The sequence below is a fragment of the Pseudonaja textilis genome, chromosome 13 (genome assembly GCF_049901715.1).
Source record: "Pseudonaja textilis isolate UNSWEBS1 chromosome 13, rPseTex1.2, whole genome shotgun sequence".
Classification (NCBI taxonomy): domain Eukaryota; kingdom Metazoa; phylum Chordata; class Lepidosauria; order Squamata; family Elapidae; genus Pseudonaja; species Pseudonaja textilis.
Window position 1 is genome coordinate 17,359,518 of NC_142002.1, and position 142,997 is coordinate 17,502,514.

The 142,997-nt window shown below is 44.3% G+C and overlaps 3 protein-coding genes across 7 annotated transcripts; 1 reads left to right on the forward strand and 2 right to left on the reverse strand.

Annotated features, from left to right (window-relative positions):
- Positions 1-50,648: 50,648 nt before the first annotated feature.
- Positions 50,649-70,969, forward strand: LOXL1 (lysyl oxidase like 1). The gene is made up of 7 exons (XM_026709763.2): positions 50,649-53,097; positions 60,689-60,797; positions 66,069-66,206; positions 66,996-67,152; positions 67,827-67,922; positions 68,799-68,914; positions 70,712-70,969. Exons 1-7 carry the CDS (start codon positions 51,909-51,911, stop codon positions 70,716-70,718), a joined length of 1,812 nt encoding a protein of 603 aa, XP_026565548.2. The 5' UTR covers positions 50,649-51,908; the 3' UTR covers positions 70,719-70,969.
- A 5,993-nt stretch (positions 70,970-76,962) lies between these two features.
- On the reverse strand, positions 76,963-90,877 carry LOC113442131 (uncharacterized). Of its 2 annotated transcripts, XM_087941511.1 has the most exons (12): positions 87,694-90,877; positions 85,135-85,193; positions 84,204-84,364; positions 83,803-83,930; positions 83,388-83,446; positions 82,838-82,974; positions 82,620-82,744; positions 81,960-82,018; positions 81,385-81,539; positions 80,620-80,729; positions 79,742-79,849; positions 76,963-78,527 (listed from the first exon to the last, which is right to left on the reverse strand). In XM_087941511.1, the coding sequence occupies exons 1-12, from the start codon at positions 90,796-90,798 to the stop codon at positions 78,501-78,503; spliced, it is 4,233 nt and encodes a 1,410-aa protein (XP_087797637.1). In that variant the 5' UTR covers positions 90,799-90,877; the 3' UTR covers positions 76,963-78,500. The 2 variants fall into 2 exon arrangements, with proteins under 2 accessions (XP_087797637.1, XP_087797638.1); XM_087941512.1 differs by lacking the exon at positions 87,694-90,877 and having other exon boundaries at positions 78,357-78,527; positions 85,135-85,334.
- A 5,228-nt stretch (positions 90,878-96,105) lies between these two features.
- PRMT2IP (PRMT2 interacting protein) lies at positions 96,106-116,660 on the reverse strand. Of its 4 annotated transcripts, XM_087941514.1 has the most exons (4): positions 116,157-116,660; positions 102,496-105,895; positions 101,451-101,484; positions 96,106-99,024 (listed from the first exon to the last, which is right to left on the reverse strand). In XM_087941514.1, the coding sequence occupies exons 2-4, from the start codon at positions 105,833-105,835 to the stop codon at positions 98,994-98,996; spliced, it is 3,405 nt and encodes a 1,134-aa protein (XP_087797640.1). In that variant the 5' UTR covers positions 105,836-105,895; positions 116,157-116,660; the 3' UTR covers positions 96,106-98,993. The 4 variants fall into 4 exon arrangements, with proteins under 4 accessions (XP_087797640.1, XP_087797639.1, XP_026565259.2 ...); XM_087941513.1 differs by lacking the exon at positions 101,451-101,484 and having other exon boundaries at positions 116,157-116,657; XM_026709474.2 differs by lacking the exons at positions 101,451-101,484; positions 116,157-116,660 and adding an exon at positions 114,675-115,142.
- Positions 116,661-142,997: the final 26,337 nt, after the last annotated feature.

Genomic DNA, 142,997 nt, shown 5'->3' on the forward strand with positions numbered 1-142,997 from the left:
ATCGTATCTCTCCAGCTTTGCATTAAATTAACCTCTCCGAATACTCTGATCTGCCTTCATACAGAACCATTCGGATTTCTCTCAAGTCATTTTTGGTCCAGAATAGCGGCTGCACCATTTCATGCAGTGAGTGATTTCCGACACAGAGGATGAAACCAAGTTCCATAATGCTAATCTTTTTTCTCACATGGGCTTTGCTGGGGTAGGAAGGATTGGTGTTTAATTAATGCTCTGGAATCTAATCTCTCCTTCCCAGAATAACCAGGTAAAGCAGGGGTGTCAAACTCAAGGCTCGGAGGCCAGATTCGACCCATGGGATGCTTAGATCTGGCCCATGGGACAACCTTGGAAACAGCGAACAACCGGCCCGCAGTGCCTCTACCAGTGAAAATTGCATGCGGCCCTCCTGAGCTCCGTTTTTGCTGGCAGAGGGTTGCAGGAGGTTGTCGCAGCCAAAAACGGAGCTCGGGAGCCCATTTTTGCTGGCAGAGCACTAGAACCACCACAAGTGCCCCCGACTCAAGTAATGTAGAGCTGGCCATGCCCACTCCAGTGCACACAAGGTCAAACACAACCCTGATGTGGCCCTCGATGAAATCTAGCTTGACAACCCTGAGGTAAAGTTTTTTCTGTGTGCTGCTTGCTTGTGTTCTGACCCAAACCTTGTTCCAGGGAAACAAACACCAAACAGAGGCAACAGCAAAACCTTTTAATGATTCTCAACTAATTCCATTCCTTCACGGTTAAAAGGCTGTTTCAAACTAATTGTTTGTGACAAGAATGAGCCTTGCCAAGGTTGTGCAAGGCTGCCAAAAACACTAGATAAAGTTCAAGAAACATTTCAAATACAAAAAGTCTCCAAACACTAGCCAGAATAATCCAAATGTCTACAGGGCTTGAGTGCAAAAACTTCTTTGCTTCCTGCAAAGAACTCCGGTTTCTCAGCTGGCTTTTATCCCTTGAGGGAGAAGCCATTACCTTGCAGCCTTACTCCAGAGTTGCCTGTGCTGCTGCAGGTGCTCTTTCCTTCATGCGCACTGGACACAGGCTCCTCGGGGACCACTTCATCATTGCTGCCAGCCTCCACAATCTCCAAAGGCAGCGCTCCACCCCGCGGTGGTCCTGGCCCCATCCCTGCATCACACGTAGGTCCCTCATCTGAGTCCTCGCTCTCTGAGACCTCAGCTGTCTGCACCTGCTGCCGGTGAACCACAATACCTTGCTGTCCTTGAGGGTATTTGCCCACCCACCCCAGTTAGGCTGCTGTGGCCATGCTGTGGATCCCTTCCTTTAAGTATTGCAATCCAGTGGAATCTAGGATGGATCCCTTTTCTGTAGCAGCCCCCACCCTCCACCGTCTGGCAACCCCCAACCAATCCTTTTAGAAGGTTGTAGACCTGCTGGGCTGGGATGAGATGAAGCTTGTACATCAACATTTCTCAAACTTGGCCACCTGAAGACGCATGGATTTTCAACTCCCAGAATTCCTCAGCCAGAAATGCTTGCTGGGGAATTCTGGGAGTTGAAATCCACACATCTTCAAGCTGTAGATAGTTTGTTGCAGACCTATGTCTAAAATGGTATAGGATTTCATGTCTGAGCACAGGTTGGATTAGAACACTTTCAAGGTCCCTTCCAACTCTCTGTTATTCTGTAACTCAGGAGGATGGTTGAGGGGCTGGTTTTACGTGGTTGTTTTTCTGTTGTTGTTGTTTTTTAAATTCTTTTTTTTTCATGGCTCAATTGTTGTTGCAAATCATCCAAAGTTGTGTTCCAAAGTAGGCAGTCCTACCAGCCCATCAAATAAAGAAATAGGAAAGACATGGGGAGTAAATGGGAGCATTTCAGAAGATCGCATGAAGCTATTCCGTAGCAAAATATTGCTTTGTTTCTTATCTGTTAATTCCAAACCACCACTTGACATTTTAGTAGCGCAACCATCGCAAAGCAAACGGGTCAGCTTAAGTACTTACCTTTGCTCGCAGTCAAGGACACTCCAACGAACGAATTCAGTCTACAAGTGTGGAGATTATTCGAGTTAATTACAGGCTCTCCTCGGCTGGGCTTCACATTCTGAATTGGATAATCAAGAAAGGAATAATCCTTCCTGATGCAAAATGACCCCAAGTGTGAATTGTATGTGAGAGAGGAGAGACAGAGAGAGAAAGAGAGAGTGAAAGAGAGAGAGAAAAAAGAAAGAAAGAGAGAGACAGAGGCAGAGAGTCAGAGAGACCAAGAGAGAAATATAGAGACAGAGGGAGAGGGAGAGAGACCAAGAGAGAGAAACAGAGACAGAGACAGAGAAAGAGAAAGAGAGAAAGAGAGAAAGACAGAGATTCTGATCCCAATAGGAAGTTATCACTCAAATGGGGGGAGGCTGAGTAATCCATCACAAAGAGACCCACATCTATTATATGCACATTACTTAATGCAAGAACGTCTCATAATATATTGCAGAGCAATACCAAATGATGTATAAAGATTTGTTGCCGTTTACTTACAGCGTGGGTGTAATTAATCTGCTGTGCCAGCTTTTTTTTTAAAAAAAAAAAATTCAATTCTTCCCCTTCTTGGAATTTGAGAATTTCCTTGGAATTTGGGGGTTCCTCAAACCCAGAGCTGTGCTGTCTCCAAGGCAAGAATGCCAAAATATATATATATATTTTTTTCCCAAAAAAAAGAGTAATCCGGAATCAAAACAATACTGAAGCCGACGCGGAGTAACTGAAGGAATTCTTCTAAACCAGATAGAAAGCTAAGCATGGAAGAACAGGCAATGCATTGATGGAGCTTCTCAATTGGACATCCTTGTAATTGACCTCGGACTTTGGCTAGTTTGATGTCCATGGTGTCTTGTGTTTGATACCATCATCCATGCTGACAAGTACTGTCTTTGGAAACTTATTTTAGAAGAGAATTCTGCGTAATGCTTGGAAGTCCAGTGTGATGTTCTTGTCCTAGCAATTCTGTGCGAGCTAGTCTGGGGTAGTGTAATCTTTCTCAAGGATTGAGCTAGTGTTGAAGACGCTCCCCTGTCCCTTGGAAAGTTGAGAGTTCAATCCTAGGTAGCGCCGGATGTTTCTCTAGAGAGCACAAAGAAATAAAATATCTGCTGTGAACTCCCCGTAGGTGTCAGGAAGGGCACCTGGCCGGTAAATGCTCAGGTCCATCCAGTCACTCCGATTCTTTCCTGATTACAGGGTTGTAAAAAGGGAGTCTTTCCCAGGAATTCTGGGAGCTGAAATCTATACACCTTAAAGTTGTCAAAGCTGAGAAAGACGGGTGGTTAAAGTGATCAGCAACAGCACTTAGATTTATATATAACGTCGTAGTACTTTAATAGCCCTTTCGGAGCAGTTTACAATGTCAGCCTATTTGCGTCCAACAATCTGGATCCTCATTTTACCAAATTTGGAAGGATGGAAAGCTGAGTCAATCTTGAGACAGTAAGGATCAAACTCCTGGCAGTGGGAAGAGTTAGCCTGCAGTACTGCATTCTAACCACTTTCCAATCATAGCTCTTTGGCTAGAAACCAGAATTGAAGACCCAGAGTTCCAGACCTACTTTAGGTAAATGTGGCCATGTTGCCCAACCTCTGAAATTTGGGCATGTGACTGCAGAGGAAGCCTAACCATCAGAACTTCAACTGTGGTTCATAAGTTTCAGGTTGGCCATAACTCTGAACTATTACTAAGAAACCGGTTGTAAGTTGGGAATTACCTGCACAATCCTCTCTCTCTCTCTCTCTCTCTCTCTCTCTCTCTCTCTCTCTCTCTCTCTCGCTGTGTGTGTGTTAACAGATGACCATGGTGGAATTTCTATCTCCATGGTTGCAAATTGAACGGAGAGTGGCCGGTTCCTTTCGCAGATTGTTCTCCAACGAATCAGCTTCTATTAATTACCCTTTCTTCCCATTGAGATTTCTTAATGAGATCATTTCTGTCAGAGAGTCCTTTCGGGAGGAGAGAGGAAAAAGAACCAGGCGGGTGGGAGGAGGTGTTATTATTTTTAATTCAATCGGGAGGAAGAGCTGAGGTGTCTCGTCTCTGCTAAAGCTGTTAAGCAGAACTGAGCAACCTGTAACAGCTTCAGGATGGCTGATAAATGAACAGGTGTGGACAGGAAGGAGGGAAGACGTTCCCCTCGGCTGAAATCTGAACACTGTAGTTTTAATTCTGCATAAAAGTGATGAGCTGCGGAAGGCTGCCAAACACAGCCCAATCTTTTCCAAACTGCAAGTTGGCCAACCCAACCCTATCTGACACGTAGCAGACGTGTAAGGATGCTGTCGAAAGGCTGGACGGTTGGCACGATGGGTATAAAATCCAAGCAGTGTTTATCAACCTTTGGCAACTTGAAGATTCAATTCCCAGAATTCCCCAGCCAGCCATTGGCACCATTTAGGGATTGTGATGACCCAGGGTGGGATACAAAATAAACACAGTCACAAAAAACAGGTGAAGCCCCTTTTATTCCTTCACTTTGCTTCCAAGCTCCAAATATCCTTGACGGGAGACAAAAAAAACTCCCACACGAGCAGTTACAAGAAGGAGGAAATGCCGTTTAAATTATAAAGAGTAAAAAAAAAAAACACAAAGCAGGCAAGATAAGGGCTTGAAGACATCCACAGATATCAGAACACACACTGGGAAGGACGCCAAACTCAGAGAGGAACCATAAACTGGAGATATTTCCATGCTTTGTTTCCAGCACTGGCCTATACGCATGTCCATCCTCTTCTTCAGTTGTCACAGCTGCAGCCCATGAAGAGGATCAAGGCCCTGTCCTCCTCAGTAGACCATGTTTCTCCCTTATCATCTCCTCCCTGAGTGCCCTAGGATGGAGAGGAGATGGGCTTGGGTCCTCCTCTGACTGCCCAGAAGCCTCTGCCCTTCCTCAGCCTCCTCCACAACCTCCAGAGCCACACTTCCACTCCCTGTTGGCTGTTTGTCCTCTCCCTCAGAGTCAGTCTCCACCAGGGGCATGACGGCGATGATCAAAAACATTCCAGACAGAGGTGGTATTCAACAGGTTCTGACCAGTTCTGGAGAACCGGTAACAGAAATTTTGAGTAGTTCGGAGAATGTGCAAATACCCCCCTCTGACTGGCCCCACCCTCATGTAGTCTCTGCCTCCCAAATCCCAGCTGATCAGCTGGGTCTTCTTTGGTTGCCCCGCACAGAAGAACGGAGCTGGAAAGCAGGTTAGTGGGGTGGGGAGGGAATGGGGATTTTGCCATCATCTTCCCCCAGGAGTGGGGAGAGAATGGGGATTTTACAGCATACTTCCCCTGCCAGGCCCACCAAGCCACAACCACAGAACCGATAGTAAAAAAAAAAAAAAATTGAATCCCACCACTGATTCCAGATCACCAAGTGTTGACTACACAGAACGGCGAATTTGGGGCAATCGGTGGACCGACGGAAAAATACAAATCGATCTGGATGTCAACAAAAATGAAAGATTTGGATCAGAAGAAGGAAGCAAGGAGAAAACAGGATATTAGCAGCAGTAGCCAATAAGGAGAAATGAGGAAAGGAAGAAGCTGCAAAGATCAGCTGATGGACCAACACAGCAGCCATGCAGAGAGAAAAAAGAGATTCTGCTGGTTTGATTCTTCAGAGAGAGAGGGAGGGAGGGTGGGAGGGAGGGAGAGAGAGAGAGAGAGAGAGAAGCAGCCGTGCCAAAATAGCCCCATCAATCTCACCACTTCGATGCTCAAACCTTTGAAGGTTACCAAATACAACACCTGAACACCTAATCAAATTCAAAGTTCCTCTTCTGTCGTTCTCTTCTTTTCATCTGCACCCTGCCTTAGGTTCCCGTGGAGAAACATAGCTAACATATTCTGCTCCTGTAGATAAACCTTTGGCAAATACTAAAAAATTGCTGCAGTATCTCTGCGGGATGCTCAGGTGTTAAAAGTCTTACATGGGACCTTCTAACAAGCCGCAACCTTAGAGGAACACAATCTCGTGCAGTTGTGCATGCTTAACTGAAGGGGATGTTTGGAGAAGGAACAATGGTTGACTCAGCAGTCATGGAACTAATACTCAAGAAATGCTGTGAGAAAGCTGAAGAAGGGACAGAGGAGATAGTCATGTTTCTTCCAAGTCAAAGAATTCTTAGGAATGGTAGGGATCTTGGAACTCTTCTAATCGAACCTTCCACTCAAAGCAGGAGAACTTATACCATCCCAGACAAATGGTTGGACAATATTTTCTTGAAAACTTCCAGTGACTTCTGGACATTCATTCATTTGCTCACCAGTGGTGGGATTCAAAAAAATTTTACTACAGCTTCTGTGGGTGTGGCTTGATGGGCGTGGCAGGGGAAGGATACTGTAAATCAGGGGTATTCAAACTTGACAGCTTTAAGACGTGTGGACTTCAGCTCCCAGAATTTCTCCTCCAAGTTTGAAGACCCTTGTTTAAAATCTGAGGTCTTCAAACTTGACAGCTTTAAGACTTGTGGACTTCAACTCCCAGAATTCCTCCTCCAGTCAAGTTAACTCAGGAATTCTGGGAGTTGAAGTCCACAAGTCTTAAAATTGCCAAGTTGGAAGACCCTTGCTCTAATCGTTCCATCTAGTTATTGCTTATATTCTAGTATATTAAAAATTATATGTGCTAATATTCCCCCTCTTTCTTATTTCTACCTTTATTCTAGCTTCTAGTCAGGCCACCATTGCTAATCCTAGTGTTAATACACATGTTTATATTAAGACAAGGCTCTTCAAACGTAGCAAGTTTAAGACTTGTGGACTTCAACTCCCAGAATTCCTCGTCCAGTCATGTTAGCTCAGGAATTCTGGGAATTGAAGTCCACAAGTCTTAAATTTGCCAAGTTTGAAGACCCTTGCTGTAAAATCTCCAGTCAGAGGTGGTATTTGCCAGTTCTCCGAACTACTCAAAATTTCCGCTACCGGTTCTCCAGAACTGGTCAGAACCTGCTGAATATCACCTCTGTCACTCACTCATCCATCCATCCATCCAACCATCCATTCATAGAATTTTAGGGCTGGAAGAGACCTTGGTGGTCTTCTAGTCCAACCTTTCCGCTCAAAACAGGAGATCTTATACCATCCCAGACAAATGGTTGTCCAAACTCTTCTTGAAAACCTCCAGCAATGGAGCACTTAGAACTTCAGGAGGCAAACTGTTCCATTGATTCTCCTCGATTCTGTTCTCACTATCAGGATATTCCTTCTTATTTCCTGGTTGGATCTCCCTCTGAGGCGCTTTCACCCATTGCTTCTTCTCCTACCCTCAGGAGCCAAGAAGAATAAATCTAACTTTGGCTGGTGGCCTCATTGAAGATGACAGGCACTGACACCTGCTTAACATAGAACACAATTCTTCTTCCAAGCTCAATTCTCATGATCACTTTAGCTGGATTTATTATGGGAAAACGGATGAGGTCAACAGGAATTCTGGCAAATATACGATACCTTACACAGCAAAATAAACACAAGCCCTTAAAATATGGAGGAGGCAATTAGTCTTGAATCAATGGTGGGACTTCATGTCTGCCCTGGTAGGGAGAATGGACCAGAATGCAAGATCTCAAGATGTTTGTGGAGATTCTCAACCATCCAGGTCATGGTTGTACCCAAGAGGCGACTGGTCTTTCTCGGGAGGTTTTCTGCTTTGAAAATGTTTTACATCTCATCCAAGAAGCTTCTTCTGCAACTGAAGAAAGCTTCTTGGATGAGAAGCAAAATGTTCTCAAGGAAAAAAAAAAACCAAGAAAGTCCAGTGGCTTTTTGGAAAAACACCTTGGGAACAAGATCTCAAGGTTTTTATGACCCCATGTTTATTGAGAGGACCAGCTCAGTTTAAATTGCGGCGATTGCTCGATTTCTCAACAGTGAATTGCCCTGTGGCCTTGGTTTAGTGAAAAAAGAATGATCTTGCTGAGAATATTATCCACAGGGATTGACTTGTGTCACCTGAGCTCACCTGTGGACCCCAAGACACCTTCCCTCTGTTCTTCTGGTCAAAAAGAAGAAGTCCATACAAATTAAAACCCAAATCCCTTTCCTCCAAGTTCAGTTCGAGCCAAGAGTCTATCTGAAGCGTTGTCTCAGCAGAAGGGGAGGGAAAGAAAGAGTTATTAGTAATAGCCATTTGGATAAGTTTCCCTAATTAGAGCACTGCGAATCCCGGGGTGAGAGAAAAGGCCTAACCCCTCATTAATCTTGCAAACGTAAGGTGGTGAGTCAGCCAACAGTTTTATCTTGAATAAAAGGTCAGGGTGTGACCCATCGGAGCTGGTTTTAATGACTTTGGAAGGGTGAGCAACGGAGAAGTTAACGTGTTTTATTTCCGACAATCCATTCGGCTATAAAACGTCCAGGAAAGCAAAACCGATCAACGTTTTGACTTGAGTGTCTTTAGAGCACCTTGGTAACTTGGCTGGGGAAATCCTGAGAGTTGAAGTCCACAAGCCTTAAAGTTGCCAAGGTTGGACATCCCAGCTTTAGAGGGAGCTGTTACAGATGCGGATACAGATTAACAGAGTTGGAACTTGGATGGGACCTTGTAGGTCATCTAGTTCAACCCAAGCAGGAGACCCTGCACCATTTCCGACAGATGGCAGTCCAGTCTCTTCTGGAAAGCTTCCAGTGATGAAGCTCCCACTACTTCTGAAGGCAACTTCTGTTCCGTGGGTTGATTGTTCTCACTGTCAGAAAGTTTCTCCTTATTTCCAGGTTGAATCTCTCCTTGTTCAGTTTCCATCCATCATTCCTTGTCTGGCCTACAGGTGCTTTAGAAAATAGCTTGACCCCCTCCTCCTCTCTGGGGCAGCCCCTCAGATATTGGAAGGCTGCTCTCCCGTCTCCCCTGGTCCTTCTCTTTACTAGACTAGCCAGGCCCAGTTCCTGCAACCGCTCATCGTATATTTTAGCCTCCAGTCCCCTAATCATCTTTGTTGCTCTTCTCTGCACTCTTTCTAGAGTCTCAACATCTTTTTTATAGTGTGGTGACCATAAAGTTGAAGATGATGTGAGTGCAGGCAGTCCCCAACTTACAACAGTTCATTTAGGGACCATTCGAACTTACAACGGGATGGGAAAAACAGGGACTTGGTGACCTTTTTTCTCACTGATGACTGTTACAGCATCCCTGAGGTCATGCAATCATAAATAATAAATAATAACAGAGTGCTAAGTTTAAAATGTGTTTCACACACCTCTCCTCTTTTTGCACAAAGCTGCAATTCTTTTTTAATTCTTTTCAAAGCCTTTCAAAAGACTTTTTTTTTTAAAAAAAAAAGAAAATTTCATTATGCCGAGAAGCCACCCCATTGAAAGAGCCTCTTCTATCGTGCTTAAAAAAACGGCCCCGGTTTTGTATCCCAGCCTTCCAAATTTCCCTGGCATATTTTTTTTTCTATTCTCTTCTCCTCCCTTTGGGGAGAAAAGCTGTCAATTGCAATCTCTTTTCCATCAAGTGGAATGAGAACCGTCGGAAGCCAAAGCACAAGAGACATGTTCGGCATTATGTAAAAAAAGGACTTGGGACTAAAACGGCGAAGGAAGTGCCTCCACTTATAATCCTGGGTTTTCGCCCTGGAGGGTCTCACATTAAAATGATCTGAAGTTCATCTGCCCATCTAAGAACGGCTCCTTCGCTCTAATTTTCCTCTGACAAATCTCAGGGCTGGCGAGGAAGTGGAACTGAAGTACGTTGCTTGGCTGAGGGGCGATTTCTTTTGATCGGTGGCTCTTTCGGAAAGTTCTGCCGGCTGGTCCGATAGGCAGTGAGGAGAGGGGGGGGTCCTTCTCCAAGCTTGGGTTGATTTCCAAATGTTTTGCACCCAGGCTAGGTAACAACTTCAGGGAAATTTAAGGGGGAGGTCAGTGTCAATGTTCTTCTGCTTATAAAGGCTTCGTGTGGTCGGTGTGCCTTGTGATGGGAAGTCACATCAGGGCAGGGCAGGGGTGAGATTCTACTGGCTTGGACTGGTTCAGGCGAACCCCTTGCTCCGATGATCAGCTGCTCTGAACTTTCTTGTGCTTTATTTTCTTTGTTTAGAGTGGGGGTCGCCAACCTTTTGGACCTAAGTGCTTTCGCGCTTATGACCATCATCGCATCCCCTTGATCAAAATTCAGTCCTTTGCCAACCTGCCTGCATTTATGACCATTGAAGGAACCCTGTCGTGCCCCTGTTGGAATCTGATTCCAAGGGGGGGGTCGAACAGCTGACAGGGAGTGGGAGTGTGGCTCCGGTGGCTGTGGAGGAAACAGGGGCTGTGGGGAAGGGCACAGTCCTACTGGGCATTCAGAGGAAGATCCAGGCCCACCCACCCTGCATCCTAGGGCACGCATGGAGGAACAGAGAAGGGAGCAACGTGAGTTGCATGGATTACAGGGGAGGAAAGGGCCCTGATTCCCTTCATTAGCCACACAGCTGGGAAAACAGGATTTTAAAAAGGGTGTTTGCGCACAGTACCTTGCTGGAAGCAAAGTGTGAATTATCTTTGTTTGTCAAGTCTTATCTGGGTTCTGGCGTCCTCCCAACTGTGTGTGTTTCGTTATCTTTTGAAGTCTGCAATTCCTTCTCCTGCCCTGTCTCATTAATTGCTGCAGCGTGGTTTGTGTTGGTTTTTATTTATAATTTATATGTATTTTTAGTCTGGACTAAATTTCTTCCCTTTAAAAACTGTTCTTGGGAGAGTTTTTTTCTCCAGCAGATGATAACTGGACATTGGGGACCAAGTTGGAGGAATTAAAGGGACTTCACCTACTTTTGTGACTTTGTTGCTTTTATGCCATGCCCTGGGGTTATGTGATCACCATTAGTCATCTTGTCAGCCAGTTTCTGACTAGCGACATCCATACGGGAAGCCAGCTTCGCTTAATGACTGCATGATTTGCTTAACAACTGCTGTGATTCCATGCCAAAAAAGAAAAGGGTTGGAAAATCAGGTATCTCATTTAACAACTGCCTTGCTTATAACAACGGGACTTCTGGCCCCAATTGTTGCTGTAAGTTAAGGACTATCGTATATCAGGAATCTTTTTCAGAAACCGTTGGGAGGTATACCTAGCCAAACAGATTAACATCAATGGTAAATTTAGAAGGGATTCTTCAAACTTTGGTGCAGTAGGACTGCAGAACACAAGCAGGAAAGCTACAGAGTTGTATATTGGCGGTGGGGGCAAGACTGCGTGCGCAACTGTTGCCATAGCAACAAGACCCTTTCATTCCAGGAAGGTAATACAAATCAGAGTGTGATACGGTGATAGGGTTCTTGTGTTCTGGGAATTATCGTTGAACTTGTGTATATTAGTGAAAATAATGTGCAAATGGCCTGCTGAAAAACAGAAGCAATATTTCGCGTTGAGAATGCACGCCGACGAAGGAATTTCTGCACCGGCAGTGTTAGAAGCAGGAAGTTTGCAAACGGATATAGAAACAAACCCTTTAGAGAGTAGAAAGGGTGATAAATTTCTCTTTTGGGAAGAAGAAGATAACCCAGCTCAACTCTTTGCACTGAAAGGCTCCACCTTAACAGTTGGAGTGGGGATTTTTTGGATGTCGTGTAAATTCATCCACTGTTAATTAGCCTGTTTATAGTTTAAGGCTTCTTTCCAGAGCCATGGTTAAAATGAACCATGGCTTAACTCAGCTTAAACCTCCAGTTCTGATGGTTGGAGAGAATGGCCTTGGGAGACAGGAGGAAGACCTACGGACTAGTCAATGATCAGATAAGAGGTCGCTAAGCTCACAGAAGAAATATGGGTCTGGCAAACATCTCAGACCTAGTTTCTTGGGCTGGGGGTGAAAAGGGGAACTTTCAGACTCGATTCTGTTAATGTAGCTTTACCATAAAGTAGAATTAGTTCATCTGGTTCTATTTCCTGTCTGGTCAACCTGATAAGAAAATGAGGAATTAGGAGGAAGAGCTATAGGCTAGGCAGTGGGTCAGATAAGAGGCAACTGAACCCTGAGAAGGTAAAAGGACATGGCAAATATCAGAAAAGAAGTTTGCTTTTATGGGTAGGCTGCCGAGAAATGAGTACAGTAGCAAATTTTTATAGGAGGAGTTTGTCCCGGGTGTGGAAGCGTCTATGTGCTGAGGGGCTGTGTGTTTGTGTGTGTATTCTTGTGAACATTCAGTTCTGCTGGGAGACTTAATTTAATTAACTCTGTTTGTGTTTGCAAAGCTTATCTCTGAATATGTAGATTAGGTCCTGGTAACTTATTTTGGGGTTTGAAGAAGTTTGCAAATTTGATTAACTTGGAGGCACTGATTCTCAGACCGTTGTGAGTTCTGTCAATATTTTAAGGAAAGATGAAAATGGTATAAAGAATAAAATACATCCGGATATAAAACTTCTCAAAAGACCCTCTCTAGTTTTGGGGATTCCGTTAATGTAACCTTCCCATAAAGTTATAGTGAGTATTTCTGGGTTATCTGGACTTTCTCACAAGGCTGGTATTGTTGTGGCCTGTCAGCCATCGATCCCTCCAGCAGCTAAATCAGAGGAGGAGGAGGGGGGGGGAGGAGGAGGAGGAGGAGGAGGAGGTGGTGTGGGAGTCAGATCAGCATCAAGGCAACCTGAGAGCTCTGAGGGGGGAGAGGGAATGGAGCTGTCAGAGAGAGAGAGAGAGAGAAAGAGACAGAGGCAGAGCCTGGGCCATCCGTCAGCCTTCAGATGGAGAATCAACAGCCCCCAGGTCTGGAGATGGCTGATGAGGAAGAGGAGGAACAGCTGGGCCCAGTGCATGACACGCAGATGTCCAGAAGGCAGAGGAGAGGAAAGCAGTGGAAATCTATAGGCCAGTCCTTGGGATGGAAGAGCCAAGTCTGGAAGTGGCTGATGAGGAAGAGGAGAAACAGCTGGGCCCAGTGTCTGACTTGCAGGTGCACAGAAGGCAGAGGAGAGGAGAGCGGTGGAAATCTATGGGCTGGTCCTTGGATGGAAGAGCCACTGCTGCTAGCAAAGTCCCACCCTAGCTTTGGGGAAACAAGGCAGGGGGTGGAGATGAATAGTTGTGGCAGACAACTATTCATCTCTCTGCTGAATAGACTTGTAAGCCTGTGGTGAGAGAGGAACATTTTGTCAGGGCCGCCAGTGCTCCTAATAAAGGAGTTAAGTTCAGAGGGTTTGTCGTGTTCGTGGAGCTGGATCAGAACAGATTTCTTCCAAGTCCCAGGAAGAAACCCGAGATAAACATGAATCCAGTGCCAATGTTTCAATGCTAATGTTTGGTCAATGCCGATGTTTCAAACTTCAGAACACGTGGACTTCAATTCCCGGAATTCAGAAGTCCACACATCTGAAAGTTGCTGAGGTTCAAAAGTATTGCTTGATACTAACATCCGCTTGATTGCACCGGTAGCATTTTCAGCCTCCAAACCCTCCCGCCTCAATTATCTTCCCAGGCCAGGGAGTTAAATAATTCTCTTTTTGCTGCGCCGTTTCTGAAATCCGTGAGCTCGCTTGCAGTTCCTAAAAGCTCTCCTGTGCAGCGATGTGAAAACTGACAAGCTTTCACTGCCTCCTTGCAAGTTGAACACACGCCAGTGTCTCTCCTTCTACTTTGCAAGCATCTCCCAAAGGTAACGCAAGCCATGGTTCCTCCAGCCTTCCCTCCAATGCCTGTGTAATTACCAGGAAAAAGACAGAGCTCTCCGGAGTGACCCCATCGCTTTGCTATATGAACTCCATCACGGCGCAAGATGAGGACGCCACATTTGCATTTCAGGGCAATTATTGCCCTTTGAAGCTGGGGAGGTCAAGGCAATCTGGCGCAAAACATTTGATGCAATCTTTCCCCAGCGTGCTAAATTCAGCCCGTCATCCAAGTGCTAAATTGCCTCCTTCCCGTCTCTTGACAAGCAGCCGCGCAAGGCTTCATCCATTCCATTTCTGTTGATGCCTGGAGGAGGGACTGGACTCTGAAGGTGTGGGTCAGTGGTGGGATTCAAAAAAAAATTACTACCGGTTCTGTGGGCATGACTTGGTGGGCGTGGCAGGGGAAGGATATACTTCAAAATCCCCATTCCCTCCCTACCCCGCTAACCCGCTTTCCAGCTCCGGTCTCCTATGCAAGGCAACCAAAGAAGACCCAGCCGATCAGCTGGGACTCAATGGGAGGCAGAGAAGAAATGGGGTTGGCGGGACCAGTCAGAAGTGGTATTTGCCGATTCTCCAAACTATTCAAAATTTCCACTACCGGTTCTCCAGAACTGGTCAGAACCTGCTAAATGCCACCTCTGGTGTGGATGATCGATCTCCAGAGGCCTTCAAGAAAAGATTGGACAGCCATTTGTCTAGAATGGCATAAGGATTGTGAATGAAGGCAAATATACATGTCCCAGGGTAACGTTGCAGGTACCAATCTGGGTCGGTCACCCGTGATCCGATATTTAATGTTCCGAACTTTCAGATTCATGCTGGAGCCCATCGTCAAGGAATTTCTTTCTAGCAGGGTGTGTGCTTTGGGTTATTCTGTATTAGTATTTATATGGCACCTAACTCTAGGATTCTATTAATGGGTAGGTGGGTGGAGGGAGGAATGAATGAATGAATGAATGAATGAATGAATGAATGAATGAATGAATGAATGTCCTGGAGTTGTGGTTGCTTCATCACTGGAGGTTTTCAAGAAAATATTGCACAGCCATTTGTCCAGAATGATATAAGGTCTCCTGCCTTGGGAAGAGGGCTGGATTAGAAGACCTCCAAGGTACCTTCTAACCCTAGGATTCTATTAATGGGTGGGTGATGGATGGTTAGTTGGGTGGAAGAATGGAGGAATGGAGGGATGAATGAATGAATGAATGAATGAATGAATCAGAGGTAGTATTCAGCAGGTTCTGACCGGTTCTGGAGAACTGGTAGCAGAAATTTGAATAGTTTGGAGAACCAACAAATACCACTTCTGACTGGCCCCGCCCTTATCTATTCTCTGCCTCCCAAGTCCCAGCTGATCAGATGGGTCTTGCTTTGTTGCCCTGCACAGGAGAACGGAGCTGAAAAGCAGGTTAGTGGGGTGAGGAGGGAATGGGATTTTGCAGTACCCTTCCCCTGCCACGCCCACCAAGCCACGCCCACAGAACCAGAAGTAAATTGTTTTGAATCCCACCACTGGAATGAATGAATGAATGTCCCAAAGTTGTGGGTGCTTTCAAGAAAAGATTGGACAACTATTTGTCCAGAATGGGCAGTTGGGTGTTGGATTGGAAGACCCGCAAGTCCTGCGATTCTATGATCCTTTTGGTTTCAGCACCACATTTGTTCCCTTCCTCTTTGAAGTGTAGGAACTGTCTCTTGCTTTTCCCTAGTTGAAGCAAGTAAACTCTGTGATCTCCAAATTAATGAAGCGTGAAGCAGCCGCACCAACCATCGGGACAAAGCGATGAGAAGAAAAGATGTTCAGCGTTAATCTGGACTGGCGACTCAGGTCACCTGGAAAGGAAGATTATACATTCGCCATGGGATTAAGCAGCAGCTGCTGAATCGTAAAGGAAGGGCCCGATAAGCAAATATTAATTCTGGCTGTAATAATAGAGGGGAACAGATTACTGAAGGATAAAGCTGCTCGTTTGAACGATTCCCCTGTTACGAAAGTCCCATTCAGCGGGGATTTTCAATATTCACTCCACTGAGAATGCTATAATTAAGTCTGCAAAGGTTTATTCTCGGTTTTCCCATGTTTCAGAAAAGATCTGCTGCATTGTCTTGCAGGAGAATGAACTAACACACACACACAAACCACACACACACACACAGAGAGAGACACATACACACACAAGACCCACATGTGATCCAAGTAGAACAGGACCTCATCTTCCTTAAGGGGTATAGAAACCTTGAAAGTTTCTTGAAGGACATCCTGCTCTCACCTGCTCTCTTAAAGGTAAAGGTTCCCCTTGCATAACTGTGCTAGTTGTTCCCCGCTCTAGGGGGCAGTGCTCATCTCCGTCACAAAGCCAAAGAAGAGCCAGCACTGTCCAAAGACGTCTCCGTGGTCATGTGGCCGGCATGACTAAACGCCAAAGGCACACGGAACGCTGTTACCTTCCCGCCAAAGGTGGTCCCTATTTTTCTACTTGCATTTTTTTAATGTGCTTTCAAACTGCTAGGTTGGCAGAAGCTGCTGGGACAAGGAACGGGAGCTCACTCTGTGACGCGGCGCTAAGGATTCGAACCGCCGAGCTGCCAACCTTTCTGATCGTCAAGCTCAGCGTCTTAGCCACTGAGCCACTGCGTCACCATCTCTTACTGTACAGCTAGTCAGAATGTAACAGAAAAACCTTGGGAGGGTCTTCTAGTCCAACTCCCCCCTCAAGCAGGAGACCCTAGACCATATATCAGACAAATAGCCATCCAATCTCTTCTTAAAAACTTCCAGTGTTGGAGCATTCACAACTTCCAGAGGCAAGGTGTTCCACCGGTTAATTGTTCTCACAGCTAGAAAATTTCTCCTTAGTTCTAGGTTGCTTCTCTCCTTGATCAGTTTCCATCTATTGTTTCTTGTCTTGCCTTCAGGTGCCTTGGAGAATAGCTTGACTTCCTCTTCTTTGAGGCAGCCCCTTAGATATTGGAAGACTGCTATCATGTCACCCCTAGAACTTCTTTTCATTAAACTAGACCAGGGGTCTTCGAACTTGACAGCTTTAAGACTTGTGGACTTCAACTCCCAGAATTCCTCTTCCAGTCATGTTAGCCCAGGAATTCTGGGAGTTGAAGTCCACAAGTCTTAAAATTGTCAAGTTTGAAGACCCTTGCTGTAATCGTTCCATCTAGTTATTGCTTATATTCTATTATATTAAAAATTACATGTGCTAACATGTCTGGAGGAGGAATTCTGGGAGTTGGGAAGTCCACCCGTCTTAAACTTGCCAAGTTTGAAGACCCTTGTGATAGATGATAGACAGATAAGAGAGAGAGAGAGAGAGAGAGAGAGAGAGATGATAGATTGATAGGTGATAGGTGGCAGATCAGGAATCTTCAAACTTGACAGCTTTAAGACTTGTGGACTTTAACTCCCAGAATTCCTCCTCCAGTCATGTTAGCCCAGGAATTCTGGGAGTTCAAGTCCACAAGACTTAAACTTGCCAAGTTTGAAGACCCTTGAGATAGATAGATAGATAGATTGATAGATAGATAGATAGATAGATAGATAGATAGATAGATTAGACAGACTGATTAGACAGATTAGATAGATAGATAGAGATAGAAATAGAAATAGATAAGAGATGGGATAGAAGATAGATACTGTAGATCGGGGTCTTCCAACTTGACAGCTTTAAGACTTGTGGACTTCAACTCCCAGAATTCCTCCTCCAGTCATGTTAGCCCAGGAATTCTGGGAGTTCAAGTCCACAAGACTTAAACTTGCCAAGTTTGAAGACCGTTGAACTAGACATACCCAATTCCTGCAACTGTTATCATGGGATAGGGGGCACTGAAAGCACACACTCACTCTCTCTCTCCCTCCCTCCCTCCCTCCCTCCCTCCCTCCCTCTCCCTCCCTCTCTCTCTCTCTCTCTCTCTCTCTCTCTTGGTAGATCTGTCGTTGGACTGTCTCAAGCCTGACACCTACTGGTCCAACCCTGAATTCTGCAGAAGAACAAAACAACGGATATCCAGGTAGCCCAGGAGGAGACTTAGTGGGGAAGAGGGGAAAAGCAATATTCTTTCTCCCATTCCACAGTCAGGAAACCTCTGAAAGTCTTAATTTAATGCAAATGAGAAGAATAAGAGGAAAATAATCTACCCCGTCTGGCTCCTTATTGGACAGGTATCATTGCGGATGGTCCTGACTGGTGATCTTTGAAGAGTCCAATGGACTGATGATTAAATACGATGCTATTTCAACTTCTCTTTTTTTAAAAAAAAAAGTGCCACATAAGCCAACCTGGCAACGAAATCGTCAGAGAGAGGAACGGCACGAAAATGTTCGCAAGGCAATGCTGAAGAAGCCAAATAGCTCTGCTGGTTTCCTGCTATTGGAAAAAGGTATTGATTGCCGATTTGATTGTGTCTGGTGGGTGGAAACATACGTTTAGAAGAGCTGTCTTGCTTGGGGCAAGAAAAAAATTCCTTGGGACCAATCTTGTGTTTACAGCAGCGTGTATCTAATAGTATAAACAGAGGGATACAATCGAGATCAAGGGAGGTACTAATACCACTCTATAAAGCCTTAGTAAGACCACACCTAGAGTACTGCATCCAGTTTTGGTCACCACATTATAAAAAAGATGTTGAGACTCTAGAAAAAGTACAGAGAAGAGCAACCAGGATGATGAGGGGACTGGAGGCTAAAACATACGATGAATGGTTGTAGGAACCGGGTCTGGCTAGTCTAGTAAAGAGAAGGACCAGGGGAGACGGGAGAGCAGCCTTCCAATATCTGAGGGGCTGCCCCAGAGAGGAGGAAGGGGGTCAAGCTATTTTCTAAAGCACCTGTAGGCCGGACAAGGAATAATGGATGGAAACTGAACAAGGAGAGATTCAACCTGGAAATAAGGAGAAACTTTCTGACAGTGAGAACAATCAACCCATGGAACAGAAGTTGCCCTCGGAAGTTGTGGGAGCACCATCACTTGAGACTTTCAAGAAGAGACTGGGCTGCCATTTGTCAGAAATGGTGTAGGGTCTCCTGCTTGGGCAGGGAGGGTTGGACTAGATGACCTATAAGGTCCCTTCCAACTCTGATTATCTGTTAAATCTGTCAGTTGAGGCACTTCCTTGAGCAGCTCAGCCCTCACAGGCTTGGGAATTGTTTCTGTTAGGCTACAACAATCTCCCCCATCTCTCTCCACCTCAACTATGGCCAAGCAACCAGAAAGACCCAAGAAAGCAGATTCACAGACTGAACTAACCTGAAATTACCTTGGCTTTGTGATGGTAAAGAGGGCCCATAAATGATCAGCCACGGTTAATCGATCAGATCTTGATTTACAGGCATAAACCAACATTACTACAGTTAAGTAATGGTGGTTAGTATCATTCATTGAATGAAGCAAACGTTTTGTTTCTTTTGCTCCTATCACTTGGTGCTGTAGGAGAAGAAGTGTCAGAACTGTAGGCAGAGTTAAAAGAGGGATCAGTCTGGAATCCCTACGTAGTCACAAATGACCTAAGTTCACCTCCCTTGAATGTTACAAATGTTAAACGAACAAGGCCGTTGTAAAGGCAGTCATTAAGAAAATCCATTGTCCTCCATAAGTGTTTTTTTTTTGCCAGAAACTGGAAGTAAACACAGGTTTCTGGCAGAAAAACAAAACAAAACTCTGTAACAAAATCATGGGACATAAATGCAGCCCAATTGATCACATGCATCCAAAATTGATTACATGGCTGGGGAGCTCCGTCATAACTTTGATGAGTCACCAGTCATAACTTGAGGGTTATTTGTATTGGTTTGTTGCTATGGAGCATATTTGGTCTAGTGGTTAAGGCACCAGGCTAGAAATCAAGAGATGGTAAGTTCCGGTCCCACCTTAAGCAGGAGAGCCGGGTTTTTGGGGGGGTGGGGGGGTGTCTTTGGACCAATCACTGGGAGATGGTGAGTTCTAGTCCTGCTTTGAAAGCCAACTGGGTGACCTTGTCCTAGTCATTCTCCCTCAACCAGTGGTGTATTAACCATTAAGCAGGCTAAGCATCAGAGGTGGTATTCAGCAGGTTCTGACCAGTTCTGGAGAACCAATAGCGGAAATTTTGAGTAGTTCGGAATCCCACCTCTGACTGGCCCCGCCCCCATCTCTTCTCCGCCTCCCATTGAGTCCTAGCTGATTGGCTAGGTCTCCTTTGGTTGCCCTGCACAGGAGAACAGAGCTGGAAAGCAGGTTAGTAGGGTGGGGAGGGAATAAGGATTTTGCAGTATCCTTCCCCTGCCACGCCCACCAAGCCACACCCACAGAACCAGTAGTAAAAAAAATTTGAATCCCACCATGGCTAAGCACGTGCTTAGGGCACCAGGCCCCAAAATGGGCACCACAAAAACGTTTTATGTAGCCCAAAACTTGCCTTCCTTTGTACAGTACATACAACGGAGGGGGGCACCAGTGCTTAGGGCGCCAGTGAGCCTTCATCTGCCACTGCTCTCAACCCAACTCATAAGATTCTTGTTTTGGGGTGGCGGGTGGGGAAGAGGAAGAGGATAGTATGGTGAATATGGTCAGCGTCTTGAGTTATTTTTAGGCAGGATACAAATAAATGAGAAGCAACGTGATGGTTGGATCCCAAGGTCCTCTGCAGCCACCCCATAGCTTTTTCATGAGGCATGGGACTTGGGATAATAACTCACTAATGTGTGACAACTTTTGCTTCCCCCAATTTAATACTTAGCCTCCGTGCTGGGAGAAGTGAAACCCAGCCCAGAGGGAATCTCCGGGCTGGAGAACGCTGGAATCGAAAATGCAAGACCCAAAATACAGATCATCTGTAAACGTCAGATTCCTGAGCTCCTACACATTTCTCTCTGCTTTTGCACCTGCTAGCCAATTAATAGAAAACGACTGTAGTCGGAGGGAGGGCAGCTAATAAAGTCCTATTAATTATTGAATTTAATTTAGTTCTCGAGAAGAAGCCTATCTGGGACGTTTGCTTCTGCTGGGTTGCAAATGCTGGTTCTACCCTCCTCCAGGAAAAAAAAAAAAAAAAACGTGTTTTCTTGCACACGGTTTGGCATTCCGAGAGCCTAATTCATCTTCATTCAGCGCCGAAGCTTATGAAATATTCAAGGCTGTTGCATGTTAACCATTTGCCTATAAATAAGTTATTTCCTTGACTCAGTAGGATGTTTGTCCTGTCCAGCACATTTCAGAGAACTGTTTCCTTGTGAAAATGCTTCCTCGTTCCCCTTTAGCTGTCACGAATATCTGCCACCAGGGGTATTTTGGGATGAAAGGAGAAGGAGTGCGTCCCTTCGCAACAGCAATGTCCTGGAAAGGATTGGCCCTCTGCTCAAAGGAGTGTGTGAAAGGAGGAACCTGCCATCCCTCAATAGACGTTAGACCTTCAACAGATCACCCTCAAGCCCTCTACTCAAACAGGACAGTGGTGGGTGGTCTTTCTAAGCTTGGCTATGATCCAGAGTAACAGAATAAGAGAGTTGGAAGGGACTTTGGAGGTCTTCTAGTCCAACCCCTGCTCAAGCATAGGAGACCCTAGACCAGGAGTGTCAAATTCAAGGCCCAGGGCCCAGATCCAGCCCATGAGGTGCTTAGATCTGGCTTGCAAGGCTGCCCTTGAAATACCAAAGGACCGGCCCATAGGGACTCTGCCAATGAAAACGGAGCCCATGAGGGCTACGCATGGCCCTCCAGAGCTCAATTTTCCCTGGCAGAGGGTTGCAGGAGGTTGTCGCAGCCAAAAATGGAGCTCGGGAGGCTGTTTTCACTGGCAGAGTGCTCAGGCCACCACAGGTGCCCCCGCCAACACAAGTGACGTCATGTTGACCAGGCCCACCTTGGCCACACCCACCCCAGCCCCACGAGGTCAAACACAAACCTGATGTGGCCCTTGTCAGTATATTCCTGAACTGGAAAAGAACTTGGTAACAAGCTCAGCAATGAATAGGCTTAGCAACTAAATCAGCCAATGAGGATAGTTTGGAAACTGAAACTAGAAGTAGTCTAGGCTGGAAACTGAAACTAAAAGTAGTCTAGGCTTGCCCCTATATTAAGCTCTGCAACTCTGCAGCTATATTGAGCTCCGAGTCTTTGTCTATCGAAGATGAAACTAACTTACTTCTTGCTTGCTGAAGGCTGGAGCTTTGCTCTGAACTTGCAACGTCTTTCTGTTTGAGTTTGCTCCGTGTTGGAGAAAATCTACAACTGGTTTGTAAAATCTACTTATGTTTATAAAGATGTTAAATGAAGCATCAGCCATCTGTGTTTATTTTTCTGGCGCTGAATTATCGCTGCAAAACTCTCAATAGCCCCCAGTGAAGTTGAGTTTGACCCCCCTGCCCTAGACTATTTCAGACAAACGGTTGTCCAATCTCTTCTTGAAAACTTCCAGTCATGGATCACCCACAACTTCTGAAGAAAAGCCATTCCACTGGTTGGTGGTCCTCACTGTTAGGAAATTCCTCCATAATTCCAGTTTGCTTCTCTCCTTGGTTAGTTTCCATCCGTTGCTTCTTGTCCTGCCTTCAGGTGCTTTGGAGAATAGCTTGACCCTTTTCTTCAATAGATTCAGGGACTGAGTGTCTGTGGAGATTTTCAGTCATCCAGGTCATAGTTGTCTTAAAGGTGTTTCTTCAAAAGGCCACTGTACTGGTTTTTTTTTCCTTGAGGAAGAAGAACAAAACATTTTGTTTGTCATCCAAGAATCATCACAACGGATGACGTTTCTTGGATGAGAAACAAAATGTTTTTGTTCTTCTTGAAGGAAAAAACAGTCCAGTAGCTTTTTGAAGAAACACCTTTGAGACATTCAGGGAGTGATGTAGGAAGGTCCCCATTTCAAAACATTAGGACCATGATGGCGAACCTATGGCACTCCTGCCACAGGTGGCACGCAGAGCCATTTGTGTGGGCACGCGAGCCTCAGGTAAAGTTACCTCAGTGCGCATGCACACGCCTCCCAGCTGATTTTCAGGCCTTTTTCAGCCTCCCAGAGGCTTGAGGGAAGCCTCTGCAGCCTTTGCAGGCCAAAAAATAGGCCCGTTTTGTCACTTCCTGTGAAACGGGCCCATTTTTCGGCCTGCAAAGGCTGCAGAGGCTTCCCTCAAGCCTCTGGGAGGCCAAAAGAGGCCTCAGACAGGCCAAAAATCAGCTGGGAGGTGCAGTGCAGGTAAGGAGGAGGGGTGACATTATGCATGCATGTGCATGGTGCATGGGGTGGCCGCACGCATTGCCTTCTGGGCAGGGTGGGATTCAAATTTTTTAACAACTGGTTCTGTGGGCGTGGATTAGGTGGTGAGCGTGGTTTGGTAGTCATGTTATTGTCTGGGCGTGGCCAACTCAATATCACACACATTGAGGCACTCATCTCCTTGCCTGGCCTCTCATGACTGTGGGGATGGTGCAACAGTTGTAAGTGTGAAAAACGGTCATAAGTCACTTTTTTCAGTGCCATTGTAACTTTGAATGATCACTCCACACAAGCAAAGTGCCAGTAAAGGAGCGGAAAAAAAAACTCTAGAGAAGTTCCTGAGACAGGAAGTCTAGTCCTGCCAAGAATGTAATAAGGGTTAACGGAGAGGCAGTTTCTGTCAGCAACACCAGAATGTTTCCTTCCTGCCTTCCTTACAGGATTAGCCCAGTAATTTCTTCTAACAACCGGTTCTCCGAACTGCTTAGAATGTTAACAACCAGTTCTAGCGAATAAGTGCAAACCTGTAGAATCCCATCCCTGCTTCTGGGTGCTGGCACGCAAGCACACATGTGCAAGCACGCGCACAATTTTTGGCACAGGACCCCAAAAAGTTTAGCCATCACTGCATTAGGACCTGTGGACTGAGGAATGGGGAAGACATCCCACTGAAAGGTAATTGAGATGTTTGCTTTGAACCTTAGATGAACGGTGTCTTCCTTCAAGTTCTTCTTCTTTTTTTTTACTCCTGATCCTTAGCAATCTTGAGGAAAGGACTCCAGGGGTGCTTCTATTCTCGTCTTTTTGGAGTCTAGCAACTACAGGGTTTGTCAAACAGAGTCACGTTGCAGACTGGCTAGTAATTGGCACCTCTGGAGCAAACCTGCTTGAGGCCTGTTGCAGCTAATAAATCATGCGACGCCTGGGGAAAAAGCTCTCCTGTTGAGTGGTCCGCAGCTCCCAGCAAGGAGCAGGACCTTTCCCTCAACGAAAAAGGTCACTGCTAAAAAGTTTCCATCACAAGTCTCCCAGAACCAGCAGCATCCAACAGGCCGAGCACTTGGAAAGCACGTAAGATATCTAGAGTCAGTTAGGAGTCATCGAGCCGGCTCGTAATTCCTCAGTGAAAGAAGTATTTCTCGAGACCGAACTAATAATGACAAGGTGGTTTGGAAGGAAAACTCTCAGTGCAAAAGGTGTTGCTGGTAAGAACCTCAGATTTTTTTAAAAAAACTGATCGTAACAGCGCACAGGTCAGGTAGTACTCCATTCCCTGTGTCTAACGAGAATTCAGCAAGGGAAGGTGGCTGGTGGCCTGTCAGATCATAAATCCCTTTGGAATTGTTTTTTACTGACATTTTGGGGCTGCTCAGATGCAAAGTTGGTGTTTGTCTACTGTGTCAGGAAGAGGCTGCTGTGATTACCGGCCTCTTACTGCAATTTGTATGCAGAAAGAATTACAAGCACAGGGCGTGAGGGCTGGGTAGCAATTGGAACTTCGATCTTATATATGTCGATGTCAACAAGACTATTGTATGCACAAATATGGAAGGACATTTCAATCCCCACTATGGACGAAGCTGATAGAAATGGCAGAGATGGATAAATTGACCGTTTTGATCAATGAAAAGAATATAAGTACCATATTGTTCGGACTATAAGACGCTCCAGAGTATAAGACACGCCTAGGAAAATTAGACTAGACTAGACTAGACTAGACTAGACTAGAATAGAATAGAATAGAATAGAATAGAATAGAATAGAATAGAATAGAATAGAATAGAATAGAATAGAATAGAATAGAATAGAATAGAATTCTTTATTGGCCAAGTGTGATTGAACACACAAGGAATTTGTCTTGGTGTAAATGCTCTCAGTATACATAAAATAAAAAAATACATTTGTCAAGAATCATCAGGTACAACACTTAATGATAGTCATAGGGAACAATAAGCAATCAAATCATACTAGGAAAGTCAATATAAATCGTAATGATACAAGCGGCAAAGTTACAGTCATACAGTCACAAGTGGGAGGGGATGGGTGATAAGGAGTGATGAGAAGATTAATAGTCATAGTCGTGCAGACTTTGTAAATAGTTGGACAGTGTTGAAGGAATTATTTGTTTAGCAGAATTATGGCGTTGGGGAAAAAACTCAACTTGTGTCTAGCTGTTCTGGTGTGCAGGGCTCTATAGCGTCGTTTTGAGGGAAGGAGTTGAAACAGTTCATGTCCGGGATATGAGGGGTCTGTAAATATTTTCACGGCCCTGTTTTTGACTCATGAAACAAGAAGAAAAAAATCTTGCCTTGGACTCCCAACACCCATCCAGTATTCATCTGGCGCGTTTGCCACTGCCACTGCTGCCCATTCACTACCACCCATTCGCCACCGCCGCCACCCATTCTAGAACAGCTGATCAACACCACACCAACCCCGCTCCCGCCCGATGCCACCATATTCGATGTATACGGTGTACATACAAAAATATTGGGCTCCCCATCATCCTTAGGACCCCGTTTGGGACCGGAAAACTTGTCGTCGAGCCATGTCATTGTTAAGCAAGACACAATCATGATTTGTACCCTTCCAGGCCGACTTTGCTTGTCAGAAGTTGGCTGGAGAAGTCACAAATGAAGAACACGTTCACTGCAAGATGCTGCAACCATCATAAATGTGTAACAGTTGCCGTGTGCCCAAATCGACAATCTTGAGATTGCAAGGAAACAGTGATGGGCAGAAGTACAAGGACGGAGTGCGAACCTTTTTTTTTTCCTGAGCCCCATTGTAATTTTGAACAGTCGCTAAAGAAATAAACTGAGAACTGCCTGTTTCATCTTGACTCTGTCATTTACCTTCCTTTTAAGCTTCACAAGTCCAATGTACGTGAAGCAGCCAATCTTGTCTCTGCCATAAAGCGCGATGGTCCTTTACAGACATTGTGAAGCTGCCACACTTCCCTTCCTTCGACATGACCTGAGGCCTCTTGAGCTGCAGCTTGGAAACATCTGGAGGGATGCAAGGTTCCTCAACCATGTTCCCCTGAAAATCACTCAAAGCATTACAAGATCAATAAACTGGCGTGGCCTCCCACAGCTGGTATCAATCAAGCGGGGATAAGCTTTCTGGATGAGTGGCTCCTGGACTACTTCTCCGGTGTCTTGACATTTCGCTAGCAACCGTAGCTGGCCTCTTCATTCTGCCTCTGAAGATTACCGGCTACAGCTGCCCACCAAACATCACAACACCAGAAAGCCAAAACCCTGGACATTCAGTTTAGAAGCTCCTCGCTGCTTGTCCCAAAGTTGCTTTTCTTCAGTTCTGAAGAAGGCTTTTAGGGTGAGAAGCCACACGTCCTAGAACATCAACAGAGTGGGAAGGGACCTCGGAGGTCTTCTAGTCCAGTCCCTGCTCAGGCAGGAAACTCTATCTCAGGCCAATGTTGTCCGATCTCTTAAAACCTCCACCCACAACTTCTGGAGGCAAGTGGTTCCACTAATGAATCGTTCAAACTGTCAGGACATTTCTCCTTCGTTCTACTTGCTTCTCTCCCTGATTAGTTTCCATTTCTTGTTTCTTGTCTTGCCTTCTGGGTCTTTAGAAAATAAATTGGGCTCCTCTTCTTGGTGGCAGCCTCTTAAATTTGGGAACACTGCTATCGTGTCACCTCTTGTCCTTCTTTTCATTAAGCGAGCTAGACATACCCGATGCTAATGAGGATAGTTTGCCTTGCCAGGGCCAGAAACCAACCAGCAGGTTCAAACTGCCTGATTAAAAAACCCCATTGCTCTTCTTCTTGAAGACTCAAACAGCTCAGGTGCCTCCTTCTCCTCGGTCCATCTGGAGAGACATCTGGAAAAGCCAGAAGCCTCCTCGGCAGGGGCGGCTCGAGTAGACAAGAACAAAAAAAGGGCAGGAGGACCCATCGTTCCGGGCCAACACAATCCCCTCCTTGCCTCCATCCAAAGAACCGGATTGAACTCAAGACGGATCTCGCCCACCAGCCTGGCCCGCTTCCATTTTCCACCGCTGCCTGTCGCGGGAAATGTGTGAGACTGAAATGGGGGAGGGGGTTGTTTTCCTTATTGCTCTCACAGTTTTATTCTCCACTGCATTAACCTGATAAAGTGGAGGAGCCGAAGAGATAAAATGTGGCAGGATCTAAATAGCTTTGTTCTGCTACTTGGAGCAGGGTATAGATTTCTCCCCGTCACACAGGGTATGTCTCTTTCCAGTGACTTTTGCTAACTCTTGATGACTCTGTAAGTCTCCTCTTTTATTGCCCCAAAGTTTAGGCGAACATGACTTGCGAGAGTAACGAGGCAGCCAGCCTGTTCTGCATCTGAGATCAAACCAGGTGGCGATCAGGATTCAGGGCAGTTTAAAGCCACCCGTTTATTTGGCTAGTCTAGTGAAGAGAAGGACCAGGGGAGACATGATAGAAGCCTTCCGATATTTGAGGGGCTGCTACACAGAGGAGGAAGGGGTCAAGCTATTTTCCAAAGCAACAGTAGGCCAGACCAGGAATAATGGATGGAAAATGAACAAGGAGAAATTTAACCTGGAAATAAGGAGAAACTTTCTGACAGGGAGGACAATCAACCAAAGGAACAGAAGTTGCCCTCGGAGGTTGTTGGAGCATCATCACTTGAGACTTTCAAGAAGAGATTGGACTGCCATTTGTCAGAAATAGCGTAGGGTCTCCTGCTTGGGTGGCGGGGTTGGACTAGATGACCTACAAGTTTCCTTCCAACTCTGATTATCTGAATCTGGAAATTTTTAAAAACAGGATTTGGCTTCTAAGTCAGCAGCCTCTGGGATGTGGAAGGTAGATCCCCAAAGCTCTCGGGCTAAAATTCACTTCCCAGTTTTGGAACCTGGAGATCACAGTTCCCGTCCCATCTTAAGGATAATCCTTGTTGATTATCTTGTCTAGTCATGTCTGCCTAGATGTGTGTTTCTATGCCTCCGCTGATTGTCCCAGGTAGAGGATGCCATCTCCCTAATTCACCTGGAAAGATTGGGGAATTGTAAGAGACAGAACTGGAGGGCAGAGTTAAGGGAGTCATCAGCCTAGAATCGTTACGTGCTCACCAACCATCTGAGTCCAACACTTCTTGAATTCCGCAGACCCATATCTGGAGTCAATTCAATCTTGAACTTCAGTTGACTAGATTCTTACGTATAGGCTTAATAAATATTCTGAACTGCAACTTAACTTATCCTTTGCACCCGACCGGACTCTGGGTTTACTTTTGAAGAGACTGAACCCAAGGGAAGGTGCTGCACCAAATGGTTAGTCAGATCCTCTCTCTCTCTCCTGGAAGAAGGCCGCTCAGCGGCAGCTTGTCTGAACTGTCCACGGAGAACCGGTAGCGGAAATTTCGAGTAGTTCAGAAAACCGGCAAAGACATCTTCTGCCCTGCCCCCATCTATTCTCTGCCTCCCATTGAGTCCCCACTGGGTCTCCTTTTGTTGCCTTGCGCAGGAGAACGGAGCTGGAAAGCAGGTTAGTGGGGTGGGGAGGGAAGGGGGATTTTGCAGTAACCTTCCCCCAGGAGCGGGGAGGGAATGAAGATTTTGCAGTATCCTTCCCATGCTACACCCACAAAGCCACACCCACCAAGCCAGGCCCACAGAACCGATATTAAAAAAGTTTGAACCCCGCCGCCGAGAAGAAGCATGAAATATTTATTGTGCATTTTTCAATAAAGAGACAACAGCTTGACCTTCAGAAGGTCGTCCCTGTAGAGCCTTCCACCGGTGGAACAAATCTTCTTTTCCCCAAGAGACAATCAGTCTGCCCTCTCTGGTTTTCCATGCCGAATTATTTGACTTCTTTTGCTCCCGTGAAAAGGGCATTAAACACCGCTCCAAGGTATTGTTATTCTTATTGCCATCCATATGGAATCTCGGTGCCTTTTTTTTTTTTTTTTCTCCTCCTCTGACAAGGCTGGCATGAAAACAAGGAAGTTTTTTTTTTAAAACAAAAACAAAAAAACAAAAACAAAACAGAAGCAATGTTAATTATAAGCTTCATTAGAGGCAGAAGGTGTGGGGAAGGGTGGCTGGATTAGGGAGACGTGGGGGAGGGAGGAAGTCCGTGTTAATTGCTAAATGGGATGGAAAAGGATGCGGAATCGCCAGCCGGGCGGAAAGAAAGATGATGTGTGTCGCCAGATTTTGAAAATACCAGCCGAGCAAGGAGGGACGAGAGGGATGGAGCGGGGGGAGGACGGGGAGGGAGAGCCTGTTTGGGAGATTGCCCAGAAGACAGGAACCACCTCATTAAATCCTGGTCTCTTTCCACTTCCACGTCTTCAAATGTCGGGAGGTTGGTTCCCACCCAGACGGCACCTGCGCTCAGAAAATGGGGGGGAAAAGGTGCACAGGAGAGCCACGAAGAAGATTAGATGGTTGGAAGGTAACAGACACTGCAAATGGAGCTGAGTTGGGTGTCCTGGAGTGAGGAGGAGTGCCGGAGGAGTAATACCTCCTTTAAAAAAACCTTGGTCCAGGTGGCCTGGCTGGTAGCACCTCACAAGGGCCCCTTTCCAGGGTTACAGGAGAAGATGGTCAACAGTTTTGAAGGTGGAAGAGGGCTTTATGCCCCAATGGCAGATAAAACAGTAGAACCATCTTCTAGGACCCTGGTGGTGAACCTATGGCACACGTACCACAGGTGGTATGCAGAGCCATTTGTGTGGGCATGTGAGTCCCAGGCAAACTTACCTCACTGTGCATGTGTAGGCCTTCCAGCTGATTTTCAGGCCTTGAGGGAAGCCTCTGCAGCCTTTGCGGGCCAAAAAGTAGGCCCGTTTCATCACATCCTGTGGAACGGGCCCATTTTTCGGCCTGCAAAGGCTGCAGAGGCTTCCCTCAAGCCTCTGGGAGGCCGAAAAAGGCCTCAAACCAGCCGAAAATCAGCTGGGAGGCGCAGTGCAGGTAAGGGGACAACGGGAAGGATAACACATGCATGCACGCAGGACGTGGGGGGCTGCGCACATTGCCTTCTGAGTGCTGGCACGCGAACGCATGCATATGAGTGCGCACGCAATTTTTGGCATAGGAGCCCAAAAAGTTTAGCCACCACTGTTCTAGGAGAAGGGAAACTCTGATTTCAAACCTCCACTGCCTTGTGGCTATATTTATTATTAGAAAAGACTTCAGGAGTCAACCTCGAGGCAAAATCCGGAGCCAGAGTCCCGGAAGCAGTTCGTGACTGTGTACAATCACCTTCTGGTAATTCCTGCGGCGCAGCTGGAAGTCATCGTATCGGCTCTGCCGTTCCACTAGACTCAGGGGTGGGATTCAAAATTTTTAACAACCGGTTCTGTGGGCGTGGCTTAGGTGGTGGGCGTGGCTTGGTGGTCATGTGACTGGGTGGGCATGGCTTGGTGGTCATGTTATTGGCTGGGCGTGGCCAACTCAATATCACTCACATCGAGGCACGCATCTCCTCGCCTGGCCTCTCATGACTGTGGGGATGCTGCAACAGTCGTAAGTGTGAAAAAGGGTCATCAGTCACTTTTTTCAGTGCCATTGTAACTTTGAATGGTCACTCCACACAAGCAAAGGACCAGCAAAGGTGGGGGAAAAAACTCCAGAGAGGTTCCTGAGACAGGAAGTCTAGTCCTGCCAAGAATGTAATAAGGGTCAACGGAGAGGCAGTTTCTGTCAGCAACACCAGAATGTTTCCTTCCTGCCTTCCTTACAGGATTAGCCCAGTAATTTCTTCTAACAACCGGTTCTCCCAACTGCTTAGAATGTTAACAGGCTGTTCAAGCAAATAGGTGTGAACTGGTAGAATCCCACCTGTGATTAGACTCTTTCAGTGATGTGGAGAGGAGGGATCTGCTGGTTGAGTAGCAGTTTATCCTCCACATTAAATTACCCAGGGCTGATGCTCTGGAGAAGGCACTCCAGCTTTGCATACAGCACGGAAACAACACAGGAAGTGGCGGTTACCGGTTTCATAGCATGATACCATCGTCTCTCTGGAGACTGAAGGATGCCAATTCAATTCAAGAGGATTAAAGGCCTGGAGACAAAAACGTATGAAAGACGGTTTGCAGGATTTGGGTTTGGCTAGTCTGGAGAAAAGAAGGACCAGGCGGTGTGTGGAACATGATAGTAGTATTCCAGTATTTGATGCCCTGCCACAAAGAAGAGTGGGGTTAAATTATTCTCCAGAGCACCAGAACGCAGGACAAGAAGCAACGGATGGAAACTAATCAAGGAGAGAAGCAAGCTGGAAATAAAGAGGAATTTCCTGACAGAACAATTAATCAGTGGAACAAGTTGCCTCCAGAAGCTGTGAATGCTCCAACACGGGAGGTTTTTAAGAAGAGAATGGACAGCCATTTGTCTGAAGTGGTCTAGGGTCTCCTGCTTGAGCAGGGGGCTGGACTAGATGACCTCCAAGGTCCCTTCCTGCTCTATTCTGGTTAATAGAAGTTACCAAATAATCAGAGGTTCACAAATAGGTTGGATTGCTCTCACATTGTCTACCAACTCCACTCTTTTCTCCTCTCCTCTCATTGAGGACTACCTGTGCAGTCGTAAATTGAGGATTCTCTGGAATTTCTCCTTTTTATTCTCTCCTTTCTCCTGTTGTTGTTGGGTGTTTTTTTTCCTCCCCCTGATCCACTTCTGTACATCACTCTGTCTTCCATGACTGGCTTCATTTCCTGATCTTAAAAAGTCCCAGTGGAGGAGAGGAAATCACCAAAGCCAAAGGAACACAAGACGCCATGCCAGGGCCGGCAGAGAAGCTCCCTTTTCTGCAAGCTATACCGGTTTCTCTCCAATGGAGGGCAGCCTCGCTGAAGCAGGCTGGAGAGATTTGGAAACAAAACAGCATCGTTTGTCAAGCCAAAACTGAGAGACGGAGAGGGACGGAGGGAGGGAGGGGGGGAGGGAAGAGAGAGAGAGAGAGAGAGAGAGAGAGAGAAAGAGAAAGAGAAAGAAAGAAAGAAAGAAAGAAAGAAAGAAAGAAAGAAAGAAAGAAAGAAAGAAAGAAAGAAAGAAAGAAAGAGAAAGAAAGAAAGAAAGAGAGAGAGAAGAGAGAGAGAGAAAGAAAGAGAAAGGAGAGAAAGAGAAAGAAAGAAAGAGAAAGGAGAGAAAGAGAAAGAAAGAAATAAAGGAGAGAAAGGAGAGAAAGAAGAAAGAAAGAAACAAAGAAAGAAACAAAGAAAAAGGAAAGAAAGAAAGAACGAGAAAGAAAGAAAGAAAGAAGAGAAAGAGAAAGAAAGAAAGAAAGAAAGAAAGAAAGAAAGAAAGAAAGAAGAGAAAGAAAGAAAGAAAGAAAGAAAGAGAAAGGAAGAAAGAGAAAGAAGGAAGGAAGGAAGAAAGAGAAATAAAGAAACAAAGAAAAAGGAAGAGAAAGAAGGAAGGAAAGAAAGAAAGAAAGAAAGAAAGAAAGAAAGAAAGAAAGAAAGAAAAAGAAAGAAAGAAAGAAAGAAAGAAAAAAAAAGTGAGACCCAACCATTGCAGCAGCCATTCCCAACAGCCAAGCTGGGTGTTTTCAAAGATGTGAGGCTCCATAAGATGAGCTGAGCTTCCCGTTGGCCCAGCCAGGAGTTTCTAGGGAGACGTAGAGATAACGTGTGTTTTGTTCAGCTGACCCACAACGGAGAGTGAAAACACACTGCTTTGGATGAGACTTCTTTTTTCTCTCCCTTGGATGGATTTTGTCCACCTCGGCTGGCTGTTGGACCGGCAACCTAGCCATAAAAATAGTGCTTGACTTACAATTCATATTTTAGCAACTGTTTGAAGTTACAACAGGGCTGGGGGGAAAAAAACAACGTGACTTACAACTGGGCCTCATACTTATCTCCGTCGTAGCATCTCCATGGGTCATGCGATCAAAATTGGGGTGTTTGGCCACTGGCGTGTGTTTACAACAATTGCAGCTCTTTAACAATCTCCTTTGAAACATCCTGTCTCAGTAAAATCCTTGGTGTATTGATAAATCCCAAATTGGCAGGATATAATGTCGGCCTTCCAAACCCCATGTCGACGAACTTTCAAAGGAAAAAAAAAATCACTAGCTGGACAAGCCAATCTATGAATAAATATCCTGCAGAGTTTTAAAATTCAAAATAAGAAGGTTGCCTTTTCAGCTCATTGAGTAATGGTTGATAGGCAACCTGAGAGCAATCCAACCTATCTGTTAACCTCTGATTATTTGGTAACTTCAGTTAATTGGAATAAAGCTGGAAGGGACCTTGAGGTCTTCTAGTCCAACCCTGCTCAAGCAGGAGAGATCCTATACAATTAGAGACAAGTAGCTGTCCAGTCTCTTCTTAAAAATCCACCAGTGATGGAGCAACCACAACTTCTAGTGGCGAGCTGTTCCACTGGTTAATTGTCCTCACTGATGGGAGGTTTCTCCCTAATTCCAGGTTGCTTCTCTCCTTGATTAGTTTCCATCCATTGTTTCTTCTTTTGCCTTCTGGTACTTTGGAAAATAAGTTGACCCTTCCTCTTCGTGACAGCCCCTCAAATACTTGAATACTGCTGTCATGTCACCCCCCTAGCCCTTCTTTTCTCTAGACTAGCCATACCCAGTTCCTACAATCGTTCTTCATAAAAAAAACTCTGTTTTTTTGAAAGAAAAACTCTGGTGTTTTTTTTTTCTCAAATAAAACCCTTTTTTTCTTAAAAAAAAACAACAACTGGCATAGAGAAGTAATATCAAAAGATTGTAAAATCCCCAATGCTTTCATCTTACATGTTAATATTTGAGAATAAAGTCAGTTAAATTCAATAAAGTCAATACATTCCTGGGCAGATGCATGTATGATTGTAATATTAACTTCCCTACGTTTTCCTTTAATGATGCTGTAGAAAAGACTTTTTTGTCTAATATTTCAGTGCCATCTTACATACTTTTCACAAGGGTATGCCATTCTGTGGCTTTATTTAAAGACTTCAAAGGAAAACACAATTTAAAGTAAGGAAAGATGGAATTGAAGTGGTGAAGCAGGCCTTTTCTCGAGATAATTCTCCGTGAAATTGTTCGAGGCGACCATGTCTGGAGAATTAACTCCATCAGGAAGAAGTGGAGAAAATTCATGTTTGATTTCCTTTTAATCTTTTCTTCTATTTTTTTTTTTTAAGGGCCAGGTCAGAGTCGGGGGTGTGTGTGTGAAATCTTTTGATTATGGAAAGGGCTTTAGAAGGACAAATAGGTAATCAGTTATTCTCTAAGATCAGAGTAAACAGGTGGCAAAGAAATACTTCTTTGAACTTCAACCATTTTGCATGGAGCCTAGGAGTAGAAGCCAAATTATCTTCATTTCATGCCATTTTTCTTTCATGTATTTATTTTTAAAACTGGGGAGTTTCATTGCCGCTATTAGCTAATTCCAGTCAAACATCCTGATAATCTCCTGTAAATTACTTCAAGTTTTACCTTCAGGTGATTCACCTATTTTTTGAAGTCCAACCTTTTTGGAAAAGTTTGTCTTCTTACAAAGAAAACTTACCTTGGGACCCTTTCATCTTTACCAATGCATCTTCTCTGGATATCATTTTCAATTTGCGGAACGCACACCTTGGTGCCTGTAGGATAATTGTATACGTTGCTTTGAAGCAGGCAATTTTAATCATGCATCTTAGGGGAAAGGAAATTGAAGTTTTACCTCCCTGTATGATTCATATCTGTCATGGAGAGGCCATGGATAGTTATCAACTCTCTCTTTTTTCTTTTTAAGAAAAAGCTACATTCCTGTTCAAAAGTTCCCTTGGGTCTCATTTGATTTCATAGCAAGTCAAATTTCTTTAAATTATGACTGCTCTCTCTCTCTCTCTCTCTCTCTCTCTCTCTCTCTCACACACACACACACACACACACACATCTCCCATGCCTCATTGAGTTTAATCATAGCCAGGGAACTTCATCTATTTTTAGCTTTTATCTGCCTTTGATTCCTCTGATCAAAAACAGCATTAAGGTATTTAATTACATTCTGCTTTAAAGTCCAAACACCACCTTCGCTGGCACTTTGCAGGTAAACTCCATCATTAATTCCATCCTCTGCCTAGCCAATTTGATAAGATCATCATCTCCAACATCTTTCAAGGCTAGGATACTGTAAGTAAGTAAATATGCCTTTTTTAAAAAAATACAGTTACTTGCCAAGATATCAAATCCCTTCTGATGTAGAAGAGCGGGGGGAAAAAAACCCCGACAATTATTTTGATTTATTTGAAGTTGTTACTGAAAACAGCAAGGCAGTTTAATCCTACCTTTTTTTTAAAAAAAAAACCTGCTGGTAAACACCTGGAAAAGTGTCCCTGGGGTTTTGGAAGCGCTCTTCTTGAAGAAGAGCCGGCATTGTCATAGCCAGCCAGATGTTCAGATTGGATCCATCTATCGAATTCTTCCCAAGGATCTAGATCAGGGGTCTCGAACCTTGGCAACTTTAAGCCTGGAGGACTTCAACTCCCAGAGCAAAGCTGGTTGGGGAATTCTGGGAGTTGAAGTCCTCCAGGCTTAAAGTTGCCAAGGTTGGAGACCCCTGATCTAGATAGATAGGCAGATGTTGTTGCTTGACTGTGTGAAAAGTATTAAAAGTACCGTCGCAGGATATAAGCTTTTCCCAAGTAAAGCTTTCTTTTGCAATTGACCGATGGGCATTTTGTCAATGCCGATAATGTTCAGGGAATGATTGTTCTTTTAAAAAAAGAACTTTTAGTCCTCCCAATGATTGTAAAAAGCAAGATCGCTCACATATGCTAAACAAATAATTCCCTCAACACTGTCCAACTGTTTATTAAGTCTGCATTACTATTACTATCAATCCTCCAATCCTTCCCTTTTACCCATCTCCTCCCACTTGTGACTGTATGACTGTATCTCTGTCACTTGTATCCTTATGATTTATATTGACTGTTTCCTAGTATGATTTGATTGCTTATTGTACCCTAGGACTATGATTAAGTATTGTACCTGATGATTTTTGATGAATGCATCTTTTCTTTTATGTACACTGAGAGCATTTGCACCAAGACAAATTCCTTGGGTGTCCAATCACACTTGGCCAATAAAAGAATTCTACAAAACTTGAAGCTGGTTTTGATTTGAGCTTATTCACTGGGGCTTGGCTATTTGCTTATTTTATTTTCTGTGTGTGTGTGTGTGTATATACACAATTATCTGCATGTGTCAGCGTATCCGAAGCAGATGGGCCACCCTTGATAATCGCTGTTAAATTTCCCTCCCTTCCAACATGGTTAAGGAGATGCTTAGAATGAGATAGTGCCGAAACGCGTAAAATGAGAAATAGCAAGTCACAGCAAACAGACCGATCATGCAGAAAGAGAAATTGGCTGGTTTTATTGTTTATTGAAAGCCATATTATAATCATATTCTCCTAGATAGATATTTATGCCTGTAATTTTTTACACTGTGCTCATTTATAACAGAAACAAGATGGGGAGAAGAAGCGGATAATAATAGGGGATAATATCCCGTAATAAAGGCAAAAATATAATAAAAATAATAAATAATAAAATAAAAATAAAATAAAAATATAATAAAGGGGCAGGAGATCTTAAACAGTCGAACGATAAACAGGCATTGCATCGTGGAGCTGATACGGACTTGATTCCCCGAATTTGAGAAAGAAATTCTTTGACCTGTGCATGGGGCCTTCTGTGGCCAACCAAAAATACAAATCATCAAACACAGGTAGATCTCGACTTACAACCCCAATTGAGCCCAAAATTTCTGTTAAGTGAGACATGGGTTAAGTGAGTTTTGTTCCGTTTTACGACCTCTCTAAGCCAGACATTTGTTAAGTGAATCGAGTTTTCCCCTCCCTTGATTTTGCTGGTCAAAAGGTTGCAAAAGATGATCACATGACCTTGGGGCACAGCAACGGTCGTAAAACGAGCCACTCGCCAAGAGGTTGATCACCTGATCATGGCGGTGCGACAAAAGTTGTAACTGTGGGGAAAAAATGGCCCTGTCACTTTTTCCAGGGCCATTGTAACTTTGAATGGTCACTAAATGAACTGCTGTAAATCAATGACTATCTGTAATTCAGGCAATGCAGAAAGCATTTATTAAAGGAGGAGTTAAATCTTTTGACAGGGTACAGAAACAATTGACACATACAACATAGAATAGAGTAGAATAGAATAGAATAGAAAAGAATAGAAGAGTAAGAATAAGAATAGATTAAGAACTAGAACTAGAACTACAATAGAACAGAACAGAATAGAAGAATAAGAACAGAATAGAAGAATAAGAATTAAATAAGGAATAAGCATAGAATAAGGTATTAGAATAGAATAGAATAGAATAGAATAGAATAGAATAGAATAGAATAGAATAGAATAGAATAAGGAATAAGAATAGTAGAATAGAATAGAATAGAATAGAATAGAATAGAATAGAATAGAATAGAATAGAATAGAATAGAATAGAATGGAATGGAATGGAATAGAATGGAAGAATAAGAATAGAATAGAATAGAATAGAATAGAATAGGGAATAGAATGGAAGAATAAGAATAGAATAGAATAGAATAGAATAGAATAGAATAGAATAGAATAGAATAGAATAGAATAGAAGAATAAGAATAGAATAAGGAATAAGAATAATAGAATAGAATAGAATAGGGAATAGAATGGAATAGAATGGAAGAATAAGAATAAGAATAAGAATAGAATAGAATAGAATAGAATAGAATAGAATAGAATAGAATAGAATAGAATGGAATGGAATGGAATAGAATGGAATGGAATGGAATGGAATGGAAGAATAAGAATAGAATAAGGAATAAGAATAGTAGAATAGAATAGAATAGAATAGAAAAGAATAGAATAGAATAGAATAGAATAGAATAGAATAGAATTCTTTATTGGCTAAGTACATTTAGTATATTTGGTATGTCAGGAAGCAAGTAATCCAACAATAAAAGACATCGATTACACATGAAACGTGAATAATAATAAAAAAATAGATTCAAGGTAACATTCCACATACAGCAGTTTTATGGGTGACCTTACTCTTTCCCAGCTGGGTTTATTCTTAAAATGTTTTTTTTAAATAAAAAAAACCCTCGAAACTTGCAAGTGTCTCCAAGGTCTTTTAGGGGACCCTCTCTATTGTTTAGGGCTAAAAAGATAGCGAAAGAAATGGCCTTGACCAAGAAAAAGCGGGGGAGGGGAACCTTGTTTTCCTGAAGACGGCCATCTTAAAAGCGCTAATGTCAATTTTCACGAGGCAAATAATAATAATGATGTCTAAAAACTCCAGGTTACGTGGAGAACCCACCGGCTGTTTGTCTCATAAAGGACAATGGCAGACATCATAAAAGGAACATTTGAAACCCTTGAAAGAGTTTTCGCCTTAATTAACTCCATTGTAAAATAGGCTGGGAAATTCTTAAAATTTCCAAGAGGAGGGGCATGAAAGATACTTTAGGTATCTTTCAAAATATCTAAAAAGATATCTTTTTCAAGATTAAACGTAAAATAAAAAAAAGAAGCTGAGAAGTTATTTAAATTTCCAAGAGGACAACCATTAAAGGTACCTTAGATATCTTTAAAGATATTTCAAAAGATCTATTTTAAAGATGAAACCTAAAATAAAAAAGAGGCTGGAAATTCTTAAAAATTTCCAAGAGGAGATGCATTAAAAAGTACGTTAGATGTGAAATATTTATTGCGTTGTTCTTGCTTTCTGGATATTTTGCATAGCTGGGTGACACTTGTTCAGGGGTCCTGTTTGATAAGCCCCCCTAGGAAAGACCAAGAAACGTGGACCAATGGCCAGAAGAGGGTTGCCAAGGCAATCGACGGAGAATTCTAGAGTCTTGGTCTTCCAACTGCCGTTCTTTTCCTTCTGGGGGACTGTCTGCTTTATAGCCTGCAGCCCTTGAGTGGAGGAAGAGCAAAATTAAGGCAGGGACGAAGGAGGAGGGAGAAGAGAGGGAGGAGAAACTGACCAAGAAGAAGGAGGCAGTCATCCTGGCTTGGACCACGTGTTACGGAGGCATGGTGAAGAGGCGGTACTTGTGGTGGAGTTTGCTATGGCAGCTTAGGATGAAGTTGCCGCTGCCCCTGTGGGGCCGCAAAATGCACCAAAGCACGGCCCTGGGTTCAAATGAGGAAGCCGTGGGAAGGAACGGTCAAGTTGGAGTGTCCCATCTCCAAAAACATCTGTAGGTCAGTCCCCAAGGGGGGGTGTGGGGGGTCAATGAAGGAGACCCTCAAAGTTGATGTCAACCTTCTCAGGTAGACCAGGCAGGAAACAAGATCATAGGAGCTCCTTCTATTTATCTGGGTCGCTCCCGGGGGGGACCAGAAGTTCTGTCTTCTGAGCTTTCGGACTTGTGCAGAAGTTCGTCCTCAGGGAGCGTGTGTGGTATTTATAGCGCCTGTTGTTTGTGGCTTTTGGGGTGTTGATTGGGGTGTGTTCATGGCTTGTTTGTGCTGCCCAGCCTTTGCTTTCTAAGCACTTGAGAAGCTGGTGATAAATCAGCACTCCTGTTGACGGACGAAGGTCCCATTTCCCAGATTTCAATCACTTCCCTGGCTGTTTTTAATGCCTGCTCCTCCGACAATCTTAGTAGCTGCAAAATCGAATGTATAAGGAGGATTCCTGCCTTGGAAGAGGGTTGGACTATGCTCATTGGAAGGCTACATTAAGAGAATCTGGCCAGTCTTGCTTATCTCTCCCACTGTCTTTTTTACAAAACCTGAGAAGTTAGGGGGTGGCTGATCCTCAGGTTATGACCACTGCAGCATCCTCATGGTCATAGGGTCAAAATTCAGGCACTTACCAACTGGCATGTATTTATGATGGATCCCAGGTTTGTGTAATCCCCATCTGCCACCTTCCCAACTGGCTTTCAACAAAACCAGATTTGATCATGGCTGTGTGGTTGGCTTAATGGCCATGGTAAAAAAGGTCACAAAACTGAGTGTGACGTCAAATAGTCACTAAGTGAACGGTTGTACGTCAAGGACTATGTAGACAGTGGGTATGCCACACTAAAGGCCTAACTGGACCAAATCTAATCAAAGTCAAAGGATGCAGACAGGTGCTCAAAACAAGACGTTAAGGGAAGGAATTCAGGCAGAAGTTGGATGGAAGCTGAGATGGAAAGATAGACTCACTCACTCTGCCCGTGGAATTGGTCTACCCAAAGTTGTATCCTAGCTCATTGTTGTCCTCTCTTGCAGTTTCCGTTCAAGATTCTCAGAGGAGACGGATTTTCCAACATTCAACCAAGGACAACAAGCTAGAAGCCAGACAAGTTCAGTTTTAGCCAGCTGCCGGATGAGCCATGGAGTCTTATGTTTCCCTTCTGCATATAATCTAGTCATCAGTCAATAAACAGCGTGTTTGTTTATATTGGAAGCTTGTGTTGGCTAACCATATCATGGGTGATAAGACAATGAGGTCATCTCAACAAAGCTGTTCATGAGGATATTGCCAAGGTGACAGTGAGTTCTAGTCATGCCTTAGGCATGAAAGCTAGCTGGATAACTTTGGGTCATTCACCAGGAGACAGGGAGTTCTAGTCCAACCTTAGACATGAAAGCTATCTGGATAACTTTGGGTCAATTACCAGGAGACAGAGAATTCTAGATCTGCCTTAGGCATGAAAGCTAGCTGGATAACATTGGGTCAATCGCCAGAAGATGGGGAGTTCTAGTCCTGCCTTAGGCATGAAAGCCAGTTGGATAACTTTGGGTCAATCACCAGGAGATGGGGAGTTCTAGTTCTGCCTTAGGCATGAAAGCCAACTGGATAACATTGGGTCAATCACCAGGAGACAGGGAATTCTAGTTCTGCCTTAGGCATGAAAGCTAGCTGGATAACTTTGGGTCAATCACCAGGAGACGGGTGATTATAGTTCTGCCTTAGGCATGAAAGCTAGCTGGATAACTTTGGATCAGTCCCCCTCTCTCAGCCCAACACACTTCACAGGGTTGTTGTTGCTGGGGAAATGGGAAGAGGAAAACGTACCAATGCACGTTCTCCACCTTGTATTGAGTAACAAACCAAGTAGTAAAAGTTGGGTTTTACAAAAGTCCTTCCGAAAAAAATTGAGACAGCTGTTAGTTATTCATTTTGATCACATCTTTGTAAAGTCCTGCCACGTATGGAGGAGAAACGCAAACAGGAAGTCCCTCAAGAACCAGAGGAAGTGCTAAGGTGAGCTTTGGAAAAGCATTATCTTCTCGGATGTTTTGCTAACCCCTCCTGTAACCAGGAGCAACGTTGTAGATTTCACAACGAGCTGAGTGGTGCCAAGTGAAGAGAGAGAGAGAGAGAGAGACAGGTCCTGATACTCTTGTTTCAATTCATTACCCAGTTTAATTGCATTTTGCAAAGGTTGCTGTTGAAGGGTCGGCAGCTATTAAGGGAAATGAACCTTCCGGGAAAAAAACTTCCTTTCCTGTTTTTCACACACACTTCGTGGACCTTTGCTAGAAGGCAGATTTTGGCCCTCATCCCCTTGAGGAAACCTTCTGAGATCCGGCAACTCTGCTGCCAATGAATCTGAAAAAGAGAGGTCAGCATCGCAAACTAGGACAATGTGCATTTTCTGGAGCTTTTTCTGCTACCTCCAGCAAAATGTAGAGTTGCTCGAAAGGATGTTGATGATCCAAGCTCTGTAAAGGACCTTGGAGTACTCATCTCTAATGATCTGAAGTGCTAGAGCCCACTGTAACTACATAGCCAAAAAGGCGTTAAGAGTTGTTCACCTAATCCTACGTAGCTTTTTCTCTGGTAATATCACACTACTAACTAGAGCATACAAAACATTTGCTAGACCAATACTCGAATACAGCTCCATCAGTCTGGAACCCACATTACGTATCTGATATTAGCACAGTTGAGAAAGTCCAGAAATATTTCACAAGAAGAGTTCTCCACTCCTCTACTTGTTGCAGAATACCTTATGCCGCCAGACTTGAAATTCTAGACCTAGAAAACCTTGAATTACGCCGTCTTTGGTCTGATCTAAGTATGGTATATAAAATCATACATTGCAATGTCCTACCTATCAATGAATACTTCAGCTTCAACCATAACAATACAAGAGCACACAATAGATACAAACTCAAGGTTAACTGCAGCAAACTTGATGGCAGGAAATACGACTTCAGCCACAGAGTGGTCAATATCTGGAATACTCTACCTGACTCTGTAGTTTCTTCCCCAAACCCCAAAAACTTTAACCTTAGACTGTCTACTAGGGACCTCACCCCTTTCCTAAGAGGCCTGTAGGGGGCGTGCATAAGCGCACCAACATGCCTACCGTCCCTGTCCTATTTTTTCTTTTATTTTTCTTATATGTACCCATTTCATGTATTCATAACTATGCATATACTTATACCTATTATCTTTTAAGCAATTGACAAATCAAATAAATAAATAGATGTCCACCTTCAATTTAGAACAACTGCCCAACACTCGTAAACCAAGGGAAGAAGATCCGGGAAACCAAAAAACAAATAATAATAATAGTAATAATAATAATAATAATAATAATAATAATAATAATAATAATAATAATAATAATAATAATAATAGTAGTAATAATAGTAATAATAATAATAATAATAATCTCTAGCACTGTGTCCATCAATATGTCATGTTCCTGACATTCTTGAGGATAAACTATTACGAGAGAAAAACTCATTTTCTTTCCCGGCGATGATAAGATTTCTGACAGCAGAGGAGACATCCTGGATCCATGGTTGAGCATTGTGTTCTCCACCAAGGTCAGGTTGAGGTCTCTGGCAAAGCCACCAGCTGATTAATAAGTTTCTGAGTCACACTGTCAGGCAATTCAGAGCCCAAAAACAATCAAATCCAGAGTCCAATCAAATTATCCCACCAAAAATTACAGAGGGGGGGTTGTTATTATTTAAACTGCAGCATTCATTGTTTTGTTGTTTGATGATTTCCCCATAATCATCCAGCTAGCTTTCATGTCTAAGGCAGGACAAGAACTCACCATCTCCTGGTGATTGGCCCAAAGTCACCCGGTCAGCTTTCATGTCTAAGACAGGACTAGAACTCACCGTCTCCTGGTGACTGACCCAAAGCCACCCACTCAGCTTTCATGTCTAAGACAGGACTAGAACTCACCGTCTCCTGGTGACTGGCCCAAAGTCACCTGGTCAGCTTTCATGTCTAAGACAGGACTAGAACTCACCATCTCCTGGTGACTGACCCAAAGTCACCCAGTCAGCTTTCATGTCTAAGACAGGACTAGAACTCACCGTCTCCTGGTGACTGACCCAAAGCCACCCACTCAGCTTTCATGTCTAAGACAGGACTAGAACTCACCGTCTCCTGGTGACTGACCCAAAGCCACCCACTCAGCTTTCATGTCTAAGACAGGACTAGAACTCACCGTCTCCTGCTGATTGGCCCAAAGTCACCCAGCCGGCTTTCATATCTAAGATGGGACTACAACTCATATTGTCCTGGTCTTGGGCTTGCACCACTAGGGCAAACTGGCTTTGCCTTAGATATAGGATTGATTGATTGATTGATTGCCAATTGGCCGATTGCCATCAATGCTATCATTTTTTTTGGAACTCCTAATATTGACATAAATATATCTTTTTTCCAGGACAATCTATCCTAGAGCTGTTCTTTCAAACCGAGAGACCCTAATTGCTTAAACGTGGAACGGAGACAAGTTTTGAGATGTTTCAAAATGGGTGAGATTCAACAGTTGCATTAGGGCACCATCTAGTGCACAGTCCAAATCTTTTGGCCAGCAATATGGCTTCTTTTATAAAAAAAATAATAAAAATCCCCCACCTTTTAGGAGAGATCAGGAAAAAAACCACAGCAAAAACTTCCAGAACAGTATTGTTGGACGCACCAAGCCCAAAATCGTTGATTCCTCCACTCCTGGAATCCAGGGTGGTATTTTCTTCAGAAGAAAAACGACCAGTTTTTTAAGGTTTTAGAAGGGTGTTCCTTTCTTGATTTGCAATTGTTTCATACCCAAAACTATAAACATCGGAGGATGGGGGCCTAATTCCCTGTTCCCCATAGAAGTTCCTCAAAAATCGGGTCCATGCATAGATAGCACAGCCAATATTTAGATAGTCCAGCCAATATTAATCCGCGACAGGCGTCTCTGTTGTGCCAGTAACTCAGATCTGGGCCACAGGAGCTTATAACACACTAAGTAAAGATTAGCACAGTCTGTATGGATCTTAGCGAAATATACCTTCTCCCCATCCAGGGGGAGGCTGCTTTTGCAAACGAGATGTTTTATAGGAACAGGATTCGAATGACAGACTCTTTGGGATTTGCAAAGCTGTTATAATATTTACTTTACTGTCTTTACAAGCATCAGGGCAATATCTCAGAGGAAGCAAGCTGGCACGTGGAAGGCGGGGATTGCCAGCCCAGAAAGCTTTGAGGTGGAGAAGTCTACCCAACAGCACTTACCGCTAAAAGGGGGCATGTGATATTTTCAGCAGCAGCAGCAGCAGCAGAATTTTCTGGGCTGTCCATTGGTCAGGGAGGGTAGCGGGAGGGGAAGGGTACAAGCTTTAAGGTTTTGGCGTTGTGGTTTACCACAAGTAAACTGGGGATATCTTCCTCCAGGTCAGGGACGGGCAGGGCCTGGGTTGTGAGCAGCCCCAATTCTATTTCAACCCCTCCGGTTTGCGCGGCTAAAATTTCCCCTGTAAAATTGTCCTTTTAAGGGGGCACGATGCCTCCTCCCGTGTTCGCCCATCCCAAATAAATGCTTTGTAACTCAGTAAACGGATCTATTTTTCTCTTTGAACAAGCTAGAAGAAAAGGAGGAGGAGGGGGAGGAGGAGGAGGAGGAGGAGGAGGAGAAGGAAGAAGAAGAATGAAGAGGAGGAGGAGGAGGAGGAGGAGGAGGAGGGAAGAGGAGAGGAGGAGGAGGAGGAAGAGAAGGAGGAAGCAGGGAGGAGGAGGGGAGGAGGAGGAGGAGAAGAGGAGAAGAAAGAATGAAGAGGAGGAGGAGGAGGAGGAGGAGGAGGAGGAGGAGGAGGAGGAGAAGAAGAAGAAGAAGAAGAAGAAGAAGAAGAAGAAGAAGAAGAAGAAGAAGAAGAAGGAGGAGGAAGAGGAGGAAGGAAGAATGAAAGAAGAGGAGAAGGAGGGAGGAGGAGGAAGAAGAGGAGGAGGAGGAGGAGGAGGAGGAGGAGGAGGAGGAGGAGGAAAGAAGAAGAAGAAGAAGAAGAAGAAGAAGAAGAAGAAGAAGAAGAAGAAGAAGAAGAAGAAGAAGAAGAAGAAGAAGAAGAAGAAGAAGAAGAAGAAGAAGAAGAAGAAGAAGAAGAACCAAAGTAGCCCCACATCACTGCATCCTCCAGGTCATGGAAATCCAATGTATGCATTTAAACGAACACAAATGCTTGATTCAGAAAGATTACTACTTATACTGGATCAAGAGATAGTTGGTATGAACTCTAACAGAGCCGCCTCTGAAGCTCTTGGTTCCCAGGGTCTTGATGTCCTCTCCTCCTGACTCATATCTTCAAACTTCCCATTTCTAGGAAGCAGCTTGTTCACTCTTTGGAATGAGCTCTTCTCGCCAGCAAAAGCGGCTCAACCCCAGCATGCTATCTTCACTGGTGGGAAAACTGCCTCCCGTCATGGCACAGCCTCCCCTCAGACCACCTTCCCACCATCGCTGGTGGTCCCGTTTCTTCAGCAGACAGCCCTTCTCCAAGATTCCCACGGCAGAGCACCCAATGGACTTCTCTGGGTCCCTCCTACTTTGAAAGGGGAGGCCCCAACCCTGTGGCAACTCAAGAGGGTTGGGGGGCACTGCTCAGGTGAGTGGAGAACCTGCTCCTCCAGCTACGCCTAAGGCAGAAGAGAGCAGCCGCTTCGAGGAATGGGAGCTGTTACGTTCCCATCAACGCCGCTCTTCTGATCACCACCCCTTGGCCCGAAGGCATATCCAGATTTGTTTGCATTTTCAAAGGCTTAAGTAATCTGAAACAGGATCTCTCCTCTCCACCTCGCCTGGTTTTCCTTGCTACAGTGGGAGAAAATGGCACTTATTTCGTACACTGTAACATTCTTCTCCAAATTCGCCTCATGATGGCCCTCCAGATGTTGCACAACTCTCGGCAGCCTCAGGCAACATGACCAAGAATGAGGAGAGGCAACATCCCGCAACATCTGGATAGCCTAAAATCCCCTTGCCCGTGTTCTAAATGTGATGCGAAGGTCCATCTGTTTCAGGAAATGTGAGTTTCTAGTCTTGGAGACCACCATGCTTAAGCGGTCGCCTTCAGAGAGGCCCAAAAGAACTGCAGCCTGTGATCAAGTTAGCCCCCTCCCCAGGGTCTGGGAACAAGCCACAGATGTGCTAGCCCTGTTTGGATCCGATACAATCTCAATGTTTAAATTATCTGTGGGTTTGAAGCTCTTGTCATTGAAGGACAATTGTTTGAATATTGTTTGCAAACCTTTATTGTTTTCCAAACAACCATGTTGGTTGAATCACAGAATCATAATGCTGGAAAGGAATATGAAGGTCTTTCTAGGCAGGAATGTTTATTCCATCTTGGTTGTCCAATCTTTCTCAGGCACAAATAACCAGGAAGCCAAATAATTTATTATTGCTACCTACTTACACAAGACTTTAGTCAACTGTCAAATCTAAATTGGCTCTAGATAAGGATCAAGGGAATTCACCTGGGTCTCTTGTGGCAATGCAATGATTCCAAACTGATGACACATTTAACTCCACCTTCTAGCTCAGTCTGCTCTTCTCCTACAATCTCTTCTCGGAAACCTCCAGAGATGGAGCACCCACAATCCAGGAGGCAAGCTTTTCGACTGATTGATCATTCTCACTGTCAGGAATTTCCTCCTCATTTCTAGATTGGATCTCTCTTTAATGAACTTCCACCCATTGCTTCTTCTCCTGCCTTCAGGGCAGGGGTGGGATTCTACAGGTTCGCACCTATTCGCTAGAACTGGTTGTTAACACTCTAAGCAGTTCAGAGAACTGGTTGTTAAAAGAAATTACTGGGCTAATCCTGTAAGGAAGGCAGGAAGGAAACATTCTGGTGTTGCTTACAGAAATTGCCTCTCCATTAACCCTTATTACATTCTTGGCAAGACTAGACTTCCTGTCTCTGGAACTTCTCTGTGTTTTTTTTTTCCCTTCCTTTGCTGATACTTTGCTTGTGTGGAGTGACCATTCAAAGTTACAATGGCCCTGAAAAAAAAAAAAAAGGCTTATGACCCTTTTTCACACTTACGACTGTTGCAGCATCCCCACAGTCACGAGAGGCCAGGCGAGGAGATCGGCGCGCCTCGATGTGAGTGATGTTGAGTTGGCCATGCCCAGCCAGTCACTTGACTACCAAGCCATGTCCACCCAGTCACATGACCACCGAGCCACGCCCACCACCAAAGCCATGTCCACAGAACCGGTTGTTAAAACATTTGAATCCCACCCCCCCGCTTGAGGGGCTTTGGAGAAGAAGTCAACCCTCTCTTCTCCATGACAGCCCTTGAAGATGCTACCAAGTCACCCCTCGCGCTAAAAACTTCATTAGGCTAAACACACCCAGGTGCCTTACCCCACAGGCTTTACCCCGTACCACACTGGAGGGGGGAGGGAAGATAAAATGGATGGGGAAGGCCAGGAAAGGATGAAGCAAAGCCTGTAAGTTTATCCAACATTTCATTTTTGGCAGAGGTTTCTCTGCTTCTGACATCAGCTCTGCTATTTCCAATCCCTGAGGGGGGAAAGGAGGGGGAACCAGGAGTGGGGAAGAAAATAAACTTGGAAAAAAATAGGCCAAGATAGGACATATTTCTTTGGGTTTCTGCAGGGTGCCCTGGTTTGAAGGCTCGGTTTGTTTGGAGAAAGGGTTGGCGGGACAGCCGCCCCCCAGATGCGACTTAAAAAGCAGGGGTGGCCCGTCCACCAACATCCCATCACGAGCTCGAGGGGTTTGGTTTTGTTTTGATTTGGGTTTTGGGTTTTTTTTTTGAGCCTTCCCCAATCTCCCCCTCGACTTCGCTGAGCTGGCCTCCTTCCTGCAGCCTTTGAGCTGAGAATTGGAAACAGCAGGGGAAAAATAAATTAAAACACAGCCAAGAGTTTAAAGACACAAAATCCTCCGATAACTTGGCTTTCGGTCGCCTGGGCGTCCCACGGTGTGATGGCCTGCAAGAGGCCAAAAGTCTTTGGAGGATCCGGACCTCAGCTTTCAGGGCTTGACATCTGGGTTCTCCTCCACATTTGTGTGTGTGTCTGTGTGTGTGTGTGTGTGTGTGTGTGTTTAAAGGCAATGCCATTGGTTTAATGAGCCCAGGAAGGGCTCAGTATATGCAACGGGTTTGGTATCCTCTTCCCTCAATATATAAACAACGCAATAAAATTGCATCGCTCGGATTTCTGCACTGGGCCAAGGAACTTCAGCGCTCCAAAAGGATTTGTGAGAAGAAGGGGCCAAGCAAGGCTCCCCTTCCACCCCCACCCCACCCCAACCCCCCGAGCATGGAAAATAGGCTAAGATAGACTTACTATTTATATACTCTTCCTTTCTGCCCATAACTGAGAGGCCGGTCTCAGGGGAATTTTCCAAAGGCAACTTAAAAGCTGCGGACACTTGAACGTGTTGATATAGTTAATTGTACACAGGGTGATGAGAAGTTTAAGAAAGCTGAGAGGGATATGTGGATACTCAGCAGCAAGAGTGAGACTTCTGGTCTTTCTTTAGCGGGTCCCTCAAGAATCCTTAAGGCTGTTGGGTCAGTTCTTTAAATCTCCTTCAGGTTATAATGGCTGATTCCCTTGGAGGATCTCTCTCGTTCTCTCTATCCGTAAGATGGGATCTTGGAATTCCATCCAAGGAACAAGGTGAACCCCCCGGTTGTAGTATTTCTCTCCCATGCAATCAGGTCACCTCCATCTCAAGGTGCTTCCATGTGCTGAGAAAACTAGGTTGTCTACCTTCAAACCCAAGGGCAGATCAGGCACAAAACGGCATTAACAAGAGTTCGGTGAGCTCTTGTTTTCAGTGAGAAGAATGTGGTTTAAGATACATAGCCAAAATGGCGTTAAGAGTTGTTCACCTAATCTCACATAGCTTTTTCTCTGGTAATATCACACTACTAACTACAGCATACAAAACATTTGCTAGACGAATACTCGAATACAGCTCATCAGTCTGGAACCCACATTACGTATCTGATATTAACACAGTTGAGAAAGTCCAGAAATATTTCACAAGAAGAGTTCTCCACTCCTCTACTTGTTGCAGAATACCTTGTGCCACCAGACTTGAAATTCTAGACCTAGAAAACCTACAACTACGCCGCCTTTGGTCTGATCTAAGTATAGTATATAAAATCATACATTGCAATGTCCTACCAGTCAATGAATACTTCAACTTCGACCATAACAACACAACAGCAAACAATAGATACAAACTCAAGGTTAATCGCACCAAACTCGATTGCAGGAAATACGACTTCAGCCACAGAATGCTCAATGTCTGGAATACTCTACCTGACTCTGTGGTTTCTTCCCCAAACCCCAAAAACTTTAACCTTAGACTGTCTACTATTGACCATGTCACGCCTTTCCTAAGAGGTCTGTAGGGGGCGTGCATAAGCGCACCAATGTGTCTACCGTCCCTGTCCTATTGTTTCTTTTATTTTTCTTATATGTATCCATGTATTCATAACTATGTTTTACTTATACCTATTATCTTGTAAGCAATTGACAAATAAAAAATAAATAAAAAATAAATCTGGATTAGCTTTACCAGGCCTTACATCTCATCCGTTTGGAACATCAGCTGGCCTGTTTCACCCCTAAAATATAAAGGAGGACAGTCAATCTCTCCTTCTGCTATTTTCCTTTGCTCACACCTGTTTTCTCAAAGTTCTTTTTGTGTGGCATGTTGTGAATCCTTCTCTCTCACATAGCTGAGCATTACGTGCTTCGAAGTTGCAGCCTGTTCAGTTCCCTTCCGGGACATTGGCAGGCAAAGCCTTGGGGGAGTGCAGAAAAATCAACAGGGGCCTTTTTCAGGAATGAAATGAAGCAGAGTTTGGATTGGAAATTGACTTCAGAAAGAAGAGAAAGGTTACTGGGTTGCTTCAACAGGAAACAGCCTCAAAGCATAAGAAAATATTGTGGGTAAGCCGACACTTCTGTGCCCTGTCATGGAAGCAATCATAGGGCCAACCTTGAGTTTAAGAAAGTTTCGCTTTAGCTTGTTTAAGTTTTCAGTTTATTTTATTGTCCTGACAGGCAGAACAATTAACCAGTGGATTATTTTGCCTCCAGAAGCTGCGGGTGCTCCATCAGTGGAGGTTTTTAAGAAAAGATCGGACAACCATTTGTCTGAAATGGTGTAGGGTTCCGTGCCTCAGCAGGGGGTTGGACTAGAAGACCTCCAAGGTCCCTTCCAACTCTGTTATTCTATTGTATTCTATTGTCATTGCGAAATTAAATGCCATCTTCAGTGTTCAAGAAAGATGTTATTGATTTGTCCTTCTGCCGGAAAAGCTCCGGTGTTTATTCACCCTTTCTCTGCCCTTGAACTAAATCCAACCAGAAATCTAACCCACTTGAATAAACTTACCTGCTGTTCCAAAACATAAGAGAAGCACAGAAACAAGAGGAGGGCGAGGGGAGGACATTTAGGCAAAGTCAAGAAAATAATTCACATTAGAAAGGATCGTTGTGCTTTGTTGCAGCGGTGAATTCTGTGTTTATCAATGATCTCCAACTAGCAATTTGCTTCTCCCGTTTATCTCCCTTTCCCAGCTTCCGATAACTCTGAAAATCTTTCTCAACGCACTTATTTCGTCTCTATCAGGGGTCTCCAAACTTGTGAACTTCAACTCCCAGAAATGTCACAAGGGTGAGGGTGCTGCTTTGTTCCCTATAGCACCTGAGCGCAGGATGGATGGAAGCTTAAGGAAAGAGAGAGATGCGTGCTGGAAATAAGGAGGAATTTCCTGACAGTGAGAACAATTCATCAGTGAGATGGCTGGTCTCCAGAAGTTATGAATGCTCCAACACTGGAAATTTTAAAGAAGAAATCAGAGAACCGTTTTCCTTGGATGGTATAAGCACTCCTGCCTTGGCAGGGGTGTGTGGAATAGAAAACATCCAAGGTCCCTTAGAGCCTTGTGATGGTATGATTCTTTTGTGACTTTTTTTTTAAAGCTTTTGCCAAATAATTTCTGTCGACTGAAAAGCATACGGGAAAGACATGCCTTTGTTCCGAGGTTCCCAACCAAGAAAATAAAATAATATTTGCGGGCTGAGATGGAAGACGCATGAACGATTCTGTGCACATTCTCCAAGCTTAAAATCCTAGTGCATGCTATAAACTGTTTGGTTTGACTTGGAGAAGTTGTGACTGTCCCTTTTTTCCTTCACCTGGTTCCAGGAAGCCCAAGAAAGCTGGATCGAGCAGCTCTTTCCTTGCCGATGTCGGAAATACGCCACCTAATTTTTCGCTGAACTTTTCTTTTCAGGCTAGAGGGAGAGAGTAACGCTGGAAGGCTAACCGTTGAAAACTGGCTGGTTTTAGGACCCTGTGAGCAGATTGCTTGTAGAAGGTCCTAAAACATCCCCAGCATTTCTGAGAGCTGGTTGCTTATTCATTCAGAGCAGGAACAAAACCATCCAGCAACTGAGATCCACCAACTTCCTTTGCAAACAAGGGAATGTAAAAAGAAAGAAAGAAAGAAAGAAAGAAACCCAACACACAGAAGACCAAAAAATCAAGGAAAACGTTTGAGGTTCTTCTCTCTCTCTCTCTCTCTCTCTCTCTCTCTCTCTCTCTCTCTCTCTCTCTCTCTCTCTCTCTCTCTTTCTCTCTCCCCTTTGCTCCAGAGCCTCATTCTTTGCAGGCTTTTTTCCCTCCATAACCTCAAGATGAAATTTTCTGAGAACTGCTGGGACGTCTTAGCAGAAGTGAGGAATGGACAGCGTTGAGATCGGCTTGCGGAGGGAAGCAGAGAAGGAAAGAAGCCAGTCCTTAGAATTCAGCTCCGGGGGCTGTTTCACGGAGGTGTTTTCCTACTCCGACGAACGTCCACCAAGGCCAAGCCTGTTGATCTCGGCCTCAACATGACAGCTCACGGCTTCTGGGACCTCTGGGTATTGATGGGTTCTGCTGCCTTCTTGCTGGTCCGTGGACAATATCCACAACGGGGCAATGCGGACAATGGTCACTGGAGGCAGATGATCCAGTGGGAGAATAATGGGAGGCTGTACAGTCTCCTGAACTCCGGCTCGGAGTATGTCCCGGCCAGCCACGTAAGAGCCGAGAGCAGCGCCAGAGTGATGTTGGCCGATGCTGCCACTAACCAAGGACAACGCACTGCAGGGAACACTCGAAGACAAGCGCCAACTTTACCCATCAGGTCAGGATCTGATACAGTCCGGGGACAAACCAGGCACCCCTTTGGCTTTGGGCAGGTCCCAGACAACTGGAGAGATGGAACCACCGGAGACAGTAGCTCCAACTCCCATCGTCCTTGGTCCTCCACGCCTCGTCAACGGCAGGTGGGCGCTGCGTCCTCTTCCTCTTCGTATGTCGCGTTTGGGCAGCTCTACCCACAGGGCAGCTACCCTCAGCCCCCTTATGCCAACCAGTATGAGGCCTATGACCCACAGGCGCCACGGGTGTATGACGAGAGCCACAATTACTACCGTACCACTGGGACGTGGGGCGGCGCTGTGGCAGCCGCCGCAGCCAGCGCTGGGGTGGTGAACCCTTTTCAACCCAGAGCGAGGTACGAAGAGTATTCAGAGGAACAGAATCCCTACCAAGCTCAACCCTATGCCCCTGTCCAGGAGAGGCCATATGTGCCTCCTGCCCAACAGCTCCCATCTCCGGATGGCTTAGACAGACGGTATTCCCACAGCCTCTACCATGATACTGGAACTAGCTTTGACCAAAATGTCCCGGATTCCTACGCATCTACCCAGAATCAGGGCCAAGGCATCCCTCTCGCAGACAACTTACATGTCCACTCCGCATCGCCTGCCAATGCTGGTACCGGCTATGGGAACGAGCCATGGGTGAGGCAGTATCCTCCTTTTGGGCAGGTTCCCGAACAGCCCTACATCCCTGCCCGCAACGTGGAACCCCAGCCTCCTTTCCGGCCCTTAGACCCCCAAGGGGTCCCTCGGCCCGAGCCCTACCTTCCTATCCGGAATTCTGAAACTCCCCAGGTGATTCCAGACAACCAAGGGGTCAACCAAGGCCGCATGAGTGTGGGCAGCATCTACAGACCAAATCAGAATGGACGCGGTAAGTCTTTGACTACGGCAGGGGTCTTCAAACTTGACAGCTTGAAGACCTCTACTCCCAGAATTCCTCCACCAGTCATGTTAGCTCAGGAAATTTGGGGAGTTGAAGTCCACAAGTCTTAAACTCGCCAGGTTTGAAGACCCTTGGACTTTGGGAAGAGTGCTTGAGGGGGAGGTGTCTCCTGTGGGATTTTGGAGAGTCCCAAAATTGGGACAGCTTAGGTTCCTTAGCTTTCTTTTTGGATTAACAAAACCCAAATGGGTGATTTTAATACCAGAGCAACGATGCTCAAAAGAATCATCTTCATCATTTTAGTCATTGTCTATCCGCTGTAGAATGGAGGCCTCTTCCATGTGTTTCCAACCCATACGATCCCAAGCTTTCTTTGGCCAATTGGTCTCAAAACACTTGTTGATGTCCTGGATCCATCTTGTTTTAGGTCTCTTTCATGGACACTTTTGATCCACTGGGATCCATTCTAGGACAGACTCGGTCCACCTGCCATCAGTTCTTCTGGCTATGTGACCAGCCAATCTCCATTTCCATTCTTTTATTCTTTTGGGAGTATATTTTTGTTTGTTTTTCAATCCACTTGGAGGTCTTTCTATCTTGCCTTGTGATGCCGAGCATGTATCTTACCCTGACTCTTCGCTCTATGCATAGCTTCTGCATCGATTGGGAGGTTATGATTGTGAGATCAAGAGAATATACTATCATAACTAGAATAGGAGGTAGTGCCAGACATCAAAATTGTCTAAGGAAGTGCTCCTTAGACGATTCATCACAGTCGATTCGTAATTTCTTTCAGTTTCATGTCCACATTAACCTCTAAGGTTTTTATCTATAACATCTGTATGGTCAAACTATGGCCAACTGTTGCTTTCCAAAGCAAATCAGGAAACCATGGGTTGAAATCCTGCATGATATTGAAGCTTAGCTTATCATCATATCTGAGCTAGTCACCATCATTATCTCATCAAGTTGGAGTAAGGTTCCTATAGCTATCAAGGTGCCCCATACCTGTCCTCTCCCCCAAGAGAAGACATCTTTTTCTGTTTCCTTATTTCAATTAGTTTTGCATTTAGTTGTCCTTCCATCTTCCCAGTTGTCAACACAATCCTCAAGATTTATAGCTGGGCAACCTTCCCGGGGCAGACATTTTCCCAAAGTCTTCCCAGTACCGTCCAAGTTGTAGATGGACTCCCTTGTTAGCCCAAAATTTCAGGACTTGTTGGAGTAAGTAAGGATGAGTAGATCAGATTCATGGTGTGAGCCGTGATTGTTCTTCATTATCTCCTTTTCTCCTTTTATGAATTGTGAAGCTTGTTGGGAGGAAGACGCTAAACTACAGGTGAAGGGCACTGTCCAACTATTTACAAAGTCTGCACTATTACTATTAATCTTCTTATCACTCCTTATCACCCATCCCCTCCCACTTGTGACTGTATGACTGTAACTTATGGACTGTTTCCTAGTATGATTTGATTGCTTATTGTCCCTATGACTATCATTAAGCGTTGTACCTGATGATTTTTGATTCTTGACAAATGTATCTTTTCTTTTATGTACACTGAGAGCATCTGCACCAAGATAAATTCCTTGTGTGTCCAATCACACTTGGCCAATAAAGAATTCTATTCTATTCTTTTCCATTCTATTCTATTCTATTCTTATTGTACCCTATGACTATCATTAAGTGTTGTACCTGATGATTCTTGACTCTTGATGAATGTATCTTTTCTTTTATGTACACTGAGAGCATTTGTACCAAGACAAATTCCTTGTGTGTCCAATCACTCTTGGCCAATAAAGAATTCTATTCTATTCTATTCTTTTCCATTCTATTCTGTTCTTATTATACCCTATGACTATCATTAAGTGTTGGACCTGATGATTCTTCACTCTTGACAAATGTATCTCTTCTCTTATGGACACTGAGAGCATTTGCACCAAGGCAAATTCCTTGTGTGTCCAATCACACTTGGCCAATAAAAAGAATTCTAATTCTAAGAACATGAGCCCTTCAAGTTCTCACATCCCTCAATCATGTACCAACCTCTTGCTTTGCCTAGTAATGTCCTCCCTGCCCATTGTTCTCCAGATGTCTTCCAGCAAGGAATGGCAAACTAATCAAGGGGAGAGCCAACCTAGAACCAAGGAGAAATTTCCTAACAGTGAGAACAATTAACCAGTGGAACCACTTGCCTCCAGAAGTTGTGAATGCTCCAACACTGGAAGTTTTTAAGAAGAGACTGGACAATCATTTGTCTGGAATGGTAGAGGCTCTCCTACTTGAGCAGAGAGTTGGACTAGAAGACCTCCAAAGTCCCTTCCAGTTTGTATTATGTGTTCTATTTAGTGTTTCCCTTCACTCACACTTTCAGGTCCAGCCACCCATTTCCACACCTCTCCACACCCTTTCTACCCAGCTGATGTACCTTTGCATGTTTTCTAGCCCCACTTCTTACCCACTATGCTGCTTCTCCCCACCCCGGTGATGTTTTCCGATCTTGCTGCTGGGACAAAATCGCAGAGTTTTTTAAAAGTTGTTTTGTTTCAATTACAAAGCGGTTTTCTTCCTCCCATCAACCCAGAAGACAGTAACGCCATGGTGGGAGAGACAGAGTTTCAGTATTCTAGCGCCCTCTACTGACAAACAAAAACATTGCATGTTTTCATAGTTTGGCTGTTATTCCCACCAATAATAGCCCTTCTTGGAGATAGATAGATAGATAGATAGATAGATAGATAGATAGATAGATAGATAGATAGATAGATAGATAGATAGATAGATAGATAGATAGATAGATAGATGGAAGGAAGGATGGAGATGATAGATAGAAAGATAGATAGATAGATAGATAGATAGATAGATAGATAGATAGATAGATAGATAGATAGATAGATAGATAGATAGATAGATAGATAGGGAGAGATGACAGATAGATAGATAGATAGATAGATAGATAGATAGATAGATAGATAGATAGATAGATAGATAGATAGATAGATAGATAGATGACAGATAGATAGATAGATAGATAGATAGATAGATAGATAGATAGATGATAGATAGATAGATAGATAGATAGATAGATAGATAGATAGATAGATAGATGCAGGCAGGCAGAGGGTAGAGGATAGAGACAGAGATAGAGATAGAGGGAAGGAAGGAAGGAAGGAAGGAAGGAAGGAAGGAAGGAAGGAAGGAAGGAAGGAAGGAAATAAGTTTTAAAAAGATTGAGAATGCAAAAAACCCACAATAAAAACAATTAAATATAAGGCACCATGAAATGTTTTAAAACAAAAAAGGGGGACCACTACCTATTTTTGTGGCCCTAAACCTATCTCCTTTATGGAGGAAAACCTGCTGTGGTTTTCAGAAAGGACACCATTATGTGTGTGTGTGTGTGTGTGTGTGTGTGTGTGTGTGTGTCCCCTCCTCATTTAAATGATCCCTGGCTCCAACCATGGAGGACTCCATCACTAAAAGAATCAGGAAGCTAAACTAAGCCGTGGCTCGCTTTGCACGCTGCCCTAAGCTGTGGTTTGCAAATAAACTGCGATTTGTAGCTTAGCATAACGGGTGAATAAGACTCCCTGGCTTGTGTCCCCCCACCCTGCCCCCAATTGGAGCAAAATTCCCTAAGCCAGGGGTGGCCTGAGACAAAGTGAGGGCTGAGATAAGCAATCTATCTTTTTAAACCCACCCCATAAGTCCCCCACCCCCCCTCCAGCTGACCAAATGACCAACAGATGCTAACCGCCTGCCTTGGCTCCGTCCACATGTCTCTGATTAGATTTATTTCCCTTTGCGTTTCTGTATATATGTACGGCGGTCACTTAGCAACGGCTCCACTTAGCATTCCTGCCTCAGTGTCCCACCGGGGCGGTTTTCTTTTTTCTTCCCCACCCCCCCGCCCCCCATGCCTGAGTAGGCGTTGGGGTGATTACATTTCCTCCTTTCTGCTTTCCACTTACTAAATAAACCCTGGCTTGGTCTGCAAGGGAGGAAGCGGGAGGACGTTTGTGAGATAACAACCTCACAGCAACTCTCCTTCCTTTCTGGTGCGTGGAAACCCTCCCACCCTAAAAAGAGGCCTTGGACATCTTTAACCAAAGGGAGCCCGGAGCAAATTCCTTCTTCTGGATAATTCAGTTCTGTCCGGTGTGGAATCTCCTCTCTAGCGTCTCCCCCTGCCAGAGGGAAAATCTTTCAGATGTAAACAAGTCAGATAAGGTTGCTAAGCACACCAAAGCTGTGTGTTAGGCCTGAGAAGAAGCAGAATGTGCCCAGATATTCCCAGATTCAGAATAGTGCTGGAAAGGGACCTTGGAGGTCTTCTATTCCAACCCCTTGCTCAAGGAGAAGACACTGTAGAACCGTGATGGCGAACCTATGGCGCGAGCCCCAGGTAAACTTACCTCACTGTGCATGCGTGCGCCTCCCAGCTGATTTTTGGCCTGTCTGGGGCCTTTTTCGGCTTCCCAGAGGCTCGAGGTAAGCCTCTGCAACCTTTGCAGGCTGAAAACCAGGCCCGTTTTGTCACTTTCCTGTATTTCTGGAAATTCCGGAAGTGACAAAACGAGCCCATTTTTTCGGCCTACAAAAGGCTGAGGAAGCTTCCCTCGAGCCTCTGGGAGGCCTAAAAAGACCTCAACTGGGCTGAAAATCAGCTGAGGTGCAGTGCAGATAAGGGGGCGGTGCGGGAAATCACGCGTGCATGTGTAGGGGGTGGTGGCCCTCACGCATTGCCTTCTGGGTGCTGGCACAGGAGCACACGCGCACAGGACAATTTTGGGCACAGGAGCCCAAAAAGGTTAGCCACCACTGCTATAGAAGTTGAGACAAGTAGCTGTCCAGTCTTTTAAAAACCTCCAGTGATGGAGAGTGTCCACAATTTCTGGTGGCCAGCTGTTCCACTGGTTAATTGTCCTCACTGTTAGGAAGTTTCTCCTTAATTCCAGGTTGCTTGGTTGCCTTCCTTGGTTAGTTTCCATCGATTGTTCCTTGTCTTTCCTTCTGGTGCTTTGGAGAATAATTTGACTCCCTCTTCTTTGTGGCGGCCCCTCAAATACCGGAACACCGTTATCATGTCCTGCCTAGTCCTTCTCTTCTGTAGACTAGCCAACCCAAATCTTGCAACTATTCGTATGTTTTAGTCTCCTCTTAGTTGCTCTTCTCTGCACTTTGTCCAAAGTCTCAACCTCTGTTTTTTTTGTCGTGTGGTTGACCAAAACTAGATGCAGGATTCCAGGTGTGGTCTTCTTGCTAGATTTTATAAAGCGATACTAATACTTCGCGTGATTTTTGATTCTATGCTGTGATGTCTATGATTCAAGCAGTGGTGGGATTCAAAAAAAAATTTACTACCGGTTTTGTGGGCGTGGCTCGGTGGGCGTAGCAGGGGAAGGATACTGCAAAATCCCCCTTCCCTCCCCACCCCACTAACCCGCTTTCCAGCTCTGTTCTCCTGTGCAGGGCAACAAAAGGAGACTCAGCCGATCAGCTGGGACTCAATGGGAGGCGGAGAATAGGTGGGGTTGACGGGCCCAGTCAGAGATGGGATTTGCCGGTTCTCCGAACTCCTCAAAATTTCCGCTACCGGCTCTCCAGAACCGGTCCGAACCTGCTGAATTACCACCTCTGGATTCAAGTGATCATCCGCCAGATCTCTTCCAACCCTACTATTCTAAGTTCTGAGTTTCAGCTCACCTAGTTGTGTGAGCCTTCCTCCGTCTAAGACACTTACGGAAGACGCCTCCCTCTTGGATTATAGTATTATATTTTATTTTATTTTTGTGGAGACGGTTCTCTACTCAAACCAACCAAAAGCGGGGGGAGTTTCTCCTCCCTCCCCAAACCTCCTTTGACTTCTCTTAAAGCAAGCCTCCCCTGTGGCTGACATCAGCAGAATTTATCAATTGAGAGACAGGAAACGAGAGCTAAACTGGTGACGTGACCTCTCAGTGGAGATTGGCCGGAAAAACAAGAAGGCATTCTTTCTTTCTTTTTTTCTTTTACTTTTTTTTTTTCTTGTGGAAAAACCGTTCGGGGGTGTGTGGCTGCGGGGCGCTTGTCAAAACCCACAGCAGAGTTTTTTTTGGGGGAATCCGGCTTGGCTAATCTCATTTGCATGCTGGCTCGGTTTCCATTTTTTCAAGCGAGTCTCTTCACTCTTCAGACAAACGTTGCCAGGAGTGGAGCGTAGGGGAGACAGAATCAAGTGGCTTGTCAGCATCTCTTCGTCAGCCTAGCCAGAGCCTCTCTTAAGTCTTTACGTGCATTGAAGAAGGACGTCTCAGACTATGGAGGAGGACAGAAAAGCAAAGGATGGGAAGCTTCAAAAAAAAAAAAGGTCTACGTAGATCGGTTGCATCCAATTTTGGTCGCCACAATGGGCAATGACTTGTCTGAAATGGTATAAGGTCCCCCTGTTGAGCAGGGGGTTGGCTAGAAGACCCCCAAGGTCCCTTTCAACTCTGTTATTCTGGTATATATGAAAAAGATGTGTAGAGACTCCAGAATGAGTGCAGAAGAGAGAAATAAAAATGGTTAGGGGACTGGAGGATAGAACATAGGAAGAACGGTTGCGAGAAATTGGGTATTTCTACTTTAATGAGAAGAAGGACCAGGGGGGTGATGTGATAGCAGTCTTCCAATGTCTAAGGGGCTGCCCCAAAGAAGAGGGGGTCAACCTTCAAAGCACCTGAAGGCAGGACAAGAAGCAACGGATGGAAACTGATCAAGGAGAGAAGCAACCTAGAATGAAGGAGAAATTTGCTGATTTTTGCTCAAGCTAGTTGCTTCTCTTTAACCATCCAAGGATGCGGTCAAATAAATCAAAATGGCAATCGAAGTTCCAGCTGTTGTCTATGAGTTCGATCTTGACAAAAATCTCCAGAACCGTAAAGCCTACAAACTTGACGTTTATCACTTATGTTCCTCTTGGCTCCTGGGTGCTCACTAAGAAAGGATTTTTCGAAATGACCGCCATGACATTAGTATTTCGTATATTATTGTTATTATTAACAAGCTCTGGTGTTAAGGAGTTCTACACCTCCTCCCCACCTGAAAATAACTCTGTTCCAAATGCAAAACACAAGCAGAGGAGAGGAGTTTCAGTTTCAGTTTTATTTTCACAGCTCCAAGCAGCTTTAGTACAGAACAGTGGAGTTAAGCCACGCCCAGGCTCCTTGCTGTCTCCTTCTTGCTCACACAGCAAATACTGCTTCAGTTTCCAAACAGCCCTCAACTCTCCTCACCCACTGACAGGACGCTAGCCAGATGGATACCGATAGATACTGGTAGGCAGAGGCAGAATTTTTCCCCCTTATTTTCCTCCCAAAAAACTAAGCCCGAGGACATAGTTTCGTAGCGAAGCACGAGTATCCAGCTAGTAACTTAATTTTAAAAGTTAAAGGTTAGCAGGTAAGAGGAACGACGGTGAATGATGGCCTTCTGTTCTGGAGAACTTAGAAAGTCAGACCAGCAAAACCCTGCTGGACTTCAAACTGAATCCTGATGCCTTCTCATCAAGTTTGCATCCTACTTTCAAAGCTCTTCCCAATTCTTGCTTCCCCCCTTTAGGTCTTCCTGATCTCGTACCTGATCCAAACTATGTCCAAGCGTCCACTTATGTCCAGAGGGCACACCTCTACTCACTCCGCTGCGCAGCTGAAGAGAAGTGCCTCGCAAGGTAACCCTCTCCATGTTTCCCTTCTTTGCTTAATTATTCATTTGTTCCTTCGTTCACTTGTTCAACCTGTGTAGCCAAGCAAGGCACAGCATCTCTGGGTGGGATGCCAACAAATTAGGAGCGATTTTTACCAGAAAAAAAAATCAAATGGGCCAGACTAACCAGTAAGTTATCATAGGTACATTGTTTATCATTCTGTCAATTCAACTATAATTATATCTTTTATTTAACATCTGTCATCTATCATTCCAGATCTTTATCATTCTAGCTACAATTCTATTGATCTATTTATCTATCATGTCATCTATCATTCCAAATCTTTATCATTCTAACTATAATTCTATTGATCTATTTATCTGTCATATATCATTCCAGATCTTTATCATTCATTCTAGCTACAATTCTATTGATCTATTTATCTATCATGTTATCTATCATTCCAAATCTTTATCATTCAAACTATAATTCTATTGATCTATTTATTTATGTGTCATCTGTCATATATCATTCCAGATCTTTATCTATCATTCCAGGTACAATTCTATTGATCTATTTATCTATCATGTCATCTATCATTCCAGATCTTTATCATTCTAGCTATAATTCTATTGCTCTACCTATTTATCTGTCATCTGTCAGTTATCATTCCACATCTTTATCTACCATTCTAGCTGTAATTCCATTGAACTATCATTCCTTCTACCCTGGAGAAAAAGTGACTTATGACCATTTTTCACACCTACAACCATTTGACCATTTTTCACACATATGACCATTGCACCATCCCCAAGGTCACCTATATCTAAAATTCAGATATTTAGCAACTGATTTTCACAATTATAATGGATTGTGAACATTATGATGGGATCACGGGATTTCCTTTTTCAACTTTCTGGTGGTCAAAGTCAATGAGGAAGGCAGATTAACTATACCACCATGTCACTAACAGAACAACTGCAATCATTCATGTAACAATTCTGGCAAGAGAGATTGTACAATGGGGCAAAATTATAACTGTCTCGCTGAGCAACACAAATTTTGGGCTCAATTATTGTCATAAGTTGAGGATGACCTGTAAAACAAATCTCTCCAAGTGTGATTACCCAAAGGGGGGCGTGGCACAAAGGCAACACACTCAGATAATCAATAAGGGTCCCTTTATTAGTTCCAACTTTGCTCCCAATGTCCAGATTACCTTCTGGCTGGATAAAACCTCTCCCAGGAACAGCCTTTGACTGCAGAGAATCAAGTCCAAAACATGGTCAACAAAAACTGTAACTTAAAGTCCAATCAAGGCAAGATTAGGTAATTAGTTCGGCAGGGCAAGAGAAGGAATTCCAGACGTGAAGGAATGGCAATAACTCAACACAGTTGGGAGGATGCCAGGAACACAGATAACCAAAGTCAACACAAAATAAACTCCCGTTTGTTCCCAACAGATGCTGCAGTCAACATGCATCTCTTTTAAACTCTCATCCCAGCTGTGGCTAATGAAGGGAATCGGGGCCCTTCCCTCCCCCATAAGCCATGCAATCCATGTTGCTCTCTTCACCATTCCTCCCTGCCTGTCCTTGGATGAAGAGGGGGTGGGCCTGGGTCTTCCTCTGAACTCCCTCTTCCTTGTTCTACCTCTTCCCTGCTCTGCGTAGCCGGACTTTGCCCTACCCCAGTTTATTCTACAGTCAAGCTGTTCATCTTCCTCCTCGGATTCAGACTCTGGCAGGGGCATGACACCAAGTGTGAAGAGGATTGCAGGCTAGTTTATTGGGGGGGAGGAATAGAAGTAAAAGTCAGATATGGCAAAGGTTATTCTTAATTTTGAAGTCGGGTGACGAATGCCAACGGAACTTAAGAACAATGGTGAGATTTTACTGTCAGCAACACCAAGGAAAGCCTGAATTTGGTAGAAGAAAGCGAGAGGAGGATCTTCCTAAAAAGAAGCCAAAATAACAGAGGGGGTAGGAAGCATATTCAGCACCAAGCATGTTTGGCAGCCCTTAATATAGATTTTGAATATATCTCCTTGCTTTAAAAAAACAAAACAAAACTGGAAACTTATCCAAGCCACATCGACTGGCCTCCAAACGTAGAATGATAATTTATTTTAAAAGAGGGGGAAAGTACTCAGCCTGTTCAACTCCATTAAGCACGGATTTAATTGAAGGAGGATTGGACAGCCCGTTCAGGAAGGCCCTTAAATGGAGTTTAAGGAAGGAAGGCTGAAAAAGAGCTCAACAAGATATTATCTGCACGGATTGGAAAAAGCTGTATTTTCAGGGAGATGGAGCTAGTTTGCACGTAGTTTAAACTAGGGCTGTCCTTGTGGACTTCAACTCCCAGAATTGGGCATTGAAGTCCACGGGGTCTTCAAGTTGGTAAGCTTGGAAACCTCTGATTCAAACTTGGATGACTGCATCTGATGAAGCAATCATCAGATGCAGTCATAGTTCACCCCAAAATACTTCTGCCTTTTATTAAAACATCCTGGGCTGACTTCTGGTTTGAAGAGCTTCAGCGAGAGACAGAAATCCGCGATCGTGCGTGGTTTCTGTCTGGGCTTGCTGCTGGAGCGCCCCAGGCCAGCTGGTTTTGGGGCTAAGCCACCCCGTAGAGGTGGTGAAGAGTGGGGAGACCACCATCAGGGTCGAGGAGAGCCGCATCTCTCCTCAGCTGGCCATTACTCCCTTTCCCAAAGGCGGTTGCAGCGGGGGTCAGAAATGGCCACCACAAAGAAGAACTCGACCGGAAAAGAATGTGCAGGAGGAAGATAAGAAGTGAAAGTTTTGGCTGACCGGGTTAAATTGTAAAAGCAACAACCAAGGTACCCTGGAATTTAAACTTACAAGAAATAACATCGCTCCCAAAGAAGAGTCGGAAGCAGCGAAGGAAAGTGAAAAGGGAAAGGTTTGGCTTTTTTTCCCCTTCCCTCTCCTTCCCTATACTAAGAACTAAGAGGCTTAAATAAGAAATTGGAAAAATCCACTTTGACATCAATAGACAATTAAGCTGAAAATAAAACAAAATGCCAAAGGGATAATAAAGATTTCTGGACATTAAAAACTTTCTTTTTCATAAGCAAGAAGGGAGAGAAAAAGAATAAGGGCAGGATCTGGAAGAGGGAGGAGACTGCCTGGAATTAAAAAGAATCTAAAGTAAAACTTCAACAAGACTTCTAAAAGATACATTTTAACTGAAACTTTGCAACTAAATAGTAACCCCAGGAAAAGAAAGTGGAAAAAAAAGAGCAAAAAAGAAACAGCTTGCGTGTATTTGGATTATTTGGTGATCTTTGGATTTTTGGTTATTATATTTGAATGACTAAAATCAATTGGGTGGTTGTTTAAAAATTTATACAATGGCACCACTTCTGGATGAATTGAAAATGGAACTTAAAAAGTACAAAGAAGATGCACAAGAAGGGAAGGGTTCTTTTGGCTTTGTCTTTCAATTCTTAGAAATGGAGATTTGGAACTATGAGAAACAACAATTTGCAAACTGCAAAACAAGAAGACTGGGACAAAGAAGAAGCCATCTTTAATGAACAAGTAATTCTATGTGGGGAAGAAAAATGGAGAATTTAAAACTTAAAAAAACAACCAAAGAAAAGAAAAATAATTTGAAAAATAAGTATAATACTGGAAAGCAACAGAAAAGAGGAATACAGAAGAGAGAAATAGAGGTAGAGAGACAAAGGGGTAAAAAGGGGAGAGAGGAGAAGAGAGGGAAGAAGGAAAGGAAAAGAAGTTACAAAGGACCGGAGCAAGATCTAGAGAAACAGGACCTATTTAGAGATAATGGGTGAAACTCTAACTGAAAAAGGGATTCTGTAAAGGTACATAAGATTGTATTGTTATATTAGTAATAGAAATAACTTTAGAAAATTGGAAACAACGTATGATTAAAATGAGGGATAAAATAGTGTAATTTAGTGAAATGTTTATGAATAAAATAAGTGAAATAAAATAAATGAGAAAATTGAATTAGGAAGGAACGAGAACATTTTAATTAGTTAATGTTTTATAAAATATAAATGAAGAGGGGGGGAAATAACTATGGAAAGCTTATAATTGTTCCCATAGAAGTATGATATTTAATTGAAGAGTAATGTTAAAGATGTTAAGACTTTAATGAATATTAATATTAATGATAGAATTGAATTAGAATGGAATGTTATTTTAATTATATACATTTATAATCTTTTTTCTTTTTTTAAGAATACAGTGTGTATTTTAAGAATGTACCAAGCAGAATCCGAATGGAAGTTATGTATTATAATGAATGTTACAATTTTAGGGAAAAGATATAAAGGCGTCATACTCCAATCAGTAACTACAGGAGAAATTTTGTTTAATGAGAAAAGATAATAGATAATTGAAACAGGACAGACAAAAAATATAAATACAATGATCTGAATTGAGATAATTAAAATAAAATTGAGAAAATTAAAAGTGGGGAGAAGCTATGCAGAAAATGTAAAATAGTAATAAGATATGGAATAGAATATAAAAATGAGCATGAACCTGACTTTGTGTCTGTACGAAGAAATGTAACCCGGGATTACGCTACTTTCAAAAAAGATGTTTTATTTGTATTTTTTTTCTCTTTGTGAAAACTCAAATAAAATTTACCAAAAAAAAAAAAATCCCGGGCTATTTACAATTCACAAGCACACACACACACACACACACACACACCAGTATAAGAAGAATCTACTGTCCTAATTGTAAACCAATGGATGCTTTTTAAAAAAATTTATGGGGTTAAACAAGATAACCCAAGATCATCAACAGCTATATAGGGTCCAGATTGAACCTTGGCCAACTCTATACCCAACCTCCCAGTTTGTTCAGGTGTGAATGGTATTTCTAATTCTCCTTTGCCCAGGAGGTTTAAGGAAACTGACCCCTGGGCCTTCATTCTCCATCTGAGCTCCACAACATGAACCCTTTGAAGCAGGGAGAGCAGAGACAGAGCAATTGGCCCAGAGACACCCAAAGAACTCCAGAATGGAATGGAAACTTGAATCTTCTTGATCTAAGCCAAGGGTCTTCAACTTGACAGCTTTAAGCCTTGTGGACTTCAACTCCCAGAATTCCTCCTCCAGTCATGTTAACTCAGGAATTGAGGCATTGAAGTCCACAAGCCTTAAACTTGTGGTTTGAAGATCCTTGATCTGAGCCCACTGTTGTAATGACTAAACCTCCTAAGTTGATTCAGTTGAGCACCAAAGTTATATTCCTGCTCTCATATCTCGGTTTCATCTTCATCCAGCACGGCTTACACTGCAGAAGCGACCGATTACGATGTCCGTGTGCTACTGCGTTTCCCGCAGCGAGTGAAGAACCAGGGGACCGCAGACTTCCTGCCCAACCGAGCCCGTCATACTTGGGAATGGCACAGTTGCCATCAGTAAGTGTCCCTCAATGTCAGAAAGTGGTGTGTGAAAGTGGGCGGTGTTCTTGTTCAATTCGCCCAACCAGCTTAACCAAGTTTGTTCACTACCTAGCAATTGAATAGCCACCCAGCACTAAAACCGGTTGGCTACAAGTTGCTTGTTTTGGGGATGTTTAGCCTAACGAGTAAACCCTTCTCCATTCTGTCTATAAGGTTATGGGTTCAAAGTTTTCTACACATCCAGAAAACATGTCAGGCCCGAACCAAGAAAGACATGTGGTTGATTCTTCCAAACTGAGTTGTTGTTGTTTTTTTAATTGTATCACACCTAGCAGCGAAATCCTCTCCTATCTGAATTTACAACATAATCTGGGACCTATTGAGAAGGAGCTGTCTTCACCCTCTTTCTCACACACATGATATCTGAGCTGAGTTGCTTCTTCCTCTTCTGGAATTCACCCTCTCCTTCCTGGGGATCTACCTTCTCACTACATCCCATCACACCTTGGTACTTGCTATGATTGACACATTTTCCTTGTTTATTTGTACTCTCGGACTGGAGGGCTTACACACTCTCACACTAGAAGCCACAAGACCCCTCCCCTAAGGACAGCTTCTAGCTCCCCCTTCCCCCAAATACAGCCCTGAAACCGATGCTTCAGAAATGAGATGGAAGGTAGACCCACCTTCTGACGGTCATCCTTAGCATTCCGATTCAAAACTTGTTATGGGCATCTTCCCACGTGAAAACCTTCCTGTAGGTGATGTTGGGTTTCTTCTAAGCAACCCTTCTCCATTCTCCAGGCATTACCACAGTATGGATGAGTTCAGCCATTATGACTTGCTGGATGCTACGACAGGGAAGAAGGTGGCTGAAGGCCACAAAGCTAGCTTCTGCCTAGAAGACACCACGTGTGACTTCGGGAATCTCAAGCGCTATGCCTGCACATCACATACCCAGGTGGGTTTACTTTGGGATGGATTCGCTTCTCAAAAATCTCAAATTAATGCAAAGACAACCTCTTAATGACTGATTTCCAACTTCCAAGACTGTGGAGGTATGTTGGCAATATCACGATATTACTAGAGAGTCCAGGTTGACATTTTGGACCCAACTCTTGGGGTTTTGAAGAGTTAGTGGGAATACTTAGAGCAGGTGCATTAGAGTTATTTAGAGTTAAGTACATATCTTTGGGAGCGGGTGTTTACAATTGTGCTACATAAAAAGGGGCAGTTTACTATGAAATCTTAGCAGCCCAATCTTGGAGGATTTCAGAGGCTGCAAATCCCTCAGTTTTAGCCAAAAGGTAGGTGTGTGTGTGTGTGTGTGTGTGTGTGTGTGAAGTTCCATTTTAAGTTGATTAGCAGTTGAAATCCTAGTCTTTGGGTCTATTCTTGATGGAGGAGGAGAGGGGGAAAGGAAAGGAAGGAGGAGGAGGAGGAGGAGGAGGAGGAGGAGGAGGAGGAGGGGGAGGAGGAGATGGAGATGTAATTCTGTGCCATGCCTATTTTCCCATCAAGCATCTTTTCCCAGTCTGACAACTGTTATCTTTCAAAATGTCATCAACATTTGAACCCAGAATTTTTTAAAATTATTCACTTCAAAGTTCAAGCCATGTTTTTGTTTTCTTCCAGGGTCTGAGTCCAGGTTGCTACGACACTTACAATGCTGACATAGATTGCCAGTGGATTGATATCACCGATGTTCAGCCTGGGAATTATATCCTTAAGGTGCGCCATAAAATTTTGAACTTCCCTAATGTTGCTTTCTATTCTTTAGGGAAGTAAAGACTGCGTTATAAGTGAAAAATCCACTTCAAATGACTGTTGAAAAGTGAGGGCTGGAAGTCTTGACACTATAATCAGACACGTCAAGATGACAAAGATACAATGGTGCTTTCAAACCTTTGCCAGGTTGTGTTGCGACACCCATAAAAGCTGGTTTTCAAATCGTAACATCATGGTCACCATCTCAATTTTTAAATCATACTCTACAACAATGTCTGTCAGCCTCAGCAACATTAAGATATTGGTTGACTAGGGAATTCTGGATGTTGAAATCTTCTTTAAAGTCACTGAGGTTAAAATTGCTGCCCTAGAGACACCCCTCATGGGGGGTGGGCCAAAATACATTGATGAGCAAATCAAGGGACAAAATGACATGCCTTCCCTATCTAAGAAGCTGGTTGGTAGGTTGGTTGGTTAGTGGGTTGGCTGGTTGGCTGGTTGGTTGGGTGGGTGGGTGGAAGGTTAGTGGGTTGGCTGGTTGGTTGGGGTTGACTAGTTTCTGGTTGGTTGGTTAGGGTTGGCTGGTTGGTTGGGGTTGGTTGGCTGGTTGGTTGGTTGATTGGTTGGTTGGCTGGGGTTGGCTAGTTGCTGGTTGGTTGGTTAGTGGGTTGGCTGGTTGGTTGGGGTTGGCTGGTTGGCTGGTTGGTTGGTTAGGGTTGTTTGGCTGGTTGGGGTTGGTTGGCTTGTTGGTTGGGGTTGGCTGGTTGATTGGGCTTGGTTAGCTGGTTGGTTGGTTGGTATGTATGGGAACTTCTCCCTTCTTCCCAGTTCTGTATCAAAGAGGTCGATTTCTTTTTTCACCTTCTCTCAACCTCTCAGGTTCAGGTAAACCCCAAATATATTGTGATGGAATCAGACTTCACCAACAACGTGGTAAGGTGCAACATTCACTACACCGGGCGCTTTGTGGCTACCACAAACTGCAAAATCTCCCAGTAAGCTTCTGGAATGACTTTCTCTTTGGGAGCATGGAAAGGCTCAGTCCAATTATTTTGTGGGATGGTCTCTAGCTTTGAGAGGGCCACCATGAGACTCTTTGAAACAAATGTGGCCCCCACTGTCCTGGGATCAGAACTTGGATGCATCGTCTTAAATCTGGTTCAATGTTAGTAGAGGTAGGGTTAGTTTGAACCGAGAATGAACAACCTGTCAAAATGATGGGACTCTTTATTGGCCTGAAGTCATCTTCTTCCAGAGCAGTTGGCTGTGATGACCCAGGGTGGGATACAAAATAAACACAGTCACAAAAAATAGGTGTAACCCCTTTTATTCCTTCACTTTGCTTCCAAGCTCCAAATATCCTTGACTAGAAACAAAAAAAACTCCCACACGAGCAGTTACAAGGAGGAGGAAATGCCACTTAAATTATAAAGAGTAAAAAAAAACAACACAAAACAGGCAAGATAAGGGCTGGAGGACGTCCACAGATAACAGAACACACACTGGAAAGGATGCCAAACTCAGAGAGGAACCATAAACTAGAGATATTTCCATGCTTTGTTTCCAGAACTTGCCTGTATGCATGTCTGTCCTCTTATCCAGTTGTCACAGCTGCAGCCCATGAAGAGGATCAAGGCCCTCTCCTCCCCCATAGACCACGTATCTCCCTTATCCTCTCCTATGTGGAGGATGGAGAGGGGATGGGCCTGGGTCCACCTTGGACTGCCCAGCCAGCCTCTGCCCTTCCCCAGCCTCCTCCACAACCTCTGGAGTCACACTTCCCCTCCCTGTTGGCTGTTCCTCCTCTTCCTCAGAGTCAGTCTCCACCAGGACAATGACAATGGCCTTCATGAGCGAGGTGGATCCCTTTCCTGCTCCATCCCCTTCTCAGTAATCTAATCCAGTAGGTTTCTGGATCTGACTAGCTTCCTCAATCTGGATCACCTCCATTCAATCTGTGTGACAATGTCCTTCAACATTTCTCCCTGACCTGTAGGCCAAATCTGGCAGGGATTGCAAGTCTAAACACCTGGAAGGGCTCCATCTGGTGAAAGTGATAGAAAACCTTTTCAGAAGACCTATGGCACTGAGTCAAGTCATAACCAAGTTTGTAGGACCTCTATCTTTTGCTTGTCCATTTATCCTTCAACTCCAACCTTCAGTCTATTCACTCTTAGATCCAAAGAGCTAAAAATGGAACCTCCACCATCAAGAGTAATCTGCCTGAAGATTCCAGCTGTTTAAATTGGGAGCAGCATTGACCTAATCCAACTGGGCTGTCCTGATGTTCTTCTGTGTCATTTGGACAGGCACCTAAGCTTCATTAATATGCAAGTGCCTAGGCAAATAAAGCACTTGGAGCAATCCCAAAGGTGCTTCCCGAAAGCGGCAACTGGACTTTCTTGAGTTTTCTTGGAAGACGTTTCGCTTCTCACCCAAGTAACTTCTTCAGCTCAGAGCTAAAGAAGCTTCTTGGATGAGAACTGTCATTAACTCATCATCCTCTTTTTAATGACCCCATAATCCCTTGCAGGGTGGAATTGCACTAGCAGAGTATTTAATGGCCAGCTGCCCTACCTGTCACCAATGCGGAGTTTTGTTCAGCAGATATATTCTCATTGTGGCCAGAGAGAGAAATATCTGCCTCTACGTAGGATTGAACTCACAGCCTCTGAATTGTGAGGCGAGAGCTCCACTTCCACCTCCACACCTGGCATGACCTGAACATAATTCTACTTTTCCTGGATTTGCATCTGATATTGGACTTCACTCTCTTGGTTTCTCCTTTGCAGGTCTTGATTTCAACCAGGATGGCAACAGCTCTCCTCACCTTGCTTAATTGTCCTCTCTCGTCTTCTGCAAAAGCCTCTTGCAAGGTGAAGTTCGCTAGGAGGGAGTGGCTTCATCACACCTGGAGCCTACACAGAAATGGAAATCATTCCTCAGCTTCTTCTCTCTCTCTCTCTCTCTCTCTCTTTTTTTTTTTTCTTTTTTGAGACTATGTTAAATGAAATGTGTCACTTCAATACTTTTTATAAATACGTTTGTTCTGAATCTCGGTTTGTTTGTTCATTTTTTTCCACAATGGAATACGGTAGAAGCTAGAAATTGGAAGGCCTCTATTGTTGATACTGTGTTGTCTAGTATTGTAAGAGGTGGTCGTATGGGAGGGTTTCTTCTAAAGTCTACCACCATTTTTACGGTTTTGAGTTGTGTTCAGTTCCAGATTGCTCCGGTTACACCACGAGGCAAGTTGTATAACCTCCTGTCTGTCTGCGGATTCGTTGTTGTGTTGAATGAGACCAGTCACTGTTGTGTCATCAGCAAACTTCAGTATTTTAACAGATGCATCGTTTGAGATGCAGTCATTGGTATATCGGGAGAAGTGGAGAAAGCACACAGCCATGAGGGGCCCCTGTGCTGATAGTACAGGTATCGGATGTGATTCCGCCTAGCTTCACCTGCTGCTTCCTGTCTGTTAGGAAGCTTATGATCCACTTACAAGTGTGTTCAGGTACCGCTAGTAGGTTTAATTTACTTAGAAGAGTGCCTGGAATGATGGTATTGAATGCTGAACTGAAGGCTCCAAAGAGGACCCTTGCGTAGGTATTTGGAGATTCAAGGTGTTGTAGGATGTAATGCAGAGCCAGGTTAACAGCATCCGTTGAACTATTTGCTCGGTATGCAAACTGCACGGGATCTAACAGCGGATCCGTGATGGTTTTCAGGTGGGACAGCACAAGCCATTCAAAGATTTTCATAACTAACTACAGATGTTAGAGCAACTGGTCTGTCGTCATTCAGTCCCTTGAGGGAGGCCTTCTTTGGCACTGGGATGATGGTAGAACGTTTGAAGCAGGAAGGAACATAGCACAACATCTCTAGGGATCTATTGAAGATCCGGGTGAAGATGGGGGCCAGCACAGACTTTTAAGCAAGAAGGAGTTATCTTGTCCGGCCCTGGTGCTTTTCCTAACCGCTCATTCACCAGTCTGGGCATCGTGGGGGAAGAAGGATCCAAAATGTAAGCCAGGGTGTAAATGCAGATACAAATAGTCCTGGACTTACAACCCTGGGCTGAGTGACCGTTCAAAGTTACAACGGCACTGCAAGAAGTGATGTAAGGCTGCTGTCCCACACTTTTACAACTGTTGCGGCATCCCTGTGGTCACAAAATTCAGACGCTCCGCAATTCACTCATATTGGTTGGTTGGTTGGCATGGGAACTTTTCCCTTCTTCTCGGTTCTGTATCCAAGAGGTTGGTTTGCTTTTTCGCCTTCTCTCCACCTCTCAGGTTCAGGTCAACCCCAAATATATTGCGGTGGAATCAAGACTTCACAAAATTCAGGCGCTCGAAAATGGACTCGTCTTTATGACCGTCGCAGTGTGTGTCCCACGAGCAATGAGGTCCCACTTCTAACAAGCCAAGTCCGCGGGGAATCAGATTCGCTTTAAATCTGTTTCAATCTGGGTAGAGAAAGTCCTCGACATTCGACCACGGTGGGGAGGGAGGCTGCTTTGGATGCATTCACAGAAGGCAGGGGGCCCGTTTCAACCAGGAAGCCACGTTAGGACTGAGGACCGTGGGTTCTCTGTCAGCATTTGTTCCCACTGACGCTGTAAATCGTGAGCTGGCAGAGGGGATCTTGTGGGGCTCGGGGCAGGCGGGTTTCCTTTTTCATATGTGCGTACCTTTTTTAACCCCATGCTGTAGCCAAAAAAGAGGCTTTCCGAAGAGCTTACAAGCCTCCAGAGCAGGTCCTGAGCTTTCCAATTGGAAAGGGATGGCACTGGGGAGTGGGGGGAGGAAGAGGAGAAGGAAAGAAAAGGGAGGGAGGGAGAAAAGGGAGGGGAAGGGATGAAGGAAGGAGAAGGAAGAGAAGGAGAAGGAAGGAAAAGGAAGGAAGGAAGGAAGGAAGGAAGGAAGGAAGGAAGGAAGGAAGGAAGGAAGGAAGGAAGGAAGGAGGAAAGGAGGGAAGGAAGAAGGGGAGGAAAGGAAGGAAGAAGGGAAAGAAAAAGGAAAGTAAGGAAGGAGGGAAGGAAGGAAGGAGGTAGAGGAAGGAAAGGAGGGAAGGAGGGAAGGAAGGAAGGAAGGAAGGGAGGGAGGGAGGGAGGGAGGAGGGAAGGAGGATCAGAAGGAAAGGAGGGAAAGGAAGGAAGGGGGGAAGAGAAGGGAAGGAACAAGGGAGGGAGGGAGCAGAAGGAAAGAAGGGAGAGGAAGGAAGAAGGAAGGAAAAAAGGAAAGGAAGGAAGGAGGAGGGAAGGAAGGAAGGAAGGAAGGGAAGGAAGGAAGGAAGGAAGGAAGGAAGGAAGGAAGGAAGGAAGAAAGAAAGAAAGAAAGAAAGAAAGAAAGAAAGAAAGAAAGAAAGAAAGAAAGAAAGAAAGAAAGAAAGAAAGAAAGAAAAGAGCCAGATCCATAATTGGGCAGAACCACCCTTGCAACCAGACCAGAACACAATCCAGAACTGAGCTTTCCAAAAATCTTTAGCCAGGTGGAACGCAACCCTGCCAACGGGAAGCAGAGAGATCCAAAACATCTGGCCAGAGCACGCAGGAAAGGAGGCATGCATAGAGAAGGCACTGCTCACTGGGTGGGGCAGGGATCAACTACGGCGTTCTGACCAAACGTGGCTTTCTAAGGAGAAGAACACGGGAGTCTCTGATCCTTCTCCCCCACTCAGGAAAGAAAATAACCACAAGAAAACAATTAAAACTCTACAGCAGAGGTCTCCAACTTGGCCTTTTTAAGACCTGTGGACTTCCACTCCCAGAATTCCTCCTCCAAGTCACATTAGCTCGGGAACTCTGGGAGTTGAAGTCCACAAGTCTTCAAGTGGCCACGGTTGGAGACCCCTGGTGTCCAGACAAGACCCACGCCCAAATGAACCAGCTTATTGTAACGTTACATCCAGGGAATCTCGCCAGTCTGAAAGAATATTCTCCGTCCCTCTTTACATCCAGGAAAGTAGGGGTAGGTTCTGAGGATCGTTAACCAGCAGAACTGCTTGCCACTAGAAGGCGCTTCCATCATTGGAGGTTTTTAAGAAGAGACTGGACAGTCATTTATCCGAAATGGAATAGGATCTCCTGCTTCAGCAGGGGGCTGGGCTAGATGACCTCCAAGATCCCTTCCAGCTGTGTTCCAATTCTGAAATGTTTCCCGTATCCATATTCCTTCTCTGGGCCCAGCTGCCTCTTATTCAACCATCCTCCTGGCTTCAGCTCCTCCCTTACCCCGCCAGGTCGTTCCTCACATACATTATAGTTGGCTACTTCACATATGAACGTGTCCCAATCAGATTTCAATTCTTGAATGGGGGTCGTGTAGTCGTTGCTACCAAGCATCAGTAGAGGGCAACCTTGCCAAGGAAATGAATTTTTTATTTGCTAAACTGATAAAAAAAGTTGACTATTTGTGTCTTAACTTTAATCTCCCGCCAGCCATCCTCCTCCTCCTCCTAACCAGGTCTTCTCCCCGCTTCGCCTTTTGAGATTAACCGAGATCATCTCAGGGTGGCCAGCTAACTGAGCCAAATAAGACCTACCTATGACCAAGGTGGACATTTTTAAAACAAACTCTAAAGGCTATTAAAATATTTGATGAATGGAGAGGAGAGTGGAGAGGAGTTATATAATAGATATAGAATGGTAAATAAGATGGGTAATGGTATATAAGAAGAGCATGAATTCAATTGAAGTCCATACAAAAAGTGGTAATCTGGGGCCAAGTTACTTTCTAGAAGAAAGTTTTATGTTTTTATGTCTATGTCTTACGTGTGTGTGTTTAATTAAGAATTAAATAATAAAACCTCGGAGGAAGACTAGATGAGAATAATTATAAACAAGCCAGAGGAAAATATAAAGTTGATGACTGGATAGCAGATAAATCAGAAAGGAAATATGATTCAATAATGATTAAAGAGAAACAATGTGGAATTTGGTAAAGGGAATTTACGTGTTTATATGGAAATGGGATAAATTATAAGTACGTGATATAAAGGAATATGTTACCTGCCTTGTAAGGATCTACAATGGAAAGAGGTTTTATGTTTTTAATGTTTAATGATGTTTTGTTTTGTTTGTTTGTCTGTAAAATCAATAAAACTTGTTTAAAAAAAAAATATTTGAAGAATGTGGTCTTGGGAGCCCCACAGAGCCGAACCTGTAACATAAAAAAGCAGGGAAAGTTTGAAAATGAATTCAAAGTTCAAGGCAACCCGGGGCAAACAATATAATGAGCAGCGTTAGATTGCCTGCTGCAGGGAGAATGCAAGATAAACTCCCGTCTCTTGGCATCCTTTAGAAGTTCGTTTAAAGGAAGAAACTCAGGTTCAAAGTGTAATTAAACAGCCTCACCGTCCAATTAACCAACAAAGATAAAAGAGAAGGCTTAGGGTCCCAAGTTCCGAGAATAAACATCGTTAAGTCTTCTCCGAGATATCGTGGTCAACCTCGAATGAATTTTTTTTTTTCCAATCTTTGATCTCACGGGAATTTTTGCAAGTTTGGGGGAGACAATAGCTGGACGGAGTTTCAGCGTTGGGCAGTTATTTGTGGTGTTTTTAGAGCGCCCATATCCTTCTGGACGGTGTGCAATAAAATTACTTGGGCTGCGTGTTAACGGGCTGCCTTGTAGCAATCTAAATAGGCGTTCAGGTTAAGTTCACAAAAGAAACAAGAGATCCCCAGGTGATTCCTAAACCAAATAATAGTTTAGTTTAGCATTATATGGGAACCCAAGTACCTAACAGGGTCTGTTTTGTTGTCTGACTTAACCGTTGGTACGGAGTCTTGCAGAAAGATTGCAGAAAGTAGGACTTCAGTAACAAGAGTGGTCAGTGCCTGGAATGCACTACCTGACTCTGTTGTTACATCCTCTAACCCCCACTCCTTTAACCTCAAACTAACCACTATTGACCTCACCCCGTTCCTAAGAGGTCTGTAAGGGGTGTGCATAGGAGCACCATTGCGCCTCCCGTCCCTGTCCTATTGTCCCCATTTATTCGTACCTATTTCCTGCATTTTTACTCATGTTTATACTTGTAAGCGATTGACAAATCAAATAAATATGGTTTATGCCAGGGGTCCCCAACCACTGGTCCCCAGACCAGTACCGGTCCGTGGATAATTTTTTACCGGGCGCCACCATCTTGTTTCGACGGCACTTCCGGGTTTTCGGTTGTTTCCCGGTTTTCGGTTGGAAAGCGGCGTTTGGGTGCTCGCGCCTTAGTTTTATCAAACTGGGGGGCGGCTTCAAAGAGCCGTCCCGATGGTGGTGGAGTCTCGCGTTACTCAGGTACCGGTCCGTGGAAGAATAAATAATCGTGAAACTGGTCCCTGGTTCAAAAAAGATTTGGGGCCACTGGTTTATGCAACTGACCACCAGAAGGCAGGAGAAGCAGCAATGGATGGAAACTAACCAAGGAGAGAAGCAACCTAGAACTAAGGAGAAATTTCTTGACAGTGAAAATAATTAACCAGTGGAACACCTTGCCTCCAGAAGTTGTAAATGCTCCGTCACTGTCTGAAATGGTATATAGGATTTCCTGCTTGTGCGGGGGGGGCGGGGGGGGTTAGACTAGCAGACCTCCAAGGTCCCTTCCAACTCTTTGTTATTCTGTTTAAGGGGAAATTGACGAGAGTTGCCATGTCTTTTTGCTCAGGCCGATTGCTTCTCTTTAACCGTCAAAAGGACGCAGTCAATAAGTCAAAATGGAAGTTGTAATCAAAGCTCCGCTTTCTATGTGTTCCATCTTGTCTAACCTGCTGCCTTTAACCGCTAGAGCAGAGCTCTCCAAACTTTGCAACTTTTTAAGATTTGTGGAATTCCCTAGAAGAGATTGGGACAGCCACTTGGCTGGAACGGTACTCTTGCCGGAACAGGTTGGACTAGAAGACCTTCCACCCTCTTGTTATTCTGTTCACTTCCCAGGAATTTCAGAGAAAACCATCTTTCTTAGCCATCTGTAGACACACCCTGCCTCTTCTCCAAACTCTACGGCTTCCCGCACCAGATACTCAAAATAAGGTGTGAGGCAAAGGTAGTTTCTTACAATTTATTCAGCGCTAGATTTTAATACAACAAAAACGTTTCGGTGGCTAGAAGCCTGGAAGAAGCGACTTCAGCAGTTAGGTTTGACTTGCTCGCTATTAAAACAAACAATAAAGTCCATCAGATGGTGAGACTAAGGAAGTAAGAGTAGGAAGGAAGTGATGTGCAAGAAATGACAAAAAAAGAAAACCTCAGCAGTTCAACAGGACTGCCTCTGTCTCGAACTGCAACTCAGCAAAGTGGATATTTCACCTTTCCCCAAAATGCAGAATGGACGCAGCTGTGACAGGCCACGGTGAAACTTCAGGAAGTGTTTAGACTACAACTCCCATCCTTCCTGCGGGGATGGGAGCTGTAGTTTGACAGCCCCTGGAGAGTTACGCATCGCTAGCAGCGGAATAGAGTTAAGGCAACGGAGCTAGGAAAATTGTCAAGCCAGGGAGAAAAGGAAGAATTAAAAACATGAGCTGTCAATTCTCGACGTCATAATACTGCAATTTAAAAAAAAAACAAAATATCCATTTTGCCTTTTGTGGGTTCCTCTATCATTTGGGTCTTGGGTTCTTCATGAGCACACTGGGCATAAAAAGATTTCTAAGGTTCAGACGGTGCTAAAAAGCAGCTTTGGAAAATCAAGTTTTGAGTTTGGGAGGTTATTTTAGGAAGTCAAAAAGAAGGCGGCTCAGAATGGCAAAGAGGAACTGGCAAAGATTTAATCTGGAGTCAATCCAATCCGATCTGGGCATCAAATCAATTCCCTTGGAGAGTTAAACGGCACGTCTCCAAAATCTGCTAAGTTATTTTGGTGTGAGTGCAGGAGAGGCCTTTTCTCCATCAGTTTGGACCCTGGGATCAGAACCAATTGGAATCCTCCCATCCATTTTTCAAATCCAACCATTTGGACTGTGCTTTTCACGTTCTGCACAGCCTACAAACATATCACATTTTTTAAAAAGAGAAATTTTAAAAAACGACGGTGCCACATTCCTTCATTTTAACAAGCTTCCAGTTTTGCACATGTTGACAGACAACCATCAGGCCTTTCAACCAAAGGCGATTTTTCTACTTCTCCCAAAAAAATTCAACACCTAACCAAATGCAGTTCCCCTCCCCCTCTCCCACCCCCCAAGGTTAAACATTTTTATCTGAAAAAAAGAAAATAGGGAAAATGGAATCGTTCCATTCTCTTTCACTCAAAGAATAGCAAGGAATACTTGAAAGACATCATTTAAAAGATCCAACTTATTATAATAAAAGAAACCGGGATGGCTGCTTTGGGAGAAAGCATCTTGAGGGTGGACATCTACCTCCAGATGCAATAGAAAAGTGGTGCATCCCAGCTGCCTTTCCTTAAAAGCTCCTAGCCAAAAAACAGAAACAGTTGCCTCTCTAAAACCATGTCTAGTTTTAGAGTCTTTTCCACAGAATAAAACTCGGATTTCAATCTAATAAATCGACCAGTGACGCACTGTGGCATTGACAAATGGAAAGGGTTGCAATTTTTGTTCTGGTTCAGACATTCTGGTATTCAATTGCAGGAGTCCTTGATCTTTGCCTGTGGATTATAGGAAAATGAGTTAGTCCTCAAGCTTATGACCACAACATTCCTGCTGCTAAGCGAGACGTTTGTGAGGTGGATTTTATCCCGTTTTACCACCATACTAGACACAGTTGTTAAGGAAACACTGCAGTTGGTCAGCTAGTAACATGGATGTTAAACGAATCTGGCTTCCCCATTGACTGGCCTTGTCAGGTCGTCACAAAAGGGGAATCACATGACCTCAGGACACTGCGACCCTCCTAAGTATGAGTCAGTTGCCACTTTTTTCAGGGCCATTGTGAACTTTGAACGGTCATTACATGAACTGTTGTAAGTTGAGGACTACCTACAGTTAGCATCTCCACAAAATGTCCACTGAGTAAAAAAAACCACACTAAAAAGTTAAAGGTCTCCCTCATGTCAACTCATCAAATATTTCAATGGTCTTTTTAGAGTTGCCAACAGAAAGGGAGGGGGGAGCAGTGCAGCAGCTTGCAAACCGAAACTGCATTCCATAAATGTTTTCAAAGATAGTCACTAGGTGACCAAGTTTCTGCCGTGCAAAATTCTAACTGGAGAGCATGACTGAGGACTCTGGGCTATGGAGGTGTCCCATTGGAGAATATGAATTAGGATACACCCAGAGGGGTGGGGGGAAAACCAGGGTCAAGGGTGACAATAAATTATGTGCCTCAGAGTTGGCTTCACCCAGGCAGTGCCGGACGTGTTTAACTCCCAATAAATCCATTTGAAGTTTTGGAAGTTTGGCTCGAGACTCATGATTTAATTGGGGTCACCGCCGGAACCCTGACACCTCGCACATCTGTGTTAGTAGTTTCCGGCTCTAGGGAGCAGTGCTCATCTCCGTTACAAAGCCAAAGAGCCAGTGCTGTCAGAAAACATCTCTGTGGTCATGTGGCCAGCATGATTAAATGCTGCAGGTGCATGAAACGCTGTTACCTTCCCACCAAAGTGGTCCCTACGTTTTTATTTGCATTTTTACATGCTTTCAAGCTGCTCAGTTGGCAGAACCTGGGACCGGCAATGGGAGCTCACTCCATTACACGGTGCTAGGGATTCGAACCGCTGAACTGCCAAGCTTTCTGATTGACGAGTTCAGCATCTTAGCCACTGAGCCACCGCGTCCTTAAAACCACCCCGGTGGACTAGAGATTATGTTTTTCCCTGGAAGGGCCCGTTTGCAAAGTATCCCCACTTCCCAATTCTACCTCAACTGTAGCTTGATATCCCGGATTATCCAGCTCAAATACTTCTATACACACTCTTGCATCCTCTCTGTTGATTGTAATTTTGCCACGGCGAGCAAGTGCTTTGGGCTTCAAAGAAAAAGAAAGAATAAAGCAAGCTGTGAGTTAGAATAAGATATAGACATCTTTGGGGTTTCTGAAAAGGAGCACCCCCTCCCAGAAGCAATTGCAAATGTCCAATCTTTTCTTTAAAACTTCCAGTTTTGGAACATCCACAACTTCTGGAGGCAAGTTGTTGAATTGTTCTCACTGTTAGGAAATTCCTCCTTAGTTCTAGGTTGCTTCTCTCCTTGATTAGTTTCCACCCATTGCTTCTTGTCCTGCCTTTAAGGTGCTTTGGAGCATAGCTTGACTCCCTCTTCTTTGGGGCAGCGCCTGAGATACTGGAACTCTGCTATCCTGTCCCCTCTAGCCCTTCTTTTCATTAAACTAGCGATACCCAATTTCTGCAACCATTCTTCATATGTTTTAGCCTCCAGCCCGCTAATCATCTTGGTTGCTCTTCTCTGCACCCTTTCAAAAACCTCAACATCCTTTTCAATCTCGTGGCGACCAAAGAACCAGGTTTAGGACTCAAGATTCAGAATATGGATCAGAATAAGCTTCTCTAGATGAATCTGTAGGATGTCAACCTTGGGAGACTCCAAGGCAAGAATTGCCGGAAGGTGATTAAAGTTAGGCCCCACTTGGACAGCAGGAGCAATCAGATGAGGATGATGTAAGGCCACCCAGCCCCTCCCTTACACCCAGAGAATGGGGTGGAACAAAGCCGAGATGTTTTGTGAGTTTTTTTGTCCAGCAAGGGTTGTAAATCTCTTGATTAGGGCTGCAGCTCTTACCAGCCAAAGGAAGGTAGGGACAGCAATTACAGCAAGAAGAAATATAAGGATGAGGACTATAGCATAGACTGGGACACCTGATTTTTTCAAGGAAGGCTCCAGCCCAGCACCTAAGAAATGAAGAAGAAGAAAAAAAGAATTAAATCAGGTCATACACCCATGGCAAATTCTGCATTAGCTAGGGTTAAGCAACCTGCCCAAAGTTGCCAGGTTAAGAATGCCCAGCAGCTCCAGCGGGAACCAAAGTCAGGAATTTAACACTTCTCTTTCTCATCTTCTGCCTTTTGCAAAGCAGCCCATCAAAGCAGCATTTTCCCCAAGAGCCTGAATCCCTGGCTTCAACGGTCTTGAAGAAATAAAAGTTGTAGCCTGAGGTGGTATCCAGCAGGTTCTGAGCCGTTCTGGAGAACCGGTAGCGGAAATTTTGAGTAGTTCGGAGAACCGGCCGAATACCACCTCTGACTGGCCCCGCCCCCATCTATTCTCCGCCTCCTATTGAGTCCCAGCTGATTGGCTGGGTCTTCTTTGGTTGCCCTGAACAGGAGAACGGAGCTGGAAAGCAGGTTAGTGGGGTGGGGAGGGAAGGGGGATTTTGCAGTACCTTTCCCCTGCCTTGCCCACCAAACCATGCCACACCCACCAAGCCACGCCCACAGAACTGGTAGTAAAAAAAAATTTGAATCCCACCACTGGTTGTAACCCAACATGGGTTTAGAGGACACTTGATGCTTCCTCTTAGAACAAGAGGCCCAAATGAAATCCTACCTGCCACAGTAAAGGAGAACCGATCCACTTGAAAACTTGAGGAATCTAGGTAATCTTTTGGATTGACCGAAAATGCCAGCGTCTGGAGGACGTCCTTGTTGCTTGGCGCCGGTGGCTGGAATATCACATCTCCATAACAAACGAGAGAGCCACCTCTACACAATTGCAAGAGAAAAGACATGGCTGAAGGAGGTTGATCTAGTTCACACCTGGTGTTAAAACAATGACTAGCCACAATGACTCACAATGACTAGCCAGGTTCACCCACTGCACTAACCCAACATCCAGAAGTCACGTTACGACTCAGTTCTCCGAGCCCAGCCTCTATAGAGGCCCCCAAGGTTGTTGGTTTCGAGAAAAAGCTAACGTTATGGCTTCATCCTAGACTCAAAGAAGACCCTAACAGGAATTCTCCAAATAGGATGGATGCCAGCATGGCCAAATTACTAACTGGGAAGATGTAAACCAACCAAACAGGTAGATACTAAGTTGAAGAAAAGTGATCTTCAGCTGGCATCAGCAACAGGCTACCTAATAAGCAGGCTATGAAAAACAGACAAATTCAGTTAACTTACGTGATCCTACGGATTGTCACTTGGAGAAGATTTTTGTATTTGCCAAGTATTCGTGTCAGCTGGAAAGCAATCATTTTCACAAGGTGAGCCCAGATCAGAGTCCTTCTTTAAGCCTTACGCATCACCTTTTCAGCTATTACATGCCTCATCATTCCAGCTCTAACTTGGCAGTAGTCTCCAAACTTGGCAACTTGTGGACTTCAACTCCCAGAATTTCCCAGCTAGCATGGAATTCTGAGGAATTCTGGGAGTTGGAAGTCCATAAAACTTAAAGTTGCCATGTTTAGGGAACCCTGCCTTATACCGTGTGAACTTTAAAGAAGAAGAATAATTATCCTGAATTGCTTATCCAGAGCTGAACCTGCCATGCATTTCCAAGCTAAGCTTAGGAAATCTATAGCTTCCAATTTATCATTATCACAAATATTGCAGAGATGAGAAACTTCACCAGAAAAATCTATCATTCAGTCCCTGGTTAGAAAAGAACTATGCATAGACCTAAGAAAATTAGACTTTATAATCTATATACCCTTTACTGTTTTAAACAGGCATAGAAACCTCCTATATTCTTTAATGTTCACAATAACAAACACCAAAAAGAGTTTTCAACCAGTTTTGCAAGGGATGAATTTAAATTTCCAGTAATCGTTTATATCTCACCGTATTAGAGAGATCTTTTGCGATGTTCTGACGTTCTACAGAAGAACGGTCCAACATCTTCTCATTGAATATTCTGTTGGTTATCAGGAAGGAAACTGGAAAGACTTGAAGACTCAGTTTTGAACCTAAAATCAAACAGTTGCACGTAAGGAAAAAGGTACATCTCCCCTGAACCCAAGCTCAGGCCTAAAGTCAGTCATGGATCTGTACCTACTGACCATTGATGGAGAGCGAGATGAGGTCCACGGAGACATCTGAAAGCCCAATCAGTGCTTTGAGAATCCAGTGAACGTCCACGTGACTATCGCTCTTGATGAAGATATTTCCACTTATATCAACACCCCCTTGGGTATTTCTGTATGAGAGAAATTATGTTAAGACTTGACTTCCAGGAGAAGTGAAAATTCAGCATTCGATATTCATTTGACTGCAAGCATAGATGAGAGATGATAGATGGATGGATGGATGGATGGATGGATGGATGGATGGATGGATGGATGGATGGATGGATGGATGGATAGATAGATAGATAGATAGATAGATAGATAGATAGATAGATAGATAGATAGATAGATAGATAGATAGATAGATAGATAGATAGATAGGATAGGATAGGATAGGATAGGATAGGATAGGATAGGATAGGATAGGATAGGATAGATAAGATATAGATGAAGGGGGAGAGGAAGAGGGAGGGAGAGGGGGAGAGAGGGAGGAAAATGTCCAGACCACTGGAGAATTGATGCTTCCCAGAAAGTTGCTACTTACCGTTTATCAACAAGCGAGATCAAATGAACTGCATATCGGGTTCCAAGCAACAGTTTCATCTGTACAGGCAGAAATTATTGTATCACTGAGTCACAAATTCAGTTTGCAGAGTTAAGAATTAACTCAACAGAAAAAGACTTACGACCTTTATGGGCAAGTTCTTAATTTCTCATCCCTCCCCAAAACTTGGAGCATACTTACAACTCATTAAGCTTAAGGTTTCCTGGCACATCGAGGAAAGTTATCGGAGATCTTAATTTGGAAGCAGTAGACCAAGTATGGGTGCAACCTACTCATTTAAATGCCTGGGGCATTTAATTTAACCAAGCAGGACTGGCTAAACTCATTCACAATGGCCCTCTCTTCTATCAGGTGTTCTCCACGCCTGAAGTCGGGGGCGTTACCATTCCATTACCTTGATCTTCACACTTTCCAAGTGTTCTTGGACAAAGTTCTTGTCATCAAAGGTTGGTATGGACCCCATTTCCAGGAGACTGAAAAATACAGCCAACTTCTCAGGTTCTAGGTTTTTCAAGCTGAATCCTAGTGAAAACAGGGGACAATTTTCGGAAGCATGTCAACGAGCAGAGGCGTCTTCCCATTACAAATTAATTACAAATCAACCAATCGATGTAAATCTAACAAATAAAATTCCAGGAAGCAAATGAAGTTTGCTACTGCCTTGTTGCAGGAAGGAAATTAAGTTCCTTAATTAAGTCCGTTGTTTATGTAAATGAAGACTCAATCATCCAGGCCAAAAGTATCTAAAAAGGTTAAACCATGGCAACTGGACTAAACCATTGCCTGGTGACTCACCATTTGAATGCAAAGATCTCACATCTATCCTCCAGTCAAAAAAGGCATCGATTCTCCGACTCTCAACCCCCGTCACAATTGTCCGTATGATGTCAGATGGGGTGGGAAGGCGGCCCATTCCTTGGAAGACCACCTGGCTCTCCACTATGACAGATCCATTCCTGTGGGACAGAATTCAGGAAACATCTATAGGCACTTTTTGTAAATGTGGTGGCCTGACCTTCACCACACCTTCCTAGCATGTTAGAATTCCAAGAATTGTCAGCCAGCGGTCCAGGACATCTAAATGCAACCACTGGAAGGGCCCAGGTGAGACAAAGTTGTATTATGGTTCCATCTCACACATGGTGCCTTTGTCCAGAAAAAAAAAAAAGAGGAAAATCTCTAGAGAGAATACTCTCTGTATATATCACTCCATCTTTCCTGCTACATGGGCAAACAGGACGAATGATGGGTTAGAATTAACATAGATTTTTTTTTTCCAAATGATCCAACTGATTTGAATCTGCAATTGATCTGGTAAATTGTTTCAGAACTTCTGTTCAAAGCATTCAGTTGGGAGAATTCTACATATATGCAAAATCAATTTAGAAAAACCAATGAAAAAAAGGGCTATTATTATACCAGCACACAATCAATTTTTTTTTTTTTATTTCATGTATTTATTTATTTTGATTTGTCGGTCGCTTACAAGATGATATACGAATAAACATGAGTATGAATACAGGAAATAGGTACAAATAAATGGGGACAATAGGACAGGGATGGTAGGCACGGTTGTGTGCTTATGCCCAATTTAAGAGGCATTCTGTTCAGAAACCAAGAACTGCCCAAATCTCCATAGTGGTATTTCATACCCTTGTATCTATCCTTAATTCCATGGGTTTCTTCCCGTCTAGAAACTGAGCGATAAACTTGGCAACCTACTTACAAGAAACGAAGAACCCTTGCGTGCAGAAAGTTCTGATAGGTAGACAATATCTTCTTTAACTGGAAGCAGAACATTAAAATAGATAGTTAAGGAGTGGTTTTGCCCAGAAGAATGTTAAAAATGTAGGAAGCTGTTAGGGAAAACTCTAGATGGATAATCCATGGATATTGCATAATGTTTCTTTTCTTGTTCAACAACCAACTCTGTTGCAATGGATCCACAAGATCATGAAAGCAAGAGCAGAAAATCTCAGTAAGGTCTCTTTAATGCTAGTCTTGGGGTAAACAAAGACATGGAAATTATATTTTCAACCCTTATTAATAGCAAGTTCATTAAGTTCTGAAGACTAGCCTTCAGAAGTTCTGTGTGCTCCATCACCCAGATGGCTGGAGACTTTTAAGAAGAGCCTAGATAGCCACTTGTTGGAATGGTAAACTAAGCTGTCAAGGGACATCGCACCTTTCTCTTGATTATTTATGTCTCCTCACCCTTGTCCCAAAGATACCTTTTCAAGAGGCAACTGGGCTTTCCTGTTTCCTGAGGATACAGACAAACCTCCAAGTGGCCTCAATGACCCCCCAAAAGGAAGCAAATGACCAGCTGTCTACAAGGAATATAAAGCCTTCCGTTCCCCACCATCCAGTCAGAGCCGAAGAAGCTTCTTGGATGAGAAGCAAAGCGTCTTCAAAGAAAAACCAGAAAGTCCAGTTGCCTCTTGAGAAAAAAGCACTTTTGGGACAACTACGACCTGGGTGACTGAGAATCTCCACGGACATCCTTCTCTCCCTTCCACTGCATTCCCAGACTCCCGTGTGTCAGCTTGGAAGCCATTTTCCTTTGGGGCTTCTGGGCTGCCACATTCAGCGCCTGGGAATTTGGGAGGGGAAATTTCAAGGAGTGTTGGAAGATTAGCCACAACAACATTCCTTTCTCATAGTCAAGGACACGTAACCCTGTACCTGGAGGGGAGTGACTGGGGATAGTCTCCAGTTGGAACGAAGTAATGACTGGACCATGTGATGGATTGTTGGATGTAGGGGTTGGATTTTGGATCCTCTTTGAGCTAGGGATAACCCGGAAGTCTCAGATTTGGGGTATTCCTCAGATGTGCCAATAGGACATCTCTAATAAAATGGATCTTTGCGAAAATGATAGTCTTGGAGTCTTTTCCTTTGGAGGTTGTTACTTGGAACGCTGATGCTGTGTTCACACACAAAAGATGAGGAGTGTTGTAGTCCACATTTCCCTTGGTACCTTACATAAACAACCTATGATCTCATATCACGCCATATATAGTCCTTCCTTGCTTCTGCAGGCTTGTTCTGTTGGATTACCTTCTAAAAACTTCCTGTACTGACCTTGATGCACAAACAGACTGTTATTTATTTCTCAGCACCAAAAGACCCCACCGGTCTTATGTCATTTACTTCAACCTTATCGTTATTGTGAACAGAGGGGAGGATGAATTGACAGACGCCTGCCAAGAAAAGCTATCTCTCCTGGAAATGCCCTTTGGCAAGCACCTCCAAGTCCTAAATCAGATCACCTTCCTACATGAAAATGTATTTAAGCGAAGAGAAGTCAGGGATGGGACTTCAGGGCAGACCAGGAAGGTGCTACGCTCAAGCTGGCACCAGATAGGGTCCGTCCACACAATCTTTTTCAGAGTTCCTGTCTGCAGAAAAGACACTTATGGATCCATTATCTTATCGTTTATATCAATAAAGTTCTGGGGTTCTTTGCCCTGTTGTCTTGAATCCTAAAAGACCTACAATCTCCAACAGTAGGAAATATAAGTTGCCTGAAGCCATTACTCCAATTGAAGAAGAGAGATTACATGTTTTCACTCTTGAAAATTTAGCTCAATAGTCACAAATATCTTAAGAAGGATACAGAATCAACCTCTGGCAAACGTTTGCTGGGTTTCTGATATAGCAAGGAATCTCCTGGAGAACCTCTGCACAACATATTGGATCAATAATCCAGTTTTATATTCAATATGTTTGTGTCAGGGCCTGCCTCCTTATCCGTGAAGAAACTATGGATAGAATTTTCATCTACAGATCAATACTATCTAGGTTAGTGGCTGGAGAGACGAAGCTCTCCAGATGTTCCCCGACTCTAGTTCCTTATGAGAACCAAGCAACATCACCAATGGTGAGGACCCCATTTGGAATTGCAATCTGATTAAACTCCAGAGGGTAATGTGTCACCTACCTCAGTCTACCTATGTTAGACTGAGGAGCAGCGCTTCAGAGGCCTTTTCACCCACTCTCTGATGCCTTTTAATATCTCTACACCTAGGTCCTGAAGGTCAGAAACTTGAGCCTCCTGAAAACCCTTTTTTGATCTTTGGAATCCAGAGCTCTCAGCTGTACCTGGTTACCTGTCATAAGATATCAAGAATTCTGCCATCAAGGGCCACTAAGGAACTGTGGAAACATTGTAGACTGAATCAGTGCAGGAATACCCTAGCAAGAACATCAACACTGGATTATATTCATTTAAAAAAGAAAAGGAAGCTTCCAAGGAAGGGAAGAGAAGGAAGACAATGCTTACTGTTAACTTAATTTCTTTTTCCAGTTTCTTATAACTTTCAGAAGACTTGTTCATCAGGGAGCGTGTGTAATTTATTTTGATGAGACGAAACCACAAAGATAGAACACGCATTGCTGGAACAGTTGAAGCGAATTTACTCGGGGTCAAATTCTCCTTCACTGACTGGTTCAACGGCGAGGTGGTGAATTTGGACCTGGGCTGCTGGGAAGAATGATCGGGTTGGACTCCAGTCACAATTTTTGTTCTGGATGTTGTCGTCTCTATCTCTTCGGATCTGGACACCTTGGCATCAGCAAGGGTCACGTTCTTCTCGGGTTCCATTGTACCTAAGACAGCGTTCAAAAACTTTCTAGTCGAGAATGGTCGGGAAGTCATGCTTTGAGTTGATATATTCTGAGGTGGTGTGAAGATACTCACTGGGCAAGAGATGTTCCTACAAGTGGATTTTGACTCAACTGGAAGAGTTCTTTGAATGGTCCACAGCGTAGTTGAAGCAGAAAATAGAGGAGTTGCCTGGTTGGATTTGGTCTGCAGGACAGATGATGGATACGCAAGAACATTAGAATTACTGGATGTGGAGAATCTTGAGCTACGAATGGACAAAGTTGTTCTGCCAATCGTTTGTATATTATTTGCAGTGGAAGTACCTGTGACCTGGTGTCCCAATGCGTTCTCCATGGTGACCATCACAGAAGAGGTACTTAAGCCAACTCTGGGAACTTTTGTAGGTAAGGACAATGCTATTCCATCCACTGTATTCCTTGACTCTAGAGAAAGGGGTGTGGCACTGAATGACTTTGTACCTGTAGGTATCACCTGCCCTTTTCTAACCAGGTGGCCCTCCGTAATGTTAATAAATGTTTTCGAAGTTGACTCAGGAACACGGATTCTAGGGAAGGGAATGAAGGTAACGCTAGACGATGAAGAGTGGTGAGATGGTGTGACTAAAGATCTATCCAATTCTATCAAACCTGGAAGAGAAACTGTGGGATGAGATTCTGATGGGCTGGGAAGCTTCTGTTCAACAGAAGGCCTACCAAAAGACTCCAATGGAGTGGTGTGTCCTTCTGGAAGATCAGCGTAGGTCAGTCTAGTTGAGGTTGCTCCAACTGGATGTCGAACATCTCCTATATCTAAATGTGGGAATGATGGAACAGAATCATTTTTTGTGGTACCAAGACTAAATACCTTCATCACCAAGGAATCTGCAATTGTCTCAGGCTCAGAAGACGCCTTTGAGGTTTGCCACATCTTGGACAAAGAAGTGGTAGAACTTAGAGATGATAATGGAGTAGTTCCAGTTCCCCTCTTTGACAAGGCATCTACTGGCTGGACACTGGTCAGTTTTCTGACAGAATCAGTTTCCATAGCAGTCAGAGGAGAATTTGAAGTAGGTATCTCTTCCACGCTTGCTGTGATCTGTCTCTTTCTTCCATAGTATTGGGTATCTAATAGCTTCCCATAATCAGTAATGTGGGCTGTAGTTTCCAACAGATCGGTCTGAAAGGAAACTCGGAGTCTGGTTTTAGCATTTCCAGAAAGCAGCGTGCTAAATGGTGAAGAAGTCTGATGGTTCAAGAAATGGACACCGATACTGGTTGCATCGGTTTCACCTTTTGAGATGGTACTCACTGTAGGATCAATGTAACCTTCAACTATGGAAGAAGCGTTGCCCTTTGGTTCCGGTTTGATGACTTCCACAAGGGAGCTATTTAGCCTGTTATGAGAAGTCAAGGAGACCTCACCTTCTTTTGAAGTTCCAGAAGATGACGTTGTTGGAAAGCTTTCGCTGTGTTCTTTCAACACAGAACTCTGTGGATTGGCTTCCTTCAGAAGGCCAACAGTTGCAGCTGCAAAAGGAAGCTGTGCCACTCCAAGTGAAACTTTGTGTCTTGGTGTCTTGGTGGCTACAGACGAAGGAATAGTATCAGTAGGGCCTGGCACCATCTGATCACTCTCATTATTAGCCACATCAAGAGAAAACTCCAATGGAGATGAGCCTGCTGGACTGGAATTTGTCAATGGCATCATGGAACTGACTTCAAGCTGTTGAGATCCCTGCCAGATGGAATCCGATGTCGATTGTTGGGCTGAAGAACTCACTCCTGTAACTAAGCTATGGATAGGCGGTGAGGCTGTGACCCTTTTTTCAGAAAGATGGATTGCTGTGGGATTCTCTTTATCAAGATGGGATCTAGTAATTGCAACGGACGGAGGGAAAACCTCACGGAGCTCAACCCTTCTGGAAATACGTCCACGTGAAGACAAACTGAAGCTTTGCTGTTGAGTGGGAACCCCACTGGTCTCTTCTGACTGATATTTTGTCGAGGTAGCAGAGGTAGGCATAGCAACATGAGCGGTGGTTTCAACGGGGTATCTAGCAGAGACCCAGAGGGAGGAGAAAGGATGAGTTACAGGAATGGTGACATCTGTTGGGGTAGCAACCAATCCAGAAGTAACATATTCTTCATTATACTTGGCTGTCTGGTCAAAGAGGGTCTTTCTTGAGTTGGGCACATGAGATGGAATAGAAGTGAGGCCTGATAAGTTATGGCTATGAGATATGAAAAACTTGGAAGCATCAGAGCTTTGAGCTGTTCCTTCAACACTTGATGGGAGAAACCTTGATCTTCCCTCAATGGTGCCAAGAGATTCTGTTCCAGTAGAAGAAACCATATCCTGAAGACTTGTACCCATGGAATGAACGCTGGCTAATGTTGAGTAAGATCTTCTGATGCTCTTTCTGTCATCACTGAGAGCATCAAGATGTTGAAGAGGAGAGATATGAGACTGGCTGGCATTTCTCTGGCTTACACCAGTTTGATTAAATAACCTGCTAAAAGACAAGTCTGTTTTGGGTTGACCCCACTGGGCATGTCCGAGATTTGTGGGTTTCTCAGTAGAGATGGTCGTGACATTGCCAGTTGGCCAACCAATAGCAGAAACTCTATTTAAAAAGCTTTGATCTTCCTTGCTGGCAGCAGTGGTGAAGAAAAGAAGAATGAAGAAGAGAATGGGCCACGTTGGTCTTCTGTGGGCAAAGGGCTGGTCTGCAGGCTGAGGTCCTCCTGTCCTTTGGCATGCTGTAGTAGAGGAACCCAACATGGCTGCTTCACTGTGAAACAACAGGAAGTAAAAGTTATGTGAGCAGATGTGCGATTTTCCAGAATATACTTCCTCAAATCAAATTGGGAGCAACTAAAGTACAACTCCTAAACTCCCTTTTTGTGATCCCTTCCAAGCCAAGTAACTCCATTTTGGAGGGTTTTTGCAACACGCAAATGTATTTAGCTAGCTTGGGCCCTATTAGACTGTACAAACTTGCAAGCCCCAAACATCCTAACTAGCAAGTTTTAGGTTGTATGTGAATGCATAAGCCACCTTCCATTGCAATGAGTAAACTGCAATTTTATCTGTTCGGGGATAGCAAACTTTCCTCCCTGAGGGGCCTGTCTGGACTGCAAGTCCCACCTTCCTCAGCCAGTATGGCCAACAGCCTTGCAGGCTTGAGACCAAGAATTGAATCTTCTGGATTATGTAAGCAAGCACCTTTTTTCTTCCTCTAAAAAAACTAGCCTTGGAAGCTAAGCAGGGAAAGAACAGATTAATCCAGGCATGGGAGGTCACTGTCAAGATTTGAGACAGAAAAACTATCTCCAATAAAAAGATGTTTTGGCTTCAAGAAAAAAGCAAAATATCTTCAAGAAAAAAAGAGAAAAAAACCCAAGTTCAGCTGCCTTTTGAAAAAGCACCTTGTAGCAAAACGGATCTTCTTTTTTTTAAGCCAAACCCTGCTTCTAATCTAACAGAACCCCGAATGCTGGCTAGAGAAAAATAAGCTAGAGAATTGTGGCTTAAAGGAAATTGGTTCAAACTGGTGGAAGGAAAGCAGGAAAGGAGAGGGCAGAACGCTGCTTCCCAAAATGTGTCCTTCCTTAAATAAATCACAAAACCCTTATTTAAATGCTGCCCTTCTTGGGTAATATAGGGTTCCTGCGTTAACCAAAGGAAAGAATATCAACTTTTCCCCATTTTTTGGATCATTTACTCGGGTTTGAGAAAGACTAGGATAAAGCAACTGGCCTGGGAGGGCTCAGAAAAGAGGGAGAATCTGGAGAAAGAAAGGGGCGCGCAGCAATACTTGTGAATCAGATCCTCAGAAATGTGGTCTCTGGAAGGGATCCAATGCTTTGGAGTCCCACGCGCCCCAGCGCGCGCAGTCCCATAGCCACAGGAGGAATCACGCTGGGGGGGGGGGCGCTCTTGCACCCTCGGCCCAGAGACACGCGCACCCCAATCCTTCGAGGCCCCTTGCGCTGAATCCGGAGGCACCTGCTACCTAAATGCCTCTCCTTCTTGGCAAGGCCTTAGCAGGCAGCTTTGCTCCAAAAGCGACTCGCCACGCGCGCACGGCGGACTACAACAGCCAACCAGGCAGGCAGGCAAGCAGCCACATGGGGATTGTAGTCCCCAAGCCTTAGGAAAGGCTGCTTCTGGGGAGGGGGGGAACACCCCCACAATGCACAGGAGGCGAGTTGAAATGCCCCGCACCTGCCTCTCCCCCTTTCCAGCCAAACGCCCCCACAACTCTTACCTGCGACCTGGAGCGAGGCGAATGAACCTGCGCCCCTCCTAAACGCCTAATTGCGAACGATTTGGTGGGCGGGCCTCTCTCGGATTCCCAGGGGGCCAATTAGCACCTTTTAGGCGACCGAGGGGCGCCTCGGGAGGGGCTGAGGGAAGAGGGCAGGTGGAGAGGAGAGCTAGCCAAACTAGGTTTGGCTTCTTTGCGCAGGCTGGTTGCAGAATAAGTGAATGACTAAATGAAAGACTCTGGAAAGTAAAGCAAAGCCGATTTTTTGAAGCCTTTGCGTGGCAGGATTGCCAACTGACTGGCTGGGGGCCTGCACCTATGCCTTTACCAAATGCCAGCAGGGACCACCACTCCGTGCCTTAAGTCAGTGCTTCACCAAAGCTGGGTAAATCGCCCAACATGGGGTAAAATTAGCTTTCCTTTGCATGGCCCATCACAATAGGAATATATGAAATGGACTTATATTAAAAGGAAAAAGTTAAGTGTCTTGACATCAAATGCCCCAACTTCTAAGTGTGTGGCGAGCAGCTTTGCACCCCAATTGCCAACTGTTGAAGTTCAGCCTAAGGAAAGCTAACCTGAGACTCTCTGAATCAGAGGCAACTTTTAAACATGACAACTTTTATGACTTGTGGACTTCCAACTCCCAGAATTCTCCAGCCAGCAGAGCACAAGTCCACGAGTTTAAAAGTTGTCAAGTTTGGGGCAACCCCTGTTCTGAATGGTTGAAAGTTAAACCCTCCTTTCTCAAACTCGGCCATTTCCAGGTGGAGAGACTTCCAATCCCCAGACTTGTCATTAATGGCCACCCTGGTTATGGAATTCAGGGATTTGGAATCCATATAATTGCCAAGATTAATGAATGATGGTTTAAACTCAGTTTACCAGCAGGGTCACTCATCATACTGATAGAAAAGAATATTTGTAGCTCAGGGTTGGATTGTGGAGTCCTCAGAGCTCTCAGAGCTTGGTTATGTTCTTGCAGACGTTTTATTACCAAACTAGGTAACATCATCAGTGCTAGAAGGGGGGTGAGGTTTGCTCTGATGTTTAGATATTAGTGGCTTGCCTTCTCAGTGTTGGTGGTATCATCTTGGTGGTTCTTTCATTAGGCTGTGGTTTACTGTTATCTTGGTTGTCTGCATTGGTAGTTCCTCGCTTGGGGTATTTTTTACTTCTTATTTGTTGGTGTAGTTTGGTGTTGATCTCTGTTCATCTGAGTGAGTGTTTTTGGTGTTTTTGTTTATTTTTGGTTTGGCTTTTATTTATTTAGGAACTTTATATTGCTGCTTCTTCACACATGGCGACTCAAGGTGGCTTATAGGTATATAAAAACCTCATATGTAAAACAATAAAACTAAAAGAAGAGAAATATCATATAATAAATTAGTATATCTGCACTCTTTACTGCTTTTGTTCTATTAGTGTTCATTTTTATCTTCTTTAAAAAATCATAAAGGAAAGCTTGCCATTATTTGCTTCTATGTTGACGTGCTTTCTGCTATTATGTATCTTAAGATGGAAGAATCCAGAACAATAATTCCATTCAAAATAAACAAACAGAAGTGGAAACAGGTTAAGAAAGATTAGAACTTGGAGAGACAAAGAATCCCAAACTCCACTTAAAAGAAGTTATCCAAATTTTTTGTCACTTTTACATAAGCTAGCTAAGACATCCAGAAGAAGAACAAAGGAAAATACAGATCGTTCAAGTAGATCCTGGAATGTTGGGTTTTGTGGTTTGGGTGGGGTTTTGTTTGAACCATTTAAAAAAAAACCCTCAAAAGTTTAACAAAGATTGTGAGTTGATGAGAATCGACCTAAAGAGATTTAAAAGACTGGAGGGCTGAATTTGGAAGAAAAGAAAGTCTCTCTTTTAAAAAAAGGCTTTGTATGAATTCTGGTTTGTTTCTTTACAAAAGCAAATTGGGATTTTTTTAAAAAATGAAACTTTTTAAAAGTTTACATTGAATACATCTAAAGGCTTAATTGTCATGTTTGGAATTAACCAGAGACAAAGTTCTTATCATAGTGGTGGTGTTAACAAGGCAAAGGTTCCCCTGGCACATGTGTGCTAGTCCTTTCCAGTTGTGTTAATAGCTGCAAGCAATTCCCTAGCAGGGCCATAAATCTTGGGTGAATGGCTGTTAATCTCTTCTGATTGTTTGCATCTCTAAGCTTCCCTTTGACTTCATCATTTATTCTTCTTCTCTGTTCCCCCTCTGGCCTCGCCTCCAGGCCAAGAATACAACACCCACAATAATAATATATGTATATGAGGCCTCCAGGCCAAGAATACAATGCTCACAATAACAATATATATATTGAGGATAATATATATATGTGAGGATATCGGCTGTAATCCACCATTAAGTGTTTAAAACTGTCACAGAACAGCCCCGTTAAGATGGATTTTTGCTGCAAAGAGCTCTGGCGGGATTTGGTAAATATTTTAAGACTGGTTTATTCAAATCCCACTTTTGCTATTTTTATAAATATACCTAATACTTCCTCCTCCTCCTGGTTTTCATCACAACAACCTTGTGAAGTGGGTTGGGCTGAGAGAGAGAGAGAGAGGGACTGGCCCAGCCACCCAGCCAGCTTTCATGCCTACGATAGGACTAGAACTCACCGTCTCCTGATCTCTACCTTGTGCCTTCCCTGCTAGACCGAACGGGCTGGTTGGCTACCTCTTCCTCTGCCCCTCCATCCATTCATTAATAAGGAACACAAGAAGTGTTTATAATTATTCTCATCAAAGGTCCATTTAATCCATTCATTATAGATTGGAAGAGATCCCAAAAAGTCCCCATAGGTGGCCATTCAAAAGCCAGTTAAACACCTCCAGCCAAGGTGAATCCATCTCTCGAGAAAATCTGTCCCACCGTTAAATCATTTTTAGCAGTATTAGCAAGTAGGGCCAGTCTAATCTAGTGGTTAAGGCACTAGAAACCAGGAGACTCATGAGTTCTAGTCCTGCCTTAGGCATCAAAGCTGGCTGGGTGACGTTAGGCCAACCACCAGGAGACCAGGAGTTCTAGTCCTGCCTTAGGCAGGAAAGCCAGCTGGGTGGCTGGGCCAGTCCCTGTCTCTCAGCCCAACCCACTTCACTGTCTCCTGGCCAATCACCAGGAGACAGGGAGTTTTAGTCCTGGCTTAGGCATCAAAGCTGCCTGGGTGACATTGGGCCAATCACCAGGAGATGGGGAGTTCTAGTCCTGGCTTAGGCATCAAAGCTGCCTGGGTCATGTTGGGCCAATCACCAGATGGGGAGTTCTAGTCCTGGTTTAGGCATCAAAGCTGCCTGAGTGACGTTGGGCCAATCACCAGGAGACTTGTGAGTTCTAGTCCCACCTTAGGCATGAAATCTGGCTAGGTGACTTTGGGTAAATCCCCAGGCAATGGTGAGTTCTAGTCCTGCCTTAGGTGACTTCGAGCCAGTTATGCTCTCTCAGCACACCAAATCGCACAGGATTGTTGTGAGGAAATACAGGAGGAGGAAGGAATATTAGGCATGTTCGCCACCTTGAGTTGTTTATTAAAAACAAATAACGGCAGAGCATCACTCAAGTAAATAAAGAAAGGCAGGCTAGGACCATTATTAGCTTCGTTTCTTTGATAAATTCAGGGGTTGCCTTTCCCAGAGTGAGTGGTTGGATGCCACTTCTGTAAATTGACTCCTTTGAATTCCCAAACATCAGAAGTTCTCTACTTTCCTAGCAGCTTGGATAGGTTTCTCAAACCGACTGGCCCCCACCGAGTTTTGTTTCCGAGGGAACGATCGACGGAGACAGCAAGAGAAGTCGCGAAGTCACCACTTCCAAAACAGTGGTTTTAATTTTAATGAAGCACCTCTTAAAAACTGCATCCTGGCCGAAAGGGGGTTGAGGGGAAATAATTAAATACAAAAGGCAAAATGTAGGCTCCCGGTTTATGTACAACATTTACAGTATGATGCATTCGTTTCTCTACGGCAGCACGGTACAATTTGGTCTTGATTTTGCTTTCTCGTCTGGAAGGAAGGGGCGAGGCAAGGAAGGATCTGTGGGTCCCCTCGCCCCGTCCCTTCCCCATCTGAACTTGCCTGCTCAACGGAGAGACACACAATTTTGGAACAAGGTGGAAACACACAACATCCTCGGAGCAGAAAAAATCCAAACTGCACCAGCTATACATTCAAGATATGAACGAGGCCTTCTTCGGTTGGTAACTTAGCACCAATTTATCAATTTGGCCAGAATTGGTGGAATGGACACGTTGGGCAAGTGCCCTCACAACATGGTACAAACAGGAGGAGAACATCTTCCAAAATTGTCCCCAGCTCATTTTTACAAACGAACCTGAGGAAGCTTTTAAAAATATTTCTCCTCTTCTTCTTCTTCTTCTTCTTCTTCTTCTTCTTCTTCTTCTTCTTCTTCTTCTTCTTCTTCTTCTTCTTCTTCTTCTTCTTCTTCTTCTTCTTCTTCTTCTTTCTTCCTTGCTCTTCTTCGTTTTTGATTCTCCAAGCTCCATTTCTCAGAAATGATTTTTTTAAAAAAACAATTACCTTGACCTGAGGGGCTGCAAAGGAGATTTGACCTATCTGTGTTTTATCCTTCCCTCTTTTTTTTTTTTTAAGACACAGTAAGCTCTTGGAGCTTCAAAAAAAAAGAAAAGTCATTTAAACTGAAATATCTGCTATCCCGGTATTGAAAATTACATTTACAAAGGTCATGGACAAAAGTCTCCAACAAGAAGCCTATAAAAAAAATTAACTGAAAGTCAAAACACCCTTGAAACCAGCAGCAATTCCTTATAAAGGCAACATAAATCACATTTCTAAAATGTGCCATATTTATGCCCCTCAGGGTTGGGAAAAACAGCACGGCCCTCCAAAAATGAAAACTGAGACACACAGGGGTGTGGTTTTGTTCCACGGTTTGAAAGTGTATGAACCTGGTCAGGTCACTTTTTTAAAATACAGCTCCTTTTTTTATATAACTACAGGTGTAGTTTTCTGTGAACTGTATCTCATCAAGTGGGTTACGGGACTTCCTCAAGTTGAATTTATTTTAGTTGTCCTTGAGTTACTATCACAACTGGGACCAGAATTTCTGTCACTAAGCAAGATGGTTGTTAAATGACATTTTTCCCCCCCTCAGTTTAAGCAAAGCACTGTATTTCTTAAGCGAATCATACAGTTGGCAAATGAACCCGATCTTCTCAATCGGGGAAGCTTAACAAATTGCAGTGGTTCACTTAACAACCAGGGCAAAGAGGTGGTAAAAATCAGACCCAACTCGATTAAACAACCGCCTTGCTTAGCAACGTAAATCATGGCTTTCCCATAATTCCCTCGGACAAGCATCGTTCTAAAGACACTCTAGGAATTGGACAATGTCCTGAGGGTCTGTCCCACCCATGGAGAAGATCTGTAAAGGGTACCAGTGAGATTCGTAGTTCACTTCTGGTGTCAGTTGAGACAATAGGAAGACATTCTGTAAACCCAGCTGTGGTTCAAAGCATTGTTCAAAACCCTGAAAGCTACTCCAGGTGTGGTTTCTGGAAGTGTTATGGGGCCCTGAGGTATGGAGCAGTGATGGCATGCTACCGGTTCAGATCGGTTCAGCCGAACCGGTAGTAAAAAAGCCGCCGACGATCAGCTGAGAGGAGGGGAAAAAAGCCGATCATCAGCTGAGAGGAGAAGGAAGAGAAAAGCTCTCCCACTGGCCCCTGCGCTTTTCTCTTCTTTATCGCCTCAGCTGATTGGCGCTGCAGGCCTCAGCCGGTGTGGGGTAAGTAAGCCAACATGTGTCAGGATGAAGTTGTGTCAGATGTAGGGAGGCCGTTTTAATCTTGAAGCCTGTTGACACTTTCAGCTGTGTTCCAATCCGACAGACAGCTGGATGAATAAAATCTCCCCTCTTTCCCTCTCAATTTGACACACACACACACAAACACACACACACACCCATTTACTCATTCTTCCAGCTCCACCCAACCTTTCTTATAATCCTGCAGAATCTCGAGGTAATATTGCCACTCTGGCTCGCTGTCATATTTCACCTCATAAACTGTCTTCAAAGGGTTCTTGTGGGGTTTGTGAATGCGAAGCACCACGCCTTGATACCAGGCCTCTGTCTTGTCCTTCTCCTCATACAAGTGCCTGATCCTCTTCCCAACAAGTTCTGGATACTCAGAGGGCAAGGAAGAAACCTTGGCACGACTGTGTCTCCGGCGCTTGAAACGCTTTAGGAGCAGCGGTGGTGGGACTTTCTTCCCCTTCCCTGAAGGACCAAGTATCTGAGGTCCTTGAATGTCCTGAAGAGCATTCTGGAATTGGATGTGAACCATGGATTTTCGGAGGTGAAGGATCTTGGAAGCCCTGGTGGTCCTGCTAGCAACCTTCGCCGTCAATTTAACCTTGAGAGTCCTTGGCTGTTTATGGGATGGCCTCCTAGCACCAGGACAAAGAGCGAGTCCCTCAGTCTCCAAGGCCGCATCTTCCTTAGGAAGCACCTTCATCCCTGTTAGCACACAACCACGTTGTAGGGAAGGTGAGGAACATCTGGCCAGGATCTCTTTATCTTCTGGTTGGAGAGTCTCATAATGCAAGGATGTTGTCCCCAAAGAGGCTGCCAATCCACATGTCTTGCCTTTGGTATTCTTCTCTCGGAAGTCCTGGTCAAGAGATTCGGTAGTTGCATCTGTTCCTAACGCCTCAATATCACTGTTTGGGATCAACTTCGCAGGATCCTCTGGGAAAACGAAAAGCACAAGAACAGTCAACCCAATGAGCATCTTCATTCCCAAAATGCTGTCCACAGTTGAGATCCTAAACTCCTCTTCCAACAGCTCAATAGCTCTCCTCCGTTCTCCAACTAATCCAAAACTGTTCTAAAGGGAGAATGGATCCCACTGGACAACTTCTAAAACTCACTTCATTTCAGATGATGGATTAGGAGATTCTTGGGTGACATCCCCACCCCACCCCCAAAATCCCTTCATCTCAGAGTTGTGTCTTAACAAAACCAAGATCTCTAGATGTGTTGGGATTACAGTTTCCAGAATTCCAGAAAAAGGAAGTATAATCTCAACACACGTTTTGAAGAAGACACCAAATTCTCCAAGATTGTCTTAATCAAGAGGTCCCCAAATATGCCTTCTCCTCTTCTGATGCTCTAGGAGATATCACCCTGCGACCCAAGCTCCAAGGATTGTTCTGTCAGTCTGTCTGTCCTACCCCTTTCTGTCCCTCTTATCATCGCCATCTGTCTCTCATTCTCTCTAATCTATCTCTCTACCTACCTACCTACCTACCTACCTACCTATCTCTATATCTATTCATCTGAAACCAGAACAGCCATTGCTCTTCTGTACATCAGGTGTCTAGTAATCCAGGGAAGCCAAAGACCAAAAAAAGATAAAATAAAACCCCACTATTTACTGACAAGATGCTTTTGTGCTTGCCTCTGGTTTGCAGAAGTATCGCGTGCTGTTTGAAACGTCTTTCAGGAGCACCTTCAGCCCTGCCTAGCTATAATTGCTAACCTCCAAGACCTTGTATTTTCCACAAAAGGCACCTGTAATGGTATCGGAGAATGACTTTGGAGAACAGGAGAAAGAGACACAGCCGAGACAACCGTCTGATCAACAAAATCTGAGTCTAAAGAAAAAAGGGACTGGAGAAAGTGACTCAAAATGGGAACCACCTTAGTTTGGGGACAGTAAAAGTGAGAAAAAGGAGGGGTCCTGTATGGTTGCAAGACTGATGCGAGGTAGTCCAAGCAGGAAGCACAAACAGGAACACTAGCTCTGTCTTTATTGTAAGGTTACTTTAACAGAATCTTGCAAGTCTGAAAGTACCAGGAGGACACAGATAAACCTCCAAGTGGCCTCAACGTCCCTCTAAAAGGATGCAAATGAGCAGCTGTTTGCAAGGAATATAAATCCTTCCGTTCCCCACTATCCAGTCAGAGCTGAAGAAGCTTCTTGGATGAGAAGCAAAACGTCTTCAAAACAAAAAAAAGTCCAGTTGCCTCCTGAAAAAGCACCTTTGGGACAACCATGACTTGGATGACTGAGAATCCCTACAGATTCTCTAAAAGTACATTTCTTTCCCCGTATGTTTACAGTCTAAGAAACGAGGTAGGGTCTAGAGTGAAAACCAATTTGAGATGTTTACCCAGCTCCATTCCTTCTGTGGATCCCGCTGCCTCTCATCTGACCATTGTCTTGTCTGTGGCTCTTCCTCCTGTCTGACAAGGTCATTTCCACTTATCATACCATCAACGGGTTAGTCTACAACAGTGGTCCCCAACCTTTTTTGTGCCACGGCCTGGTACCGGCATCACAAAATGATCCGTGGCCCGGTACCGGCATCAGCACGCATGACAAGGCAAGGCGAGCCGAGCGACCGCCAGCCAGCCATCCCCCGCTTCTCCCGCCACCTTCAACTCCTCCTTTGTACCTTTGTCGATGGGCTTCGCCGGGACGGCTTCGGGACGGCTCGCTTCGCTTGCCTTGGGTGCTGAAAGAATCTCGCACCTTAGTTTCGTTCAAGCCCCCCACTTCGATGAAACTAAGGCGCGAGGATTCCTTCAGGACAAACGCCGCTTTCCAACCGGAAAAGCTCACCCGGAAGCACTTTCTTGTCAAACAAGATGGCGGCGCCCAGCAAACCGGCGGCCCAGTAGGAAATGTTCCACGGACCGGTACCGGTCCATGGCCCGGTGGTTGGGGACCCCTGGTCTACAAGATTGAAGTATTGCAAGATTCCGTTAATGCAGCCTTAGAATCAAGACAGAACTGGCATTCCTGGGTGGTGCTTCCCCTCTGGACGACCTCACAGGGATCACCTCTACCTATCTTGCAAGCCTGAAAGGCCACCTCTTCCTCCTCCCTCATCTTTGCAGTCCAAGAAACTAGAGAGGGTCTCTTTTGAGACATTTGCCTGGCTCCCGTTTCCTTCCGGGAGCTAATCTGCCTCTTCTTATCTTTCCATTGCCTAGCGTGCATCTCTTCCTCCTGTCCCGCAAGGCCATTCCCACATACCATTATAGCACCGAAGCAGCAAGATCTCAAGAAGCCTAGCACCTCAACCTGTGCCCAAAGGCCTTCCATAACTCCAACTAAACCCAGCAGCAATGAGCAAGACGCACCCACACAAAGAATGAATACCTACTTGGAGGTGTGCAGGCGTGCTTGTGAACTTGGACCTGGAAAAAATAAAGGTGTCAAGAATCATCTGAAATGACACTGGCTTGCAGGGGGGGACACAGTTTGGTCAGAGCTAACGAAAGCAAGGCTGTGAGCATGTGTGCATGTGTTGTGGGCAACAGTAGCTAATGTTCCATCTAGCCCAATGCTGTCCACTGCCAGCTTTTCTAATGAAGGCGCCTTCCAGCTGAACTGAGACTAGAACTCCCAAGCCAAACAGCTGCTATCTGGATAGAACAGGGGGGAATAAAGAGGTTGTGGAGTTATGGACCTTGGTAGGTTCTTCGTCCCTGAATCACAGATAGTCCTCAACTTACGACCACAATTGGAACAGAAACTTCTCTCGCCAAGCAATATGTTTTTTTAAGGGACCCTGTGCCTAATTTTGGTCATTAAGAGGATCCAGCTCATTGACTTTGCATGTCAGAAAGTCCCCTGGGAAGGGATGCAGGCGGTCATCACGTGACCCCAGGACACTGCAACCATTGTAAATATATGCTGGTTGCCAAGCACCTAAACTTTGATCACACAAACATCTAGTGGCCCTACGCGTGAAGATCACTTGTACGCCACTTTTTTTTCCCGCACCATCGTAACTTTGAAGATCCATTCAATGAATGGTCATAAGTCAAGGACTCTCTCACCCAATTCCATGTCTTCTTTGCCAACAGCCTCAGGGCATCCTGCCCTTCAGAGTTTAAGCACAGCCTACTCTCTTAAGATCCCAGTCCTCTCCCCATTTAGAAAGCAGAATCCCACCAATCTTTGTAGAGTTGGCTAAATCCTGTCTCGGGCATCGACCCTGACCACGATGCCAATTTTCTACCCACATCTCATAAGGAAGACCAACCAAAGCTGTGTCGGGTGAGAGTAGGAAAGTACAGTGACCAAAGCCCGGGGAAATCATGAACTTTTGGCAAGACAGAGAAGAGGAAAAAGGAATAAAAAAGAAGAGCATATATTCAGTTCAATGCTTAAGTTTCTAAGGGAGGCCAATTGTCTGCCCTTACCAAGCTGCTGCTTGACACACTCGTGCCAATGAAGGGTCAAGAGGTCCAGGTAAATGTCCGGCAGCTGTTTCAAAGCCAGCAGCTTCAACATCCGAGAAGTACAGCTCTTGAGGTCCAAGTCCCTCAACGCCTTCTCTTCAGACAAGGTGGTAGGACGCAGTTCCACCTTGTGGTCCTGCAAGACGTGGTCAACCGACACACCAGGAAGATTGGGGAAGAGTTCTTCCTTCACCACGTGAATAGGGATGAAGATGGCGCCAGCTCGCATCACGTGAGGAAAAGGACATTTATTATAGAGCAGGAATATCTCCAGTTCAGACTGCAACTTCTTGACAAGCACCTCTACATCCTTAAAGGCCAACCAGATCTCTTTGCCCTTGGAGAGTTTGGGGCCTTCAGAGACCTTTAAACCATTTTTGGGCTTGGTGGAACCGACAGCCTTCTCCTGCAGCCCCACTGTGGGCTCGGCCATCTCCAGCCATTCCTTGAGCTGATCAGGGGAGGAGGTAGACACCGAACCAGATATTATGGTGCAGACACAGGAATGCAACGCGGTGAAATATTGCCTGGGTGGCTTCTTTTGACCAAGAAGTTTTTCAGTGGCAGGATCCAGAACCTGGGTCTCTCGAAGGGCAGGAGATCCAGGAGGGCCACTAGGAAGCAAGAGCGTAGACGCATCGGGCAGTGTAGCATTCAAGCACTTGATTTGCAAGATCAGAGTTTCGGATGGCGTCGCAGTCTGGGGAAGGCTGAGACCAAGCAAGGGGCTGTTTGGCTGAGTTACTTGTGAGTCAGTACCTTTTGGGAGAGAGGCATCCTTGACCCCAGAGGCCGCTTCTGCTGCATGTGCTTTTAGGACTTTGAATTTCTTGAATAGAAATGCCGCGGAGCTGTGGAAATGTCGGTTACCTCTAGCATCACCGTTGATGGGCAGCACCAAGGTCTCTCCGTTCGCCTGGGATACAGAACCCTGGCTGTTGGCTGCTTTCTCCTGGACTTCTTCACCTTGGATCTTTGGACCTCCAACATCTGGAGCCTTAGCTTTCTTGCAAGGTTGCAGAAGATCAGATCTCTCTGCCAAGTCTTCCGTTTTAAAGCTGAGATCCAAGACACGGTCTTCTTGAGCAAGCTTCTCAACTCTACCATTGGAAAGATTGTCAGGGAATGGTTGGCAAGATACAAGATCGGTTGGATTCAGAAGTGGGACCTTGTAGCTTTCCCAAGAGCCAGCATAATCTCCACCCCCTTGTCCTATTGGGAGACTATCTTTATTCAAGCCAGCATCTCCACTTTTCATTCTTGTATTGTGAGTGGTTCCTTCCTCCCTAGGCAGATTCAGCCTCGATTCTTTGGTTGTTCTTTGAGAGCCTGCCCAAGGCGCACATTCGTTGTCCACATTCTTGCCTCCACTTTTGGGAGGCAACTCCTCGGCCTGACAATGTTTAGTGGTGTCCAGTTCCACCAAATCAGCAGAACCTTCTAAGTAGGCTCGGTATGGAGCTAAACTGAAGACGTTGTTGATAACAGGCATGGGAGGGGAAGACATTGAGGAACCTTCACGCCGTTTGTGGAGTCCCTCCAGCTGATCCTCTGGGGACCATTGTCCATGAGATGTAGATTGGATGTTAGGAGCCTTCAGAACATTTTTGGGCAGGACTGGTTTGGAGTAGGGATTGTGGGAGATAACCGGGCTATCAGGAACAATTATGCAACCTCCCGGTTCATTATTGTGTGTGTCGATGCTTCTCTTCCTAGATTCATAAGTTAAGGACAAGTTTTTGTGCGTCTCAGAAGATTCCTCCTCCTTCTCGGTCACCTTTTCTGGTGGGCAAAGATCCTTCTTGCAACCACTTTCCTCCATCTTTTCAACCCTGTTGTAACAATGAGACAGCCGGTCTACTTGATGAATGGAAGGGAAAGCTTGCAGAGCGGAAGAGTTTGCGCTGGCTTCTCTTGCAACACGCCTACTCTCACACCAGTCTGGAAGGCCACCTTGGCTGCGCCAAGGACTACAAGCTGAAGCAGGCTTTTCAGGCACAGCACAGGCAGGAACAGGAGTCTTGGGGGAGAAGTCCCCCTTGGCCGTCGCATTGTGTGAATGCTCGTGTTCCCTTGAAGGGTGAAGCTCTTCAGAGGGGGTCAACGGAGGTGGGCCCATGGCCTGGTAAAGGTAGCTCTCCAGATGCCCAGGATAGTAGCTGTGAGAGGTTTGTTGAAAATATGACCTGGGGAACACCTGACCATCTTCATGGCCCGGAGGAGACCCAAAACCTTTACAGGCCGCCAAAGCAAAGACCGAGTTTGTTTTTTCGGCTTGCACGTAGCTCTGATGGTACAACAACATCTGTTCGTGAGAAGTGAGAGGATACGATCCTAGAGGGTAGCATGAAGGTGATCGCTCTTGGTATGCCAGATCCTGGGAATTCAGCAGCAAGCTGGAAGGAGGAGGAGGAGGAGGAAGAGGTGACGGCGGTAGCCTGGACCACATGTGTTTTCTCGAATTGCTACCTGCTGGGGACTCAGAGTTGCTTTTATGGCTGACAGAGGCGTAGCTGGAAGAGCCATTCTGTGCCCCCTGGCATTTCTCCAACGCCTTATGGTAAGGCATGAAGCCAGACGAGTGGACAGCGCCCTCTTTGGATCCGTGTTGGAACTGCACCACGCTGTTCTCGGCCACCGAGGTCTTCTTGGACCCGGCTGTGCCGTAACCCCGACTCTCGGCACCCGTGGGCAAAACAGAGGACGGGGAAGACCATTCCAAACGTTTTGAGTAGTTCTCCACCTGCATGCGGAAGGCCAAAGCCCTTTTGGGAGCGTAGCCCGATTCCGCCCCGTATGCGTGGCTTTGGTAAACCGGTTTGGGGGCCGCCAAGGTGGAACAAGCTGCAGAAGCTGGAGGGAGCTGTTGGGTTGGGTATCCCTGCAGCCAACCTTGCTGGATGACGCCCGCATGACCCACGTAGCTGGCCCACTGTTCGCGGGCGGTACATTCATTGACCTTCTGAGAGGCCGCAAGTCTCCGCCGAGCTTTCAAACTTTCCATTTCAGACTGGCAGGTTGTTTTCTCTGTCCTCGGAGAGCGGTCAGGCGTGCCAGCCGGGCAATGGTTGTAGTTCTCAGCCGCTGACCAGTGAGTTAAAGTTTTAGGCGCTTCATGAGACGGGAACGGGAAAGTAAAATAGGAGCCTTTGTAACTGTAGTGGTCTTCTGAGGGGAGGTCCGGCAGCCTACTCGACCGGCACAAACCCACCGGGAGGATGTGGGTTGGCTCCCCCTCCAGTCGAGGAAGCTTGCTGTAACTCATGGTGCTCACGGATTCAAGGGTTCGCTTCTCCGCCATTGGGAGGTGCTTTCTGGCCGACGGGCTGGGCTAGGAAACGGAGCGATCGCTCGGGTTGTTCTGAAACAGGAAGACAAAGAGGGGGAAAAAAAAAAGAATCAGTCTTCACACTTTCCCCAGTTCATGGTTATAAACAAATATCTCATACTTTGCACAGTGGTGGGATTCAAAAAACAATTTACTACCGGTGCTGTGGGTGTGGCATGGTGGGCGTGGCGTGCAAAATCCCCCTTCCTTCCCCACCCCACTAACCTGCTTTCCAGCTCCGTTCTCCTGTGCAGGGCAACAAAAGAAGGCCCAGCCGATCAGCAGAGAATAGATGGGGATGGGGCCAGTCAGAGGTGGGATTTTCGGGTTCTCCAAATTACTCGAAATTTACGCTACCGGTTCTACAGAACCAGTCAGAACCGGCTGAATACCACCTCTCACTTTGTAGGATCCAATCTGGACCAGACATTTTTGTCTTCCGAGCTTTCGGATTCGTACGGGAGCCTGTCCTCAGGAGACTTGAATCCAGCGTAATACCAAAAGCTTAGGAGACAAAACGCCTCTGGTCCTGGAAACCAACCCCAATTGGATCCTGCAACGGATTGGATCCTACTTGACCCAGGTTAACTCGTACTTGAGGGGTTGCCCCAAAGAAGAGGGGGTCAAATTATTCTCCAAAGCACCACAAGGGCTGGACAAGAAACAATGGATGGAAACTAACCAAGGAGAGAAGCAACCTGGAATTAAGGAGAAACTTCTTAATAGTGAGGACAATTAACCAGGGGAACAGCTTGCCACCAGAAGTTGTGGTTGCTCCATTACTGGATGTTTTTCAGAAAAAAACTGGACAACCACTTGTCTGAAATGGTCTAGGGTTTCCTGCTTGAGCAGGGGGTCAGACTAGAAGACCTCCAAGGTCCCTTCCAGCTCATTGATTCTATTCTATTCTAACATTGTCCTGGGATATGTATATCCACCTTCATTCATATCATACTTTATTTTCCAATTGGTTTTCCTTTTTGAACTGACAAAAGACCCCCCAACATCTACTTACGACCCATTTTTCAATGTTACAACAACTGCAAAGCCACACACATACACACACACACACACACACACACAATGGCATGTTGGGCTCTTGGCCAGCACCCCAAAACTAAGGCAGAATTTATTTTCCCATCTCTCAGATTGCATACAACGCAGGCAAAGAAATCCACAAGACTTCGGCCACTTTTAGAGGAGGCTGATGGGAATTGAAAACCCAAAACATAACAAAGCATAGAATAACAGTGTTGGAAGGGACTTTGGAGGCCACTAGTCCAGTGGTGACCAACCAGTGGGCTGGGGACCACTGATGGTCTTTAAGAAAATTTTGCTGGTCCGCAGAGAAATATTCCCCCCCCAAAGCAATTAATCCAGGCTGCGTGGGAACACAAGGCTGCGCCGCCCACATGGCCCGTGGGAACACAAGGCTTGCATCACTTGCATTGCACACAACACGAGGTAGTGAGGGGAGAGGGGAAAGAGCGGAGGGGGGGAACTTGCCCCAGTCGCCTCACGTGCCTGGCCTGGCCACCGGGCTGTTTCTTTCTGCTTCTTTCTTCTTCTGCTTTTGGCTGCATGCAAGGAAAGCAGCCAAAGTCTTTCTTTCTCTCCTCCAAACTCTGCCAGAAATGAGTTTTTCGGACCCTGCAAGGCCTCCTGCTCCAAGAAGCTGTGACGGCAAAGACTCATTTCTGGCAGAGTTTGGGAGAGAGAAAGAAAGACTTCTGCTGCTTCTGCTGTTTTCCTTGCATAAAGCCAAAAGTCTCTCTCTCTCCGTCTCTCTCTCTCTCTCTCTCTTTCTCCCCTGAGAACGGAGCTGGAGACGGTATCCTGCAATCCCAAATAAAGAACGATTGATCAGTAGGAAAACAGGGTGGGGGACTTTCCTGCAGATTTTTTTTTGGGGGGGGGGATTTTCCCAGGTTCTCTGGTCCATTTAAAATTTTAAAAATTATGAATTTAAAATTATGAGTTTGGTGGTCCCTGAGGTCCAAAAGGTTGCCGACCCCTGTTCTACTCCAAGCCCCTGCTCCAGCAGGAGAATCTATTCCAAATATTAGCCTCTACCTAGGATCGAACTCAACAGACTCCCGATTGCGAGGCGAGAGCTCCCCCTCTAGGCCACCAGAGCTGCACTGGGAGAAGGCATCATGTTCACCCTGGGAACCAGGTTCAAGTTCTGGTAATGCTTGGGAGATATTCCACCTAGTTTTCTTGGCAAGAATGCCAAAGGATTCATTGTGTGTTAAGATTTTATTTTTTAATTATTGAAAAACCAACAGGAAATGGGAGGTTTCCTTGTGGCCTTCCATCCAGTTGGCTAAAATAGGTAGTCCAATATGGGTCCCTCGGCTTAACCCTCCTTCCTGGGTGGGGGACGGAAGAATTGCAGAGAAGATAAAGAGAAGCGGAGAACCGCTTACAATCCCTGGGCAATTTCGCAGCACGACGCTTCGATTCTCCAGGCTACTGCTCCCAAATACAAGTAGTCCTCGACTTACAACCACCATGGAGCCCAACGTGTCTGCTGTTAAGTGAACTTTTACCCCAGTTTATGACCTTTATTGCCAGTCAATCGCTGCAATGGTTCAGTTAGTAACCCGGTTGTGAAATGAATCTGGCTTCCCCGTTGACTTTGCTTGTCAAAAGGGGATCGCATCACACACACACACACACACACACACAGAGAGAGAGACACCAGGACACAGTGACTGTCATAAATATGAATCAGTTGCCAAACGTAGGGAATTTTGACTGGGTGACCACGGGGAAAGGGTGCAACTGTGATGACCCAGGGCGTGGCACAAAGCCAAGACCGTCAGATAATCAGTCGGAGTCCCTTTATTAGCTCCAACTTTGCCCCCAATGTCCCGGTCAGCTTCTGGGCTGGAGAAAAACTCTCCCAGGAACAGCCTTTGACTGCAGAGAATCAAGTCCAAAACAAGGTAAACACAAACTGTAACTTTAAGTCCAATCAAGCCAAACTGAGGTAATTAGTCCAGCAGGGCAGGAGCAAGAATTCCACACGTGAAGGAATGGCAGTAATTCAACACGGCTGGGAGGATGCTAGGAACTCAGATGAGCAAAGTCAACACAAGATAAAGTCACATTTGCTTCCAGAAGCTGCTGCACTCGGCATGCATCTCTTTTAAACTCTCTTCCCAGCTGTGGCTAATGAAGGGAATCAGGGCCCTTTCCTCCCCCGTAAGCCATGCAACCCACGTTGCTCCCTTCTCCGTTCCTCCCTCCGTGCCCTAGGATGAAGAGAGGGTGGGCCTGGCTTTTCCTCTGAACCCCTTCTCCCTTGTTCTCCCTCTCCCCTGCTCTGCCCAGCCGGTCTTTGCCCTTCCCCAGTTTCCCCCACAGCCAAGGGAGCCACACTCCCTGTCAGCTGTTCATCTTCCTCCTCGGATTCAATCTCCGACAGGGGCATGACAGTAACTGTGAAAAATGTTCCTAAGTCACTTTATATCCATGCCATTGTAACTTTGAACGGTCGCTAAATGAACCGTTGAGGACTACCTGTATTTGCCAAAATTAACCATCCTTGTAGAGCGTTCCCAATATTTTTTTAAAAAAAAAATAATAATCCGAAAATCAATAAAGAGTCTAGCCGAAGAATCAGGCCACCTCACCCCTTAAGCTCAGCACGAGACTTCTTGGAAAGGCTTCAAATTGCTTACTTATTAAGATATTTTTGGTTTCTTGGCTTCTCAGAAACTGCCATGTCAGAAGAAAGAGAGGAGATGTTATGAGTCATATCATCAAAGGAGCTTCTCTGTTTGAGCCAAACAAGGTCAGGCTGGAACTCTACAAATATCTCCTTCTACCGTCTCGCCCAAAGTTCTCCAACCTCCCAGAAACTCCTTCCTGGATTCGCTACCCATGCCTCCATAAATAGATTTATTTCGGCTGAATAAAGTCAGAGATCTGCCAATACTCAACCCCGTGGCTGAGTTTTTAGATGCCTAGTTCCTTCCTTGCATCTGGGATTAAGAGACTAATGAACTACAATTCCTGAGATCCCTCACCACTGGCGATGCTGGTTGGGTTGCTGGGAAATGTAGTTTGGCAACATCTGGAAGGTCAGATGTTTTTTTTCCCTTCCTCTTCTTCTACGTGAGCAGCGATGGAAGGATTAAATGGCCCTTTAGGTCACATGCTAGCTGGGGAATTCTGGGAGTTGAAGTCCACACACCTCTTAAAGTTGCAAAACACTGCCATAGACTATGTTTGGCTCTCTCTACGTTCTTACAAACTTTGTTTCTCTGATCTTGAACCAACAAAGCCACTGCCACCAACACTGGAAGGGCAAACCGCTTGTATATAAACAGAGAGCAAATCCCACTCCCTTATACCACGGATGATGTTCCCTAGCTGGGCCATGAAACGTCTGCAAGCAAACAACCAAACTCAGAGAGCACCACGAACCTCACGTGTCTGTGGAGATTGTCCATAATTCAGGTCAGCGTTGTCCGTAAAGTGGTTTTTCTTTTTTTGAAAGACAACTGGATATTCTTTGTTTTTCCTAGACGTGTCGGCTTTTCATCCAAGAAGCTTCTTCAGTGAAGAACTGAAGAAGCCTGTTGAGTGAGAAGTGAAACGTCTTCAAGGAAAGCCTTTTTAAAAAGCACTTGTGGGACAAGGACCCCCACCGTTCAATCCTGAGCTACCAATTTTCTTTTCATGGGCAATTTGCCCCAGACAAACATACAGTATTAGCTGTCTTTCTCGGAAGTTTCTCAAACGCAACAGTTAAGGTTTTCCAGCGTGGCCTAAGACCAGGTTTTAGGAGAGTAGGAATGTTGTAACCAGCTTTTATGATCAATGCTGTTTGCTAAGTGATGAGAGAGAGAAAGAGAAGGGGGGAGGGAGGGAGCGAGAGAGATCCCTTACAAAAAAGAAAGATTAGGAAATTTCTTGAGAAAAGAGAACTGGCTATATAAACGGTGAGATATATTCTACCACATGCAGACAAGAAGGTAAGAATTACAAACTGCTGTTACAGAAATATTGGAGTTTGCAGCACATCCGACCGGCACACAAGTAAATATTTCAGCAGGATTCATTTATAAAAGAAACTTCTTTATAGTCTCTCTCTCTCTCCTTCCCTCCCTCTCTAATCCACCTCACAGGGTTGTTGTTGCGGTGAAATAGGAGGAAAGTATATTGGACATGTTTGCCACTTGATTTTTTTCACCTGAGGACCCGAGGTGAGAACTCTTGAGACTTACTCAAGATTTCATCCTTAGCTATTATTTAGTCTCCTTTTCAATATGTTTATATATTTCACTGCTTTTAAATGCTAATTTTAATCTACTCATAACCGAGTGGCACATGAAAACTTCATAAGCTTGGGTTTTTTTCTCTTTCTCTCTCCTAATATACCAACCAAGACTGCACTTTTCATCCTTAAACAATCTGAGTTGCCGGTTATTGGGATTAATGTTAGTATACCCTCTTCTCACTTTAGGAAATGTTGACTTAAGCGAGTTCTCTATATTCCTCCATCATACTTAAATCTCTCTTAACCAGGAACTTACTGGCAGGCGAATTCCAGTCCTTTCAGACTAACAAATTATTAAAAGGCATAATGAGCTTCCATTCAACAAAACACTTATGCTTTTTAATAACTCCTCTCGCTCTGAGACGCTACCAAATTCTGAACTTGGCAACTACAAACCGACATGGTTCTCATTTCCCAATGTGAGCTAATTAATGAGAATTTCATTGGCATTTTTTAAAGTACGGCATTTAATTGCCCTGAGACTTAGATTCCCTGGAGTGTTAGACACACCTAATATATTTTTAAATTGTTCTCCTGGGTAGCTTATCTTCCTCTCTTCTTCTTTTTCTTTTAGATTAAAAATTTAGCCCGTCATGATCAATAGAATGGAATGTATTCGCTTATTGCAAACAAAGGTTTCCTTATCTAGAGTGAAACCAGATGTTTTCTTAAATAGGCATTTTATCTTTCCGATACATATGGTTTTTTGCTAAGCATAAAATACATGCCTTCCTTTACGTATGGTAGGTTTTGGTCGGCGATATATTCATTTGTTTCGATCTCACCTCTTTCCTTTTATAAGATGGCATTGTTACCGCCATTATACATGCTCTTTCACTGACCCTTAATTTAAATGTACCGTAAACCTAGAAGAGAAATATTCTAAGGATACATTCCTGGGAGAGTGATTAATCTTAGCAAAGACAGACAAAACTGGGTTGTTTGCCGGGGGAGGGTGCAACATTGCCTCACTTTCCAGAGATCCCTTGCAAAGAATTTATGACTTTGACATCTTAAGACTTCAGGAGTTTAAAATCTGACCTAGTACTCGAAGATCCTGAGAAAACAGAAATGCAAACTGTGTGGTGTCTGCGGTTCCTTGCCTATGCAAACCCTCCCCTGTTTGATTTCGTGGCAAGTAGCCCTTGGCTTAAGGACACAAGGAGGGGGGCAGCATTTCCAAGGCAGCTGCTGATATTACATTTGGTCATTAAACGAATCATGGCAATTGTTAAGTGATTCCCCCATTATCTTTGCTTGTCAGATGCCAGCTGGGAAGGTTGCAAATGAAAATCACTTCACCCTTGGTCTCCTCAGAAGTACATACCTGTTGAAATTGTCTAAATTTTGATCAAATTTTGACCATGGAGATATGGCGGATAGTCGTAAGTGTGAGGATTGTTCAGCCACTGCTTTTTTTTTTTTTCAGTGCTGATCTAATTTTGAATGGTCGCAACATGAACGGTTCTAAATTGAGGACTATCCGGACCTTAAACCAAAAGAGAAGATTCCTATTTTCTCTCTCTTTTGCCTCTTTCAACCGGAAACGAGGCCTGTGCATGACATTAAAACCTGCAGGCCATTGCAGCTGAAACTCATTTAATATATATATTCACTCAAACTGAATATATAGAAATGTTTCTTCTGCGCACATCGTTTTTCATTTTTGACAGGTTTCCTAGGCAGTTCTTAAAGTTTTGTGTATATGCGTTGTGCTTGGCAAAGATAGATAGATAGATAGATAGATAGATAGATAGATAGATAGATAGATAGATAGATAGATAGATAGATAGATAGATAGATAGATAGATATAGGTAGGTAGGTAGGTGGTGGTGGTGGTGGTAGGTAGGTAGGTAGGTAGGTAGATAGATAGATAGATAGATAGATAGATAGATAGATAGATAGATAGATAGATAGATAGATAGATAGATAGATAGATAGATAGATAGATAGATAGATAGATAGGTAGGTAGGTAGGTAGGTAGATAGATAGATAGATAGATAGATAGATAGATAGATAGATAGATAGATAGATAGATAGATAGATAGATAGATAAAAAAATAAATAAACAGCAAGGAGCAAATATGTAACTTTTGCCCTCTCTTCCCAATGTAAATAGGGACATTAAAATGCCTTCAGGGTCTTAAAGGGGAAACAGGACCAATTTCCAAATAGTTTTATTCCCCCCACCCCACTCCATCCAGAGTGTAAGTCCTACTCTACTAAAGCCAGGGAAGTCTACTCACGAGAAAATAGGCTCAAGATAGCACATGGATACATGTCCCAGGTGCATTAAATAGAGAAGAAAAAAAAAAGCCGATGCAATATGAACCACTGGGATTCAAAATGCGAGAAAACAAGCCACCTTATTCATCCCTTGACTCTTTTTTAAATAGCAGGCGTGTCCAAACCCTGGCTAACTTTAAGACTCGGTGGACTTCAACTCCCAGAACTCCTCAGGCTGGGGGGAAGGGGGGGAATTCTGGGAGTTGAAGTCCTCCAGTCTTAAAGTTGCCACGGTTGGACGTGCACCCCTGCTTTGTAGGGCTAGCTTTTTTTTTTTTTTCAGAGCAAAACTGCAACCAATCAGCGCTGAACGGGTCAGCCTGTCGCCCAATCGGCACTCGCTAACTCACAGCAAGTGGCATTTCCTACACACCCTGCACGCACACACATCACTGTTGTGTACCCAAGCTCTATAGTTACCACAAACATTGCTTTCACAGCTTAACCACTGCTCACAGCTCTACGGGGCGGGGGGGCAAAATGTAGCCTTTTAAGAACACAGCAAGCCACGGGTCCTCAAGATGCTTTCATGCGTGTGCAAATACACACATACACACATCCCACTTCTAAATCACGCCCCCTCCAATCCCTAAATGGCTCAAGGCCGCTTTTTGTAGCCCTCCAACCCGTAACAGTTGATCTCGGGGAACAGGTAAAAAAGAAATAGAATAGAATGGGCTGGAAGGGACCTTCGAGGTCTTCTAGTCCAGCCCTCCCTGCTCAAGCAGGAGAACCTGTACAGTCTCAGACAAGGGACTGTCGGGTCTCTTCCTTAAAATCTCAACTCATTTAAAACCTTTTGTCAAAGGCAGAAGAAAAAACCAGCTCGGAAATCTCAAAACGACTCCTTGAAATACGTTGTCAAAGACGCAGAAGAAAACCAGTTATTTTCCCACAGAGGTTAACTCAGGCAGCAAATCCATCAAAATAAACACAGAGAGGAGTTCCCTGAGGATAAGAGGTTGCAGCAACTGAGTCCAAAAACTCAGAAGAAAAAAATAAAATCTCTGGTCCCGGATTGGATCCTTGCCACATTATCCCTGGGCCACGTCTGTTCCCCTCCGTTTGTAAAATAAATTTGTAAAATAAATGCATAAGGTGAACATCCACTTGCTTTAAAAAGGCAGCCCTGGTCATCCCACCGTCCCCACACCCGTTTGTTTCCGAAACTCCCATTTTTGTTGAAAAACTCAAGCAACCCTGACTTTTAACAGGGCTCCAGAACACATACAGAGTGCTTTTTGCAATCCAGAGGCTTGGCATTGAGCACAGCCTGGAGAAGTAAATTTCTTTCTTTCTTTCTTTCTTTCTTTCTTTCTTTCTTTCTTTCTTCTTCTTCTTCTTCTTCTTCTTCTTCTTCTTCTTCTTCTTCTTCTTCTTCTTCTTCTTCTTCTTCTTCTTCTTCTTCTTCTTCTTCTTCCTCTTCCTCTTCTTCTTCTTCTTCTTCTTCTTCTTCTTTCTGTGGTACTCCCACAATCTCGGCAGCTCCTTCCAAAGTAATCCTGGTTTAAGGCCGTCCAGTAGTGTCCAAGGTGGAAGAAGGAAGGGGGCAATTGGAGAACATGACTCTGGGTGTCCATTCACACACACACACACACACACACACACACACACACACACACACACAAAAAAAACACCCAGTCCTTTGGCTGCCTTCCAACTCCACCTTTCATAGACTAAACAGGGGGTTGTTGTTGTTTTCCTCGACTTCTTATTTTTTTAAAAAAACATCTGTTTATCTGGGAAGAGACACTCGCTGCCAGCCACCACCCAAACAACACAACCCCCCTCTTCCTCCCCCAAGTCCCTGCAGAAAGAAGAACACCTGGATGCTCTCGGCTACCTTTCCCTCCTCCCCTCCCCTCCCCCCCCCGAAAATGATGCAACCAGAATGCTTATCAAGCCCCATCTCTTTCGACACAGGCCTGTTGCCGATCCTTCCTCACCGACATGAGGCAGGGAAAAAACGTGGGGACCCAAGTCCCCAACCGGGCTGAAGGATGTCCCGCTTTTGGGAAGAGGGGAGAGGGTAAAGAAGGGGTGCGCTAAGCCGGGGGCTCCCCCCACCCACCCGCCTTCGGAAAACTACTCGAGAGTCGATCCTTTCCACCCGGGGATCCCTTTCTCGGGAGTTTTAAACGCCTGAAAGTTTTCAAAAGCCAGGAGCCGCCCGCAGCAAATCAGAACCGCAATTCATTAATCAATTAAAATGTCGGGCCTGATGAGTCTTGACTCTTGGATGACGAAGGTACCTCGTCTTTTTCTTGGACGCCCACCGAGAGCATTTTTGCACCGAAGACAAACTCCCTTGTGCGTCCCGATCACACTTGGCCAATAAAATAAAATAAAATAAAATAAAATCAATTCTCTATCTTATCTAGCATCAAAATCATCATCGTAGCGATCCGGAGCTTTGCACCGGTCTCGGGATGGGGGGGAGATGGGGAGGAGAGGTGGAGGCGATCTCTCGCCCCTTTCCCCTCCCCCCACCTCAACCCTCCCCCTCCCCCCAAAAGCCCGCAAGCCTGACTTCCGTGTAAACACGCCTCGGAGCTTCCTTCTCTCCTCGCCCGTCTCGTGCAAAAGCGGAGGCAGCCCTGCCAGGCGCTCCGGGTCCTGCCCAACACCCCACCCTGACCCGGTGGAAGCAGCCCGGCTGCGCCTGATGGGGGGTGTAGTGGAGTCCCCCCCCCCCTCCTCCTCTTCCTCTCACCTCCGGTTCCCGCAGCCCTCGCCGCCGTCGCATCTTCTTCTCGGACCGAGTTTCTGCAACCCGGGAGGAGCGTTTGCAACGGCTGGAGCCCCCGTTTGGGACCCTTGGGGCTCGCTCGCCTTCCTTCCTTCCTTCTTTCTTTCCTCTTTCCTTCCTCCTTTCCTTCTTTCTTTCTTTCTTTCTTTCTTTTCTTTCTTTCTTTCTTTCTTTCTTTCTTTCTTTCTTTCTTTCTTTCTTTCTTTCTTTCTTTCTCTCTTCTTTCTTTCTTTCCTTTCCTTCCTTCTTTCCTTCCCGGGTCCGAGCTCCCTCTGGATCCGAAGTCGCTCCGCTTCCTACTAGGATCTGACGCTCCCGTTTAGTCGGAGCGATAGCGGACTCCGGGCCGTCCGTTGCGCCCGGCAAGTCCTGCCAGCTTGATCCGGAGTGGCGGGGGGGGGGGGTTGGCACGGCCGCTCCTCTCCTCCCGCCGGTCCCTCCCCGCCACCGCGATTCGCGAGTCAAGGGCGGGAGGAGGAAGATGAGGAGGGGGAGGAAGGCACCCACTGGTGTGCTGCGGGGGGGGGGGCGGGGGGAAGGAGAGGAGGAGCCGGGACCCGGGCGCGCCCAGCCAATGGAAACCCAGCAGCCAAGCAGCCGCCAGAAGTTTGCGCCTCTGGTTGGGGAGGGGGGGGGCAGCCGCGCCTTGCTCTTCCTCCTCCTCCTCCTCCTCCTCGGCACGACGTGCCTTCCGTCGGGTCTCCCTCCTCCTCCTCCTCCTCCTCCTTGGCACAACAGCCTTGACAGGTCAGCCTGTGTGCCCCCTCCCCACGAGCCGATCCGCGCGCCCTCCCCTCCTCCCACCCACCCCCCTTGCAATTCCAGTGGGTTGCTACAGATCGCAGGCAGGGGGGGCTCCCCGAGGAAAGGGGATCCAAGGTGACCACGCGGGGAACGGACGCCCCTTCCTCTGCGCCGCTTGACTTCGAAGCGGGACGCCCACCCACCTCCCGCCCGCCCGCCCGCCCACCCAACTCGCACCTACGACCGCCTCCGTCCACCCCACGCCCAGAGTGGCGCTTTTCGGTTGAATTCCGTACAAGCGCAAAGACGAAAGACAGTCCTCGGCAGGGCCGTCCAGGTTAAGGAGAAAGAACGATTCGGAGATGCGTTTCGGGACAGGCCCGTGGCCCGAACCCAACGTCGGGACGCGGGGAGTAAGAGGGTACGGTGGGGAACATAACCAAGATCGGGACGTTAAGCGAAGGAGGTCTCGCAGCCCGACAGAGATCACCTACTGAAAAGGCCCGTTTCCAAACCGGTTGTGAGACACTGTTGAATTACAAAAGAAAGAAAGAAAGAAAGAAAGAAAGAAAGAAAGAAAGAAAGAAAGAAAGAAAGAAAGAAAGAAAGAAAGAGAGAGAGAGAGAAAGAAAGAAAGAAAGAAAGAAAGAAAGAGAAAGAAAGAGAGAGAGAGAGAGAGAGAAAGAAAGAGGGAAAGAAAGAAAGAAAGAAAGAAAGAAAGAAAGAAAGAAAGAAAGAAAGAAAGAAAGAAAGAAAGAAAGAAAGAAAGAAAGAATTTGGAAAAAGAGCAAAAAGATGCAACTAGGAAAGTAAAGGGGTGTATCGTCAAACAGATCGACCCAGAATTTCCTCACCTGAGCCTCACAAATTGCACAGGCTTAAAATGTGTCCTCCTGTGGATCTGGAGAAGGCCCTAAAACTGGGGGGAGATGGCAGGAAAGAGAAGAAGTGGACAGCCAGCAGCCAGGCGGAGGGAGGCAGTTATAGTAGGGATGGGGCCACCTTTGGAAGATCTGAAGAATCAGGTGAGACACAGATCATCATCGTGGATCATTAGGGAGAGAAGGTCTTATCTAGGGCAGAGGTCTCCAAACTTGGCGACTTTTAAGACTTTGTGGACTTCAACTCCCAGAATTCTCCAGCCAGCTTGGGTGGAGAAATTCTGGGAGTTGAAGTCCACAAAGTCTTAAAAGTTGCCAAGTTTGGGGGACCCCTGATCTATGGGGTAGCTAGGGGTCAAAAGCCACCTGATGGCACGTGATCAACAATCAGTTAGGTAGGTAGATAAGGGTGGAAAGTTTGTGTCTCTACAATCCATGGACAACATCCCAAAGGAGCGTCCCATGAACTGTTGTAGCCTGTACCACAAGACCCCATTAATTCATCTTTGGGATGAATGGAATGGAACCCAGCGCTAATGTTGCACCAACCACTGGGCACACCTGCCATGGTTAGATTACAGTAGATCCACTGTTGGTCCCAAACTTCAGGCAGTGACCAGATTCAATCCCTGGGTTTTTTTTAATTTTTTTGTTTTTTTGTTTCCCGTCTGAACAAGATCCATTTCAGTTGGACCAAAACACAAGGGATCCTTCAGCCAGAGTAGGAGATCCACCGATGAAGGATTTTGCGTCACCCCTGAGGCCTCTAAGGAGAAAGACTCTAAAACCATGATGGGTGGATCAAACGGAAACAGATCAGGCGACGTAGCTTTTAAAGTTGCCACTTTACTCTCTGCAGAATCCTAGCCCCAAATTATAGCTGTTTTTATCCAGCGTACACCCACTTATTTGAGTACAGTTAAACGAAGCCCCGGGAGTTGGATTTGCACAACAGCAGGAATTGTAAACTGGCTCGGTGCACAACGTAGCAGCCGATCCTATTGTTGGAAGGAATATCCTTCTGGGTTCAGTTCCAAGTGGGGAAGAAAGACACTGGAAACATGGAGGCTGCTTGGAAAGATGGTTTAATGGTGGACAGGACCACATGGCTGGGAGCTCCTGGGTGAAAAAGAGATGCTGAAAATCTCTTGGTTTTATACCCTCTGTTGCGATTTGAATTTGAGCTTGTATTCTGATTGGCTGTCAGACTCCCATGGGGCCATGCAGGGGCAACTTTGTAGGCTGTCTTGAGTCCCAGGCTTGGTTGAGCCTGAGTGCTGGCTGATGCAATTTCCCCAGGCCAGGTGGTGAGGTGGGTAGAGGCCTTTGTTATGTAGAATACCCTGGCCCAGGCTTTAATGGCCTACCCATTAACAAAGGTAGCGGGGGTGAGCTTCTCCCTCTCTGAGTTTCTACTTCTCTCTTTAGGAGAAGTATTCGGCCTTTTTAATATTTCCTGGGAAATTTCATTTTTCTAGGAGCGGGGTGGGTGCTAACTTCCTACGCTGTTTCGGCCTGACGATGCACGCAAATAAATGTTTTAAGGAGAAATTTCACAGCCTAATTCAGAGATCAAGCAATGCTGCAAATCACATCCTAAATTAAAACTTTATATGCTGGGCAACTATGAATAAGATCCCTGTCTCTCATCACTTCCACCCAAAGAGAAAGGGAAAAAAAATACAATAATCCTCCTGTGCCCAAAGTTGAATTTGTCTTGCCTCTGTTTGATACATCAGCTCATTATTTCTGTTTAGATTTCAGCTAAATCAACAAACTTGGCTCAGCAGTGCCGTCATGGATCTATCAACTCAAAATTAAATCCCAAACAATAAATGGGACTTACAAGGAAGGGAACATTTTATACTCTGTAACCTTTTAAAAATAAATCAAACAGATCTGAAAAGTTTGCTCCCTCCACCCCCCCACCCCAAATCGCTTAACCCTGCTTTCTCTTTGGGGAGTTCACACCACCCACTAATCCATCATCCACAGCATCTTAAGCCCATCCCAGTAAACTATGGTTTATTCAACCCAGTTTTCTAACATTCCAAGTTGTTTATGCAAAACTCTGAACCGTAAAAGGAGTTGGATTCACACAATCCACTAGGCCAGTGGTTGCCAAACAGTAGGCTGGGGATCACTGGTGGTCCACAAGAAAATTTAGGTGGTCTGCAGAGAAATGTCCTCACCAAAGCAATTAATCCAGGCCCGCACAGAAACACAAGGCTGCGCCGCCTACATGGCCCGTGGGAACACAAGGCTTGCGTTGCTTGCTTTGCGAACAACACGAGGGAATGAGGGGAGGGGGGAAAGGGCAGAGGGGGGGAACTTGCCCCACTCGCCCCACATGCCTAGCCTGGCCACCGGGCTGCTTCTTTCCGCTTCTTTCTTCTTCTGCTTTTGGCTGCACACAAGGAAAGCAGCCAAAGTCTTCCTTTCTCTCCCCCAAACTCTGCCAGAAATGAGTCTTTGGGACCCTGCTCCAAGAGGCTGCACCGGTGTAACAAGTCTCACAAAGACTCATTTTTGGTGGAGTTTGGGGGAGAGAAAGAAAGACTTCTGCTGCTCCTGCTGTTTTCCTTGCATGAAGCCAAAAGTCTCTCTCTCTCTCTCTCTGTCTCTCACCGTGAGACCAGAGCTGGAGACGGTGTCCTACGATCCCAAATAAAGAACAGACTGGGGAATTTTCCTGCAGACTTTTTTTCTCAGCGTCTCTGGTCTGCGGGATATAAAATTATGAGTTTGGTGGTCCTTGAGGTCCAAAATGTTGTCGACCACCGCACTAGGCTAGGCTAAAAGCGGAGGGTGGGCTTGTTGGCAATCCATTGGTTCCTGGGCAAAAGAGAGCTCTTCTATGTTGACATGCCACTGGCTGACATGCTATTACCCGTTCCTCTGCTTGGCTACACCTCATGTTTCTTTCGCCTCTCTCTTGCCAACGTTTGCCAACACGGGAGACTTGGAGCATGATGCAAGACCCTTCTGGCTTCTGACAAGGTGCCAATTCAGAGTGGAAAGCTTCCGCTAACAAGATCCTCAGGGAGGAAGCCGTTGCAATCCCGTAGAAGAAAGCCAGTGAGAGTAACTCGTTCCTAGCTAGGAGGCCCAGTCAGCCTTGGCTGGACTGTAGCCCCCATGGTGCTTAGCCAAACGCTTGGGTTGAGCGGGGCATGGTCATCCAAGATCCTGGGCATGAGAGTCCTGTAGCTCCAAACAACCTTATAAACAGGCTTAATGGAACAACAGGGTTGGAAGGGGCCTCCAAGGTCTTCTAGTCCCCCCCCCCACCTGGAGACTAAAATCATATGAAGAACGGTTGCAGGGATTGGGTATGGCTAATCTAGAGAGGAAGTCCTTCAAGGTCCCTTCTGACTCTTGTTATTCTGGTCTGGAATGGTATAGGGCTCCCTGCCTGAGTAGGGGGTTAGACTAGAAGACCTCCAAGGTCCCTTCCAGCCCTATTATTCTTATGTTCTACTCTGTTCTTCCCAGGTAAAGGGTAAATGATAGAGAAATGAAACTTTCCTCAGTCCTTTCTCAACCATCCTTATTTCTATTTTTTCTTTCTTTCCTTTCTTTCCTTTCCTTCCTTCCTTTTCTTTCCTTCCTTTCTTTTCTTTTCTTTCCTTCCTTTCTTTTCTTTTCTTTCCTTCCTTTCTTTTCTTTGTTTTCTTTCTTTTATTTTCTTTCCTTCCTTCCTTTCTTTTCTTTCCTTTCTTCCCTTTCCTTCCTTTCTTTTCTTTCCTTTCTTTCCTTTCCTTTCTTTCTTTTCTTTCCTTTCCTTTCTTTCTTTCCTTCCTTCCTTTCTTTTCTTTCCTTTCTTTCTTTCCTGTCTTTCCTTTCCTTTCCTTTCTTTCTCTTTCCTTTCTTTCCTTTTCCTTTCTTCCTTCCTTCCTTCCTATTTTACTTTATTCTATTCCATTCTAATTTTATTTTATTTATATTTATTTAATTAATTAATTATGGGCTTATTCTGCCGCTTTTCAAGGGCTTTTAAAGCGTCTGCATCCAACTGGCGAAACGACTGTATAGAGCTTTTGCGTTATCTTTTGTGTGTGGTGGGGTCATTCAGGATCTTGTGTGGGGTAATTTTCATTGTGCTGCGTTGCGTTTCCCCATTTGCCATGCTTTATTCAACTTCGTTTCAGGCAACTTCGTAGAAATTTGGGTACCGGATGGATGAGGATGGCTAACGATCCAGGCTGCCTTCTTTCTGAAGTTATCGTTTATGGTGTCTAGAATTAAACCACGGTTAAAAGGTCAAATTTCATTCAAAGGGGCTTTTGTCTTCTTAATGGGAAAAGAGCCAAGGATTATGAAAATGCGGGGTCCATAAAAAGGGGAGGGGTAGAGGATAGGGGAGGGAACAACATCTCAACTCAAGGTCTCCAAAGACTTTGCAGTGACTTCATTTTACCTAACAGAAGATGTCAAACGGCTTAAACTTTTCTTCAGTCTTAATTCCCTTCTTTTATTTACACAGTTGATGACTTCCGCTGAATTGTTCAACCTGTATGCCAGCTTTCCGGTCTCCTAATGGTTCCAGTGCTAAAAGGAGATGCCAAATTGCTGGGGTTAGATAGAATAATTGCATAAGTGGAATGGAAGAATGATAAACCTTAATTAGAGCTTCCTTAAAGAGAAATAGTCTCTTTTGTGCACCCCACTTTGGCCGAATTCAGTCAGAGAGAGAGTCAAGAGACTTAGGCTGAAATGATTGTCTTCTTGATGGGAAAAGAGATGAGGGTTATAAATACTGAGAGTATTTGCACCAAGACAAATTCCTTATGTGTCCAAACACACTTGGCCAAAAAATAATTCTATTCTATTCTATTCTATTCTATTCTATTCTATTCTATTCTATTCTATTCTATTCTATTCTATTCTATTCCTATTCTATTCTATTCTATTCTATTCTATTCTATTCTATTCTATTCTATTCTATTCCTATCTATTCCATTCTATTTCTATTTCTATTTCTATTTTATATTTTATTTTATTTCTATCCTATCCTATCCTATCCTATTCTATTTAAAAACTACCAGCGTTGGAGCATTTGCAACTTCGGGAGGCAAGTTGTTCAATGGATTAATTGTTCCAACTGTCAGGAAATTCCTCCTTAGTTCTGGGTTGCTTCTCTCCTTGATTAGTTTCCACCCGTTGCTTCTTGTTTTGCCTTGGAGAATAGGTTGACATCCTCTTCTTTGTGGCAGCCCCTCAAATATTGGAAGACTGCTATCATATCCCCTCTAGTCCTTCTTTTCATTAAACTAGACATACACAAGTCCTGCAGCCATTCTTCATATGTTTTAGCCTTCAGTCCCCTTTGATTTTTTTGTTTTATGACTTATGATTACTTATTGGGGCCTACTTCCGAGTTAATTCTGGGTATATCCTTCCTTTCATCCATCTCCTCCCACTTATGACTGTATGACTGTAACCTTGTTGCTTGTAACCTTACTATTTATATTGACTGTTTTCTAGTATGATTTGATTGCTTATTGTACCCCGTGACTATCATTAAGTGTTGTACCTGATGATTCCTGACTCTTGATGAATGTATCTTTTCTTTGATGTAGACTGAGAACATTTGCACCAAGACAAATTCCTTGTGTGTCCAATCACACTTGGCCAATATTCTATTCCTATTCTTATTGTATACCCTATGACTATCATTAAGTGTTGTACTTGATGATTCCTGACTCTTGATGAATGTAACTTTTCTTTGATGTACACTGAGAGCATTTGCACCAAGACAAATTCCTTGTGTGTCCAATCACACTTGGCCAATAAAGTATTCTATTCTATTCTAGGAAGTTAGCACTTACCCCTCTCCTAGAAAAATGTAATATCGTAGGAAATATTAAAAAGGCAGAATACTTGCCCTAAAAAGAGAAGTGGAAACTTAGAAGCATAAACAGAAGCTCATCCCTTACCTTTGTTAATGGGCGGGCCATTAAGGCCTGGGCCAGAGTATTCTACATAACAAAGGCCTCTGCCCATCTCGCCCCATGGCACCTGGGAAGATTGCATCAGCCAGCACTCAGGTGAAGCCATGCGGTCCAGACAAAGCCTACCAAGTTAGCTAAGACGCCCGCCCCTGGGGAGCCTGACAGCCAATAGGATATACGTTTCTTACACAAGAACAGGAAACACTACGGTGGGACCCAACAGAGGTTATATAACTAAGGGTCTCTCAGCATCTTGGCGCCTTCTTTTCCTTCACACAACATCTTGAAGCACGTGATTGTCCTTTTCACTTTGGAGCTGCAAGGCACGTGGTCCTGTCCATCATTAAACCTTCCAAACCGCCTCCATGTTTCCAGTGTCTTTTTTCCCCACTTGGAACTGAACCCAGACGGATAATTCTTCCGACACGATTCAATTCTATTTAACATTCAACATTTGTCAACTTTGTCAGCTTTGATTTTTCCAAAGCACCTGAAGGCAGAGCAAGAAGCATTGGATGGAGGCTCCTTAAAGAGAGATTCAGCCTGGGACTAAGGAGAAATTTCCTGAGAGTGAAAACAATTAACCAATGGGACAGCTTGTCTCTTAGAGCTGTGAGTGCACCATCACTGGAGGTTGCAAGCAAAGACTGGACAGCCAGTTGTTTGGCATGGCATAAGGTCTACTCAAGCCAAGGGTTGGATTGGAAGATCTCTAAGGTCCCTTCCAGCCCTAGAATTCTATGACTCCGAGTCCACACAACTTAAAAGTCACCACGGTTGAAAAAGATTGTGAAAACTATTGTTCCTGCTTATATTATACCATTTTTAATCATACTGTAGGGCAGAGGTATTCAACTTTGATAACTTTAAGACCTGTGGACTTCGACTCCTAGTATTTTGGCTGGGGAATTCTGGGAGTTTGAAGTCCGCAAGTCTTAAAGTTCCAAGATCGGACACCTCTGCTCTTAGATAATTGCATTTCCCTGAACGATGGCCTTTATTTGGAGGCTCTATTTGTTCTGCCTCCATTCAAAGGACCAAGATTCAGAATTACAGAGTGAATTTTCAGACTACTTTTAAAAAAAAGCTTGTGTTTTTTTTTTCCAATAAGGAAAAGAAAAGTTTGATGAATGCTCCTTTGCTGGACGTGTTTGGGCAAAGCCTTGCCAGCTGTCCCAACAAGATATCTTTGTTTTGCATTTTTGTTTGGTATGCTAGTTGGACTCCTTTTCTCCATGAGTTTAATTATAACATTCTTTTGAGATAAGCTGGCCAACCCGAAGACAATGTTCAATTCAAGGTCGTTCAAACAATGTCATTCTGATCAGCATGAATCCGTCTCTAAAACAGAAGCAACAGCTTTTTATCATCAAGCTTGTATCTTATTTTGGCTGGTGGGCTGCAGACCTAAACCCCACCTCCTTCCCTTTCATTATCTGTCCACCTCGTTGCATCTCGCCATTAAGTATGTCTAGTTTCGTGGAAAAAATGACTGGGGGGACATGATAGCAATGTTGTGATATCTCAGGAGCTGCCCCCAAAGAAGAGAGAGTCAATCTATTCTCCAAAGCACCTGAGGGCAGGACAAAAACTCTGTAGTTTCTTCCCCAAACCCCCAAAACTTTAACCTTAGACTGTCTACTATTGACCTCACCCCTTTCCTAAGAGGTCTGTAGGGGGCGTGCATAAGCACACCAACGCGCCTACCGTCCCTGTCCTATTGTTTCTTTTATTTTTCTTTTATTTTTCTTATATGTACCATTTCATGTATTCATAACTATGTATACACTTATACTTATTATCTTGTAAACAATTGACAAATAAAATAAAATAAATAAATAAAAATAAAAAGAAGCAAAGGGTGAAAACTAATCAAGGAAAGAAGCAACCTAGAACGAAGGAGGAATTTCCTGACTGTTCGAACAATTAATCAGTGGAACAGCTTGCCACCAGAAGTTGTGGGTGCTTCTTTACCAAGGTTTGTAAGAAGAAACTGGACAACCATTTGTGTGAAATGGAACAGGGTTTCCTGCTCGAGAAGAGGGCTGGTTTAGAAGACCTCCGAGGTCCCGTCCAACTCTCTGGTTTTGTGATTCTGTTCTGAGACTTGCTTCTGATAAGTCTGGCAACAAGGAAGAAACTACAGAGACAGCAGCATGTTTCTGGGGTGGCTCACACAATGCGGTTGAGAGTAGGTGGGCTTTTATACCTTCATTGGGGAGGAAACTGTGGGTATCAGGCACGTGCATGCCAGAGGTGGGATTCATATGTTTTTATTACCGGTTCTGTGGGCGCGGCTTTGTGGGCGTGGCAAGGGAAGGATACTGCAAAAACCCCATTCCCTCCCCAGCCCACTAACCTGCTTTCCAGCTCCGTTCTCCTGTACAGGGCAACCAAAGGAGACCCAGCTGGTCAGCTGGGACTCAATGGGAGGCAGAAAAGAGATGGGGTTGGTGGGGCCAGTTAGAGGTAGGATTTTTGCCGGTTCTCCGAACTACTCAAAATTTCCGCTACTGGTTCTCCAGAACTGGTCAGAACCTGCTGAATAACACCTCTGGCGCATGTCCAGTGAGGTAAGTTTGCCTGCAGCTCACGTGCTGGCATAAATGGCTCTGCGTGCCGCCTGTGACATGCGTGCCATAGGTTCGCCATCATGGGCATAGGGAGTGAAACCCAAGTTTGGTTAGGGTTAGAGTTGGGTTAGGTTAGGTTTGGGTTAGCATGGCTGGCTGGGGAATTCTGTTAGTCCTCATCCTGCCTTAGGCACAAAAGCTACCTATTTGACCTTGGGTCAGTTTTCCTCTCTCAGCCCCGTCCATTTTACAAGGGGGTTGCTGTGAGGGGAAAAAAAGGCGTAGTACGAAGTGCTGGGTGTCTTCGTTGCCTTGAGATATTTTTACAAATAATAAAGGCAAGAAACAAATAAAAAATCACTCTTGAATGGCGCAAGCTTCAAACTTCAAGAGTGTATTTACCATTTGGTCCGGGAAAAAAAATCAAGATGGTGGCTGCAATGGTGACGATGCAGTTGAACTCACTGAGGCTGCCATCTTGGTCTTCTTTGACCTTATACTGAAGACCTCCCTGAAAGAGGAGTTCAAGTCTAGTTGGAGGCGATGAATTTTTATGACAAACGAAGCTCAGAAGAACCAGATGCTAAATATGCCATGTCCTCCAGGAAATCTTGCTGAAATAGGCCCATAAGTATCTACTCCAATGGAGGCCCATCCTGGGGACAAGTAGTTTGGATGCTACTCAGCTACTCCTTTGGGATAATACCTGGGTGCAGAACACAACATTCTTGTGTACTCTGCAAACACAGAAACAGCGTGGGATTGTCCCCAGGCCAGGTTTTGAACCTGAGGCAAGGGGAAGAGATGAGCAAATAGCACAATAGAACAGTGTTAGCTTTGGAACAGGATTTGATTGAGCCAAAAAGTTTTCATTAGTTTTGGCTATTGATGTACCGGATACAGTATCTTAGCTGATGGTTGAGTCAAGGGAGTCAAGATCAGAAAGACCTATAACAAAATGTTTTCCTTGGATTGGAGCGCTTCTAAATGTTTCCAGTTCTACCTGAAATAGTGTGAGGCCATTGAACATATTCAAGACATCCTGGGTTGGTTTGAGGTGGGGGTCTAATTTCTCCTCGCTGCCCTTCCAAAATTCAAACTTTCTAATGACTCTCCTTTTGGCTTTGATGGTGATGTTTGCAATTAATCAAAATCAGTCTTCCATGACCTGCTAAAATCCAGTCAAAATAAGTCTTCCAGGACCTGCTAATATCCAGTCAAAATAAGTCTTCCATGACCTACAAATCTTGAACATAACAGAAGCCAACCGTTGGGATGTTGTGTCTCTGAGATATATTTTGAAGGACACATGGACTGGATTATGTATGAGCAAAAAGACGTTTTGGAAGATCACAACAGACGTTCATGCTAGCTTGGCAAGGAGTTTTAATTCCTGAATCAGTGGGGGGTTTTTTTCAACTTTTGCAACTTTTAAGATATATGGATTTCAACTCCCAGACTTCCCAAGCCAGCCATGGTTGAGAGTCGCTGCAAAAAAAAAAAAAAACAGCAATCAGCAATCGCTACAGAAAAAATGGCATGTGTAGAAATATACACATTCTTATATTTTGAAGATAAAGATATAAGCAGGAATGGAGTTGTGCGTGATCCTTTCTTTCATTCCTAAACTCCAGATAGTTTTTGAACATGGTCTTGTCCTGCTGCGATTTGGGGTGAAGCTGTTGATCATGGTTGGTTGAAGGCAGAGATGGGTAATCAGCAGGTTCTGACCGGTTCTGGAGAATCAGTAGTGGAAATTTTGAGTAGTTCGGAGAACCGGCAAATCCCACCTCTGACTGGCCCCACCCCCACCTATTCTCTGCCTCCTGAGTCCCAGCTGATTGGCTGTCTCTCCTTTGGTTGCCCTGCGCAGGAGAACAGAGCTGGAAAGCAGGTTAGTGGGGTGGGGGTTGGGGAAATGTGATTTTACAATATCCTTCCCACGCCACACCCACCAAGCCATGCCTATAAAACTGATAGTAAAAAAAAAATAAATCCCACCATTTTAACAGGTGAGCTGTAGTGATGCAGCGGTTAGAATGCAGTATTGCAGGCTAGTTCTGCCAACTACCAGCAGTTCAATTCTCACTAGCTCAAGGTTGATTCAGCCTTCCATCTTTCTGAGGTCGGTAAAACGAGGACCCAGATTTTTGGGGGCAAGAGGCTGCCTCTGTAAATCACTTAGAATGGGCTGTAAAACATTGTGAAGTGGAATATAAGTCTAAGTGGGAAGGAAGGAAGGAAGGAAGGAAGGAAGGAAGGAAGGAAGGAAGGAAGGAAGGAAGGAAGGAAGGAAGGAAGGAAGGAAGGAAGGAAGGGCTGTGGTTGCACAGTGGTTAGAAGCAGTATTACAGGTTAACTCTGCCAACTGCCAGCAATATGATCCTGACTGGCTCAAGGTTGACTCATCCTTCCATCCTTCCGAGGTGGGTAAAACGAGGACCCAAAATTGTTGGGGGCAAGAGGCTGACTCTGTAAACCGCTCAGAGAGGGCTGTAGAGCACCGTGAAGCGGTATGTAAGTCTAAGTGCTATTACTAAGTGCTCGGGTTTGATACCATCGTTCAATGTGCCACAGATAAAGCAAATCATAGCAGTGCCCCAGGCTGACAGCGGTGGGTGCCACTCGAGGGTTTAAACACTGAGTCACCTACACTTCCAAGAAAGCTGCCAGATCTCACTCTTTTTTCAATGGTGTGGTTGCAATCATGTAATGCATTAACTGAAGCCGGCTTGTGTTTGACAGAGTAAGTGTGAGTCAGCTAGGGGTGTTTGGCAGCCAGATTTTGTGGCATGGCTTCGAGGCTCAAACACCACAATGCCTAGTCTATGAAAAGGAGGAATGGATTTGTGTGAGACACCCCCACTGCCTCTGCCAAATACAATCCATTGTTTCGTTGAGATTCTTGGTTAAGCAAGACATAAGCATACAACTTTAAATAAAACATTCTCAAAGATCCATCTCATCCTGGGCACCCTTTTTTTTATTTTGAATTATTACGATCTGGCAGACGGTACGGGATAATAAAAACAAGGACAAAAAGGCTGAAAAACAGCTTCTATCCCAGAGCAGTAGCTCTATTGAATTCCACTGTACAGTGCAATTTTAATGTAATATCAGGGGTTTTCCATTCAATGTATAGAATGTGAAGGATGTGTGTTTGTGTTTTATTTTTATAGTTATAATGTACACTGAGGATGGTATTTAATTTTGTTGTACAAGGTGCAATGACAATAAACAACTAAACTAAAACTAAAAGTAAAACTAAACTAAAAGTAAAACTAAACTAAACTAAACTAAACTAAACCAAACCAAACCAAACCAAACCAAACCAAAGCAAACCGAACCTAAACTAAAATAAACCAAACCAAAACTAAACATAAAGTAAAACTAAACATAAAGTAAAACTAAACATAAAGTAAAACTAAACATAAAACTAAACTAAAACTAAACTAAAACTAAACTAAAACTAAACTAAACCAAACCAAACCAAACCAAACCTAAACTAAAATAAACCAAAATTAAAACTAAACTAAAACTAAACTAAAACTAAACTAAAACTAAACTAAAACTAAACTAAAACTAAACCTAAACTAAACCAAACCAAACCAAACCAAACCAAACCAAACCTAAACTAAAATAAACTAAAACTAAAACTAAAACTAAAACTAAACTAAAACTAAACTAAAACTAAACTAAAACTAAACTAAAACTAAACTAAAACTAAACTAAACTAATCTACTTTCTGTCACCAAGCAGCTAGGAGGAGTCTGGCATACGTGCAGGCCCTCTTGCCATTCAGATTAAGTATCCCTCTGAGTCTTTTTACTGTCACAGACTGTAACTGTGATTGCAGGAGCTCTTCCCTTTATTGAAAAGCTTGTGTGGCTGTGCAAACTCAACACAAAGGCCAATCACAAGGTGCACAGTATGTACACGGGAACGCCATCATCAACAACAGATCATTTTTCACCATGGGAACTCTTCCTGCAACATTCACGCCCTACGATAGATCGGCGTTTCTCAACCTTGTTCCCTTCCAAGGAATACGGACTTCAATTCCCAGAATTCCTCAGCTGGCTGGGGAATTGTGGGAGTTGAAGTCCCACAACTCTTAAAGGGGCCGAGCTTGAGAAAAAAATGGCCGTTCAGCAACCCCTAAGGCCTGGCGGGTTTTTAGGTCTACCAAATATCATGTTTCCGTTTCCCCAAAGCTTTCTCTACCTCCTCAAAAGAGACAATGTTGTTGGGGTTTTTTTCCTACCATGTTTTTCAAGAGCTTTGGGATTTATTTTATTTTATTTTAAATTGGAGGGTCATTTGGCTCATCTTTGATGGAGGTGAGGCAGCCAGCATGCAGTATATTTATTTACTTATTTATTGATTGTTATTTATTTTATTTTGTCAAGCGATTGTTAGATAACAGGTATAAGTATAAACATGGTTATGAATGCATGAAATGCACACGAATAAGAAAAAAAAGAAACAATAGGGCAGGGACAGATAGGCACATTGGTTACAAGGTAATAGGTATAAGTATAAACATGAGTACGAATACAGGAAATAGATATGAATCAATGGGGACAATAGGACAGGGGCGGTAGGCACGATGGTGCACTTATGCACGCCCCTTACAGGCCTCTTAGGAATGGGATGAGGTCAATAGTGAAACCAGAGATGGGTCTTCAGCAGGTCTGACCAGTTCTGGAGAACTGGTAGTGGAAATTTTGAGTCATTTGGAGAACTGGCAAATCCCACCTCCGACTGGCCCCGCCCTCATCTATTCTCCGCCTCCCGAGCCCCAGCTGATTGGCTGAGTCTTCTTTGGTTGCCCTACACAGGAGAACGGAGCTGGAAAGGAGGTTAGTGGGGTGGGGAGGGAATTTAGATAAATAAATTAAGAAAAAATTTAGATAAATTTATTGTCATTGTACTCAGAAACCTGAGAACAACGAAATAAGGTGCTCTTCCACAACATACAACTAAACAACACCAAAAGACATATACTAATAACAATATAAAACAAATTAAAACAAATAACAGTTAAAACACTGTACAACCAGGATATATATATGTTAAGACCACCAGATTCATAACTCTGCATTTAACCTGATCACAGCACTTGGGTAAAATCTATGTTTAAATCTACTTGTCCTGGCTTTCAGCACTCTATATCGTCTTCCTGATGGTAGGATCTCAAACAACGAGTGGCCTGGATGCGAAGGGTCTCTCAAGATTTTTTGTATCTTCCTTCTACATCCCATGTTATACAAATTCTCCAATGAGGGAAGAGGGATTTTGGGATTTTGCAGTAACCTTTCCCCAGGAGTAGGGTGGGCATAGAGATGTTACAGTATCCTTCCCTCAAGAATGGGGAGGGAATGGAGATTTTACAGTAACTTTTCCCTGCTAATGCCCACCAAGCCATACCACGCCACCAAGCCACGGCCACAGAACCGGTAGTAACAAAATTTGAATCCCACCACTGAGTGGAACCCAACAGGGTGAAGATGTTGAACTTCCAGCGATGAGACAGTGAAGCTGCTCCATTATCACACCATGCCAACGGAGCCTGCGCCATCGAAGGGAGACACCTGAATAAAGCCACTAATGACAATCAAGACAGCCACTATCTCTGCCAATGTCCTTAATCATGCACGTTCTGGGAAAGCTTTGTTTGAAGAGCACCTTGGCTCGGTTTGTTCTGTTCTTTTGGGACAGGGAACGTCCCGACTCATGAGCGATAATTGGCAGTGTTTCACCCACCTCCAGGCGTACTTTGTTATGGATATTAAAGCCAGATGTTGGAGCCAGGAGCCTTTGCCCTGTGACTTGTGAAGGGCCCGTTCTTGTTTAGCTCCCTGGGATAATTAATTCTCTCCTCAGAAGGTACTGTGCCTGATGGTGAAGCACATTTCCTTCCCTGCTGTCAAGCCAAGGTGCAAAGGCTATTATCAACGGCGAAGAATTGGCAAAAAGATGCCTAAATCCTAAACAGGCGACAGGCAGGAAATCCAGAATGAACATTGGCTAAAGTGATCTGCGAAGGCTGTAAGGCAGCCTCTCTTGATTTTTCCATCCAGGCCTTCCTCACCGATGAGTTTGCTTCTTCCTTAAAACAATGGCTCTTGTTTCATTCATTCAATCAAGGAGACATCTGGGTGACTGAATTCAGTTTCTGTGTTTCACTGCCTCTACCTCTATGAAAACCATGCAGGGGTTTGCTTGTTTGTTTTTTACTTTTTGTTTTGTATCTTTGCAGATGACATAATTATCATTTTTTTTTCTTCACAAATTTTTTCTTCACAAACACGAAAAAAAAGGATTGGTTTCTAACCTTAGAAATGAGTTGCAATTCTTTGACCTCAAATTCTTGGATGGATAGGTGCATGGATGGATAGGTGCATGGATGGGTGCATGGATGGGTGCATGGAGTCATGAATGAACGGATGAAGAGAGAGATGGAGGAAGGGATGGAGGAAGGAAGGAAGAAAAGGATGGAAGGAAAGGATGGATGGATAGATGGATAAATGGATGCATGCATGTATGAAGAGATAGAGAAGTGGAAGGATGCATGGATGGATGCATGGAAGCATGAATGGATGGAGAGAGAGATGGAGAAGTGAAGGGATGGAGGAAGGAAGGAAGACAGGGGTGGATGGATGGATGGATAGATGGATAAATGGATGCTTGCATGCATGGATGGAGAGGTGGGAGGATGGAAGTAGGGATGGATGGATGGATCAGACAGACAGACCTCATTGGTGACCAAATTGACTTCCTTGGTTAGAAAGGAGACAATTTCTAAGTTCTTACATAACTTACACAGCATAAACGTATTTCCCAGAATTCTTAGCGACAGTCCTTCCCGTGGGAGGATTCTGGAGAATTGAAGTCCACGCATATCTGGAGAAAAGAAATCTGGAAAATACCAAATTAGTCAATCCTGTAATCTAGATACTATCTGCGATATCAGGTTTTGTGTTTGCTTTTTGGAAAGATTTGGTACTGTACAGATTTCTTTTAATAAAACCAAAACAAAATGCTTGAGTCAGAAAGGGAAGGCTATTCTTCTCTTCTGCCAAAGGCGAGCTTCCTGTGGATGGACCAGGAAGGAAGAACCGCATCAGCTTCAACTTGGTACCTTTCATCATCTGGGATAAATTCAGAATTCTGAAGCCACAGCTGGAATTTCTTGGTTTATAGTGAATCCACCGAGGCAGAAATTCTCTCAAGGATTTCAAACGTTTCTCTCATCACCTGGACTAAGTTGCCAAAGATTCTCCTTCAATGGTCCTCTTCCATTTCGTTCCCATTCCTCTCTCCACAATCTCACACAGCGTGGATCATGTGCAGATCCTTCTGTCCCGCCAGCTGCCTGTTTGGAGAGGCTTTCAGTTGGTCAAATAGTGTAGGGAGGAGGAAGAGGGAGAAGGAGAAGAGGAGGAGGAAGAGGAAGAAGAGGAAAAGGAAGAAGAGGAGGAAGGAGGAGGAGGAGGAGAGGAAGAGGAAGAGGAAGAGGAAGAGAGAAGGAGAAGGAGAAGGAGAAGAAGAAGAAGAAGAAGAAGAAGAAGAAGAAGAAGAAGAAGAAGAAGAAGAAGAAGAAGAAGAAGAAGAAGAAGAAGAAGAAGAAGAAGAAGAAGAAGAAGAAGAAGAAGAAGAAATATTTCTAAAAGCTCCCTCAGGTTCGTTTGTAAAAATGAGCTGGGGACAATTTTGGAAGATGTTCTTCTCCTGTTTGTACCATGTTGTGACGGCACTTGCCCAACGTGTCCATTCCACCAATTCTGGCCAAATTGACAAAGAGAAAGAATCGGTGCTAAGTTACCAACCAAAGAAGGCCTCGTTCAGAAGAAGAAGAAGAAGAAGAAGAAGAAGAAGAAGAAGAAGAAGAAGAAGAAGAAGAAGAAGAAGAAGAAGAAGAAGAAGAAGAAGAAGAAGAAGAAGAAGAAGAAGAAGAAGAAGAAGAAGAAGAAGTTGTTCTTACAACAGGTATTGCCGGGGGACCAAAAATGTTGGCAATCCATTTGTAAATTTTCTCTTTTGGGCAGGTTCATGATGAGATCAAATTAAACTGTCAATGTTTTTCTTTAAACCTTGTTATGCAGATGTTGGTTACGATAGTAAAAGGAGAAAAACCGGTTGAATTTTGACTTAGTCCTGAACCAGGAAAAGCAGGGGAAGGTTTAGGGCAGCCTTGAAAAACCTAAAAGAGAAGATTTGGGGGGAGAAGGGAGAGCCAACAGAAGGTACTGTTTATCTTTTCATCTAACAGGTGGAGAAGTTTTGGCTCTTGGACTGCAAAAGCTTGGGAATTGCACAGTGCCTCCCTTTCTCTCACCCCTCCCTCCACCCCAAAAAAGGAGTTAAGCTCAGAAGCAAGAAACTGGATGGAGGTCAAATCAACCTCTTCACTGAATGAAAACAGTAGGATGTTAAGGAATATAGTTTTAATTGCAATATTCCTCCGTAGGGATTCCTCTACCCTGACACGCTAAAAGTTACCGTTTGGCAAGGCTGCAAGGTTCCCCCTCCAAGCTCTTAAAAAGCTCCTGGAGGACTTTGCATCAAGACCCGTGCGTGTTTTCTTTTGTTCTTTCATTTTATTGGCACATTTTTCTTTAGTATACATGAGCATTTTAATAAACAGTGTATCGTCTGGGTCAATTTACCTATACACAGTATCGATGATAACCACAATGTTTACTTGTATATAGTGGTATTTTTCTTTTTAACAAACATGGGGTTTGTTTGACGAATGGCTAGACAGTAGAAGTAGAAATCAGAAGTTGGAAGAATAATACTAGATAGATAGATAGATAGATAGATAGATAGATAGATAGATAGATAGATAGATAGATAGATAGATAGATAGATAGATTTATTGTCATTGTACTCAGAAACCTGAGAACAACGAAATAAGGTGCTCTTTCACAACATACAACTGAACAACACCCAAAGACATATACAAATAACAATGTAAACAATGTAAAACAAATTAAAACAAATCTATCTATCTATCTATCTATCTATCTATCTATCTATCTATCTATCTATCTACATACAAGTAAATGTTGTTATTATTAGGACCTGTGTGTTTTAACACACCCACAGCAGCCCCCTGAGTCTATCCATCCATCCGTAATGATGCCTGGCTGCCTCCTTGCCAAGGAAGGAGGCTTGGTTGGCTGTTGGCTGGAGATGGGAGTAGAAAACTCTGGTTCTGAGTCACGCTTCTTATCATCAGGGGCACAATTATGTGTTCCTGGCACTGGGGTGGTAAGTATTCTTAAGGAAACCCCCTGGGCATTATTACCTGGAGGTCATGCCAAGGTCTCCCTCAGATTCAAGCCTGGCAGATTCAGCCCAGGGGGTGCGTGGGGTCCCTTAACCCAGTGTTTTCTCAGCCTTCCCAACTTGAAGATCTGTGGGCTTCAGCTCCCAGAGTGCCTCAGCCAGCGTGGGAATTCAAGTCTGGGAGCTGAAGTCCATGCATCTTCAAGTTGCAAAGGTTGAGGAACATTTAAATATGGACTTCAACTCCCAGAATTCTCCTTCCAGCCTTCCAGCCTTCCTTCCTTCCTTCCTTCCTTCCTTCCTTCCTTCCTTCCTTCCTTCCTCCCTCCCTCCCTCCCTTTCCTTCCTCCCTTCCTTTCCTTCCTCCCTTTCATCCGCCCAACACTTCCTTCCTTCCTTCTTTCCCTCCCTCCCTATCCTTCCACCCACCCATCCATCCTTTTCCTTCCTTCCATCCACCCAACATTCCTTTTCTTTCCTTCCTTTCTTCCTTCCCTTTTTTCCTTCCATCCATCCACCCATCTTCCCCTTTTCCTTCCTTCCTTCCTTCCTTCCTTCCTTCCTTCCTTCCTTCCTTCCTTCCTTCCTTCCGTGGTGAAGGCAGCTAGGTGATATGGCAAAGCTGGGTGACTTCAGGCCAATCATCGGGAGTCAGAGAGTTCTAGTCCCAGCCTCCCCATGAAAGTCAGCTGGGTGTCTTAGGACCAGTCCATCTTTCTTTAGCCCAACCCACTTCACAAAGTGGTTTTTGTGGAGAAAATAGGAGAAGGGAGATGTGTTGAGTTTATTCACCCCCTTGAGTTATTTGTAAAAATAATAAAGGCAGGATACAAACAACTGAATACATCTCTCCGAATGGAGCAAAATTCAAGGATGCCTTTACATTGAAAGCCTGGGTTATTTAATTTCACTGGGCAATCTAATGTCTAATGAAAGTTTGAAGATTCTGGTGACACAAATGGATAGATTATTTAACTAGGTTATACTAGCTTATTTATCAGGCTAATTTCCCTATTAGGGAAATTCTGCATGTTGTGTCTGGGCCCAGAAGTCTTTTTCAACAAGTCTTTTTCAGTGGAATGAAACTTTGCAACAAGGAAAGAGAGGGAAGGGAAGAGAAGAGAAGGAAGGGAGGGAGGGAGGGAGGGAGGGAGGAAGGCAAAGGGACAAGGGGGAGGAAGGAAGGAAGGAAGGAAGGAAGGAAGGGAGGGAGGGAGGGAGGGAGGGAGGAAGGAAGGAAAAGAGGGAAGCAAGAGGAAGGGAGGAAGGAAGGCAAAGGGACAAAGGGGGGAGAGAGGAAGGAAGGAAGGAAGGAAAGACTACAGATGGTCAGCCTTCTGGCATCCTGATATTTTTATAGCACTTTTCACAAAGGATATCTGGTTTGTTTCCTCCCTCCTTTTCTTTTTTCTTATCAGCAGTTTCCCTCTTATTAGCCTTTTCCGTTCCAACTGTAAACACTGAATGGTTTTACAGCTTTAATTGTCAATAAAGGGCTTTTTCGAGTCAATGGGTGGGAACGCATTCCCAGAAGGCAATATAACAAGGCTAACATGTCAGCGGCAATGCATTTACTTAGGTTACAAGTTACAAGCCCAGATCTCACAAAATTCCCCTTTTGGGTGATAATTCTTTGGGGGGCGGGGAGGAGAGAACCATAAATAAAAGAAGCCCTGCCAGTTCTCCCCTCAGGTAAGATGAGGATACGATAGTTGTTCAATAAATAAATATATCTACAGATCCCCTCACCTCCTGGACATAAATGGTTTCAACTCTTACCCTCAAAATGACACTTTAGGGCTCTGCATTTGTCAGAAATGGTGTATGGTCTCCTGCTTGGGCGGGGCGGGGGGGTTGGACTAGATGACCTACAAGGTCCCTTCCATCTCTGTTCATCTGTAATCTGCACATCAGAACAACTAGACACAAGGGCAGTTTTTTTCCTGAATGCCGTCACTCTGCTAAGCAACTAATTCCCACAACACTGTCAAATTAACTACTAAGACTGTATTACTAATAGTAATTACTATTACTATTACTATTCTTCTTCTCATCCTTACTAGTACCTATCTCTTCCCACTTATGGCTATAAGCGTGTTGCTTGTATCTTTACAACTTATATTATTTTTATTGTTTCCTAGTACGATTTGATTGCTTATTAGTATCCTATGACTATCACTAAGTGTTGTATTTTTTGGGGGGTTTACAAATAGTAGCAGCCTTTTGAGGTTGGAACATTTTTTAAAAATTTTTGAAAAACCTTATTGAAATTTGAAACATTAAAATACAAATAAATTTAAAAATAGCTTTTTACAATTCTCAATCATCTTTGACAGTACTAAAATATCTTGCTGCATACATATAATTCCGTACATTTCTAGTTATTCATATACATATCTATATCTTCTTCTAATCTGTACATTTCTTATTCCTATTCCTATTATCTAACCATTGATACCAATTTTCCCAAACTATATAATATTCCAAGTCTTCCTTGTCCTTTAACTCTAAGGTTAGTTTATCCATTTCTGTGCAATCTAAGATCTTTTGGATTACTAAACAGTCTGTGTCTTTTTTCCAGTATTGTGCAAGTGCAGTTCTTGCCGCTGTAATTATATGCAAAATCATGTATTTTGTCTTTTTAGTATATTTTCCCTTAATAATCCCCGGGAGGAACAGTTCCGGTTTCAGTTCTATTCGACATTTCGTAATTTCATATGGCCATTTTTGAATTTTGATCCAATATTTTTTAACTTCAGTGTTAAACTAAATGGAGTATCTTATGATTCTTATGAATGTATTTTATTTTTTCTTATGTGCACTGAGAGCATATGCACCAAAGACAAATTCCTTGTGTATCCAATCACACTTGGCCAATAAAGAAATATGATCTGTTCTGTTCTGTTCTATTCTTGATTTCTATTTCTATTCTATTTTGAATTCTATTCTATTCCATTCTATTCTTTCATTCTTTCTATTCTATTCTATTCTGTTATTTCTTTCATTCTTTCTATTCTTTCTATCTTTAATTCTATTCTATTTTATTATTGATTTCTATTTCTATTTCTATTCCATTCCATTCCATTCTATTCTAGTTCTGTTCTATTCTATTCCAATATCAATTCTACTCCATTCTACTCTACTCCAGTTTCTATTCTATTCTATTCTATTCTATTCTATTCTATTCTATTCTATTCTATTCTATTCTATTCTATTCTATTCTTGTCCTGTCCTGTCCTGTTCTTAGCAGAAAAAAGAATGGAAGAGATGCTGAGAGTCCCTTGGTTTTATACCCTCTGTTGGGATTTGAACGTGAACTTGTACACTGATTAGTTGTGGGACTCCCATGGGGTCATGCAGGGACAATCCTGTAGGCTGTCCCGAGTCTCAAGCTTGGTTGAGCCTTGCTGGGTGATGATGTAATGAAAGGGCTTTGGGCAATTCCTATTATGGCTCTCCCTGGAGTAGAACTTTGTTATGTAAAATAGACCGGCCCAGGCAGAGTAATGGCCCATTAGCAAAAGTGGGGGGGGGGTGAGTTTCTGCCTCTTTGAGTTTCTACTTTTCTTTTCAGGGGAAATTGTCTGCCTTTTTAGTACATCCTAGGATATTTCATTTTCCTAAGGGTAGGGTGGGTGCTAAATTCCTACACCACTCTGTTGCTACAATCGTACTTCCTGCAGTCAAGTTTGGAGTGGTTTACATTAAGTTTATGCCTGTTGTGTGCTCTTGTGTTGTTCTGGTTGAAGCTGGAATAGTCATTGACGGGTAGGACATTGTAACAGATAATTTGTATGTACTATGCTTAAGCCCAATCTTAGCCGGCGTAGTTCAAGGTTGTCTAAGCCTAGAATCTCAAGTGTGGTGATGTAGAGTGTAGTTTGTTTCGAGCAGAGGATTTAATAGCAGGGAGAGATCGTGTGATGTGGCTCAACGCACAGCCTATTTGGCGGGGCGGGGGGTTGGACTTTCTTCCCACTAATAAACCCGGGTGAAATTAATCCAGCCCATGGCCCGTGAAGACACCCGTTGAAAAACAATAGTCAAAACAGGGGGCAGGCATTTCCCCGGGGCCAGCTTTTAAAGCGCTCCACATCCTTCTCTTGACAAAACAAAAACTTAAGCCTTTTGGGAACTGCATCTCCTGGGGGATAATCAGGACCATGATGAAATTCTTGTTCGGGCTTGCAGGAGGTTGAGTGGCGGTGACAGGCTTCTTCCAGCCTCTGCCGGCAAATCAAGCCAGGATCAGCACACGGCAAGCAAGCCAACTTTGAAGCCCTTCCAAACAGCCAAAGACTGAACAACCCCAGATCAGCGTAGTAGATCAAGGTTAATATCAGACTAACTGTCGTGCCCCTGGTTGAGACTGACTCTGAGGGAGAGGAGGAAAGGTGACAGGGACAGGAAGTGTGACTCTGGAGGTTGTGGAGGAGGCTGGGGAAGGGCAGAGGCCAGCTGAGCAGTCAGAGGAGGACCCAGGCCCATCCCCTCTCCATCCTAGGACATGCAGGGAGGACAGGATAAGGGAGGGATGTGAATGGTGTGGTCTATGAGGGAGGAAAGGGCCTTGATCCCCTTCATGGGCTGCAGCTGTGAGTACTGGTTAAAAGGACAGACATGCGTTTGGGCCAGTGCTGGAAACAAAGTGTGAAAATATCTCTAGTTTATGGTTCCTCTATGAGTTTGGCCTCCCTCCCAGTGTGTGTTATCTGTGGGTGTCCTCTAGCCCTTATCTTGCCTGGTTTGTGTTGCTTTTTTCCTTCTTGTAACTGTTTGTGTGGGAGTTTTTTGGCTTCCATCAAGAATATTCGGACCTTGGAAGCAAAGTGAAGGAATAAAAGGGGCTTCACCTGTTTTCTGTGACTGTGTTTGCTTTGTATCCCACCCTGGGTCATCACACTAACCCTCTACAACATCTAGAATAGAATAGGATAGGATAGGATAGGATGGGATGGGATGGGATGGGATGGGATGGGATGGGATGGGATGGGATGGAATGGAATAGAATAGAATGGAATAGAATATTGGAATGAAGAATAGAATAAGGAATAGAAATAGAAAATAGAATGGAATGGAATGGAATAGAATAGAATAGAATAGAATAGAATAGAATAGAATAGAATAGAATAGAATAGAATAGAATAGAATAGAATACGCCAAGTGTGATTGGACACACAAGGAATTTGTCTTGGTGCAAAGACTCTCAGTGTACGTTTAAAAAAAAGATACATTCATCAACAGTCAAGAATCATCAGGTACAACACTTAATGATAGTCATAGGGTAGAATAAGCAAATTGGCAGAAAGCAATGCAAAACAGCGAAGGAAGAAGTGGCATCAAATTAAAAAGAAAAAAAAAGGATGATGAAGGAGGAGGTGTGAAAGTGGTTGAAACTAGATTGGTTAAGATCTACTTAGCAAATGTGGGAATTCACCCCGGCGGGGGAGGGGTGAAAGTGGGGAGGAGTTTTTCTCACAGAGGTTGACTGGCTTATACACAGAAGTGAAAAATACCAATTTGGTTTTGAGTCATTTTTCAAAAGATAAACTTGAGCTCTCAAGCACCGCATCAAAGTCATGTTGGAAGTCTATCACTTAGGCCAAAACCAGGAAGCAAGCCATACAGGTAGTCCTCAACTTGCGACTGAGCCAAAAAAAAGTATGTTGTTAAGCAAGACGTTTCTTAATTTTACGGCCTTTCTTGTCGCAGCTGTTATGTGAATCCCTGCAGTTGTTAAGCTTGTCACAAGGTTGTTAAGTGAATCTGGCTTGCCACATTTTGATCACTGACCATTGGGGTACTGTAACGGTCATAAGCGTGCAAAATGTCCAAGAGTCACTTTTTTAAAACTTTGAACGAATTGTAACCGTTGTAAGTCGAGGGCTTATTATTTTTAAAGCAGTGTTGCCCTCAGCAAAATGGGTGGGATACAAGTTTGGCCAACAAATGAATAAATCTCCTCCTCCTTCTTCTTCCTTTTCTTGTTTTAGCAAACCACATTACAATTTTCATTTCTGTTGGAAGGAAAATCCAATTCCAAGCCGGGAGAAAGACCCTGGAAATAAAACAGAGGCTGGTTGGAAAGGAGGACTCTGTTTATGGATGAGCAGAACCAACCACAGCATGTAGTTCTGGGACAGCTGACAAATTGGTTGAATGAGTGGATGGATCTTATTGGAGGTTTCTGTGACTTTGAAGTTTGCACTGTTCTTGGGAACTGGGCAAGGAAGGGGCTTTTGTGTCCTTCGGTATTTCAATGGTAGTGGATTAATCCTATTGCGTCCTAAAGATCATGTCCTGTCCTTAGAATTTGGGTGGGAGGATGCAAATTTAATGCCATCAGCTCCAACCTTTTGGGTATTTGTTTATGAATAGTTTGGCCTGGATTTCTTAATGGGCACAAAACATATCCAACTCTAAAGACTTGGAGCATCTGCTGGAAACTATTAACAAAGACTGGGACCTGCTTTCTGCCTTTAAGAACATGTTTGCTTTATTTCTCTTCTGGGCAAACATTCTATCCTGCTTCTTTTAATATTGAGAATAAAGAATATTTTAATCTGGGGAGTGGAGGGGGGAACTTCCTACATTTTTTTTTAAAAAAAGCCACCTGGCAGGGTTCCAAACCATGCACAGAAAAGCAAGCATGCAAAGCAGAACGCCTTCAGATCATTAACATGATTTTATTTAGAGCAAAGAACGCCTTCAGATCATTAACATGATTTTATTTAGAGCAAAAAATGAATTAAAAAATGCTGGCAGGAAAACTATTGGATTCATGCTTTCAGTTAGGACAGCGGAGGGGAAATCCAGGAGAATTTTGAGCCGATTGACACGAAATCCACCCTTTGGAGACCGGAAAACAAACAAATGAACAGCTTTACGTGCTAAAATAACCCTAACATAATTCAGTAGCGAAGCTTTCGATGGAAACCAAAATAGGAATTCCCCATTCTGGCCTACGTATGGGATATAAATCTCTAAAACTTGTAACAGCAGTTCCATGGCAATTAAAAGTGGCTGAATTCTGCCAAAGGTGCAGGAAGAATTTCAACAAGTAGTCTCTCATCATACTTCATCATCATTCGTGGGATGTTCTCGACTTTTTCGTCGGTTTTCCCTGTTCTTTGTTCTCTGTTCTTTGTTCGGTGTTCTCTATTCTCTTTTCAATATTCTCTGATCTTGTTTGAATGTTTTGAATTCCTTGCATAGTCATCTGCAGGGTCACTTTTTCTTTTTCTCATCCTTTCTCTTGCCTTAACATTGTCTGCATGGAACGTTGTCCTCCTGTTTTTAAGTTTTCAAAGACTTCTACAGTTTTACCACGAAGCAATGCAAAACTTTTGCTTCGGG

Coding starts and splice junctions, on each gene's coding strand:
- LOC113442131 (XM_087941511.1), bottom strand. CDS start 90,798: ATGTTGGGTTCCTCTACTACAGCATGCCAAAGGACAGGAGGACCTCAG. Junction 83,447..83,802: donor TGGAAAGTGTGAAGATCAAG/GTAATGGAATGG, acceptor CTGCCTGTACAG/ATGAAACTGTTGCTTGGAAC. Junction 82,745..82,837: donor CATCTCGCTCTCCATCAATG/GTCAGTAGGTAC, acceptor GTTTGATTTTAG/GTTCAAAACTGAGTCTTCAA.
- LOXL1 (XM_026709763.2), top strand. CDS start 51,909: ATGACAGCTCACGGCTTCTGGGACCTCTGGGTATTGATGGGTTCTGCT. Junction 53,098..60,688: donor ACCAAATCAGAATGGACGCG/GTAAGTCTTTGA, acceptor TCCCCCCTTTAG/GTCTTCCTGATCTCGTACCT. Junction 67,923..68,798: donor CTGGGAATTATATCCTTAAG/GTGCGCCATAAA, acceptor TCAACCTCTCAG/GTTCAGGTAAACCCCAAATA.
- PRMT2IP (XM_087941513.1), bottom strand. CDS start 105,835: ATGGCGGAGAAGCGAACCCTTGAATCCGTGAGCACCATGAGTTACAGC. Junction 99,025..102,495: donor GTGTGTCAAGCAGCAGCTTG/GTAAGGGCAGAC, acceptor TCGTTTTCCCAG/AGGATCCTGCGAAGTTGATC.